Here is a 108,224-nt window from a genome sequence, read left to right on the forward strand (position 1 = left end):
CATTGATGGTAGTAGTATATTCGTACGTGTACAGGAGGAAGGAGGCGCGAATCAACAATCGAAAGGAATCCATATGTCCTGCCCCCAACGCCCGAGCGCAATGACCCAATGATCAGGTCTCGTCGCGCGCGAGACGTTGATCGAGACCAACCGACGGTCGCTCTCACGCCCCACAGCGCAGCACCGACGCCCATCGACGCGCCATCTCTCACAGTCTCACACTCTCACCTACTGCCGTCCCGCCATTGCCATATAACCCCTCCCCCACCCCCTCGCTCCCCCACACCAGACGCCACCGTTTTCTTGCTCCTTCATCGATCGCAAACCAGCTAGGCGTAGCCTTGTCTTCATCGGCTCCGGCGGCACCATGGCTCACCCGTTCCGCGCCGCTGTCCTTCTTGTCCTCCTGGTCGTGTCCGTCGCCGTGCTCGCCGCGCCGGCGTCGGCGTTCACAGGCGTGAAGGGCGCTGGCGACCTGGGCCAGCTGGGCGCGGTCGTGATGCGGCGTGGCGGGCGGGCGTGCCGTGGCTCGGTGGGCGAGTGCATGGAGTACTTCGACGTGGACGCGGAGGGCGGGGACGACGTCGCGGCCATGGTCACCGGCAAGCGTCGGGTGCTGCAGAGCGGGTCCGGGTACATCGGCTACGACGCGCTGCGGCGGGACAGCGTGCCGTGCTCGCAGCGCGGGGCCTCCTACTACAACTGCCAGCCCGGCGCCGAGGCCAACCCCTACACCCGCGGCTGCAGCCAGATCACCCAGTGCAGGGGCTAGCCGCTTCGATCGCTCGCTCCAGTTCATTGCAGCAGGATTAAGGTTAATCGTCGATTGCTGCTTGATGGTGATGTTTAATTAAGAGTGTGGTGTTGTCCAGCTGGGCGTGGATGACAGATCGTGCAGTGGATATGTGTCTGTTCTGTTCCAGCTTCCTGCAGGGTGAAAGTAAATTAAGCTTGTGTAATTCTTGTGTCTTTGGTTTTACAGCTAATGAATTTGCTGTGTATTTCACATATTCCTCTCAGAGCTGATCGAATTTCCTGTGGCGAAACCTGTTAACAGAACAAATATTTCTGCATTTTTCTCGAGTTGCGCGGAAGAAATTACTGGATATGAACTTGACAAAAACCAAGTTTCTGATGGCTTGCCAGGAAAGAAACATCAATTCTTTTGAGTTGAGCTGTCTTTTCTGAGTATCAACTCCTCCTTTTGTTTTCCATTTTGTTTGGGTGAACGGATTATTCGGCCGATCAGACCAGACGCTACGATGGCCAATCTTTAGTCGTCGTTGCTAGTTGGTCTCAAAGGGAAAACGACCCTGTCTTGCAGAAAAGATCAGTTCAAATGTGTTAATCAAGGTGGCACTTAGCATATACCCTTCAGAATTAGTCACTGGTTGATGCTACCAACTATGGTTGGGCTGTCATTTTTCATCTTGTGTGGAGTCAATGTACCTAGGAACTTTAATGGCATAAATAAGAGCAGATGACCGTATTAATATTCTTCTTATTTTCTAAGAGACAGATACTACTCCTTAAGTTAAGCTTCAAATAGTAAAATGATAGTAATAAATCAAAAAGAAATATTGCAAAAATACTATTGCAAGGGTCATAGAATTGCAAACTACCAAAAAAAAAAAAGCTGCAAAACACCACCCCAAAGCACCTTACTACTCCCTGCTCCGTGGTACGGCTCGTTGCCATGGGCTGCCCAGTTCCTCGGCCTCCCATGCTACCGCACACCCTTGCTCTCCCTTATCGAGTCATCAAGACTGCCTTAAGAACGAAGAAAATGGAGATGAAGAAGAGGAGAAGAAAGGAGGAGTAGCCCCTACTCTTGTTTCTTGCATCCGCCACTGAGACTCATATATTGTGCAAAAAGTATTGGGCACATGAGATAGAAGAGAGATAAGTCATCTCGTGCGTGGACTCGGTGGTTGTGGATTGGACGGCTAGTGGTAGTGATTGAGAAAACCGTTGGACCTCATAGGCGTGAGAGTGAGGTAATGTGAAGGCAACGCATGACTTTTTAAAGATTTGTTTAACATTAGCAAAATTCTATAATATCTAATTCGTGTCAGTGATATACGGTATTGGACCCTCCTTTTCATTGATATGGTCAGATGTTGCTTGTGCAACCCATGGTTTTGCTAGCAATATTTAGCAACTTTTTTCCAAAAATAGCGTGTATATATACTAAGAGCTCTGGCTCGAAATTAAGAAGATGTGGGCGTTCAAATTTGAGTCCGGTGGGTTAGGTGTTTTGATGACGCATCTTACCAATAAAGTAATCACCAAAGCACAGAGATCACATATAGCGTATTTCAAATTTATAAAGGTTGGGGGTTGGACTAAATATGTTGTTAGCAAAAATGAAGCGCCAAAGCCACATAATGTATATAAAGGTGCAATAATGAGGCTCGGGTGAGTGGGAAAAAAGAAACAACAAAATATAGTACTCCGTGCGAGGTCACGGAGTTGTTGATGAACTTATATTTGGCAAATTGAAAGGAAGGCTAAATGAATTTATATTTAGAATTAGAGCAAGTATTAAAGTTCCAATGCTAAATAATGTTATGGAAAACTTAAGCTCCCGGACATATTTGCAGACCAAATATTCCGATATTTCTGACTATCCTAGCACTCCATTCCTCTGCACACACAACATTAAGCTGCAAATTGTAACTGGAGTAGAGAAATTAGTGCCAAGACACCAAATCATTCTATTTTTGCGTAATTAAAAAAAATGCACAAACAATCAATTCACATTTCGTTTCTCGTTTCGACTTGGACATCAAAGCAAATTCTATCTGCCTTTCTTTTTTCTTTCTTTTTTTTTTTTTTACTTCGGACAATCTCCTCGCCACACCTACTGCCGTCCCGCCAGTATTCATAGGAGACCAAAGTGTTTTGGGACGGCCCGTTTGTGACCGAAGAACAATCGTTTCATTTTGATAGAGTTAGGTGTGGCTTAGTGCTGTGCAAGTGGTCCAGAGCTCGGCAGTATTCTAGTTCAAATATTTATGGAAGATTCTATTATTTACCATCGAATAAGTTGTCTATTCTACGATATATTATTAGTGTATCAATGACATGTGGGTCTAGGTCTCACATGTCATTCTCGTAATGGATGGCATATTGTAGAATAGTCACTTATTCGGTGGCAAATCATAGATTATTCCAATATTTATTATGTTTTATGTAACTAGTAAGGTGATTCAAGCTAATAGCGTGACTAGCTTTGTTAGAATATGTGGTCACGATAATTTTTAATTAAAAATAAGTTTTTTTAGTTTTATGAGATTAGTGTTATTTAGTTACAAAAATACATAAAATTAGAAGAAATAAAAAATTGTGTTAGTAGAAATGAAAATTATTTATGCTTCAAACTTGTATCCGAATCATATACACGTATTGGTTCAATTCGTATATATTTTGATTAACTGTTAAAATTATACGTCAAGTGTATGAAGTCCAACTAAAACCAGAATTGGTTTGCCTTACATGCGTGATATATCTTGCCTGCTACCTGCTTGATGTGACGATCTCGAGCTACCCGGTGCTTCTTAATCTATTATCTTAGTATGAATTTTGAAATTTTAATTATGAATTTTAGCTATTGATTAATTATATTTTACATGGATTCTTTAGGTAAGTATTTGATTTTCATAATAATTTGATTTTTAAGACTATATTTGATATGAATTCTTATTTTTTTATTCTAACCCTAATTTTAATTAATATTTATTTTATTTTATTTAAACTCTCTATTTAGATATTTTGATTCCTAAACTGAAGAGCTAATTTTCTATAATTGTTAATTCCAACTTTAGGTATTTATTAATCATATTTAATATGGGCTATTTGATTTTTGAATTTAGTTATTTATTAATCATATTTGATAGGAGCTCTTTGATTTAATTTAGACTGTTAGATATTAATAAGAATTAGTCTAGATCATTTTTCTTTTTCGAATTAATGTGGTGATTTTGCGACCGTGATGGCTCATCTTTCCTCTTAAATAATAGTATAATAGATCTGGATCCTGTAGAATCAAACGGTTTTGTCATGAAAACCGAGGGTTCCCTCTCTTTTTTAAAAAAACTACTGCCGTCGCGCCATTGCCATATAACTATATAAGACGCCCCACCCCTCCCCTCGCTTGCAAACACCACCATTTCTTGGTCCTTCATCGATCACACGCTAGATAGCCTTCGTTCTTCGGCTCCGGTGAAGTCATGGCACAGCTGCACCATGTCGCCGCTGTCCTCCTCCTCCTGGCCCTGTCCATCGCCGCGCTCACCGCGCCTGCCGCGGCGTTCACGGCCACGAAGGGAGGCATGGCCGGCGACCTGGGCGCGGTCGTGATGCGGCGGGGCGGGCGGACTTGTCGTGGCACGGTGGCCGAGTGCATGGAGTACTCCGACGTCGACGCGGAGGGCGAGGGCGACGTGGCGGCCATGATTACCGGCAAGCGTCGGGTGCTGCAGGGCGTGTCCGGGTACATCTGCTACGACGCGCTGCGGCGGAACAGCGTGCCGTGCTCGCAGCGCGGGGCCTCCTACTACAACTGCCAGCCCGGCGCCGAGGCCAACCCCTACTCCCGCGGCTGCAGCCAGATCACCCAGTGCAGGGACTAGCCGCCTTAATCGCCGCAGGATTAAGGTTAATCGGTTGCTGCCTGATGGTGATGTTCAATTAAGACGTCGAGGTCGTCGGCCTGCTGCTGTTGTCCGGCTGAGGCATGACTGATCGGTTGTGCAGTGGATATACATGTCTGTTCTGTTCTAGCTTCCTGGGTGAAAGTAAAATAGTTAGTCAAGCTTGTGTAACATTTGATGTCTCTTATTTTACAGTCAATAAATTTGCAGTGTCTTTGATATTCTTCACAGTTTGGTTACCGCGATCATGAGCTGATTATTCAATTCGACGCGACACACATTTTGAGTGAACAAATATTTCTCATCTGTTAGATTGATTTGAGCTGAAGAAGTTAGTAGCTGCGAACTTGGCAGGCCCAGTTCTGGACGCTTGTTAGGAAAGAACATCAATTCCTTCGGGTTGACCTGCCTTTTGTGACTATCAACTTCACCCCTTGTTTTTCATTTCGTTTGGTTAGTATATGACGGCTTCTTTGGTTTCCTAGGGATAACGGCCCTGTCTCGTAGAAAAGATCAGTTCAAATGGGCTAATCAAATTATGCTTAGCTGTACTACACTTTAAAATTGGGCAATTGTTGATGCCGCCAACTATGGGCTGTCAGTTTTCTTCGTATGTGGAGTCAATGAACCTAGGAATTTGAATGGCATAAATAAAACTATATGACTAATAGAATTACTCTTTTCTTTTTTCTAAAAGTCGCACAACTGCTACTTGATACAAAATTTCAATCAATACTGAGAATCTGCCACGAGTTTGAGCCCCCGTCCGCATCTCCATCCACCCAGCACTCTCCCACACACACACACACGGCTACAATGGCGAACAGGCCGACTCCTGTTGCCACTAGTCTAGCTGCTTCTACAGGAACCATGGTGATAGGTGTTGTGAGTAGATATTTTTAGATATAATTATGTGATCAATTAATAAGAGTTGTGTCTATTGAGAAGAGATATCTTCCTAATAGACATATCCTCTCATCATGTCTTTTCACCATATATAAATATGTAAACATCATAATCAATGAATACATGAGTTGATTGTCTTCATTCTCTACTTCTTTGTCTCTTTATATTCATTTACAATACGTTATCAACACGCTCATCCACTGATGATTGGCCAACCGAGGAAAAAAAAAAGGAAAAACAAGTAAGCTCTACAATGCGCTTCAAAGGCAATTCACTTGGCTCTACACGACAGGGTTCCTCGGCAAGCAGAAGCGCGAAGCAGACACGCACTTTGTTCACCAATTCGAGCATAATGCCAACAGAAGGAAGAACAGAGACCAATCGGCCTCAACACCCAACTAATCTGAGCACGGCGGCAGATTGGCAAACCGCACGAAGACAGTGCCCAGAACACAACAACGAATCCCAGAGGCACGAAGGCCTTTGCACATCACGGTAAGCCTTGATGGATTCACCAAAGATCTACCTTCATCATGATGGTGTTCTTCCGGCCGCCCTCTCCAACCGATGCCTCGATCAAGAACGTCAAGAACGTCACCTTTTACACTGGATGCACTGTTGTCGTGGTCTTCCATTTGCCCTGGGACGTGGCCGCCGCTGACACTTAGTCGTGAATGCCGTGGACGCTGCAACAACCACAGCCGCAGACACTTCTTCCAGGGACGTCAGCGCCATGGTCCTCGCCCCATCCGTCGTCCTAGTGTCGACGCGAACGGCACTAGACCAAGCCACTCACCGGCCACGGTAGATGACGGCACCGTCATCCACCCTCGGATGCCTCCGCGCGCCCTTGGCTGGTCCCCCACCCACGGCCTCGCACCATTCACTAGGAGCCCGACCATCCGTATAAATATGCATTCCAGACCTTTTGTTATCTGGAATCCTGCAATGTTCAATGTGTTTGCTATTAAGCAATCCCTATAACATGCAGTTGAATTAACGACCGTGTTAATTTTGCAATTGAGAATTTTCTTACAGAATTACATATTAATTCACCTTAATTAAGCACAAAGAGCTTTTATGCCCACAAGTGCTTAATTCAAGCAGAATTAAGATGTAAAATTAAGTGACTATCTCGTCCACTTGATATAACACAATATTTCAAAACTTTGCATATTGGTCATACACTAGGTAGTACTCTAATACTATTGCAGTATCTACGCGCTATCTCCTTTCGGAGAGGACATCCACCTAGATCCTATGAAAGACACTGAGGAACCTCCCTATATACGTCATGATCATAATGAAAGGTGAATCATTAAGCTAAAATAGCTAAATTGTATTAATTACAATGTATGAATTTGTTTTAGATGCAATTATACCTCACTTATGTTATGAAAGCTTCAATTTATAATTTAAATAAATATGTATTAGGATTTTTGATTAACATAATATTAATAAATATAGATAGTAAAAAATCAATCTAAAACAATCGAGTAGTGTAGCGGTGTTGCATATTTTTCTTGGAGCAGCTCGTAGGTTCGAGTCTCGGCGAGCGCAACCAAAACAATTTTTTGCACCCCATGCCACTGCAGTGAAAGGGGTTTCCCTACTGGTGGACATAATCGACCAGCAGTGAAATATGTATTAAGATTTTAGGTTATTAAAATGTTAATAACATATATAGTACATACTCAATCGAAAACATTCGAGTAGTATAGCGGTTTGTTTGGTTTTATTTGGAGCAGGTCGTGGATTCAAGTCTCGGTGCGGCGTAGCCAAATCAATTTTTTTGCTCTCTGCACCTGCAGTGAAAGGGGTTTCACTGCTGGTGCCCATATTCGACCGACAGTGAAACCCCTTTCACTGTCGATTGTCCTTTTGAGCCAGTAGTAAAACTCCTTTCACTTTTGATTGTCCTTTTATGCCGGTAGTGAAGGTCACATTTCATTGCCGGTGGACTTTTTCAGTCGACAGTGAAAGTCTTCCCTCTATAATACTGCTCGACGCCTCGCGCCCTCTGACACTTAGAAAATTCGTACTTGCAGAAGAACTAGCACTGGGAGCGGATATTGCAAAGTTGGATGTTACATGACCATTTGAGTTGACCAAACCTTTGATCAAACCAGATATAGAAAGAAATCTTACAACTTAAATGCGCCGATTATATCAGTGGTACTTAGAGCAATCCAGGCAGGGTTTGCAGGCATTCCACGTAAGATACACAGATGAATATTTTCTCAACGGGGACGGCTCCTTCTAGGTGTATTTCAAGGACTAGTATGAACTGTACAAGGAAGATGCCCTCGACGTGACTATAGTCAGAGTGTGGACTCTGTAAGTGACTTATGCATATAAATCACGTTATATGATCTTGTAATTTGAAATTGCATAGCTAACTTCTCTATTTTGTAGAATGGAGAACCGTGCATGTAGACAACAATTTGATTGTAAAGTATGATTCATCGATCATAGACTTGTGAACGAGACGCTTGTAAGAGATAGTCAAGACTTCACCGAGAATTACATATTGAAGTGTCTGCTTCACCACTAATACAAGAAATTAGTACTCTTACCCTATGGCTATGAGTACGTGCTTGCGCGCCTAGACGTTCTGCTTTTATAGGCAACTCGATTCTAGTACTAATTTGCTATGGTCACTTAATATTCCTACAGCTTTCATTCCATCCTTCTTATTATCCATCCAGATTTAAGTAAGATCATTATCTTGGACTCACAAAAGAGAGCTCAGACGACTTACCAAAACCTCATTGACATGCTAAATAGGTAAACTCGATCATTTCATCGTCTCGATGATTGCATCTAAGTTTAATTGGGTTCAAATTCATGTACAGGGCGTACACAAGATACGTAAAAAAGAGTGTTATTCACTTTCCATTCAGGAAGGAGTATAATGTATAAATCAACTTTTCAGTATGCACGGAATATTCATGCCTTGTATTTCCTACTGAATAAAAAAGGTTCAATTCGTTCAACTGACGAATTATTTTCTTTTGAAGTGTATGAGGCAGCCACCCAGAAAGAATCGCTGCGCATTTTATGTTCTAACTTTCATGCACGGATTCAGCCCAAACGGAGACGCTATCAAGTTCAATGATCTTGACGTATGAAATAACATATCAACATCTTCTTTTTAATTTCTACACGTGTTCAAGGACTAATTCTTTCGATTCTTCAAACGCAACGATCCAAACTACGTAAAAATGAGTTACAACATGTAGAAATAAATGCCCTTCAAGAACAAATCGTCGGGTTATTCATGGAACATGTTATCAAACCAAACAGCGAGTTTGATAAACCAATCGTGCCGTCGACTAGTTACAAACCTTCAGATTACACCGTACCTTTTAGTACAGAGTATGCGATAAGGAGAAAGTCTACCAGAGGGTTAGACGGCTTATATATCATCAAATGACATAATTTTAATGAAGGATATTAATTACTATGTATTAATATAAGGCATGAATTACTATGTATTAATGAAGGTGTATTTCGGAGTTGGTGTCGACAGACGACTCTTCGACAGAATGGCCTTCCAACGATGATGCAAAGGAGGAGCTAGAAGCTGTGACCCGTCAGTGCGCCCAAGAGGAGGAGGATGAGAGGTTGGCCCGTCAGTTGTGCATTGCGGAGGAGCAAAAAGCAACGTCCCGTAAGCGTATCCAGAAGGATGAGGACGAGAGGGTGGCTCGTTAGTGCGTTGCGGAGGAGGTTGGATGCTCAAAACGTACTAGCGTTTAGGAGTCAGACTTCGATATCTTTGACACGCCAGCGAGCCTGGAGCTTAGGCGACGCTACGGTCGATCAGGCGTGGTCGGGTCCTCCGCTCCTCCACCAGCGGCCCTTGCGTCCCCGCACGTACACACGCCGTCAGTCGTCCGTGCGGAGATGCGGTCCTCATCGCGGGAGAGGTAGAGGGATACTGGACTGGCTCAACTCGACCGACTTTTCGGAGGGTGACTTGTGAGACATATTATATATATATGTGTGATATGAATTACTATGTATTAATAAGGTGCCTTTATTATTGATTTACATTGCATGTCTCATTGTATGCATATATTGAGTGGGAGAGAGAGATCGAGGACAGAGAGAAAGGACCGGGCCGAAGTAGAAAGGGGGAGGCACAACACTGCCGGCTGAAACCACCAATCGGTAGTGATACCCAGGTAATCACTCCCGGTCGAATCTTTCAGCCGACAGTAATAACCACTTTCACTGTAGATCCATGGAGCTGGCAGTGATAGTCCTCCCCGACTATCACTGCCCGTTACCCAATGTCAGCTCCAAAACCGGCAGTGAAAGGGATTTTAGAACTAGCAGTAATGTACTGCTCTATAGTAGTGTAGGGTCGGGACGCTAGGTGGACATGGATTCATATGAAAGAATGTTGCTGCCATTACCAAGATCTTTTCTACGATAACGACGATCACCTCTTCTATGCCTTTCGGGGAACCAGAAAGGTCCACACCATGCATTGATCTCATCGGACCATCACACGTGGTTAAGATCATCTTCAAGGAAGGTATGAACTACATAAACAACTCATTCAGGTTTCTATTGACAACGATGTTATCGATGATGGCGAGTGGGTCACAAACAAGCTGGTTGTGTTACAAGATGGGTCTCGTTCAGCAAAAGCTCGTCGAAGTGAAGAACCTACAAGGATATGAGCTGTTCGTTGGTTTCAACAGCTCGTTTTTTCTTTAGGGTTTGTCTCCTCATCAGGTGATTGAAATTTTGCATATATCTCGTAAAAAATCATCCCTGTAAAATAAAATCTTGTTACTCTTTACTGTCCCTATATATGATTTTAAAGTTATAGGGATAGTTTTTACAGTTAAAATGTGACTAAGATATAAACAAAATCACAGATAACTGAGAACTACCAATTCTTCTGGAGATGTTGATCAATTGTTGTATATCAATGGAGATGTTTGTCTAAGGAAATGGATCATCTGACTTGTTGAAGCAAAGTCACAAAAAACAGTAACATGGACAGTAATATGTGAGATGAGCTACAGTCTGCAGCTAGAAAACTAGCCGTAGAGTAACGTGAGACACTTACTGTAGATCAGGATTATAACATTACTGCAAATTACTGTATCGCTTAAACTTGATTATTCTTTTTTAATTCAACGGTATTATCGCAGTACTGTTACTCCGTGACTTTAGCAAAGTCAGAGTATCCATTTTCCTTTATCTAATTACTAAAAGTTTGATACATGGAGGTCGTTGGGTTCCGAGGCATGACTGATGGAGTACATCGATTGTGCAGTGGAGAAATGCTAATAGAGCAACATTTCGTCCTTCTTCCAATTATATGGCCAAGTTATACTTTTATTTAGACTACCATTTACAAAGTCTTTCAAAGCAACTTCATTCATATGTATTAGGAAGCGCTTGTAAATCTCTCGCAATCGGGTGGCTAGATTACTTATATTGCAGTGGGCGTTTCTGGAGCCGGGAAGTTCCCGGATCGCTTTCTCTCTCGTGAACTTTAATTTGTAACCCCGAGATCATTCCAAGGGCACATGAACTCACTCGGTTTACACCAAATTATAAGAAAAAACTCATCCTGATTTACCAATGGAAAAAGAACTTTGTCCTGAATCCTGATCTCGTAATCGAAAAAAATGTCCAGATTTTCAAGAAAGAGTTTATAGAGAGGACCATTTAATTTAATTTATTTAACGAATAAATAGCGAATGTTAGCTAAACCAGTTTGGTACGGCGGTTTTCTCTCTCCTCTGCTCGTACTAGGGCTCCGCGGCTCGCCACCTCCTCCGCTTCCTCTCGCTTCTCACCAAAGGCTAGGGTTTTACGCCCGGAATCTCCGTTCGCCGCCGCCCGTGCGGCCTTCCACCCCCGCGACGGCGATCTAGCCCCTCCCCCCACCCCCCAAGGCCTCAGTCCCCCGATTCCGGCCTTTTTGATACCCGGATCTTGGGCAAGATGGTGCTTCTCTCCCCCTGCCCTCCCCTCCTCTCCCCTCTCGATCCCCAAATATGAGATGTTGGTGGCCGTGTCTGATTCGAACTTTTTGTCCTTGCGCAGCTTCCCCTCTCTCTCCTCAAGACCGCCCAGGGGCATCCCATGGTAAGATCTCGGTGGTTGGCTTCGCCTTTCGTTGTTGTTTTTGTTGTGCGATTCTTGGTCTGGGTTCTTGTTGGTTCTAATCGGCGAAACTTTTGTGATCTCAGCTCGTGGAGCTGAAGAATGGAGAAACGTACAACGGGCATCTGGTTAATTGTGATACATGGATGAACATCCACCTCAGGGAGGTTATTTGCACCTCGAAGGTGAAATCCCGCGCCTACCGTATTTATGTTGTGATAGGTTTTAGTGAGCACTATTAGTTAAGTGTGTTGTTTGACTTTGGGGAAACTAGTGTACCTGCGCTCTTTTCTGAAGAAAGAATTCACGGAATTGCAATTGTAATGTGAACAAACAAGCTTTGTAAAGTTCTCTGGGTTTCCGATTGATCTGTCCTATTAGTTTGTCAATTCCCTTCTCATGGTGTATGATGGTTGGGATTGCAGGACGGTGACAAGTTTTGGAGGATGCCAGAGTGTTACATCCGCGGGAACACCATCAAGTATCTTCGAGTTCCTGATGAGGTATGGGTTTCTGGCATAATGAGTCTAGTTAGTCTCTGTTTCATTTTGCTTGGTTGTTTAGATTCTTGTGTTGTGCTTTTCATTTTGTGTCATTACTCATTAGGATCTGTATTTCCCTCCAGGGATCATTTTTGTATTGCTTGAAAATTTCATCAGTATCTTTTCTTTTAGTTCTTTGTTTTGTTTTCTTTATTGCTTAGGAGTTTGATTGAATAGACTTAGTTCTCAGCTATTTCCCTCCAGGGATCATTTTTGTATCGCTTGAAATTTTCATCAGTATCTGTTCTTTTAGTTCTTTGTTTTGTTTTCTTTATTGCTTAGGAATTTGATTGAATAGACTTAGTTTTCAGCATAAGAATTCCCTACTGTATTAATAAAGACACGATCGCATGAAGTATTTGATCTTTTGTAGTCATTGTGGAGGTTATTCAAGTGAAATTCTAAAGCCTTGACAAGCTGAAGATTGATTATCTGAATGGTAGTATCAGCAAGTCAAGCGGCATTTAATACCTAGGTCATAAAGGAAGCTAGCAATTTGCATCTCAAATCCCTTGACAAATAAGGCCAAAATGTGCTCTGTTTAAGTACTAGTTGATAAATCTCCTAAAATGCACTTCCTTGTACCTAAATAAAGTCATTTAGGTATTTGAGTGTCAATTTTTTATTTGACTATCAATATGTATATAGAAGTATTTGTATTCACTACATGAGAGTAATTTTTGCACCAAGTGCCTTGCACTTCCATAAAGCTATTTTCTAGTTTTACTATATTATGATAGAGATTAGTTATCAAACCAGCATCTTGGAGACCATGAGAAGCCAACTATTTTTTTTAATGGAAAACAGTGAGGGAAGCCCTCACTGCAAGCTTTTATTAACCAACAAGCAACACAACCAAATAAACAACGCAAAAAGGGAAAAAAGGAAAAGCAAGAAAAAAAGAAGAAAGAAGAAAAGGACAAGAGGGAACGCTATACAAAGATCTGTAGCCAGTCTAAGACCATAAACTTAAGAGTAGGGTTCATTCAGTGCGATTGGGTAAAAGCTGTATCCTTGAAGGATTCCTTCCATCTGAGGAAGTTTGCCGAGGACCTATTAAAGATCATGGCATTCCGCTGTTTCCAGATCTCCCATGCAGTGATAGAAAACACTTCCATGAAGAACTTATGCTGGAAATTGCTTCTGGCATCCTGGATCATGTGAAAGAAATTCAGCTCTTGATGCCAAGCAAGACCAATTGCTGTCCAACATCTTCTGCTGAAATTGCTCTCTTAGAACAGGTGGAATGTTGTTTCCTCAATAGCCTGACTGCAAAGCACACAATTATAGTTGTTTCGTTCAATTCTGTAATTTTTCCTTTTGAGCAGGTTTCTAGAGTTGAGACGATCCTTGAAGAGCAGCCAGGTGAAGACTTTTATTTTTGCAGAATACTTGGAGTTCCAAATCCAAAGAAAAAGGGTTGGCGGGACCAAGTTTTTAAAAGGCAGATCATAGAACTTCTTAGTCGAATAGGCTTGAGAACCCCAGCAGAAGATTCAGCTATCATTCTCAGAGTTCTTCTATCGAATTCTATTCAGATGGACTTGCAACTCTTGTAATTCCTGCTGCGCTTGGCCGGAGAGAGGTGTATGGAAGTGACTGGTAATATCATTTCCAGCTAAGAACTGGGCTATGGAGATATTTTGATTGATTGCAAACATGTAGAGCGTTGCCAACTGATTCTTCAAGTAGATACCATTCCACACATCATGCCAAAGGAGAATAGTGGATCCATTTCCTGACGCCCCAAAAGCAATACCCCTAAAATGATAACTGAAATCCATGATGTCTCTCCACCAGAATGACCCTTTTGCCATTATGACATGCGGGATACGACCTTCGACGTAATGAGTATTCCAAATGAGATTGACCCAGGGAATGTTTGCCTTATTGTAGAATTTAACAAGGTGTTTTACCAGAAGGGCCTCATTCTGCATGTATAAATTGATAACACCCTGACCACTTTTCTTCTTGGGGGTACAAACCTGCTTCCAGTCCACCAAGCACTTACCTTTTAGTGAGAGATCATTCCCTCTCCAGAGGCAGTGCTTTCTAGCCCTATCAATCATCTCAATAACCTTCTTAGGAAGCTTTAAGGTGCACATAGTGTAGGTTGGAAGGGGAGAAAGGATTGAGTTAACAAGTGTCAAACGACCTGCCATCCTAAGCAGGGAGGATGTGGCAGTTAGCCTTCTTTCCATCTTATTCATAAGAGGAGAGAGGTCCTCTCCTCAACTCTAGGTCTAGTGGTACCCAAAGGCAAACTAAGATAGGTGAAGGGAACCCGCCTTACAGCCAATGACCCCGACAAGTTGGGAAACTTTTTCAGGGCTCACATTGATTGGAACCAAACAAGACTTGGAGTAATTTTTAGGGCTCACATTGATTGGAACCAAACAGGATGGCTTTGAGACATAAGAGTTCTCTTTGGGAGGCCTTCATGATTATAATGGGGTCATCAACATACTGCACAATAGGGAAATCCTCTGTATGGGTAAGATTGATAGGTGGTGTAAACAAACCCTTTTGTCGATCCTTGTTTATGATGCATTGAAGGAGGTTTGCAGCTAAGACAAATAAGAGGGGCGATAGAGGGTCTCCTTGTCTGATCCCTCTTTTACAATGAAATAGTTTCCCTAGGGCTCCATTGAGGACTACCGAAGACCCAGATTCAAGGATGCTTTGGACCCAACTAGTTCATTTATCATCAAACCCCATCTATTTCGGCATCATAAGGATAGCTTGGTGTTCAACTATGTTAAAAGCTTGTTCAAAATCCAGCTTTAAAATGATGATTACTCTCTTGGAGCTGTGACATTGGTGTAAGTACTCATAAGCCCAACCTAAGCAGTCCTAAATTGTTTTCCCTTTAATGAATCCATATTGATTTGCATGAACAAGCTTTAGGGTCACTGTCTGCAGTCTGTTAGCTAACACTTCTGTTAGCAATTTGAGGGCCACATTCAAGAGAGAAATTGGACAGTAGTCATTAATCTTGATCGGGTTATTGACCTTCGGGACCAAAGTGATAAAGGAGCTATTGATGGACTGTAGGTTCAGTCTACCCAAACAGAAGTCATTGAAAAGCTGATAAAAATCTTCTTTGATGATGTTCCAGCATCTTTTAACAGAACATCCATTGAAGCCATCAGGTCCTGGGGCTTTATTTGAGGGCATGGCTTTAACAATCCTATCAATTTCCTCTATACAGAAAGGCTCTGACAACCTGTCAAGATCCTCCCTTGGCTGAACAAGGCTATCAAGATCAAAAAGCATAGCTAGGTTGTCTGAGTGACCCATCCTTCCTCAGTAAATATCCCAGTCCCCAGATAATAGTAGCCTTTTCCTCATGGCTCGTCACTAGTCTGCCTTCACAATCTTCTAGACTAGTAATTGTGTTGATCCTATATCTTTCAGTGGCTGCCGCATGAAAAAAGTTTGTGTTTTCATCTCCCAGACAAACCCACCCGATGATGAATCTCTTCCTTCAATACTCATTTTGAGCCTTCAAGGTTTAAGTGAGTTTGGAGGATGATTATGAAATTGAACTGCTGAATGAATAAAGGTCTTTGCTCTTCAAGTTTATCCATGATCTCTAGGACCAAATTACATTCCTTTATTAATGTTATTCAACTTGGAGAGAGATTTGGCCCATTTCTTAAGAACACCTCTGAGCCTTTTGAATTTGACAGTCAATTTCTGTGCCACATTGCTAGCCTTAGCTGGTGCACTCCAGGAGTTATGCACTAGCTCCATGAAGTTGGATTGATCCACCCAAAAATTCTCAAACCTGAAAATCATTGCCTTTGGAATGTTGGTGCCAATCTGAACATAGCAGGGAATGTAATCCGAAGTGGGTCTAGCCTAAGGGATAAGCAGAGAGTTAGGATATGTGATGGTCCAATTAACTGTGGTGAAACACCAATCAAGTTGTTCCAACAAGGAGTTCTCTTGTATGTTGATTCAGGTGTAATTTCTGCCTTTGAGGGGCACCTCCACCAGTCATGACTTGCTGATGACTTCATTGAAGATAAGCATATCATTGATGTTCCCACCCGGCCTATTCCTATCATGGGAGCTACGGTAGAAATTCAAGACCCCCATGATCTTCCAGTTCTCTATGCTCGTCATATCCAAATTAAACATCCATTGTACAAAGTCATCCCTTTCTTCCCCATGACAAGGGCCATAAACAGACGTGAGTGACCAGTTGTCCGCATTGTGCGCAGCTGTGAAGGATATGGTGAGTGCAAAGCTCTCCGAAAACGTGACCATCCTTGCAAAAAGAGCTCCAATCCAGCCAACAAGAATCCCCCTATAGGCCCCCAAAGAGGTCACGAAAGCAAACTTATTAAAACGTTTGGGAGCAATTTTCCTCATGAAGGAACTATCAATAACCTCTTTTTTAGTTTCTTGAAGGCAGAAAATAGCATAGGAGCTCTCTTCAATTTTGTTTCTTACCGCTGGCCACTTGTCTTCATGATTCAGACCTTTGACATTCCAATTGAGGATGTTCCAACTTCTATAACACGTACTCATTGGTAGCATAGATCCATAAGGAGGAAGGAAGCCTTAGCTCATAGAGCAAGACCAAGCACGAGGGACCAGCCCTATTGTCGGACTGAGAACAGTAATGGTTGGAGTTAGGATGCACCAAGTCAATATGATGCTCAATTTTTTCACATAAATGAGAGGTAGAGTGATGAATCAGACGGAACTGGGGGAAATAGGAAGGGTGAAACGCTGCCTCCAATCAAGGGATAAGGGTAGCCAAAGGGAAGAAGAGCTTCTTGCACGAAGTCTACTGCACCAGACCCAAAGAACTAACTTTCCCGCGGACCAAAAAAACATCTCCATGAGAATGATATCAATCAGCTCATCACAATAGAAGCACACAACAGCCACAACGAGAATAAACCAAACCAGCAAGATGCAGTTGACATGAGTGCCATCACTGTTCCAGAAGGGCCAGCAAACCATTGTCCAATCCACCAGACCAAGCACACTAAGCAGCCGAGTGCGGTTAGAACTAAGTACCACCGCCACCAAGGTGAGAAGCAAAAACTGTTAGGTACTACAACCAAAAGGGGGAACAGACACCCCAAGTAGTCACAAAATATTAGCTATCATTGTATCTAGATATCCTGACGCATGAGGCCTCCCACTTATAAGCTCGAATCCGGAGTTCCCTTGGCCTCAGCAACCTATCTTGCGCCATCTCCCCAGGAGGGGTGTTGCATCTGTCCACCACTATGAGCTGCAAGGTATCAACCGAGATTCCTGGGTAAGGGTTATGAGCTTTTTCTAATTCAGTTAAGTTAGGAAACTTAACAGGACCCAGAAATAAGGAGTTGGTAAACACGTTATCAACATTGACCACAGATAAGGCAGGCATCTTGGGGGAGCTAGTGTTGCATTTCTTCCTATTGGAAAGGGGGGAGGTGACATAAATTCTTTTACCTTTGGCTTTGTTCTCCAGCCTTTTGCTCCTCCTAGTTGATCCCATCTTTACAGCTGGCGTTGGAAGGTGCAAAGAGTCAATAGCCACCACCTTTAGGGACTTATCCTTCAGAGAGCCCCGTCTGCTGTAGGTCTTTGTGAGTTTGTGATCACCTTCTGGGCTTTTAGGTCATACTTGCAGTCCTTACCTTGCCCAGAAGGACCTTTGAACCTCCAGTAGCCTCCATCTTATCCTGTGAGTTCAACGAAGGCCGAGGTTTGATCTCCTTGATGATCACCTTGCTGGAGGACTGAAGCAACTGCGTCTTATGCTGATCAAGAGCCAGGGACTTGTCAAAGTTACACTGCAGCTGGGAGAAGATGTGTGGCAGAGGTGCTTGGATGTTGAGCCACCAAGAGGAAGCTTGAGCCGCTGGATAGGCCCTTCCAAGAAGGCTCCTCAAAGCATTGGAGAGTATAGGGCCTATCCATTCAGGCAGGATCTCAGCTTGTCCGGGAACCACCAGCTGAAGATCAGGCTGGCACTGGCGGTATGAAGAAGCCTCTGAAATCACAATGTTTCCACTGATCCCATTGCTGGACGAAGAAGAGCTGACTAGCAGAGAGTTGGCACCTGACGAGTGAGACTGATCAATATGAAGGATGTGCTGTGGCTGGTGAGCATGCTGCTGCACTGGAGCTTGAGGCTGTGGAGGCCAGGTGGACCAACCGTGCTGCTGACCCATGTGAAGCGCCTGAGCCGCCTGCTCTGAGAAGCCAACTATGACTTGTATTTAGCTGAACAGAGGGAGCATTTGATGTGATAGTAGGCAATGCGATGAGTTCTAGTCTTAACATTGATATTTTAACTCTGAGTATTATGAAATGGAATTAGTCCAATGAGCTAGTTATGCATTATAATTTATTTGGTTTTAGATCATTGGCTTGCTAAGTTACATAAGTATAACACCAAATAAACTTCCACTTGTGATAGTCCTTCTGTTTGGACCTTGCTGCATGTGAAGCTACTTTTCATCTAATGCGGATAATTTATTCATATTATGGGGAAGCACATATCATAGTAATACAGACCTCGGTAAGGCACAAGTATATGCATCTCCTAGGCCAAGCTAATGCAGACTTTGATAGCCTCAAGTATGACCTATATTATTTTGATTTTTGATAATGTCAATTCAGAATTAACTGATGACCAGTAACCTAAGAGGGAAATCAAAGAGTGACAAGCTCTTTTCGCCCCAGAACTGTAACAGCAAGGCATTAATAAGGATGATACCGGCCTACTACTTCTCATACTGGATCTGATGAAATAAGTGGTTGCATTGCATTTGGCACATGTCTAAAATAGTTCTGAGATACTCAGATGATCTGAGGTGAATCAAGGAATGTCAAACTACTTGTTGGATGTCTGTTGTTGTTAGAATGATGGTGTTGAAGGTTTGAAGCTATGTTCATTAATAAAACTATGGCAATCTTTAGTATCTGCAGAATAGGATTTTGGGTTTTTACAATTCCATTGAATCCGCGGAATAAACTCTATTTTGTTTTTGTCCAGCTTTCCTTGTTCGGTCACATCATGTTTTTTTGCTAGATTTCTCCTGCGTGCTTCCTTTGGTTTTTCTTTTACCTTTCATGGTTGATTCAAGAGTTCCAAACATAAAATAGCAGTGGAATGTGCTCAGTGGTTATCGGTTTTATCTGCAGTACATGAGGGAATTTTAAATTTTTGTATTTGTAGTCCTTTTCTTTCCATGTGATTCTAGTATGCCTTAGCATTATTCTGTCATCCCAGCATGTGATCTTAATTGAATGATTTCATTTTTCTCCTTCAGGTGATTGACAAGGTTCAGGAAGAAACTTCTAAGAGCCGATCAGGTATGAAATGGTTGACCAATATTTTGAACACATATATATGTTTACATGTTTGCTCTGTTCATTAACCGTGTAACATTTAAAGTTAGGATAATATGCTATTAGTTGTGAACTTGTGATTGCCCCATTTCATAATATCAGTCAACTTTGACCTTTTGCAGTCTCCAATAGGCAATTTGACTCCAGTTGTCAATAATAGTATGTGAGTGTAAAGTATAATTTTTTGGAGATATTTTAGATGACAAGTCTAGTGATGTTATTTTCATGTGGCCTATGCTCATATTGAGTCTATACTGGTTTCTGACTTAATTTTGTTAGAAGTATGAATTTTACTGCTCATTTCATGTATAAGTTGCTGATGTCATATAATATATAGATCTCAGGTTCAAAATTAAGCATGGTGAATACATATATCTTTCCAGGACAATATTATGGAATATGGATCAAATTTTGTTTTTAGCAAATCAGCTGGCGCTGTCTATTTCATACTAAGGATCTCATCCATAAACACATGCTGTCACAGTGCATGTTTGTCACAGTTTGCAGTGTGTTGATGTGGATGGTTGTGATCATGTTCCATTCTTTGCTTTCATGAAGGCACATGTACAATAGTTTATTTGTTATTGGTTAGCTATTATTCTATGAGTTGATAAATGTTGCGATATCATGGTTCTTCCAGAGTGACTAATTCATTGGATAGATGTTGGTAAACAATCCAGATCTGAATTATTCATGCTGTTGTAAATGCAGATAGGAAGCCGCCAGGTGTTGGCCGTGGAAGAGGAAGAGGAGATATTGGTGCTAAACCTGGAGGCAGAGGCATTGGACGTGGCCAAGATGATGGAGGCAAAGGTGGTGGTGGCCGTGGAAGGGGTGGAGTTGGTGGTAAAGGTGGTAACAAAGGTATGTATTTTCTCAACAACTTGACACATCACACATGTTTTCTGTTTCCCCGATTTCAAGTGATACCAATCTGCTGCGCACTTCTTATTGGCAGGTGGGGGCCGTGGCCGTGGCTGAAACTGATCTTCACATGGGAGGATGCCGTTTTTTAAGGCGTGTAGTTGTGTTGCATAGATTGCTTAGGACGTGAAAATGGATTGGTTGGTTGGTTGTTTGTGGCAAAAACCAAAATGGTTCGTGGGATCTGAACACTGGGGATGCTGTCTAGCCTGCTTGTCTCTGCTCATCAAAACAGTTTACTTGATATCTGGAGTATGAGCATTAAGGGTACCAGCCAATATGTTCATTTGCTTAGGGGCATCCAGATTAAATGACTAGTTGATGTTTCTGAGTATTGAGGTATCTGCGAGTTTGCGAAGTGTATTCAGCGTGCGTTGTTCACATAGTGGATTTAGGAAGTTTAATTCTTTTTGATGCAGCAACGTTCTAGTGTCAAAGATCAGGTTTGGCTTCTGGAGAAGCTAAAGCTTGATGTTTGTGGCCCGTAGTTGTAGAGTTATATATATATATGCCCCACCTATGCAACACTCTACTTCATAAGCTTGAAGTTGCCACATTAGCTGGCTTAGTCTGGAGTTATACCTGCGTTGTTACGAGTTAGCCACAAAATGTGAGCACATTTCTTTTACTATAGTTGTTTTCACGCGTGACATAATTTTCCCTCGAAAAAATAGAGCACGGGATTGCACATGTAAGACGACACATTCTGGTCTTCTGGGTCCGAACACTTAGTGAACACATGACATAACTAGGGAGGTCAACAAGTCAGCTTAATTAAATCAAGTGAACAGGATCTGAGGGATAATCCAGGGTAAAATTTAACACAGGAGAGAAGGCACTGCAATTCAGAAAATTATTGAGTGGATTGCAATGTAATGGTAGACAAACACAATATATTTAAACTATTGATGTTGCATGGATGTGTGTGTGTATATATGCTCAAGAGGTGTTCATTCACCTTCCGGATGTTTATCGATAAATGGACATGAACAACCGTCTTGCAGTTGCTCGATGTGCAACTGCTCAGTGTTGCCTTGATAACGCTTGATGTGGATCATTTGTTTTCTAACACTTTTTCTTGATCGAGTTCATATACATATAATTTTGGAAGCTCATCTAAAAATCCTGTGAGAAAAATATGAGGAGAGTAGTAATGATATACTGTTAAAACTCTTTAAAACCTAACAGAAAAATAAGAAGAAAATGATATAACATATATTAATTATTGTCTATTTGTAAGCTTATATGAGAACCTTTTAAAAGGAAAAACTCATAAACGAGTTTAGAGAATAATAGATATATTTTTTATACCTTCTTTAAAAACTCAAGTAAGAAAAATAGGAGATATGACATATGTCCTTATATAGATATTGTCTTATTAAAAAAATTTTATGAGAAACTTTGTAAGTAAAATTCATAGAGGGAAAAGAGTATAATATGATATATGAACAAGTTAAAATTCAAGAGGAGACTCCACATGATACTTGCAAATTTCAAAATCGTCATGTACTAATACCATGAACATATTTTTAAAATACGAAAACTGATAAAGACTTAGTGAATAAATCAGTGAGATTATCATATGATTTAGTTTGTAAGATTTCTATCTCCCTATTATTTTATAATTCATGAGGATAGAACAATTTAGGAGCAATATATTTAGTTATATTGCTCTTTATGTAACATGTTTGCATTTGAGCAATGCATGCAGAATTATCTTCATAAATAATGGTTAGTGGTTAATGGAACCAATACCATATAATCATTGTATGTGGTTTATCATTCTTCGAAGCTATACGTATTCACGTGATGCTTTATATAATGCAATTATTTCAAAATGATTTGTGGATGTAGCCACTAGAGTCTATTTTGAAGACTTCGATTAAATGACTATTTCATCGTGTAAGAACACGAAGCCTGTCTGTGATCTGGTATTGTGAGGATCTGATAAGTAGCTAGCATTAGTGTATCCAATCATATTCATATTTTGATTTCTTTTAAAGAAAACACCAAGATCTATAGTGGTTTGGAGATATCGAAAGATATTCTTGACTCCCGTCTAATGGCGTTTAGTTGGAGCAGCGCTATGCCTAGCTAGTAAGTTCATTGCAAATGCGATATCAGACCTGGTGCAATTTGCAAGATATATAAGCGCTCCAATGGTACTGAGATATGGAACCTCGGGTCTCAGTATCTCTCCTCCTTCCTCCCGTGGTCTAAATGGATCTTTCTCCATATCAAGAGAGCAAATAACTATGAGAGTCTTATATGGATATGATTTGTTTATATTGAATTTTTCTAATATTTTCTGGTATATATGACTTGATGTACTAGAATACCTAAAGAAAGATGCTCGAGTTGTATACCTAAGCATGATTTAATTTTACTCAAATCTTTCGTTTCAGATTTCGTCTTAAGATAATTGTGTGCTTCATCTATATCTTTTGTATTTCTAATGATATTTAGATCATCAACATATACAGAGATAATGTAAAATCATGTTGAGGATTTCTTTATAAAAACACATGGACAATCATTATTGTCAGAGTATCTTTTATGTAGAAGGAACTCTTTTAGTTGATTGTACCACATTCTTTCTGACTACTTTACTATATAGTGATTTTTTCAGCTTTACACAATACATGTTACAGTTTACGTTTGGATTCAAAATGTCTAGTCCTTCGAGGACTTTCATATATATGTCCGAATCAAGTGACTCATATAGGTATACGGTCACTATATCCCTCAACTGTATAGATAGATAATTTTAAGCTACCAATAAAATTAGATATTAGAACGTGATTTCATTCATTACTAGAGAATAAGTCTTATTAAAATTAATATCGGGTCTCTGCGTGGACCCTTGTGTTACAAGCCTCGCTTTATATCTCACCACCTCGTTATTTTTGTTCTGTTTGTGGACGAAAACCCACTTGTATCTTATAGGGAACATGTTATGAAAAGTAGGTATTATTGATGTGAATACCTCTCTTTTGGAGAGCAAGTGTAATTCTACCTGGATTGCATCCTTCTATTGTGTCCAGTCCGAGCGCTTGCGACACTCTGCCATAGTATTAGGATCTGCATCATTGTAAATGTCATTTACAATCTTTGAGTAGAAGTGCTGACAATTATAGTTTTTTGGTCAAATAATTCTTCAGAATCAATATAATTGATAAAAATTTTATCTATCTTTTCTGACTCATCATGATTTCCCATTACGATAGAATTGGGGTGTTCCGATGTCTCAACATCAATATTTGTGTGCACACTTAAGCTGGGATATAGATGTTGATTATCCACTAGATGCATAGTATCCATAGGCCTTGGGTGTCGTTCAACTTGACATTAGTCTGTATTTACTATTTTAGAGGAGAGATTTCTCTGTTTCCACAGTAGCTTACAAGAAGCTTTATCCTTTGTGACGTATTTCTCCCTCTTTTATTTTGATTTGGGAGTCGCGTCATTTTGTTTTGGTACCACCACTCTTTCTGGTATATTCCTAGCAGGAATGTAGAATTTGGTGACACCTTTGTTGTCAGTAATCATGCCTAGCATGTTATTTGCAATATATTGTAAATTTATGATTCTTTAAACTTGGAGTTCATATTCTTGAGTATGTGAATCTAAGGAGGAAATATATGTGGTATTTCAATTGATTTCTTGGTATTATTTCTGGTACTTGAAATCTCCTCATAATACCGGAAAATGATCCTCATCAAATATACAATCAGCATACCAGGCTGTAAATAGATCCCCTATTAGAGGCTCAAGGTATTTTATGATTGATGGAGAGTTATACCTCACGTAGATCTCCAATTTTCTGTGTGAGCCCATTGATGTACGCTGTGTTGGTGAGATCGATACGTATATAGCGCAATCGAACTTCCACATATGGAAAATGCTAGTAGGAAAGTTGTATGACATACAGTTGGTCACAATTAATTAAATCAGTAGCATATAAGACTACATGACTATAACATAAGTTAGTAAGTTACAATTATATAATAATAGTCGTTTTGATAATGTGTTGAGAGTGATTGGATTGCAATATAATAGTAGACAAACAAATAGATTCAAACTCATTCTTTATTAATTATTGATATATATCATGCTCAAGAGGTATCAGTTCGAGAGACACTCCTCTTGAATGGATGTCTATCGACAAATAAGCATGGACAACTATCGGGCAGTTGCTCGATGTGCAACTGCCCGACGGTTGCTTTGACATAGATCATCTATTTTCTAATAAAAATAACCAGAGCTGCCTAAACACTAGATATAGACAGCGAGGAATCAGAAGATCTCACAGATGCTGCGTCCCTTCTCCCCTTCAGAAAATCTGCGTACCAAATGGCAGAGCGCCTTGGATACCTCCTCAAATCCTTGTCGGTTAAGTCGACGTAATAGAGCCCATATGTAGTGCTGAAGCCACCAAGAAGTTCGTATAGATCCATGAGCGACCAGACGAAGTAGCCCTTGGTATTTGAACCATTCCTGTGGAGGATAGTTTTACTTCTGGTTATCGCCATATCAAAGACTATGCCGTCAAACAAAATAGCAGTTGAATCAGAAAGAGCCTAGGTGTTGTATCCACTAGCTGTCATTTTATCAAATTTTAACGAGCAATCAATGGTTCCTAAGAATTTCATTTTTACTGGAGCGAAAAATGTTAGTTTGAACAATAAAATTGTTACTTATATTGTAGATTTTTGTTATAGAACCTAAAGCATACTAATCTTTCCGCTATATATTAGAAAAAAAAGAAACTAAATGAAAAAAAAATCTGTTGTCTAACAAAGAGTGAGCAAAAAATCCCCCAGATATATTGTTTAATAAAAAAATTAAATCTATCATATAAATTATACGCAGCACAGACAGTAAGCACAAACAGAGCCAAATATAGTTTCTCAGTATCTCTTCAGTTTAACAGTTTTCCTACATTGCATTCCCAAAGTGTTATGGGTAAATGCTGCCGTGAAGGCCTGGCGGCTACAGCTTGGTAGGGAGGAGGATACTATAGTTTGGTGGGATGACATAACATTGAGAGACTAGAGTAGTTCATCTTCTTGCTTAACCTGAATGTGTAGACGAGGTTAGCCCCTAACAAGAGTATCTAATCAAATAAGTAATGCAATCTTATCAATAACCAACGCAGCTAAATAGATCTTATCTCAACTAACGATAGCAAGCAAACTAACTAATCCAGACCCATGCGCTACAGTACCCACAATGCCCTTAATGGGAGTAATTTGTTGCACATAACAAAAAAAAAAAAAAATTCATGATGCTCAAACTAGAACACACCATGATTGATGTGTCCCCGAATCCATCCACGCTTCATGCAGTAGGGCTAAAACTAGCCAACAAACGCGGGAGAACCCACATGAATTGCATTATCAAATTAAGAAGATTATTCGTAGTTCATGTATAAAACAGAGGTCATGCAGCGATTAGTGTCTTAATGTTTTTAGCATGTATTAAATATACGGCGCATTTAGGGGTGGTGGGCAATTACAGCCCTCTGATAACAAAATTGGATTGTCAGGATACTAAGGATATGCCAAACTCATAATTTTTACATCAGTATAGAATGGTAATGCATGAACACTAGAGAAAAAAAAGGTAATACCTGAGAGAGTTCAGTAAGCTTCTAAGGTGCTCACTCAAGAATTTCACCCTATGTTCATCGTCAAATACCACATCTTGACTCATTGGATAACCTACAGTAGATTTTTTGGTAAGTCATGTCAAATTGGTTTTTAGTTGACACCAAAATATGTTAAGCATATGCATTAACTCCTTTAACACTGGAGAATATGTTAGGTAAAGAAAAAGGAAGATAAAGTTACAAGGATGGATAAAAATAACACGCAAAGATACCAGATCGACAAGCCTATTCACCGTTAGAAATCATTACAGAGACTTACCATTCTCATGGATGTAGATGGGAGGATTGCCATAAGATTGCTTCAAATATTCAAGCACATCCTGGAGACCATAACTCGGAATATATACCTGAGTAGCGCCATATGTCAGTACTATTCTATTATATATTTTTGTAAGAATAAGTTTGCTTGAAAGTTTCTCTTACATGAGTGGTAGAATAATTTAGATCTGCAAGAGAACAATTATTGTTATGCATTTGAACCGATAAGATTATTGTCACGGGCTAAATCACGCTCTATTAAAAAATTTAAAATACAGAAGTAATATTCGATAGAAAGAATTCAACAATATGGCATTAGATTTGTGTTTTTATTCAACTTTTAAGTAATTAATATTATTAGGTGCAGCAAAAGTCACTAACTGTCATGGCTATTAATCAATGCCGCACCAAATTATGCACAATGTCATAGTTCGATTAGCAAGCTTATGACTAAAGATCATTAGCACGTATAGCCACAGAAAAATTTGTCGATGTTATTAAGTGATATATGTTAGGGAATTAGAGGCAGAAAGCATTTCCAGCCTTGCTTGCCTTACACTTTAACGAGGTGTAGATCGCATAGATTATAAATTGTTGGATCATAATTTCATGGGCCAGTGAAAATAGCACATTCAATGGACTGTGTTGAAGCTTCCATTCTAGTTGAAGAATTGTTTCAAAAATGCCAAACTGTTTGACCGTGAAACCATTAGTAATAAATAAATTTACTTGTCTTAGCAGATGCATCAGCCATGAAATCCCTTCTGTTGTTAGGAGCATCCTGTGGATCATCCTTCACATGCGTTATGGTGTAGTAATTTACACCAAGAAAGTCCATTGAGCTCATTAGTTGTTCAGATTGGTCTCTAGAGAATTTTGGCAGCTTGGAACCAACATTCTTCTTCATTAAAATTGGGTAGTCTCCATAATAAAGTGGATCCAAGAACCTAATATAGAGAACCAAGCAGAATTTTAAAAAGGCCAGCTTTTGTCAGGTTTTAGTGCAACCATGTTAACATTCGATATTATTAAATCTAAATTCGCAGCTCCACAAATATATCAATGATAGATAGTTAAAAGAGTTCTACCGATAAGTGACTACATAGACATGTGCACACCATAACAACCATGAAACAAGTAGTTCTCATGTGATACGGTAGTAGTAAGTATTTTCATTGAATACCTCGCTATCAACTAATATTAAGAGATTAATAGATAACATTAATTGTCATGGCAAGTGAGCCTACCAAGAACCATTGGCAGACCCAGAAATAGAAGATACTATGAGAGTGAGAGGAATTTTAACATAAGTCTACTGAAACATGTTCCCTGCCACACCCAACTGTTATGCCACCCTATGTCCTTCAACTAAAGTCAATGGTTTGAGTCTTTATTTGTGGATTTTTTTTTCAGGATTTGATCCCATGACTTCTCAGTTGGTAATATAACATCTACATCCAAAATCCACGTTTTGCCCAGCCCCTATGCGGGGAGGGCCCACATATGCATTGCAACTCACCTAACTTCAGTTTTTAGTTTTTATGAACGAGTTAACCCAGACTTACTATGTTTAAAACATTCGAGTTTATATGCTGGCCTCAACCTTTTTAAACTCTCCATGCAGGACTAGTCCTGCCACACTATAGCACCTTGGCCACCTGGGCCACCACTAATGAGTAGGGTATTCCGGAATGAACTAAACAAAAACAAACAATAGATGCCATCAACCTCATGTGTCTACATAATACATCTATGTATTTCTCAATATGAGTAGACAAGTAGCTAGAAAATAAGGGGAGAAGTTTGTAGACTAATGTTTAGCATTCATTGTCCTTTGCAGCACAATAATTATCTATCGCTGCAAGGAACAAACATGACATTGGTGACAAGCCAGCCGCACTAGCATCTCCGGGTATGCGTCTGCCCCTGCTAATTGTTAGGAATAACAACTTGTATTGCCTGGAGACCTTGAGCCACTATATATATATACATGTATATATGAAAATATGCAAGAAACCCCTTATAGACCGGAGATATTACACACACACACACACACACACACACACACACACACACACACACACACACACACACACACACACACACATATATATATATATATATATATATATATATATATATATATATATATATATATATATATATATCTAACACCCTGCTCAAACTCATTGAAGATCAACCACACTAAGTTTGGAGAGATAGAACATGTGCTAAGTTGTACTCTGTGCCTTTGTGAATAAATCAACCACTGAAGCTCAAAAGGAATATACTGAAGAGCAATCACCTCATCCTGTACCTGTGCCCGTGTGTAAGAAGCATCAACACCAATATGCTTGATGAGCTCATGTTTTACTAGATGCTGAGCAATACTAATAGCATATGTATTATCTGAGTAAAGAGTAGTAGGTGCGGGAGAAGAAACACCAAAATACTCAAGTAATCACAGTAACCAACAACTCAACCTCTGCACTAGAACGAGAAACTACGGCCTGCTTTAGACTTCCAAGCAGTGAGAGAACCACCAAGGAAAACACAGTAGGTAGAAATAGGTCGGCGATCAGAAGGATCACTAGCCCAAGTAGAAAGAGCTGGAGCATGGAAAGAAGAGACGACGAGAGATAGTCCCACAAATATAGCGCAAAACACGTAGAAGATGACTATAGTGGAGCTGAGTGGACATAAACAATTGACTAAGAATGTGCACTGCATAGGAAATGTCAGGATAAGTGACACTAAGGTAAACAAGACTCCTAACTAAATAATGGTAGCGAGTGGGATTCGCAAGAGGCTCACCATTAGTGGAACGAAACTGAAGATTAAGCTCCATGAGAGTCTCAACAGTGCGCTCATCAGTGAGCGAAGCACGATGAAGAAGATCCTAAATATGCTTCTCTTGGGACAGAAAAAAAACCCTCAAAAGTAGAAAAAATCTCAATCACAAGAAACTAGCGAATAGGACCGAGATCGGACATAAGAAACTACTCATTGAGACGAGCCTTCACAAAGGTAATATACTCATAATCATCCCCTGTAATGATCATGCCATCAGCATACAAGAGAAGAAGAGTTTGACCACGAGAAGAAATGTGAACAAAGAGCGCAAGATTATGAGCACTAGCAGAAAAACCAACGGCAATGACCATAGAAGAAAAGCGCTCAAACCAGGCTTGAGTGGCTTGCTTCAGGCTATTGAGAGAGTGACAGAGACGACAAACCATGCCCTCAAGAACAGAATAGCTGGCGGTGGGTGCATGTAGACTTCCTCATGCAACTTACCATTAAGAAAGACATTCTTGATATTAAACTGGGAGATAGACTACTGACACCTAGAAGCAACGGCAAGAAGAGTGCACACTATGGAGTCATCAGATCGAGTCTTAACCTTATAAATCTACTTGCACGTGATAGGACGAACATGTGGGGGGAAGAGGAACAAGATCCCACATCCTGGTGCGCTGAAGAGCAGTAAGCTCCTCTGCCATCACATGCTACTATTCTTGATGAACGACATCATCACGGTAAGAAGACAGCTCGACAGGAACAACACTAACAAAGTCAAATCAATCAGGAGGTCGAATAGAATGACGATCGCGAAGAGAATAGCGAGGAAAGGAAGAAAGAACTGAATCACCAGAAGAAGACGATTCATCAAATAGGCAGCGGTGGCGACGTCAAAAATTGTTTTGTCTCCTTTGTCGACGGTCGGCTAAACGGGCTATGTGGGAAGCTCAAGAAAAGGTGGACAAGGAACGTCGCCATAGAGAACACCCCAAAGACGAAGTTCGCGCATGTGGATGAACATATGCTACATGAAGTCCCGATAGTTGACACCATTAAGGATCATCGAGCACCGAGGAACTGAAACGATGCTCGAGGACATCTTGAAGAAGTGACGAACGACGGTGAGAATGCAAAGGAGAAGCGGCGATCGATGGTGATCAGCGGCGAGAGCGCAAAGGTGGTGGCAAGCACTAGCAAGTAGCAACGAACGACAGCGAGAGCGCAAAGATAGCGTCGAGCTGCTGCAATTTTTTTTACGAGCCGAGTCCCTACTCAGTCGAACGGATCTTCACGCCACCACATTGACTCAACTCGACTTCTGTAAAGAAGCGACAAGTCTGGGGACTAGATCCGGATAGGAGGGCGTCAAACAGAGGATAGAGTCGGGAGGCGACCGGTGGGTCTGACGCAGGTGGATCCGGCGGGTGGTCGGGTGAGCACTGGTAGGCAACTGATAAGGCATGGGCAGGTCGACGGTATGAGTAGTGGCGGCGAAGCGGGAGGCGCCGCAGGCCGTGCAGTAGGTGAAGATGGCAGCCGCCGAGTAAGAGGTGGCAAATGCGACATCAGCCGGGTGGGATACCGACAAGAACCCGTTCGATTCGGCTGATGGATTCCAAAGGAGTCTTTAGGTGGGCAGGAGGGAGCCGGGCAGTAATAGGAAAGCCAGTCGATGAGGGAGAGAGGCTGACGGTGGAGGGAGAGCCGGCGGCTGAAGGAATAGATCTAAACGGGACGAGTTGCAACGTCCAAGGAAAACCCTAGCTCTAATACCATGTTAGGAATAACAACTTGTATTTCCTAAAGGTCCTGGGCCAGTATATATACATATGTATAGGTGACAATATGCAAAAAAACCCTTTATAGACTGAGTATATTACACATAGAGATATATTTCTAACACCAATAATCTCCATATTTGGCTTGGTTTGTTCACATGGTTAAAGAATATCCAAGGTGGAAATTTGCTACGAATGCAAAACAATTGAAAACAAAGAAACAGAGTACCAATAGCATATGGTCTCCATGGAATACAAGTTGTTATTCCAAACAAAGCTCATGGCATCTTTGCATGGGGTAGGCTATCAAAAGATTTTTTGTTTGGTGTTTATCTTTTGTCCTTAGTATAATCTTCTTTGCAAATGAAAACTATCCACGTGAGAAATAGACATAGGAATCTCAAAGTTAAAATAATATATCACGGGATGTGATCAAGTTACCAGCCTATGAAGAAGGTTTGTGTTCTTTTGGCTGCAGCTATATCTTCTGTTGAGTTGGTATAAGGTAAAAAATCCGATGTAAATATGTCCATGCCAATGAATCCTTGTTGCTTTTCCTGCAGCACAAAGTGCATTTGTATTGGTCATTAAAATTTTACATGTTTTTTTTGGCAAAACATGGTGATTTTTAAATCATCTATAATAGTCCAGATTGAGTTGAATTATCAATAATAATAATAATAATAATAGTGCCGCTCATATTTGTCAATAGTGCGTCAAGTACTCAAGTTTGAATTGAATTTCAGGAAAAAAAACAAAAGTCTTAGAACCAATTTTGGAATTGATCAAAGAGATTCTTCGGGTGTTTGGAGAGGCGTCGGGGCTGGTCACCAACATCAGTAAGTGTTTGGTGAGTCCGATCCAATGTCAAGAACAAGACATTGAAGTAGTGGAAGCATCCATCCCTTGCAAAGTGCAGGATTTCCCTTGCAAATATCTTGGGCTTCCATTGTCAATCAAGAAACTCTCTAAAGCTTATTCTATGCAATAATTGACAATTTTTTTGATAAGTTGCCTAGGTGGAAAGCAACCATGATGCATCTGGCTAGGAGGGCCACCCTTGTCCATGCGGTGCTCACGGCCATTCGTATCTATCAACTTATTGCATTGGAATTTCCTAAATGAGTAATTAAAGTAATTGACAAGATGCGAAGAGCTTTCCTATGGAAGGGTCGCAAGGAGGTGAATGGAGGCCATTGCCTTGTTGCTTAGGGCCAGGTCAAGAGACCAATTGATCCAGGTGGACTGGGAATACTTGACTTGGAGGTCCTTGGATGGGCACTGCGAATGAGGTGGTTGTGGCTCAAAAAGGCCCAACCTGATCGTCCATGGACTGGACTTGACATCCAAGTACATCCCAATTCAGTGGCTATGTTCTTTGTATCGATCATCTCCATTGTTAGAGATGGCAACAGGACCCTTTTTTGGTGTGATAAATGGCTACATGGGAAATCCTTAATTGACCTTGCGTCGTCTCTCTGTGTGGATGTGCCAAGGAGAATTGCTAACTGAAGAACGGTTCAGGAAGTGCTAACAAATAACATCTGGATCCATGACATTAGGGGTGGTTTGCCAACTGCAGCTTTGATGGAATATCTTCAACTTTGGGACATTCTAATCGGGATTGAGCTCATTCGTGGAGTGGAGGATCAACACATATGGGTGCCGTCTTCCTTGGGTGAGAGTTCACAACTAGATCAGCTTACTGCCGTTTCTTTGTGGGGGGCGTGGAATTTGAATCATGGAAGGAAATTTGGAGAACTTGGGCTCCACCTCACTACAGATTTTTTGTGTGGTTAGCCTCACTAAATCGATATTGTACCACCAACCGTTTGGCCTATCATGTTCTTGATCACCCTGAGCGTTGTTTACTGTGTGCCCAGGAGGAGGAGAAACTCGCTTACTTCATGTGTGATCACAAGAAGTGTCTGGTTCTTGGTGATGTCCTTGGTTGGACTGCAGCAACTAACACCAGGGCCGGATGATCTTGTTTTCACTGTGTGACGGCGTCAAGCTTTGCAGCAAGTCTCTAAACAACATCGCAAGGGGTTTAATTCGTTGGTTGTGTTGGTGGCATGGTGGATATGGAAGCATAGGAATGGATGTGTCTTTGAGGGTGTTTCACCTAATTTCCATACCATCATGCAAGTAGTTTGTGGTGTATGGCGGGGGCCAAAGGCCTTAGTAACATATGGCCGTGAGTGTATAGGATCTGGTCGTTTTTTTTATTTGGCAAGACCTCATGTAACAAACTTTGCCATAATAGGTGTGTGGTTTGTACGAGTCTTCTTAGACTCCTTTTCTTCTTCTTAATATAATGATATGCAGCTCTCTTGGATGTTTAAAAAAATCCTCATAAAAGAATGCTTTAAAAAGAACAAATAGTTTTGAAATTCCGAAGCACAAAACTTATTAAATACAGTTATTTATCCAAATATCAAATACATTTTTAAATGTACATTATAAAACTGCACTGTGACATTACAAAGAAAATGTAGATCCAAACATTTTGAAAGCAAAATATTAAACATTTGGAAAGCACTAAGGAATTAATAAGTAATTTGCTAGCAATAGTACCTGATAGCTTCTCCTGTATAATGATACAGCTGAGCTATGAGCCAACAAACAATGATGAGCTACAATGTATGGCTCAGCTGCAGAATTTCCATTGGAACAATTGCCAAACGGTTTAGAACACCTCCCTGGCGGCCCAAGTCCAGTATCATAACCAAGCAAAGCAAAAGCATTAGGTTCGTTTAGAGTAGTCCAATAGGTAACCCTGTCCCCAAATTCTCTAAAGCAAACATCTGCATATGCTGTGAAATCACCACTGAGACAGAAAAAAAAAGTTAAAAAGTGTGGTTATATGCATTTTCATGTGATAAAAATATGGACATGACAATAAAACAATCAATTTTCTTAGAAGATAGACCTAATATATGTTTTTACAACCAGCATATTTTTCAATGTTTCACTACTTTGCATAACTATGCATAACATAGATACTTCATAATGATTAATAACTATTAAGTTTGTTTAGATTGACAAATGATAGATGATTACATTGAGGCCCAATGGGCACCGTATACAAAGGTGGATGCAGGATACTCTAGACTAGAGATGACTCTTATACCCTTAACATCCCCCCCCCCCCGGTCAAATGAAACATGAATGCAATGATGTTGCATTTGAAGAGTTGACACTAAACACTAGACTTTAAAAAATTGATACATTAAAGTCCGATATCGAAGATGTCGTCGATACGTGCAACTCTTGAACAATGTCAATGTGAAAACAAACTCCTCCACAATGGGAAACCTGGCGACTGCAGATCCAATCTGTGCGCGATGAGGACGGTGAGGCATGCCGACTGGCACACGATGACAACTCCCTATAGCAGCAACACCACCAACAGCAATACTGCAAAACACCACCATCAGCAAATCGATCTGTGGCAATGGCGCAATGACGAGGTGACCTGAAGATGAGGGTGCAGGAGGATGCCCCGGATGCCTCGTCGAGCTTCTTGCCGATGAAGGTGGACTCAATCTTGTCGATTCAGTCAAGGTCGAAGGTGAGACACTGGAAGGCGATAGATAGCGGGTAGGGGCATACCTCAGAGAGCGACATAGGCGGCATGATGACTCCGTCGGGAGAGCGACGTGTCTGCGGCATCGCAGAAGTGGCCCACGGGCTGTGTCTCCCAGAACTTGTGGTGACTGGCGGGCGGCCTCCAAGACAAAGACGACGTCGGCGACGGCGTCGGGCGGGCGGCACCACGCAGATCCAGTCCGCCTCCACGCAAATCCGGCACGCGGACAACGACGGGTGGGCACACAATGGAAGTGAGAGGATCCTGGTGGCGGACGTATGGGCGGGCGGCTGCGGACGACGCGACGGCCGGGCGAATGTGTGAAGGACGGCACAGTTAGCTGCAAATCCACCGATGAGGACGACTGACGAGGATGGCGGCTCCGTGCACGAGCAGATCCGCGATAAATGGGGACAACGACGAGCGGATCCCTAAGTAATCAATGACATAGACCATGCAGGTGCAACAGTGACAACCGAGCAGGCCTCCGTGACACAATGGCGAACCGGGACAGGGCAGGACAACGACAGCACTAGAGGTGGCGCGACGACGATGGACAATGGCAAGAGAATCGCGGCATGGGCGACCACGACGGGGTCAGTGATGGATGGCCAAATGGGCCACTCTGGCCAGCCCAGCATGGACCAGGCTCGGCACAGTACGGATACGGCATAGCCTAGCTACTGTAACGGGCCGTGACGTGTCGGCCTGTGTGCCTTCCCTCGGCCCACAGCACGGCCCGTCGGTCACCGTGCTGTGCTGGGCCAGTCCAGACACGATTGCGGCCCGGCGGCACAACCGGACCGGTGGGCACGACAGGCACAGGTGGCCCAACAGCACACGGGCGGCCTGTCGACATAGCCGGCTCGATAAAATAAAAAATAGCTATAAAATTAAAAAATATATAGAAAATAGATAAAAAAATTATGATAAAAAATATAAAAATAGCTACAAAATTAAAAATATAGAAAATAAAAAATAGTCAGGCCCATGCGTGCCGGACCGGATCATGCCTAACTGGGTCGTGCCCGTGCCAGCCCGACTCAGGCGGGCCGTTCCGTGGCAGCACGCCGTGCTGCGCGCTCGGCCCAGGCACGGCCCGTGACCTCGTGTCGTGCCAGCCCATCTCGGCTCGGGCCATGCCGTGCCTACAGTGTCTTGTCTCGGACCGGCCCAGTAGGCACGGCCCATTTCGACAAAACAGGCACAACGAAGAGTGGAGACAGCAATGGCTTAGATGGATTTGGGATCGTGGGTGGGTGGATTAAGTTGAGATCTAACTCTAACCCTAACCAAACTTTAATATCATGTTAAGTTTGTATAGATTGATAAATAATAGATGATTATATTGAGGTTTAATAGGCACTGTATGGATAGAAAAAATTCTAGACTAGAAGATAACTCTTATACTCTTTACTATTATACCTTAACAGTAACTTTCATACGAACCTAGTTTTCATTAATAAAGACAAAATTTGTAAAGGGTGAAATAAAATGCATACATGATTTGAGGGCTCAGCCATCCATTGTATTCATCTTCTAGAACTTGAGGAAGATCATAATGAAAAATGGTAGCGTGTGGTTGAATTCCTACAAGATCATTGGAAAATTATTCAATAGTTATAAACTATGCACCCACACAAGTTCTTCGCTATGCTTCATCAATACTAACTATCCATCTCACCCTGTGGGTTCAAAAAAAGTAAAAATAACCCCTCGTTATTTTTGCACATCTACTTGTACCATTAAAAGTGAAAATGAACATACAGTAAAATAGGATGCTACTACACTAGAACTGCCCCTGGGCAGTCCAGACTTGTCCAGCTTAATCTTTTGGGCGTGCACCCTGGGCTGGGCTAGTTCCTAGCGCTTTCAACCAGCCAAAAGCTTCGGCTGATCAAGGGATCAGGGGGTAGGGCTCTGACAGAAACATACTGGTATGATCTCAGAGTAACCAAGATACCTTTACATATACCAGTGGCTGAAGTTTATATATTTTGAATGCATATGTACCAAAATAGCATCCGCTTGTAAACAAAAGGAGCACTATGCATAGTCTCCATGATGCTTAGAAAACTACAGATAGTAGGTAAGAAACAACAGGTGTACAAGATTGCCATGATCCAGAAGTTCATTGATAAGATTATTATAGTACTCCAACCCTTTTGGGTTGACTTCCCCTCTGCCATCTACAGACATGCGAAAGATAATCAGGAATCAAGGTTACATCTTTTAAGAAAGTCCATCCGAACAATGAAAAATTGGTACAAGTCCAACAAAATCATACTAGGGATTAGCCTTGACCAAGAGATAGAGAACCTATAAGCATCCAAACCAGTCTCCTTCATAAGTTTGACATCCTCCTTCAATAAACACGAGAAATGATAAAACAATTAACATTTTACCAGGATCTAGAACCTTTTTCTCCTGCCTGACAGAACTAGTTGTTACAAATTGGCAAATTGGGTTGAAATATACAATTCCTTATGATAAAATTTAGATGCTCAACTAGCATTCGTCGAAGTTATGACCTACAAAGCATCCTTCCACCTTAACCCCACTCCACAAATGACCCATCCCATCTAAAAAGGACCGTGCAAAGGCTACTTCCCTGTGCTATATATGTATAGCTTAGTGAGGCAGAGTTTTCTTATTTATCACAACTGTGGGTTACAAGTTGCAACATATTTACAGAATAGAAGCCAACTAAAGATGGCAGAACCCATGCATAAGAACCCCCATACCTTGTACTTGTGGTAGCCATCGGCTGCTACATCACCATCTCCAGAGTAATGACCTGCATTGCTTACAGCATTAATGAATGAGCTGTCCAAAGTTGGAGCAATAAAATAATATATCTAACTTTCACAGCGCGTGACACAGATTATTTCATCCCTGATTGCCTAATTTCTAACTTTCACAGCTCGTGTTTAAGAGAATACACACATTATTTCATTCCTGATTGCCTTACTTTTGTGTATGCTTATGTATGATCCATACATTCTTACTGTAAGACGGTAAGAGGAAACACACCGTTTGCAACAAGTAGGCAAGCGGCAATAGTTGGGCACACTTGTAAATTAGCACTGCATTGGGTATAAATAAAAGTGGGGGCAGGAATTGCCATTTCCCGGAGGAATTCGCAAAAAATTGGTAGTTTGGCTGTGCTGGCAAGTTCCAATTCTCGGCATGATTTCATCAGTTCATGCGCTGAGCCGTTGTTCACATATCGTGTCCAGAGAAGCTACAGGTAGGCACGCTCACCAATTGACAGCCCACTCGTCTGGCGGCAGCAGCAGCAGCAGGCGGCGGCGGCGGCGGTAGGTCAGGACATCGGCGCTCTGTGTCAACTGCCGAGGCAGGACAAAGACGGTGCACGGGAGCTTGCACGGCGCCTGGGCGAGGCAACGGTTCGGGCAGTGGGCCCACGGCGGAGGCGGCGTCTAAGGCTCATGCGGCTGTCTGACCGCAGCTGCGGATGGAGGCTAGGGGAGCGCGACGGAGAAAGGGGTCGGGGGAGGTGGCACCGCGGCGTGATCGGCGGCGGCGGCGCCCGCGGCAGCATGGAGTGGGGAGGCACATGGAAGCCGCGAGCCGATCCGACGCTCCGCGCTTATCGGGTTTCGATGATCAACGGCGGTTATGGTTTGTTACTTTTCACAATCCTACATCGTGCATTGTGATTGTGATACGTTACCGGCGTGAGCGAAGGTGTCCCAGATGCTGGGCGTCCTGCCGTCCTCCGCCGCCGCGCCTTCCCACTTAAGTGCCAACGATGGGAAAAAGAAGAAGCATCAGGATCATACCAGAAATGCAGAGCTTGAGCATCAGCTTCGCATGATCCTGAACTAGTAATACTCCACTGAATTATCCTAACAAGTACTCCTGGTAGTAGTGACATTTCTAAAGGTGCCAACCTCGCATGTATACTTGTCAGTAATTTGAAGAAGAAATAACAACAAAAACAAGAAAGAACTGAGTTTGTTTCCTTGATAAATTTTCATGGATGATGCTGGCAGATCAAATCGAACGGCATAAGACATCAGCTAGCAAAGGGAACGGAAACAGCAAATAGACGGCGCGCTCTGTTAGCTGCGCATGCCACACTCACTTGATAAGCCGACGTGCGGGCGCCGAACACGAATCCCCCGGGGAAGTCGTCCCTGCTCAAGCCCCCGCCCGGCTCACCGCCACCGTCGCCGCTCCGCGCCGGCGCTGACGGTCCCACGGCATCGACCCCCGCCGCGACGAGGAGCAAAGCAAGGCGCAGCAGCAGCAGCCTCGTCATCTCCTCCTCCCGGGCTGTGCTAAGCTCACCGTGTGTACTGCTACCCTGGGGTGTCGGTGTCGTGAAAGCTCGCGCGCGCGCTCCAGAAAGGCTCAGGGCATCCACTGTTGCCAACAGACAGTGAAAAGGATATCCATAATTTGTAGTCTAGCAGCTGGTGTGCCATCTTTGTCGTACTGTTAAAGTAACAGTGTAAGGCCCTTTGGAAGAAATGAAAAATAGAGGGATTTTAAAGATTCGAATTTTATACGAAAAAATCATGTGGAGCACTTAAGAACAAATGATTGGATCTCTAAAATTCATATACAATAGCTTGTTCTATAGAAATTTTGAAGGATTTCTAACATGAGGTCCAACCTTATGAAAAAATCTCTTTGATTCTATCTCTATTATCTCATTTCTATGTTTTTTCTTTTGTTGCATCCAAACAGTTAACTAGAAGTTTTTATGAATTCTAGATTCCTGTAGATTGCATGTGCCAAGCAACTTCAATCCTATATTTTTTCTATTCTTACATTTTCATAATCCTACCTTACAAAGAGACTAATGTCTTGTTTATTTGTTACTTCTGCTTCTGGCTTCCCAGTGCCAAAAGTCAAAAATCAAAAACCTAAACAAATAAGATTGCTGAAAAGTGGTTTATGGAGAAGCTGAAATCTACTTCTAAGAAAAATAAACTAGAAGTTAAGAAGCTAACTGAGAGTAGTTTTTCTAAAAAGTTGTGTGCTAAAAAGTTAAAAATTTATTGTAAAAACAAACAACTAAAATCTAAAAGCACAACTTTTTAGAAAAAGTAAAAAACAAAAGCAACAAACAAACCGGCCCTAAGGGCATATTCGGTTTGCTCCTAAGTTTGTCACGTCTAAAATTAATCAAGTGTGGCTTATCACAAAAATTGCGGTAAGCAATTCTTAGGCACAAGTGCGACAAAGTTAGGAAATTGAGTGCATGACACGTGAGCAAGGGAGCTAACAAAATATAGTTTATCACAGTTGTAACAGTTAACTAAATAGCTAAAAAAAATATGACGTGACTAAACTTAAACTTAACAAACTTAGGCATTGTTAACCTCACAATAAAAAATATTTGTCTCCTTAGTAAGTGGCTTTTCAAATTACTATACGAGGATGAGATATAGCAACAACTACTAAAGAATAAATACTTTGGTTCCAACGCTCTCACCCAAGTTGAAGGACAACCACGAGATTCGTATTTCTGGTCTAAGTTGATGAAAGTTAAGAGAAAACTTTAGACACATGATTGGAACAAAGCCACTTAGTGATCAATTCCCTCTCCATATAATATAATAAGGAGAAAGCAAGACACGATAGCGGTGGTAATGAGATCAATACCTTCAATTTTTTTTTCCATAGATCTATTGTTGACGAATGATTAAGCGCATGGCGGAGATTAGTGTCTAAATTAATACATGTTGACATAACAGATGAAGCAGATATATTTCAATGGGGCTTGCATGTCAATGATCAATTCTCAGTACAGTTCATGTATTGTAGGATGATTCATAGACCTTGTGCCTCTCTATCATGTCATATTTGGTTCCACTCAAAATAAATATATTTTTGTGGTATTTACCAAGAGAAGTAATTTTGATTAAAGATAACATGATCAAAAGAAACTAGAATGGGAATCCCAAATGTATCTTTTGCAATCACAATAAAAACATATATCATTTATATTCTTTAAGTGTCACTTGGCTAAGTCAATTTAGCAAATTATACAGATTGTCTTAGGGATTTTCATACCTATTATGGGTGATTGGATGAGTGACATGGGAGCTAATAAAAAGAATATGATTCTGGTCGGGTAGCCAGTTAATTTTGCACGATTTGATTATACCGTTATGATCTTTAATAAAAAAGTAACAACATTTTTTTTAGCTCTCTTTAGTGATACCTATTAGTTTAAATTTTGAAGATTGCTACAAAACGAGAATACAAGTCAAGATATCAGACTGACTTGCTAGACATTAAAGGTGGTGGCTATGGAGTTTTTTTTTAATGACTGGCGGTTTGGTTATAAGCTATATGGTTGATATGATCATATAATCTTTTAGAATTTTTATCTTCTTTTACTTTCCTGCCTCCTATATGTTCGGATAATGTAATAATGTTATAAAAACTATATGCATCCTTGATGCAAAAGACTAAACGCTAAGTGTTTGCATGTTTACTCCTCCCCGTGGTAGAGAAAACAGTGTTTGCCTGTTTGGTGAGCTGTCCCTGGGTACACGAGGTTTCATGGCATACATGCGCCGAGGCCCCTAGGCTGAGATCTTTTGTGGCTCCCAAGGACAAGAAGACCACCGTAGTGTTCTCTTATCGCATGTTGGAGCCACAAAATGGGAGGTCGACGAGTCAGGACATTCACTTCGCCGTGGTTCCTTCCATGCGTGACAACACATGATTTTCCCTCAAGGAAAGAAAATACTAGTAAACGTGTACCACTGACATCCTAGTGCCCAAAAGTGAGTGAACATACGGGTAGTCATCACTGATTAAATCTGAAGAGAGGCCAACTGAACGGAATGTAACAGTACGGGGCAGTAGTGTAGTTGGAACTGCCGAGGCTCGGGTGGAGCCCCTGCAGTCCTACGATGCAACATCTCACCCGTCTGATAACCTCCACTAATGCTCAGTTCATGCGCAAGGGAAATCTGGGGCCTTTGATTGATGTGGAAAGAGGATATAGATCTTTTGTTGCTTCACTATAGTCAAAACTTCATCTTTGCCTCATGTACTTATAGCCTTATAGGCCTAATGCTCAGCACTTCAATCTTATGTGTTTATGGTGACCCTCACCACAAGGATAATGTAAATATCTAGCAGCAGGTGTCTCTTTTTGTGTTAGTTTCTCCAAATACCCCGGTCTTTTGTATGGACGACTTTAATAATATCATGCATACTAATGAAAAATGTGGTCTAGAAAAACTAATATGCCTAGAATGAATGAATTCTATTCTTTCATCAAGCAATATGGTTTCATTGACATGGATTATAATAATCCTTCGTATACTTGGTGAAATAAAAGGTACAATACCGTCCCTACTTTTGAATGCTTAGACCATTGTCTTAAATGCTGAATGGTGTATTATTTTCCTCTCTACTGTTGTCTATCACTTACCCATGCTTTAGACTATCTCCAACCATATTTCCATCATTTCATTCCCTTCCCAATTCATTTTCTCGTTCTCATTCCCTTTATTTTCTCTCATCTCCAAAAACTTTACTTCGGAGGGATTCGTGAAAGGAAAGGAGATAATCCCGTTCTGAATGAAATGACCTTGAGAATCCTTTTACGACGAGAACTATAAAGAAAAACCGTTGGATCGTTAAAGGGAACAAAAAATCCCTTCGTGAAGAGATTCTGGACACTGATGGAAATCGATTGGAGATGGTCTTACAGTGATCATTGTCCTATTCTTGCTATTTTACAATCTAATGCTCTAAAACCTAATAAAAGATTCAGATTTGAGAATTAGTGGCTTATGGACAAGGATTTTTAGAATATTGCCACTACAAGTTGTCAACAGTCATCCACAAAAAATTTTCACAATAGGACAAGAAAGCTCGCAACTGATATTAAAATCTGTACAAAGAAAACGAAACATCTAAATCACCAGCTAGACAATATTGAGAACAAGCTTCTTGAGTTTCAGAGCAAGCATCCTGCTGAACAAGATCAGAGGCTTCAGGCTGATATGATAAAATAACATCATGATATTCTTGATAAGCAAGCTGAATACCACAGACAGAGAGTTAAAAAATTGTGTGCTTATGAGGGGATAGGAATACTCAATTTTTTCAGCAATCAAGCCTTAAGAGATGTGGATAACCGTTTAAATAATATTCTAATTAATTATCATGAGAATCATTATTCATAATCACAATCTTAATGATTAATCAGAATACCATCTCGGTAGTTCCATTTCTGTTTTATACCTAAGATCGAAACACATGTCTTTCCAACATATACATCACAACATAGCTTAAGAAAGAACGAGTAATTAAAGTTATACTATAAGTTCTTAAGCATGCAAACATTTGTAACAGTTTACACAAAGAGAAACTACGCAGCGGAAGATTAACACCTTAACAGCAATAAAATGAGAGTGAAGTCATATGCCCTTAGGCTCCACCCTAAAAGCTACGTCTCACCAGAGTAGGATGCACTACTCTTACCCACCACCTGCATCGACGAGCACGAAGTAGCCAAACACCGCATCACCCTCAGAACCTAAAAATGCAGGCATGAGTACGAAGATACTCGCAAGACTTAAACCATATAGAGCACATATACATAACTCGACTCTAAGAATTATGCATTGAGCTGTTAACAAGAGTAGGCCATAAGGTTAAGTAAAATATATGCGGTACGCAACCTAGACACATATGTGTGAGCATCTATACTTAACTAAAAAAATCCCTTTGTACTTTGCAATCCACAACTTGAACATGTATGTATAGGAACCATAGTATCTCATCACAACATCCACCAACCATTTCCATCATACCATAACCTTATCCCACATTCGTAAACTCTAGGACCGATGTAGGTGAACAGAAGCATACTCATGACCGAGAGCGCGATATTTCAAAATATTTTTACACCCTACAAGGGGTATAACTTTACCCACACGACTCGAGGACCATTCGGCTTGTGCTACTCATGAAAATACACACAAGGGGTACTCGTATCAACCTTCCTCATACCCGGAACCACCGACTTGCAATGCTCCTATGGCACCAGGGTTACCGCGAGTGTGTCCCAAACACCTCCGGCTCCCCGCCACCTTTCTTCTCCTTTTCTTTTTCTCTTACGCGTCATAGAGCCGTAAGGCAAATGTCGGCATAGCATATGATAATCGGCTTACCTTACCATTAGATCCGCATGTGGTGAGTACGGAAAATGCTAGAGCTAACTGCGCCAACGGATATTCTTAAACGATGCAAACGATCTATGGCATCCGGGTTCCTCTCCCGAACTACCTAGAGGACTCCTCCTGAGCAAAAGATACCCCTAACACCGTCCACATCTCGCCTCAATCTCACATCTCAACCATCCATTTCAACCTCATCTTTATATCTGTGAACAGTGATTAACCCCTAGGCTCGCGAACAACGGTAACACTGTCACTCGACTTCTATCGAGGACCTAAGCATTGCTAAGCATTTCGAATAATCCTTAAAACTAGACAGCAACTATATCATCAAGGCCACAAGAATAAGGATTCATCAATAAGTCAAGGTAGAGACAATGCATCAACATAGGTTCTACATATATCAGCCCGACACTGGACTCAACACATGCAAACATACATAAAGCATGATTTATCAATTTAGACTCCATTTAATTTGAACAAATGGTGCAGTATGCTTAGATACTTGCCTTGCTGCTCCGGGGTTTGCCCAATACTTTCCGCACAGAACTCACAGAAATGCGGAAGGTTGACGTTGTCCTCGATCGCGCTCGCGTCATGCTCCGGATCTTTGCTCACTACTGAAGAACGTATGCAATGATGAACATGACTGACGTGCAATGACGGATGATCCACAGTGTATTAACGTGCAATGATGAGCATCAATTTTGTGAGATGCTTAACAATGGACCAATTAACATTGATTTAAACAATTTAGGTTAAATTGAAATTGCATGTTAATAATTGCTCAAAATAATTAAACATGATGCTAATGATTCTTATGATACTTAATGACATGCTTAAGATATTTGGGCTGTCACAAAACTCCCACCCCCCTAAAAGAATCTCGTCCCGAGATTCGGGTGAAGTGCGGGGAAGAGAACGAGGAAAAGGAGTTTTCAGGACTGGAACGATAATGGCATCACTAGGTGATATGGTAGTGCCGCATGGCATATTTCTCAGACCTCGAAAAAAGTCCCAGGTTTCTGAGTGCCATATTCACCTAGACAAGTTAATCTTATAACAAGGATATTACAAGATAACAAAGCGGGTGCCAGGTGAGTGACGGTGGTGTCATCATCCTTTCTCATCTCAGCTCACTGACATGACAAAGTTACAACTTCTATTTATATTCATGAGAGAACAAAGGTGAGGGTGGTCTCCTTGGTGACTTGATGGTGATTGTGTACATACATAAGAAAAATAGGAATACAAGATTCCTACTAACCCACGAGTGGTGTGGACGGAACGATGGAACTTTCATCTACTCAAAAGTGAATGCATCTCAACATCATGCAGGGTGTTTCATGACGTCTACATTACTATATCACCATTTACACGCCGTGAGGGATAGAAACTAATGCAACACTCGCAATTTTGAGAAAAGCTCGGGATAATCGGCGTGAAGCCGATCCTCATGTTCCCATGTCGCTTCACCTTCGAAGTGATTACTCCACTGAAACTTGAGAAACTTAATTGACTTGCGCCGCGTCTTTTGTTCGGCTTCCTCAAGAATACAAATCGGATGTTTGCAATAGGAGAGATCCGACTGCAATTCTTAGTTTGCAACTTCAATGACTTCGGTTGAGACTCGAAGGCATTTCTTCAATTGAGAGACATGGAAGACGTTGTGCACAACGGAGAGGGACGTAGGCAAGTCTAACTGATAGGCCACCTCGCCACACCGAGCAACGATTTGAAATGGACCAACATAGCGAGGTGCTAGATTCCCTCCGACTCGAAAGCGTCGAACCCCTTTGAGAGGCGATACCTTAAGATAGATGAAACTCCCAATCTTAAACACAAGATTTCGTCTGCGGTGATCCGCATAACTCTTTTGTCGGGATTGAGCCGTGAGGAGACACTTGCGAATCATTAGAACATGCTCTTCTGCCTCCTTGATCAAATCTGGGCCGAGAAAAGCCCTTTCGCCGGATTCGGACCAATTCAACGGTGTTCGGCATCGTCGACCATACAAAGCTTCAAATGGTGACATCTCAATGCTCGCTTGGTAACTGTTGTTGTAGGAGAACTCCGCAAATGGCAAGCAGATTTCCCACTTTTTCTCATATGTGAGGACACAAGCCCTCAACATATCTTCTAAGATTTGATTCACCCTCTCGGTTTGACCGTCGGTCTAAGGATGATATACAATACTGTGGAAGAGCTCAGTTCCCATAGCTTTATGAAGTCCCTTCCAGAAATGGGAAGTGAATTGATTGCCTCGATCAGAAATGATTTTCTTCGGAATCCCATGAAGGTAAACAATCCGAGTAAGGTACAGCTCCGCGTACTGCTTGACTAAAAAGGTGGTTTTGACGGGCAAGAAATGAGCGAACTTCATCAACCGGTCCACAATGACCCAAATTGAGTCATACCCATGAGAGATCTTCGGCAATCCGGTAATGAAATCCATACCGATCTCCTTCCACTTACAGGATGGAATGGGTAAGGACTGAAGCATACCGGTTGGCTTAAGATGCTCGGCCTTCACTCTTCAGCAGACTTCACACTCAACTACATATCGAGTGATCTCTCGTTTCATGCGGGTCCACCAAAATCTGGGTTTGAGATCCTGGTACATCTTGGTACTCCCTGGGTGAATGGATAACAAGGAATCATGAGCTTAATCTAGGATATTCTTTCTCAACTCCAGAACTTTAGGGACCACTAATCTCTTCTCAAACCACAAGACACAATCGTCGTCTAGGGTAAAGCACTTGGCTTGACCCTCCTTGATCTTATCACGAATCCTTTCCATGCCCTTGTCCTTCCTTAATTTGGTGGATGAGAACAGATTTCACCTCCAAGTTGGAAAGGTACCCTCTTAATCCATCTCAAGTCCAAGTCCTCAGAAATCACCACAAAGGGTGGAATCCTTGGGCGAGACCCTAAGACAATGACAATGAGACTTTCAGCTCAAGGCATCAGCAACCACATTCGATTTCATCATCAATGGACATGGTAACATCCTGGCAGCTCCACAAGCAATTGCTGAAGTCTTTCACCACTATTTTGAAAACCTTTTCACCTCCCAGCTCAGCCAGTAGCAAATTCAACAGCACCATTATCAAGGTAATAATTATCAGGTTATAATCACTGATAATTTTGTCATGTCGATCCCTGATGAACAGGAACTCCGGAACATTCTAAAAGAGATGAAAAAGGATGCTTCCCCAGGACCAGATGGCCTCAATGTGCCCTCCTATAGAGCAGCATGGCATTGGATGGGGAGAGATGTAACAAACTTGATCACCAACTTCTATCTCACAGGTCAGTTTCCCATGGCTCTCAATGACACTCTCATTGTTCTAATCCCCAAAAAATCTATTGCTGCTACTCCTCAAGATTATAGGCCCATAAGTTTATGCAATGTCATTTATAAGATAGTTGTAAAATCTTTGGCCAAAAGAGTTAAGATGTATCTTCCAAATCACATTCATCACTCTCAATATGCTTTCATTTGGGGTAGACATATAACTAGCAATGTCATTCTCGCACCGGAAATTGTGTATTCTTTTAGATTAAATAATTGGAATAAAAAAGGTTTTCTTCTCAAAATTGGTCTGGCTAAAGCCTTTGATAGGATTGAATGGCCTTAGATTGTGAAGCGCTACGGTGCCAGGGGTTTCATGATCAATTTATACATCCCATTCATGCAATCATTTCTACCCCTACTTTCTCTATTTTAATAAATGGTCAGGCTCATGGGGCTTTCACTCTCAATGAGGCATTAGGCAAGGTTGTCCCTTATCTCCCTACCTTTATGTCTTAGCCATGAATGAACTTTTTATATGTTTGCAGCAAGCTCTCAATGATAATAATCTAACTGGAATCTCTATTGGCCCTCCCTGTCCTCCTATTCACTCGCTTCTGTTTGCTGATGATCTTATCATTTGTGGCAATGCAAACATGCAGGAAGCCTCCACTATTCGAAACATTCTCCAACATTTCTGCACTTGGTGCCGGCCCCGTTCACTTGCCTGGTTGGACTGCTGATAACGTCCCATCCGCCGTGTGCCGCCATATTTAATGCTACAGGATGGGATAATACCTAACTGCACCGTCCATGACTTCGTCCTCTGGTGTTGGTGCCTGAGGAAAGAAAACACTTGAGTAGATATTAGCGACTGCGCTCTGGACAGATTGCGTCAAATCTGGCCCTGCGACCAATAGGGCTGGTCGCGGGTGTAAGCGATGGTATAGGGAGACTGGTCGGACGGGCGTTTAGACTGGTCGTTATGGTCGCACGATCGACCAGACTTTAGGAGTACATGGCTCTAGTTGTTAGATTCCCTGTGGAGCCTGTTTAGTCAAGATACATCTTTACTTAATACACTGACACACGCCGTCATCGTCGGAAAGAGGCAACTTGTATGTGAATATTAAGACTAGACGTCATAGGTTTGCATGCTCTGGCCTAGCTAACTGTAGGCCACAAATGTTCTGCGCCTAAAAATACCAAGTCGTAAAAGTAAGGGCAAAAAAATCCAGTCACAACGTAGTAAGGTGCCTATTTTGAAAAATCGTATATTTAGACCCTACACTTTTTTTAAAAAAATCGTTATTATTTTAATAATATTTTGAATTTTAAAAGTAATAGAATGCGACATTTGAGAGTATAGACGTGTGATTTTTCAAAACCGACGTTTATTTTTATAATTTTTTATTTAAGAAATATAAGAACCCAAACACGTCGGCACTCGGCAAACGAACAAAAATGTAGGTGCACATCTCGTTGGCGCCTGCTCCGCGGCAGCCGACCTCGTCCACGTTCGCAGCGATGCCACCGCGCGCGACGACCCAGCGCGGCGAGTCGCGCTCGGCCCCACCGCCGGGCACCAAGTCGCGCGTCGCACTTGCCCGCAGCTCTCGACCCGTTCCTTTCCGGCCTCGCGGCCGACGCCGTCGGCCAAGCGATACACCCAGCCAGATACGACCTGTCCCAGATGCCGCGGGAGCCCAGCCGGCCCGCCTCCACCAGACGCCACCTCGCCTGCGCCCCTCCGCGGCGCCAAGCGGCAGCGAGGAGACCTCGGCGCGTCCTTACCCTTTCGGCGGAATCCCGCTGAGGCGCGGGCCCCGGCTTTTTTCCCTTTCCCTCGGAAAAGAGCCGCGTGATGTTCGCCGCGTGGGCACCCGAGAACCGCGCCCATGTGCGGCGGTTTCCATGCTCCGAAAAGCGAACGAATTCACGCCGGCTTCGCACGTCGCCCTCGATGTGAATTCTCGCCTCGCGCTCGCAAGCAAACTTAACTTGCTCGGTGCAATGCTACGATGGACTGAAACACTTCGAACTTTTGACGAATGCGTCAGCCTACGCAATAGCCCCCACTCCCCTGCCCACCCACCACACACACGTCATCCCCAGTCGTCTTGTGCCGCGAGTGGAGAAACAGGAGTACTCCACGGCCAAGTGCCAACAAACTGTACTAAACAAACGTTAAAGAAGAAGGCAACTTTGGGTGCTCTTGATCTTGGCTAAGAAAACTTTTAGTCTTGCCGGTCAAGGCTCTGTGTTTGGAACCCCACAAAAAATCACGGTTTTGGTGACGAGATTGTCCTTGTGTGTAAGCGGTGGAGAATAGAATGAGGACAACTCGATTGTATTGATCACAGGCTTACACTTTTATACATGTACATGAGTAATCAGTCAACAAACTAACACCGGCTATACTCAAGGAGAACCACCGAACGTGGTCTGCAGTTCGCTAACATTGTGGGCAAGGAAAACCTCTGACCGTACCAAACTATCAGGGGCAAATATTACGTAGCTACTAGCATCTCTAGTGGTTATGTATGGCTGAAACACCTTATTTTTCTTAGCATATTTTTCAAAAATATATATTTATTATTCTCCATATCTCATAATGTTTAGAGCTATCTTTTATTTTCTCTCTTTTAAAAACTAATTCTCTAAATTTCCCTTTATAAAATTTTTCTTCACATCAGTTTTATCTTCACTCGTATCCACTTATTTTCCCTCCGTATATTATACTAGAGTTACCTGAAATTGGCAAGTTCGCGCATGGAAGCTATAGCTCCAGTTGACGTCGTCGCTGCCTGCCGCAGTTGACGTGAAAGGCGTCCACCGACTACCGTCGAGCAGACGGCACCACGTTACGGCACAAACTACCAGGTCTTGATGCGACCATATGAGCAGCTGCAGCGACGAACCTGCGGCACCGTTTCGTGCCCGCTCGCCCGCTTTGACGGTTCCCGGTTCCCGAAGCAGTTGGAAGAAACCCAAGAAAAAACCCCCAGAAAATACGCGGCGTTTCGCCCGCCACCTCTTTATAAACGCGTCACCCGCCGCTCCTCTCTCCCCCCACACCAAGAACAGGCGCTAGCACGCACGCACAGCGTAGCAGAGCGAAGGAGAGCCAGAGCGGGAGAGCGGAGCGCCATCAGCCGTCCGATCGTTCCCCAAGTTGATCCGATGGCTCTCGCTCTCTCCGGCTCCGCGCGCGCTGCTGTCGCGTCGCTGGCCAAGGCGGCGGCCCCGAGGAGGGGCTACGCGGCGTCGGCGGCGTCCGGGGCCATGAGGCGCGCGGCGGGCGCGGCGGAGGGTGCGGCCACAGGGGAAGCCAAGGAGGCCGGCCGCAGCGCCGCCGTGGAGACCTCGTGGGTGCCCGACCCCGTCACCGGCCACTACCGCCCCGCCAACTGGGACGGCGCCGTCGACCCCGCCGACCTCCGAGCCGCGCACCTCGCCCGCACCTACGCCCGGGCGTGAAGACCCCCTGATGCTACTCTTCATCTGGTACTCCGCGCGCGGTGGCCGCCGGCATCATGCAGCCGGGCTCTCTCGGCTGCTCGATGTGGAACGTAACGCTGCATCATCATCTTGCGCGACCAGAGAGAGATACGAAAATGAGCGGCGCCTCTTCTTGTTATCGTCATGTTCGTGCGTGCGTGTGTGGGCTGGATTCCCTGTTCTACTGTTCTACAGATGTAGCAGAGAGCAGGGCTTTGCTACTGTTTTAGTACGTTTTCTACTTGCTAGTAATGAAAGTTGCAGTTTGTACTGGTTATTGTTCTGGTTCCTACTTTGCGTTTCCCTCCCTTGTTGGTATCTTAAATATGAATTCAACCTGTCTTACAGGAAAGGCAACTGGAGATATGGACACGTCGGTTCGTCTCTTCTATTTGATGTTTATTTATTTGTTGATTTTCTTATTTATTTTAAGATTTTTTCACCTACTATTTTAACATGAATTTTAACATAAATAAATAATTCTAACAACCATGATCCCGAGAGCTGGCAGATTTTTTCCATCTCTGTATTTCGTATGTTTTTCTCACATCGCCGTACTGTTTGTCTACTCATAAACCACTATTTCTCCCTGACTTCGCCGTTCGAAGTTACAGGATTCTCGATCCGGGAGTTGATTCGAGGCCACCGGAGATGCGAAACAGAGCACCTCGTTTAGATTATCTTCAATCATATTTTTTTTCATTTCATTCTCTTTTCAATTTCCTTTCTTATTTTTATTCTCTTTATTTTCTTTTATCTTCAACAGCTTCTCTTTGAGAAGAATCGTGAAAGAAAAGGAGAGAATCCCGTCCTGAAGGAAATGATTCTGGGAATCCCTTCCTAACGAGAACCATAAAAGAAAATCGTTGGAGCGTTGAAGAAAACGAAAATTCTGTCGTGAAGAGATTTTAGATCTGAAGAAAATCCGTTGGAGACAGTCTTATTACTCTCGTTGAGATTTATTTTGGTTGAGATCGTCATGACGTACGTGGCCGTGCAAATCAAGGCGACTCGGTAGCTGAAGACTGCAGAGAACCCTGAGCCACGTTGGCGGACCAGGATATCTCAGCTGGGCATTCAACTTCGAGTCTTCAACGGTAACATGAAGTAATCAATGAAAAAAGAAAAAGTTCATAATATCAGAATCCATAATATAGTATAAATTGGTCATGTTAGAGACAAACCCAAACAGTTAAGAGAAATTACATACGCACTTCTTTATAGATTGGAAGCTTTATTAGTAGTAGTAGTAGTAGTTGACGAGTAGTGTTTGTACAATGTACGAATGGGTGAACTAGTACGTGGCAAGGTTAACTTAATTTGGTCCCGCTGCCGCAGTCCGTGAACCTTATCTTTCATATGATTAATTACATTACACGACGGTGATCCATCGGACGTCGGCGCCATTTGGCGGCCGTTGTCCTCCCCTCGCGCGGCGGCGCGGGGCCTGCAACTACCGCATTGTGCATGCATCATCATCCGGATACCGTTTCTTCGGCTCGATCTCCTCATCAATAATGCATGCTGAGTGCATCCGGATTGTGACTCGAAATTTACTACATGCATGCACGTCGCCTGGAAAGATCGCGAAGATAAGGAGCTGGGCCAGTTATCACATGACACATGGAAAAGATACCTCAATAGAAGAAAAAAATGGGGAAAAAAAGCTGTAGGGTATGGACCGGCTTACGTGGGCTCAATTTCAAAGAAGATTAGATACGTGGCACTGAAAAATACAGGGACAGCTGATCATGCGCTGTGTCTGCCTTGGGTCCTTGTGGCGCACGTCCCGTCCATCGGTCGTACCCCTGTTTGTCGCGCCCAAAACGCTCGGCCTGCTCTATCCTGTCACGGGCTTCCCACGCGCACCTGCTGCGCCCCCTGTCATGTATGTGAGCCCATCCCGTAACAATTAATGTTTACGGGACGGAATATGGTAACTCTGCGTTGACCATGCCACCTCAGATGAAGTGAATTGTCTGAGGGAGGAAAACAGCATGAGTAACGATATTAAATGAGGTTTGACTGGCCTAGACGAGTACTTGCCTCTCGACCAGTAAGCATTAGTCGCAGGGAATCCTGCGAAGATCCTGGCCATAGTCATGCTGGCGTCGACTGGTCACGCAGGGGTCATGGGTCAAAAAACGAAAAGTGAATGCTACCAAAAAATGACCGTTGTGGACCATTCCGGTGGGAGATCCATATATTCTTTACATCGACACATGCCTAGTACAGGCTTCGATCCTACATTTTACACAAGGACTATAGCAGAAAGCTCTAGGGCAAACGGAAAACAAGCTTTAGGCCCGTCAAACAGATGAGAATGATTTCTGAACCAACAATTAGTGATTGTACTCGTATCGCCCTATTAGAGGAGCAGGTGTATAGCCCAACTAACTATACCCATAAGCCGACACATCGAACTTAAGTCTCAATGGTTTGTTATATGCACAGATATAACCGAAGCCACAACCAAGATACTAAGCCAATTCAACCTAAAAGAATAGCTTGATAGATGAGAAGCCCATCACCTTTTAAATTGTGCTCCTATATCATTAATTTTCAATATGAGGCTAAATCCAACATCACCCAACATATGAACCACGCATATGAAAATCATCAAGAAGAATTAGACCCAGTTTGGATAGACTTTTTTTCTTTAAAAAAAAGCCTAGAAGCTATCCAAATGATTAGCCCCTGGCTTTAGTGATTTTTAACTAGTAAAAGAAATGATGGTGACAAATGAATTAGAAGCTAAGAAATGAACTGAGATGAGTTTTTTTTTACTTTTGATGTGTTAAGAAGCTAAAAATTTATTGTAAAAACCAACAACAAAAATTCAACAACCACAACTACCTTCTTTAATCAGCCAGCAACTCTAAAGTCACGGTCTAAAGTCACGGTCTATCTAAACGTTGCCTTCCTTTCCAAACAATCATACACAGATAAGATAAAGTCCACCTTGTTTGCAACAACTGTTCGTCCAATTTTCTGGCAATCATATTGAAATAAGACAATGTCCTCACAACACCTAGATGTACCAGACGTAAAATAGATACACAATCTGATCTCACATTGCTGGACTACGGAAATAATCTGTCGCTGATACATCAACATGCAGGCTCATAAGATTCCCGGCTTCCAGCTTGGCTGCAGACGACTCAGAGAAAAAGGAACATACAGGCGAGCAATCGGATGGAGTCACGCAAGGGTGATCGCTTCGGCTGCGCCATCACCCAGACTTGAATAGCAAGACGGCTTTAGAATCGATGTAGAAATACACAAAGTAGTTTGTTTCGTGCGTCACGTATGAACCTGCAACAGATGATATATGCTTAGCAAAAATGTTGTCATCTGTATACCATGGACCATGATAAATGGAATAGGTTCGTAAGTGAATTCCAAATCCATTCCCTCCTTTTCAGCTCAGTTTTTCCATTCCCAAGCAAATGCATATGCCATTATAGTTCATCAGTCATCACAATCATATACTCAGTAACCGCATACTAGGAGATTGTTCTGGAGTGCTCACCCTTGAGCGAAACTGGAGCAACTAGATATTTTTTACTTGGATTAACAAATCCAAACCAATTTATCAGAGAAACTCCAGCAGGACTGGGCTTATGTTGTCGCTCACTGCTAGAGTAACTATCCATGGCTACTGACATGGTATGTAGACATAGCAAACAAGGTGGCAGATAAATTTCAACCAAGGGCAGAAGAGATATACTGTGCCGGTCATATCCTTTGGATACCAACTCTTTTCTAACTGGCTAATTGAATTTTTCTTGTACTTCCTAGTGTCTACAATACTATGAGAAGCAATTAAAGATAAAATTTCTCCCATAGTCCTATGCTAATAGAGTCAAATAGAATCATCTGGAAATTAAGACAGATCCTATTGCATTTTAGATTTAAATGTGAAATAGAATAAGTCGGTTGTGACTGTATGACATGCTCTGCAGCCAAAAGGTCACTAGAAAATCATCAGACATGCGATTTGACAGCTAATATAATTATATTGTGTCAATAGGGGCATCATAAGTATAGATGAGATCAGATATAACAATGTACAGAAGAGATCAATCAAAGCCAGCGCTAGATGAAAAGAACTAAGTTTTCATGACATAAGTAGCCCTGTCAGGATGGAGGCGTGCTAACAAAGGACAATTTGACTAGGGTAGTCACATATGTTTCCCTTTTTGGCCCTTCTCTTCTTATTGATAAAAGAAAGCTGAAGTGTTGTCCAAGTTTGGACTAATAAACATTGATAAAAATAAAAGAATATCAAATACAAAGAAGGGATTAATTAGGAAAAAAGATGTGTAATTCAGATATTGCAACAAAAGCCTCCTGGTTTTATCCCATCCGACTGTGAAAACCTTTTGTACTTTCGACATTACTTTTAGTGCTAAATCATGTGTTCATTCAAAAGGGACACTCAGTCATTCTCTTTTGGTCTAGTCTTTCAAGCCACAGAGTGGCAAAATCTGAAGGAAATATTTGTAACTAGTGGCATCAGACCAATTATGAGAACCACAGTGGCAAAATCCAAAAGTTTTTAACAACCGATGGAACAGAACCAAAAATCCCATCATAAAAGTGATGATTTCCCGTGATGGCTGTATTATGACAATGAATGAAACAAAAACAAACTAGTGTATGCCTTGCTTGCATATAAAGTATGAAATGGAAGGAGGTGACAAAAAGAAATGATATGTTTCATTTGCTTTAGGCGATACAAAGATTGCAGTGAAATCATCGATTAGGCATGCTTGAGAATTTCCAATCATCATAAAATAGTTTGGCATTTCGGTCATCAAGCTAGATGATAACTGAAGTACTATACATCTTGAATGAGAAGAAGCTAAAATGGAAGAGAAATCAGCAAGCTACAAACAATCCAATGCTATACTTGTACAGCTATAGAGAATATGACCACAGGTGGGATGACATAGCAAGCAGAATTGCACTAGCAATGGTATATTGATATAAATTGCTCTAAAAGACTTGCTCATTTATTATCAACATATTCCTGATATGGCTTTCATGCGCAAAATAGCCTGCCTTATAAATACAAAAAAGAAAAAAAACAATAAGCACAAGGAATTTGGTGACAAGGAATTACCACCTGAAGTCTAATAAAGTAGTGAACAGAGTAAAAAATGAACAGCTAAAAGTTATATCTAGTAAGGACTTAGGACCCGCATAATTGCAATCAAGAAGCACAATAAACGTGGAGAGAGACAATTGCCGCACAATTCAAGAATGTATGTTGATTCTGGTACTGCATAGAGTTCTATTAATCCAGGTTCACAATTCGTCCGGGCTAATTGCATTGGAGGACTCTAAACTTACTTTATTGCAATGCAAATTGCAGGATGTCTTGAAGTGAACAAGTGATGTGGCATGCCATGTGGACTTTTGAGGTGACACGACATATCAAGCGGTTTAAGTCTGTCAGTTGGGAAGTCTACATAAAATGCCATGCTGTTTCTTCGTATCTCATAACGGATAAAGTAAGGTGGCAACAAGCTTAAGGAACAAATGACATAAAAACATGCATTACTAATTTATTAAAGCAAATAATTTAGGTCTATACAAGAAAGAGTGAACAGAAAGTTGAAATACATCAACCGAAAGGGCAATAAATTGAATTATAGCTTGCTAGGTTGGATTTGGTTGAACTCAGGCATAATCTATTCTACTGACAAGCTGGCTGATTCAAGCATGGAATTACACAAGTTTTACAAATTAATCTAAGCCAAAAGCAAGGAGGGAAATTTCAGAAGACAACAAATTTAGTCTAGAGCTTGCCCAGCCCACACTCCCGGAAAAAGGGATCGGTGTGGAGCACCAATGGATATCCATGGATCCACACTAGTACAATTTAATTAACTAACTAGTTATTTTGATCTAGTCAAAATAACTATTTAGTTGATTGCGTTGAACTAAAATGGATCCAAGGATCGCTCCACGCCCATCCTTACCCGGAAACTATACATCATCCACTACTGCATGGGGGATATATTCAACCAAAGTCTATGAATCCCTTATAACATTCCCTTGTTGAAAAAAAGTTATGCATTATTTCAATCGACTCTGATCATCATTTTCCCTTCTTCACTTTCCTAAGTTCACGTCCCCCTTCTGTCTACCATTTATTTAAGAAAACTGAGTTTCCTCTGGCCTCTATTGGAAGCATAAACACTGTCTTACAAGGTCCCTTCTGTCTACCATGTTCGAACCTCTGGGGCCAGTGCGTCTGAAGTCGACCACGGAATTAACCAAGGACGCAAAGCACATCAGACTAGGCATCAACCACCACGGGCACAATCACCCCACATGCTCCCTTGCTAAGGAGCACAATCTCCAAGAAGGGGTGAGAACATTACCGAAGTTGCGGCCGACGATGCAGTGCCAGGTGGGGCCGTGGTTCTTGTCGAACTCCTTCTTGATGTACTCCGCGATGTCCTTCTCCATGCTGTGCTTCTCGAACGCCTGGTCCGAAAGGAGAAAAAAAACCCCAAATCCCAACGAACAAACGAACCCGTGAACAAAGTGGGGACGGCGCGACGGGAACCAAATCGAGAGCACGAGAGGGAGGGCTGCGGTTCTTACGACGCGGGCGATGTCGAAGGCCTCCTGCTTCATCTCCTCCTTCATGTCGGCGCTCTTGAGCTGGATCTTGTGCGCCGCCGCGGTCCCCGGCGGCGGGGACCCCGCGCCCGCGGCGCCCACCGGCTTGCGGTCTTCGGAGGAGGCCCGGATCGCCGCCTGCGCGGCGCCCGCGGTCCCGTGCCTGGCCTCGTCGGACATTCTTGCGGGGCGGATGGAGCGGAGCACGCTTCTCCCCCCTCCCCTCCTCTCCTCGCGTTTTGAAAAGGCGACGGTGGCCGGGGGAAAGACGATGGGCGTGCGCGTTGCAGCATAGCAGGTGGGGAGGAGTCGAGGAGAAGAGAAGGGGCTGGGGTGGGCTGTGGGCCTCGGTGCTAGAGGCCCGGCCCGGGTTGCCCCACCCCTCCCTAAGGACTCGGGCCGTTTGGAATTCATGAATTTTACAGAAGTTTTGCACAAATTTCATACGAAACAGTTCGGTTCTTGCAGAGACCGGAAAGAACTCGTTGGTTCCAATAGTGGCCTAAGGTTATTGGGTGTGTTTGTTTGTCTAAATCTCTCTTGGTCTCATATGATAGATATGTATAATTTTATAAAAAATACGTGTTTAATTATCTGTATCTATTATTTCAATCTGGTCTGATAGATGCAAATATACAGCTATAGCCTGACTCAATGGATGCACGCTCTATATCCACTCATGCAGGTGAACCTACTTGTCAGTGTTATAAAATCATCTTTATGCAAGTAACCAATCTCAATTCATATGGCCTTATATTCAGTCAATAAAACATAAAATCGGTTTAATTTATTCAGATAGATACAGCCAACCAAATACTCTTTTATCAACAAATATGATCCTATTCAACTTATTTATATAATACAGCTCTATAAAATCTTGTTCCGAGAAACCAAACATACCTTCATAGTCTAAGGGTACTTCAAATTTCCACCTAGGTCCTTAATTTTGCAAAATCATCTGGTGGGCGTTTAAACCCGTGTTAGTATGTCCCTTAGGTCCATTTTTGATGATGTGGAAACAAAATATTTAGATGCAGGGATGACATGGAATTTTTTTGATGATTTGGTTCTACGGCTCCAGCGCTATCAAAGTCGAATATGCCCTCAAGTTCTTCTTTTCTTTTGAAAAATCAATATGCACCTTGCCCTTCCTCAATAAATTTCTGATAAAATTTAAAGTTCTCTATCAACTTCTGGTATGAGCAAAATCTTACGCGGACCACGTGTTCCGAATGCAAAGAGACATTGCATTACTAATAGCAGAACGGTGCTCGTGTTTGCTCCACTGGTCATCGGTAGTACATAACCAAGAGTTTTTTTTTTAATGCATGATAGACATGGTCACATGGAGAGTGACCAACCCGTAGTGTTATTGGGACATGCGGGTATATATTTTTTTTATCGAATTTTATATCTTAAATCTAAGTTAGATTTTAAGTTATATTTTACGTGTCTTAATTTTTTTCCGAATTAAACATCCAAATCCAAATTAGATTTCAACATCCATATTCGTGTGTTGATAATACTGCCAACACTACCATCTTAAACTCACACATGGACGTCCATATCCACGCACTCCTCTGCTACATGCTCGCTTTGTACTGTTAGTTGTTATGTTTTTTAAACATGGAATAACTTAAAAGCATCTAAACCTCTACATCTGATGATGTATTTAGCTGATCATTATTATAACCTTCTTACTACAATATAGATTTTGTCTACTATATACTTTACTCACACACTTATTACAAGAGAAATGCTATGATATAGATTCCGTCTACTACATAGCCACAAAACACACATGTTGTAAGAGAGACAAAAACTACCACCACAATTCATCATGATTATAATCCATTACTAAACATCTATCCATGTCTTCTTGCAAATATTTTCATTGTGGTGGTCTCGAAGAGTCAGCACAAGTACGTATGTTGTGTTGTACCTCCTCCTTTTGTAGTAATATCTAAAATCTTATACGTACCTTTAAAGATGACATATATATAAAAACGAATCTTTACTTTTATCCCTCATCCAGTACGTACCCTTAAAGATAACCTATATATAAGAATAAATCTTTACTTTGATCAAAAATCACATCATTTTACTTGAGCCAAAGTGCCCAACATAAGATATATATCCCAACCAAAATTTGTTTTTTTCATTTTCAAACATATTCCATCTAACCATGTTTGAAATATTAAGAGGTGATCGTAAACCACACGTTATGTGGACCATATGTCAAATAAATTTTAATAAATGATAGTAAAAAACAAATGTAGTATTTTTTTTCATTTGCATTACAGAAGCAATAATTCTCACTTCCTTGCCAACTCCTTTTAACTAAATTATCTTTTTGTTAAGATTACACTTTATGAAAAAAATCATAAGAAGACTTTAATTTTTAGTGGGAGTTTCAATTTCCATAAATAGCGATTAGTATCCACTATATTGAAATTAATTAGGGCTCGATACATGAAATTGACCGAAAAACTGCCGTTTTGATTAAGCAACCACTTGAAAAAAAAAAAATCCTATTTGTCGTTCAACTGAACCGGGACAAGTCTAGTCACTAAATTATGCCAAACCACTAATTTATTACCCACCAAATATATCCTAAAAGTTATATTAAAAGGTTATGATCAGAAAACTTCCACAATGGTTAGAAGTTATAAAAGTAGTTGTTTTTAGAATTTTAGTTTAAAATATACAAAGGGATTTTTTGGTGAATCCAATAAAAATAGATTGCACATGGATTATGAAATACGTAAAAATAAATTAAATTTTTTGGAGTAATAGAATACCACCGTTTTGAATGAGAGTGGAAATGAAATTTAATCAATGTGACTATTGTTCATGCACGGGAGTTGACGATGAGCTGAGCTATATTCGACACTTGAGGTGCTGAATATGGCAATATTCATCAGATTTGGTACCTCGGGTGCTGAATACAATTGATATTTGGCACCTCAGGTATCGAAAATGGCAAACAGTGCTATATTCGACATCTTCACTATTTTCGATAAATAAGGTGCCAAATACACATGTTAAATTTATAATTACGATGATATATTATCTATGTTGATAAATACGGTCTAAGTATATTGTCTACTTTTGAATTTTTTCCTGCATCTGATGGTACATGTGTCATGTGTTTAGCACAAGTCTTATCCGTCTGTATAAGGAAAGGTGGTAATGCAAAATGTCTTCTTCGCTGTCCACCTAAGCTGCGCAGGAAAGATTGATCCCTTTATCAAGTTAAGAAATGTAGAGAAAAGTAAAAAAAAAATGAGAAGCTAATTTACAATTGCCTGAAAAGTTTCCTTACATCCGACGAAGCAGGACCACTGGATCACCATCAGATGGTGTTCCTCCTTTCTTCTTCTTCTCAACCGTATGTTGTTCTTCTTTAGCCAGAGCCACCACGTAGCATATAGGTCCTCTAGTAAGTGATAAATATTTTGATGATTAATGATAGTTGTATCATTATGATTAATAAGTATGTTTTGAAATGTATCAAAAATTTATATTACAATGATTATTAGATATTTTTAGTCTCTAAGATGATTCTTTAAATGATTAAATAATATGTGCATCAAAATTAAGGATCTCCTAGTTTTAAATGTCATAAGTAGATGAATGATACTTAGAATAGTATAGATATTTTTTTTTAGTCTTTTGATTGTATTATAAAGAGATGTTAAGAATAGTAGCTTAACTTAGGTTAGTTTAGACTCAGTTGGATGCACACTTGTGAAATTCTAGCACTAGATAGCTCAAAGAAGTCTATGATTAAGATATCAAGAAGTTAGAAATAAATTTTTTGAATTGGACGAGCTCAGAGAAAAATATTCTCAACGGAAGGTCTAGCGATCAATTAGTTGAACTCACCAGAGCATTTTTTTTTTCTCAAGTTAGAAAACTATGAGTAAACCAGATGGTCCGATAATCATTTAGTTGAAATTATCGGAGCTTTTCTTTGGGACACATGTCCGAAAAAAGATGAAGTGTAACATCGGATGGTGAGAACGTAGGAGTATTTTACGGAACTAGTGAAAAAATGTTTTGAAGTTACCGGATGGCCCGATGATCTGTGAGATAGCATCATCTGAGTATCTTTTTTCTAGAAAAGAGTGTAACATGTTGTTTGAAGTGGTTCTACTCACCGGATGATCTGGTGATAGACCAATATGCACACTGAAGTATTTCTTTTAGAGAAGGTTGCAACTGTTGAAGTCGGAAGATTAACTCACCGGATTGTCCGATGTGAAAAAGAATGCACCACCGGATGCTTACACCGGAGGATCAATGACTAGTGACAGCTGGCAATGTAGGTTTTAAAATTTGTACACACCGGATGGTTCAGTATGTGTGAGAAGGTGTACACTGAATTATCCGATGTTAAAAAAAACATGGGTGGTTAGGCAACAGTTAAATTTGGACCTTTAGCCTATAAATACCTCATCACTTGGTCTTATATTAATCTCTTGCAACCCAGATGAGCTTATACACTGTGTGTATCATTAAAAAGTAAGAGAGAGCGCTTAAATGATTTGCAAAATCTCTAATTGGAAGATTAAGGATATCATTAGTGCTTAGAGAATGATAAGTGTGTATACAGTTGTAGTTTAGATTTGATCTTAGTCAAGTGAAGCTATTGGCTTGTTACTCTTAGTGGTTGTAAACACCTACCCGATCTTTAGTGATTGAAGGTGTCTCGGTGAGCTCTTAGAGTTTTTGTAGGAGTCCCGAAAAGAGCGATGTGTTTGGTTTGATGCTCGTCAGTTCAGAAATAGAGAAAGTGACAATCATGAGGGAGCGCTTGAGTCTTGGTGACTCAAGGGGGAGCGGTATCCTTAGTTGATGCTCCAATAAAAACTAGGAGAAGTGCTAATTTCTTGATATCTTGAAAAAAAATCGGTGTTCTATTATCCATGTATTTACTTTGAGCATTTACCCTCTTGCAAGCTTTTAATTACACAACTTGTTTAGTGTCTTTGCTTGGTTTTTTAATTGCCTTGCTCCAGCTTGTTAGCATAGTTATATTATATTTCTTTTAGTATAAGGTTGCTACTTGTTTTAGTACGCAGTAGAAGCAGTTTTAATTAGTGTTCAAGTTACCCTCCTCTTAGGACATTCCATTCTTTCATGTCGCAACATGCTCCCCACCCCCACCCTCGTCTCGTCCCTCGCAACATCCCCACCATTAGATCGGCACCCACCGCCCGACGTCACATTAACCTACCTCTCTACTTGCCCTCGCCTCGGCCTGGACCATCGGCTATTCACTGCCACCCGCGGCTAGCAATATCCCCACCGCCACGCTCGCCACCCACCTCCTCCAGGTGTGCCTACCTTCGCAGGAGATCCTCTAAGCTTGGCGATGAAGGGAACCTCCCAAATCCCCTCCCTGAACCACAAACCTCATTGCTAACCTCACCAGCGTGCTAAAAACTTTCATCGAATATAAGCAAAGGAGATTTCAGTTGCCTAACGCAAGGCACGTGCTCTCAAACTACGTGTGCTAGTTTCTACAGTGAGCACGAGGACACAAACACCTTTGGAATACAGATAATTTATGGGAAAACTAAAACACAATCGAGTGTCTTAGGGTGAGCACACGATTTTTGGACCATTTGATCTACCTTATTATTCGTGCTCCGATAGACTAGCTCTTCTTCTTCGGTCAAGAGGGAACCTTAGATTAGGGGTTCAGATTTATCCGAGATTCACCTAGTCTTAGGCTTAGAGGGAAGCCAGAGTGACAGCTGAATAAGTGGTGGATGACGATATGGCGGGCTACGAGGACGCCACTAAAACCACATGTCAGCAGGAGGGCGGTAGGTGGGGCCAGCCAGAGAGGGCTGTAGGGTCTCACCTGAGGCTGTGTCGGCAGAATGGGCAGGGGGTCGAGGAAAGAAGGAAGCAAGGAGGGCGACGCCATGCGTTCGATCTAGATCTAATGATGCACAAACCACGTGTTCTCGGGCACAAAAATGCTCAATTGAGAGATAAACAGATCCATAATTTATAGACGCTAGGACTGGAACTACAACAATTTCTCGAGAAAAAAATAATACTCCAGACTATCCGCTTCTGAAAAAGGACGCATTACCACAAATGCAACTAGTAGAAAACTCAGCTCTGTACAAGAACATAGTACTATTAGCCTGTTCTAAGTCTAGCGTAGTTTGCTTTCTGGATTTGTTTTGCATTAGATGTTTGCTTGGTCAAGGTGCATAATTGTCTTCTGGTCACGCGCTGGGTCACGGCTTGACGTGCGCTGAGTTCGTGCAGAGCCGGTGTGTCATGAGCGCGCCGTTCGGGAGGCATAGGAATGCGTCGTGGGAACTAGCAGTGGCGCGCATAAGTAGGAGGCCGTTCAGGCCATGTATTTGCTTTGCTTTTTAAGGTTTATTAATGAACAACGGAAAATGCTGCCGCTTTGCAGCACCAAAATAGCAGTGTTCGACTCGCTCATGTGAGAGCTTAGATCGATTCATTCTGACAGTTGGTACCAGAGCTGAAGGTGACATCCCTGGGAGCTATGGCTAGCCCGCCGCCGCCGCAGTGTCCTCAACAACACCGACCATGCTCTCCGGTGCGCCATCCCCGCGGGCGTGGTGGTGGCGAGCGCCAGGTCATCGTCGAGTGAGTGGTCAAGGAGGCAACCGGCTCCATCGTCTACCCCACGCTCACCCGCACAAACTATCAAGAGTGGGCTCTTGTGATGCGGGTGAATCTCCAGGCGCAAGGCCTATGGGATGCGGTGGAGCCTGACGACGAAGAAGAGGTCGACTTCCGTAAGGATCAGCTAGCACTCGCTGCGATTTTGCGCGCGGTGCCCGCCGACATGCTGGCGTCCATGGCAGTCAAGAATACGGCGCGGGAGGCATGGGAAGCCATCAAGACGATGCGTGTCAGAGTATAGCGCATCCGCGAGGCCAATGCCCAGCAGCTGCGCCAGGAGTTCGATGCGATTATGTTCAAGAATGCCGAGACGGTGGATGACTTCTCGATGCGGATCAGCGGCCTCGCCAACAGTCTCCCCGTACTGGGAGACAACATCTCTGATGTTGAGGTTCTGAAGAAGTTTTTGCAGGTCGTTCCCGATCGTCTCTCACAAGTAGCCATCTCGATTGAGATGCTGCTAGATGTTAACCAACTCTTTATCGAGGAGGTGACCGAGAGGCTCCGCGCCGTTGAGCAGCGCAGTCTGCGCAATTCCGGCGGCGAAGGTTGTGTCGACATCAGCCGACGTCTATTCCTTATGGAGGAAGAGTGGTAGGCCCGGCTTCGCAAGCGTGAGAGTGACGGAAGCCGGGGCAGCAATGGTAGCGCAGGCGGCTCAAACCGTCATCGCGGTGAACGCGGCGGATGAGGGCGCAGATCACGCGATGCCAAGACCTCAGGGGGAAAGGATAACAGCCACGGCGAGCCCAGAGAATGCTACCGCAACTGCGGCCGTATGGGTCACTGGGCCAAAGACTGCCGCTCGAAAGGCAAGAAGGAGCAGGCCCATCTGACGCAAGGCGAGGATGAGGAGACAACGCTTCTCATGGTGACAGTGACGGCAGAGATCATCGACTCTCCGCTACCCAACCCAGTGTGGGTGCAAGAACTCGCACTTCATCCTCGCGCATTCGTGTGACCGTGCATGAGGGCAAGGTTTTCGCCCAGCTCGGCGAGAAGGAGGATCGCGGCCATAGGCGTTGGGTCCTGGACACCGGGGCAACTAACCACATGACAGGTTCCTGAACGGCCTTCGCTGAGCTTGACACGGGTGTGCGCGGGTCGGTGAGGTTTGGCGACAACTCAGTGGTGGAGATTGAGGGACGCGACACGGTTCTTTTTGCCTGCCACCCTGGTGAACACCGTGCCCTCACTGGAGTCTACTACATCCCGCGTCTGACGGTGAACATGATCAACCTCGGCCAATTGGACGAAACAAGGTGCAAGGGGGACATCGAGCATGGGACACTACGCATCCTCGACACGCAACAGCGGCTACTCGCGCGGGTGCGACAATCTCCCAGCCGACTTTACATCCTGGAGCTCGACATCACCAAGCCAGTCTGCCTAGCTGCGCGGTATAGCGAGTCAGCATGGCGGTGCACGTGCGGTATGGTCATTTGAAATTCCAGGCATTGCGTCAACTCGCGCGTCAGGAGATGGTGTGTAGGTTGCCATTGCTGAATCATGTCGACTATGTCTGCGAAGTGTGCATTGTGGGCAAGCAACGATGCACTGTGTTCCCCACTCATTCCAAATTTTGAGCGGAGGACGTGCTCGAGCTGATCCACGGTGATCTCTGCGGGCCGATCAAGCCTGTCACTCCCGACGGGAAGCGACACTTCCTGCTGCTGGTGGATGACATGAGCCGGTTCATGTGGCTCATGCTCATCAAGACCAAGGATGAGGCAGCATCGGCAATCAAGCTGTTTCAGGCACGCGCTGAATTGGAGAGTGGACACAAGCTCAGAGCGCTGTGCACTGACCGTGGAGGCGAGTTCATGTCGATCGAATTCGGCGAGTACTGCGCCGGCCGTGGTGTGCAGCGGCAACTCACGACTCTATACTCCCCTCAGCAGAATGGGGTTGTTGAGGTTTATTGAGTCTTTTTGAGTGGTGGCCAAATCCAGAAACTTTTCTGAACCTGGTCAGAACCAATCGATCATTGCTACTGCACGGAGCATGATGCGCGCGAAGGGAGTCCCCAGACGATTCTGGGGAGAGGCCGTCACCACTGTTGTCTTCCTTCTTAACAGGTCACCAACGAAAAGCTTGGACGGGAAGACACCGTATGAAGCCTGGTACGACGTGCGTCCAGCTGTGCATTTCCTACACACATTCGGATGCGTGGCCTATGTCAAGTGAACCGAGCAGCATATCAAGAAACTGGAGGATCGTAGCTCTCCCATGGTATTCCTGGGATATGAGCAGGGATCCAAGGCGTACAGACTCTATGATCCAGTCGGCAATAGCGTGCACGTGTCGTGCGACATGGTGTTCGACGAGAGCACCCAGTGGAGTTGAGAGGAGAACGACACGATGCCAGAATTCATGGCGGAACCTTCCACGGTTAAGCACGTGGTCACTACGACCACAATCGCTCCCATCGCGACTCCCTCGCCACCTTCAACTGCGATGACGATACCATCGCCTTCACCACCAGCAGAGACTCCAGCGGCACCGACCACCGTCGAACATGCCACCCCGCCAACACATGACTTGGGCCTTGACACAGATGCCGACGGAGATGTTGCGCCTCGGTACCGCACCCTCGACAACATTCTGGGACCAGCCTCGCCACCAGGGTACGCGCCGCGACAGCTCGAATTCAACGAGTTGCACGCTGTCAGCGTGGAGGAGCCCAAGTCGCTAGCAGAGGCCGAGAAGGATGAGAACTGGAGAAGGGCGATGCAAGAGAAGATGAACTCGATCATCAACAATAACACATGGTCGCTCATTGATTTTCCTGCAGGTAGCCGAGCCATTGGCTTGAAGTGGGTGTATAAAGTGAAGCGAGATGAGCGAGGAGCAGTGGTGAAGTGCAAGGCCCGGCTCGTCGCCAAGGGATATGTCCAGCAACAGGGGATCGACTTTGATGAAGTCTTTGCTCCCGTCGCTCGTCTGGAGTCCGTGAGGTTGCTGCTCGCCATCGTTGCGCACAACTCCTGGGAAGTTCATCATATGGACGTAAAATCGGTGTTCCTCAATGGTGATCTCGAGAAGGAAGTCTACGTAGCTCAGCCGCCCGGTTTCATCGGTCATAGCAACAAGTCCAAGGTGCTTCAGCTGCACAAGGCCCTTTATGGGCTCCGGCGAGCGCCGTGCGCCTGGAACGCCAAGCTTGATGCTACGCTGCTGTAACTCAGCTTCTGTCGGAGCAGCTCTGAGCATGGTGTGTACACCCGCGGTGGCAGCGGCAATCGACTGATCGTCGGTGTGTACGTCGACAACTTGATCATCACGGGCGACAACTGCGGCGACATCGACGTGTTCAAGGCCGAGATGAAGGACCAGTTTAGCATGAGTGACCTCGGGGCACTCAGGTACTATGTCGGCATTGAAGTTCATCAAGGTCTGGAGGGGATGAAGCTCTGCCAAACTGCGTACACCACCAAGATCGTGGAGAAGGCGAGGCTGTCAGAGAGCAATCCTGCTCAAACGCCCATGGAAGCCCGATTGAAGCTCAGCAAGATCAGCTTGTCACAGCAGGTCGATGCCACTCACTACTGTAGCTTAGTCGGGAGCCTTTGGTATCTGGTGCACACGCGGCCTGACCTGGCTTACTCGGTTGGGTATGTCAGCCGATTCATGGAATCGCCGCACGAAGATCACCTCGTTGTGAAGCGCATTTTGCGATATGTTGCAGGCACAAGAAGCTAGGGAATTCAGTATCCGCCAGCAGAGAAGAAAGGAGCACGGTCGTATTTGGAGGGTTTCAGCGACAGCGACATGGCCGGCAACACAGACGATAGGAAAATCACCTAGGGTGCCACTTACTTCCTCGCCGGGAGCCCCGTCACCTAACAGTCATGCAAGCAGAGGGTGCTGGCTCTATGAGAAGAAAGGAGCACGGTCGTATCTGGAGGGTTTCAGCGACAGTGACATGGCCGGCGACACAGACGACAGGAAAATCACCTAGGGTGCCATTTACTTCCTCGCCGGGAGCCCCGTCACCTGGCAGTCATGCAAGCAGAGGGTGCTGGTTCTATCATCTTGCGAGGCGAAATATATATCTGCGGCTTCAACAGCCTGTCAGGGAGTTTGGCTCGCGAGGCTCTTGGCAGACATGGCTTGCTCTGAGCTTGCAGCGCCGACTCTGAAGGTGGACAACAAGTCCACGTTTTCACTCATCAAGAATCTCGTGCATCACGAATGGAGCAAGCACATCGACACCAAGTACCACTACATACGGGAGTGTGCTGAGAAGGGATTGATCAATGTCGAGTTTGTCGGAACCAATGAGCAGCTCAGCGACATCTTCACGAAAGCGCTTGGGCGCGCTAAGTTTCAGGAACTTCGGGCAAAGATTGGGCTTGTGAAGATCAAATAATCACAGCCAAACTTAGGGCAGTGAATTATTTGCCTGTTCTAAGTCTAGTGTAGTTTGCTTTCTGGATTTGTTTTGCATTAGATGTTTGCTTGGTCAAGGTGCATGATCGTCTCCTGGTCATGCGCTGGGTCACGACTTGATGTGCGCTGAGTTCGCACGGAGCCGGTGTGTCGTGCGCGCACCGTTCGGGAGGCATAGGAATGCGTCGTGGGAACAAGCGGTGGCGCGCATAAGTAGGAGGCCGTTCAGGCCATGTATTTGCTTTGCTTTTTATGGTTCAATGAACAACGGAAAATGCTGCCGCTTCGCAGCACCAAAACAGCAGTGTTCGACTCGCTCGTGTGAGAGCTTAGATCGATTCCTTCTGACAGGTACTACGTCTATGTATTCTCTTGCTGCTGCAATCTCTTCCTCTTAAGGTACCAACTCCCCGTCGTCGCCGGCCTCTCCTTCTCCACGGCGCAGTTCGCGACGTAGTTGTAGTACGGCGGTATCGGGGACTTCCAGACCAGCACGCCCATCTTGTCCTCGCCGCGGGGCACGACGCTGCCATCGAGCACGTCCTGCAGCGTCACCTTGGGGAGCTCGTTGCTCTGCGCGGGGCCCGGGCGCCACGCCCCCACCTGTTTGCACCAATCGTAGTACAGGCAGAGTGGCGCGTCCTCGGCCGCGCCGCAGAGGTAGGCGAGCCGGCTGCTGGCGGGCAGCCGGCTCGGGTGCTCGCCGAAGGCGGTGTAGTTGGCGCGCACGCCGTGCCTGAGCACCTCCAGCACGCGGCGCCAGAACCGCGCGTCCATGCTGGAGTGCATCAGCGAGGAGAGGATGTTCAAGGCCATGAACGACCCTTTCATCTCCTCCACCATGCCCATGGCGATGGACACCAGCTTCGGGTGGTCCGCCGGGTCGGCACTGCCGAAGGCGAGGACCTTGAAGAAGTGCCAGTACTCTTCTTTATGCAAGGTCTCCAACCTCAGTGCTTGCTCTGTTCCTAGAGTCGAGACCTGCTCCGTTCTGCTGATGGCGATGATCTTGCTCGAGCCATCGGTCTTGCTGATGGAGGAGTAGAACCTCCTCCATGCCGCCTCATCCGGCTCGCCGGCGAACTCGACTATGATCAGTGATCCCTTGCCGGGAACATGTTCCCGGTGCTCAGGACTCAGAAGATATTCACCGTCTCCAAGATCATCGCCACAGAGATGCGTGATCAGGGGGAAGCGCCTGCGCACCCTCTCGTCGGTACAGACATGCTCGACGAGAGTCTTCTTCCCGACCTCAGGCGGGCCGGTGATTGGTAGGACGCCGGGGAGCGAGCATGGCTGCAGCAAGAACTCGACGACCCTCTCCTTCTCCCTGTGCCGGCCAAGCATGCACCTCCCCATGTACAGGTGCGTGCTGTACGGCTGGCGCACGACGCGAGGGTAGCTGCTCAGGAACACGACGAACTCCTTCATGTCGCCGATCGCGGCTTCCAAGCTGTCGACGACGTCCTGCAGCTTCCTCATCCCGTATCTGCTCACGGCTACTGTGCCTTCGCCGCCGTCGGTGGTCGCGTCGAAGGACAAGGACGACAAGGTGGACGAGGAGGACCGGTGCGCCGCGACGACTCGCCTTCTTGTACTGATGGCGGCGCGCCTCTGGAAGGCGTCGAGGACGTAGTAGCCCCGGTACATGTCCTCCCTGAGCCGGTCGAGCTGCGAGAGCATCCCGCGGTTGGTGACGTGCCGCGCCTCGGCCTCCTCGACCACGGTGCGGGCTCGCAGGAGCAGCCGGTGCAGCCTCGCCAGGTTGCTGACGGTGGCGTGCTTCTGGTACCTGGCGATGAGGAAGGAGACGCACCGGCCGATGAGGTCGCTGGTCACCGCGGTGACCAAGACGTCCATTGCTTCGTCCTCCGTTATCGGAAGCCTGGGTGCAAGCAATCACGCTGCTCATTGACGAGCTGACTAGAGGTTGGATGCAAAGATTTCGCAGCGTCTCCAGAAATTTTAAGCCATGGAAGGCAGAGGTCCAACTGTCCAAGTAGAGGGTCAACACCGGAGACGCCGCCACGGCAGGGATTGGCCGCGCTGGTTTCCCTTTCAACCAGGCGGCTACGAGGCCTACGACTCATCAAGTCATGTACAGCTGACATGCTGTTGAAGCAGACGCTATTTAAAGAACCAAAAATTTAAAAAGAAGGACCTGATCTGCCTAGAAGCTGCGGGCTGTTTTTATTTTTTAGATAATGAAAACTTCATTCCATCCTCTTATTTTTCAATACACGCAACCTGATCCTTATTACAAATTTCAGCAACAATCTGAGTTTAGAGGATAATAAATCATTACATGAATGAGAAAATTAAACATGGCAAAATCTATTATTAAATTTCTGCTGGCTGTTTTTATTTGGTGTTCCAGAAGATTTTGAGCTCAAAAGATCACAGACAATCTTGACCAAAATATGTTGTGTCGCGTGAAACAGCAAAGATGTGCTGACTATGACTAGCACAGAGAAGAAGTTTGCTAGCCCTCGAACGATGTTTCTCCTTCGTTTTTCTTTTTTTCTTTAAAGAAGAGGAATAAAACAAGAAAAAGAAAAAATGGATGGTCCTCCAACTGCTGAAAATTCCATTGAAGCTCTGCTGCTCTGGCCTTGCAAAGCGGCAGGCAAGCAAGCCATATATGTTGATAGACGCATATATTCCTTCCTTCCGCAGGTTAACACTGAAATATGGGTTTTCAGGGGGCAGGGCAACAAATCTCTCCAAACATCGTCACTGCCTAGTGCCACACTGACTGGTGTACACTTTGCTCCAGTGCGAAAAAGAAGCGTGTGAGAACCGACCTAGAAGTTCGAATCCTCCGAATTCTACTCGGAGAGAGAAAGAACATAATTTGATTTTTGATGGCTATCATCCAAAAAACAAAACAATGCTTTTACCAGGATCCTTACGCACTCTGCGACTTCGTAATCTGTTGATGTTCATTTGCCAAGGAGCTTAAGTTCTCGTAACCAAAAACAAGGAAAAACAGCTGACGATGTCCAGGGCCTGGCTTGCATACATCTGCTATATTGAATATTTGTCGAATATTGTATGAGAAAGGTTACGTGTTGAATTTAAAGTTGTATTTAACGACATACGATGAAGTTAGAGTTGGACTTTGTAACCAGACCACTTATAAAACAAGAGGACCCCTGTTGTAACGGGTAGAACAACGACATTTCGGATTTCACAACAGGCACGCGGGGTGCTAGCGGTCAGCTGGACCCCAAGCGGCCAGTGTTGCAATTTTGGAAAGAGCGTCCGCAGTTATATCCTTAGGATGTAGGGTTTTTTGCCGAACCTTGTCAATAAATATCGTACCTCTATTGTTATGTGATCTTGCATGTAGGGGTAGAACTCCAAATATTTCAAGCCTAGGGCAAGATTGCCATGTTCTAGAAGTAAATTCTTTGTATATTAGAATTTTCCAATTTTTTATGAAGTTTGCATGGATTTAGGGACCTAGGACTAGGGCAACTGCCCTAGTTGCTCTGAAAGATAGATGATAACTTTATTTAGATCATATTAGTACGGTGACACTCGCAGCCCTATTCGACATATAAATAGCTCGGAAGCACATAGGCTCCTTAAGATTTTGCTTACATATATATCAGAACTTGCTAAAGAACTTGCAGATGTGATCGGAGACCTCGTTAGGTTTCTCCTGGTTGATGAAGTGGCTCACTCCCTCCATGACAACCACGTCCTCCAGATTGGGCACGCTTGCCTTGAAGCCACCCTTGTGGATGTAGTCTTGTTCCCCCGGTGTGTTGTATAAAAGATCCAGATCCCCAACTATGAATTTCGTCGGAACTTTTATTGGAGCTCCAGTCCATGGTGCAGAGAGCTCCCAGTTCCTGCATGAACACAAAAACACCGAATCATACCACATATATGACTTTGTCAAATTTGGTCGAAGTCTTCATATGTAAATTTTGAAATGGCGTCGGCACCGATTGAAATCTAACTCGGTCATTTATATCAACTTACTGATGTTAAAGTGAAAATGTTTCAGTAAATCTACCAATAATTTTCTCCTACTTAAGCTATGACAAACATTTAAGAGGCGATTTCCCCTCCTTAGATGTGAACTCAAAACCATAAAGATACGGACAACAGAATCACATCAATTAAAACAGTTCAAAGCATTAAACAATAAACAACAGTAAATAACAAGTAAATTGTGACATACAGGTCCATGCATCTGTAGTAGTTAAATCCTCCTGTGAAACCTGTCTTCTCAAATTTGTCCGCATAGTAGGAAATATCTTCCTCTGACAGCCATGCAGGGCAAGAGCCGTCTGAGTCAAGAGATTCAAAGAAGTACGTGTCCTTGGATAGAATCAGAGGAGTTGGCTCGCGCATTCCAAAAATTTTCTTAAACTGATACTTCATGTCATATCTAGCGAACTCAGCTTCAGCCAGTCCAGGTTCCTGCATGCAACCTTATGTAATTCGAATGTGCAATCTTTCAGATAAACAATGTCTAAAGAAATATAGGTATGCACAAAGTATCATATCAAGACTGAACATCCTGAATCCATACTACCGCAGCTTTCTCCGCCTGAGTTGGGAATAGGGAACTGCTGAATCCTATTCTCGAAAGCATAAAAGGAAGGTGATAATTTCAAGATATTGGCAACGAAGATAACAATCAATAATCCTTAACTTTCTTCAAGACCAAGATAATAGAAGTAGCTGAAATAATACTCTGAATTGTTAAATTTTTCAGCCCTGCAAAGAGCTGCTTCAAGGCTCAAATTATTGGTGCTTACAGTTTACAGAGTACCTATATGAACATACGTGCAGCTCTTCAGTGGATAGAGCTCTAAAAAAGGCATGGTAGCTTCCAAGAAACAATGGTTTAGGCACTCCGAAACTTGGTAATATGTCCATATATTACAGAACTTTAGATCTTATCAAACGATTTACTAACAATGTCTAGCTACCAGCCACGTCCCCATCCTTATCTGGATACAACAATTCTGGTCTTTGGATGCTTGTTAGCCACTCGCCGGAAATGTTCTAGGTAAGCACCAATTAATAATTCCAGCAACTGTCCAACAATTCTGCCTAACGGAAGGACTGGACCAGTCCAAAACCTCGTATATTTTCGTTCAACAAAAGAACCTTGTACATTTCATGTTGCCAGGACAGATCATGATTATTCATGACTCATGAACAACAATGATTTTGCCTGGTTACAATCGGAACAGGAGTATAGCGCTTGCTACCTGGAAGCGGCACACGTAGTGGTCGTCGCCGCACGCGGCTCTGATGGTCTGGAGCGGGCTCCTCTCGGGCCGCCGCGGGTGGTACACCACGCTGAGGTTTACGAGCGCCCGCACCAGGTCCGGCCGGAGCAGGCACAGCTGCCACGCCACGATCGCGCCCCAGTCGTGCCCCACCACGAACACCTGCCGCCGCGCGACCCCCGCGAGCAGAGCATCCAATCCAAAAATAATAATCAACGCCAAGTGGTTTATAAATTCGAAGGTGGGTGCAAGAGATTGATCGGCGTGCGGACGGATTGCTGTTACAAAATTAAAACCTGGGGCTGGCCGAGGTCGGCGATGAGGGCGACGAGGTCCCCAACGACGTGGAAGGTGGTGTAGCTGGACGCGTCGGGCGGCGCGCCGGAGTCGCCGTAGCCTCGGAGGTCGGGCGCCACGGCGCGGTAGCCTCGCGCCGCCAGAGCGGCCATCTGGTGGCGCCACCCGTACCAGAGGTCCGGGAAGCCGTGCACGAGCAGCACCGCGGCGCCGGCCTCGGGCCCCGCCTCCGCCACGTGCAGCCGCACCCCGTTCGCCTCCACCGTCCGGTGCCTCACCCCCTCCACCGCCGCCGACATGGCTATCCTCTCTCCCTCGCTCCTCGAAGCTGGCTCAGCAGCTACTCGCGCAGCAAGCCCCCCTGTTTTTGTAGCGGGGGCCGCCGGCTGGTGGTGGCTTTGGAGCGTCAGCTGCCGCCTTTCGGGCGGCGCGGGCGAAACGGACGAGAGATTTTGGCAGCTTGCGTGATTTTCCCGGGGATTGGACCGATTTCGCTGCTCGGGTTCCTCGTTATCGCAGAACTGGGGCTTAGCTTCAGCTGCTGCACTGTACAAGGTAACCCTGCTGACGTAATAGAGACATAGAGCTTCGAGTACTTGCGGTAATCTTCTCATATGGGGTTTGACTTTTTTTCTGATTTTTCTAAAAAAATCAGAAACTATCTGAACGACTAAATTTTAGTTCTAGTTTTTGTGGCTTTTATTTAGGGAGAAAACGGTTGTAGCTAAAATAAATTAGAAATTGAGAAATAGGATGAGATGAGTTTTTCTAGTTTTTTTGCTGAGAAGCTAAAAGTTTATTTTAAAAATTAACAACTAAAATTTAACAGACACAACCGTTTCCTTAACTAGTTAGAATCTCTAAAGCTATAGCTTATCCAAACGGGACCTCTGTCGGGAAGGACTTTAGCTTTTAGCTTTACTTTACATCTGATATTTATGGGTTAATATAAAATAGTTTAAATATTTATTTTTAGTTTAGAATGCAAATAATATAACTCATTCTAACATTATTAGTGTACTTTTAGCTCCAATAATCTATAATTTTTTATACCCTACTCTACTAATTTTTGTAGCAGAAGATCTGTCAAACAAGCTCTAAAATTCGATGAATGCAGATAGCAAAATCGATAAAAGTATTGGATGATTTGCCAGTTTGTTGTTCGTGCTGGCTCACAGGATGACAGGAAGGGAAGGGAAGTTCCGAGTGGGAATGTGTGGCAGGAATCAAGGGTAATGCTCCTTGATTCTATTGGTTGCAAGGCACATGTGTCGTACGGTGCCACTGGACTGCTCACCGGTTGGCTTGGAGAGGCAGGTCAAGAACTACTACTATTCTTTCCCCCACAAAATACTTGTACACTGCCGTTGTTAATGATGCCAAGCAGTGCAACTCTAAACAAATGATTTGAAACTTCCGAGAATAGTAATCAGAGCAATTTTATTTGCTGAGAACATGCTACGCGGTGATTTTGACAAGAAAAAAGCATCTAGGAAATCTTCCTTAGATAAAGACTTATGCATCGTTTATGACTGCAATGGATGAACATAAAGGTTCAAACTTAGGGGTAATTTGGTATAGATCTGGATCTTAGAGATTTTGGAGTTGAATATGAGCTCTAAAAAATTTAGAATCTAAAACTGTGAGTTGATTGAAAGTATTTAGTTGAGTCATCTAATTTTTATTCTAATTAAAAAAAATAAATATTTAAATCATTTTATTTTATTATATAAATTTCAGATTCAGTATGTATCTTGAATCTGAAACTATGTCTAAACAAGACCTTACAAAGGTATCAACTAGCTAGAGTTTGAATTTCGTTCTAGATTTGTCCACACCATATTTTGCTATGTAGTTAGAGATAAATCTTTCTATACCACTACAAATTCCCCTAATCAATCACCGCAAAATGGCTTATCCGATATAGACCATCGGGTTGAAAAACTTTACCCTTATATGCCATTGTCGACAGATCAACCCGTAACCAAGCCAATACCCCTTCTTCCTTCTCTAACCCTTTGCCTTCTTTCCTTCCTTCTTCCTCAGTTCATCTGTATCCAACAGAGCACAACCACGAGGACAACTGGACAGGGACAGAGCATATCCAAAGTTCCAAACCAAACTAGCACAAAGCACGAGCACGAGCACAGCTGCACAGGCATTGACCCATGTACAAACCAACCGAGCGCAAGCACAGGCGCATAGCACGAGCAGCCAAGAGGTCAAGACTGCCATGGGCCGAGGTCCCCGTGTCGGAGTTTTTGCAACCGACGACGATGGCATAGATGGGCGAGTTTTTGCAACCTTCTTTTTTGAGGCAAAAGGTAGAGGATTCTCTACCTTATGTATTCATTGATAATCGCAAAGCGATAAGAGCCACTCACAAAGGAAAACCAAAAAAAAAGGAAAAAAGGCCAGCAAAAGCCAAAGACAGAAAAGAGACGGAAAAGAAGAAGAAAAACAACAACAAAAAGCGTAGAAAAATTACGCAAACTTCGTTCCCCAAAGTAAGGTACCATCCATAGTCAACTCTATCGCTCGTGAGCTCCAGAGCGTAATGGATTCTTTGATGTTTGCGAAAAACTCTGAAGTTGTCAGAGATCTGGCTCCGAAAATTCTTGCATTGCGAGCAAGCCATAGCTCATGTGCATAGGCTGCAAAGCAAATTGGCCAAGTTCGCCGCAATTCTGCTGGGACGGCCGAATGTGCTTCCTCAACGAACTGAAGTGCGGTCGCGGCTTGTAGTGCTGTTGAAGTCAAGTTGATCGTGTCCCATACTCGATTTGCAAGCTCACAACGCTGTTTCTTAGGGACCGTGTAATTCCGGATGAAATCATGAGCGGGCCATTGTCCGCCTCGCAAGGATAGAAGCTGATAGAAGTGTGCTATTCTTGGTTCTTGTGTTTGGTTGATGAGGCAACGACTGTCCTTAGCATTCAGGTCCGGCGCTACTCCTTGTAGGATCGTTATGAGCTGTTGCAGTTCTCCTATTGCCGTTGCGGATAGATTTGGCTGTAGATCGATATTCCAAGTTTGTCCATTGTGTTGAGAGGCCACCGTACATTCTTGATCAAGTGCAAAAGTGTAGAGAGTTGGGAATAAAATCGATAGACGTCCCAAGTCAGTCCATTTGTCAATCCAGAAGGCAATTTTAGTCCCCAAGCATAACCTGCATTTTGTCGAAAACTGTACAGTCTCAATGTGTTCCTGAATCATGCGCCAAACCGGTGTAGCCGATCGTGAACATGAATGAGGGATGTCATTGGTAAGATACATTTTACTCAACCATCTAAAGCAATATTCCTCTGTGTCCATTAAGAGTTTACTGACCAGTTTGCACAGTAGAGCCTTGTTAGGTAAGGGCATGAATAATACTATGTGCTTAAGTAAAGAGAGTGTTTAGGGATTGCAACGGGTCGGGTCGGGTCCGGATGGAGCAAAACCACACCCAATTCGAAACCCGAAAGTCTTAACAAGATTTGAACCCAAAATAGCAAACGGACAAAATTTGGGATCCGCACCCGCGCACGCTAAGTGCCCGTCAGGTTTCAGGTGTCCGTCGGGTCGGAGAGCCTTGCTAAGCTCGTCTCACTGCGGTAGAGGGGCGGATGGGTGGGGAGGCCGGGCCGCCAGGGAGGGGTGGCAGGGAGGCAGCCGGGGCTGCCCAGCAGGGAGGCGGGTTGCCTAGGCTGGAAGGCCATGGAGGTGGGCCAGGCGGGGAGGTAGGGGATAGGCGGCGGTCAGGCGGGGAGGCCGTAGAGGGGTGGCGGTAGGGAGGTGGGGAGGGGCAGCGGAGGCCATGAGGTACAACTCCTTTAATCTGCCCACCATCTTTTCTTTGGCTATTATAATTGCCAATATATCTACCACAATATCAAAGAGGATGAGAGAAAAATGGGTCACCTTGTCGTAAACCTTTGTGGGTTCGAAAGTAAGGTCCAATGTCATCATTGACTTTAATACCTACACTCCTGCCAGATACAAAATTTTGGATCCATTGGCACCACTTACCTGAAAATCCCTTTATTCTTAGAGTCTGGTACAGAAATGACCATTTGACTTTATCATAGGACGTCTCGAAGTCAATCTTCAATATTACTCTATTTAGATGTTTCTTGTGCAACTCATGGATGATCTCATATAGGATTATGTCTCCTTCCATAATATTTTGACCAGGCATGAATGCAATCTGTGTTAGACGTATCACATGTTCTGCCACCCCACTTATCCTATTAGTGCCAACTTTAGTAAATATTTTAAAGCTGACATTAAGCAAGCATATGGGACCATATTCTTGTATTCGTGAGGCAGTATCCAACTTTGGAAGTAAAGTAATTACTCCAAAGTTAAGGCTAAACAGTGGTAGTAAGCCTTGATGGAAATCGGTAAACAAAGCCATTAAATCGACCTTAATTACATCAAAAAACCTAATAAAATTCAATAGGAAAACCATCAGGACCAAGGGCTTTGTTATGTTCCATTTAGAAAATAGCCTGTCGAAGTTCATCCTCTATAAAAGGAGCTATCAAGAATTCATTTTCTTGTATACTTACTTAAGGAATGTCGTCACAACGTCTCATCCATTGAGAAGTGATTTAATTCAGGAGGTCCAAAGAGCCCTTTGTAGTATTTGGTGATATACTTCTTAAGTTGAGTCTCACCCAATATTGTGCCTTCTTCTTGACCTAGCTTATATATTTTATGTTTCCTATGTCTCCTATTGGCTACTAGTTAGAAATATTTTATATTAGTATCTCCTTCTAGTAAATCCTTTATCTTGTCTCTTTGGTACCATTTGAGTTCTTCCTCTCTTAAGAGATGCGCCAATCTGTCGTTAAGATAGTTCTTGAACCTAATTTCATTTGCTGATAAAGGTGTATGTTTAGCCTTTTTGTCAACAATATCAATTTTAGATATTAGTATCTTCTTTTCCTTACAATTCATTCCGCTAATTGTCTCAAACCACGTATTTTATTTTACCATTTGTGCATGGCATTAGTGCCTTGCTGCTCCTTTTGTCATATGTCGACAACCATATCATAGAAGCCATCTTGGATAACCAACCTAATTTGAATTTGAATAAAGGTTATTTACCACAAGGAGAAGATGAACCAGTGTCAAGTAAGAGTGGGGTGTGGTCAGATCTTGACCTATCTAAAACCTGCACAATTACTTTGGGGTATTTTAATTCCCATTTTGTACTTTTCAGAACTCTACCTAATTTTTCAAACGTTGGTGGATCTCTTTCATTTGCCCAGGAATATTGACGTCTAGATAAATCTATTTCTCGAAAATCTAATGCTTCAATAACAACATTGAACAATCGATGCCATTTGTAATCAAAGGATCCAATACTTTTATCTTCTGGTTTCCTCATGATATTGAAGTCTCCCCCTGTTAGTATTGGGTTCTCTTCTTTGCTACACACATTGGCCATTTCAGTCAACAAAGTAGCTTTATGTTCATCTTGAGCAGGCCCATAAACATCATATAAGGCCCACATAAAGCAATCATCTTTATTTTTAAGAAGGAATTTTGTATAATAATCTCCTTCTACAATTGATCCAATATGGAAAACAATCGTATTCACACCGAAGATAATTCCTCCAGACCTACCATGGGGTGTCATAATGTGCCACATGAAATTTAAGCTAACACATAGGTGTCTTAGAAACGAACCAGGACATGTGCTTCTTCCTATCTACATGAGAGTCACAAAGTCTAAATGTTTCTCTTTAACTAAATCTGAGATATAGTTATATTTAGCTAAGTCACTTAGACCTCTACTATTTTAAATATCCCTTTTATTATAGCTTGATTTTGGATGGTGTATTTGGTTTCTTAGACGGACGGCTACTTCTTTCCTTTGAATTGGATTTTTTCTTTCTTGGGACATCATTAAGATCATAACATATGTGATCCAAACCCTCATCATCGAGGTCCTCAGTTAAGTCAAGGCATATGTGACTGAGGCTTATCTATCCCATCCAAATCATCCACCTCTTCCGTCATATCCGACATAGAGGCATTGTCCCTAGGTTTCTTACTACACTTAGAACTATCATGTTTAGGTGTTACGGTTAGCCTATCAACCTCAATATTCTTAATAGAAACAATAGAGATTTTTATATTACTATCATCTCTAACTAAGATAACACCTAAACTTTTAATGTTGGAAGAAACTAAAGCATTGGGCATGGAAATGAAAGACATATGTGGCATACCTTCCAGGTTATGTTTAGTTACCATTCTTCTTGCCTTCGATATGGTGTCATCATCACACTTGCTGATGATCTGTTAGATATGCATCTCACACCCGGTTTCTCCAAACCGCGCCAAGCTCCAAGAGGGCCTCCTGCATAGAGACATTAGTCCATTCGCCTTGATGCCATTTTACTTGCAAAGACTCTGCAAATCCTGCCTATTAAGAGCAAGCAGCGCAGAGTTGATGTCACCCACAACCGTGCCCTCAAACTAAGAATAAGTAGAATGATCGGTCGGAGCCGCCCCACTGCATTAGACTTCTGGAGCCCAGCGGTGATGGCATCCCTGGAATCACCAACCACCCCTGTGCGGAACAAGGGCAACTCATCCAAAGCGGTGGGTTTGGCCCTCACCATGACGGATGATTCGTTCACCTCAATAGTGGGTTTGGGTCCCGCCCCTATCAGCATCAAGGCAGCATCACCAACAGTGGGATCGGCATCCATTGCCGTAACCTTAGGTGCAACCACCACAGTGGAGGAACTGAAGGCATTGGCCTCTGCCACAGCATCAGCCGGAGTTGTCGCACACGCAGAAAATCAATGAACCTACGTGCCCAACACACTCGCCAGTTCATCCACAGGTGCATCCACAAGTGCATTCAAAAGGCCCGAAGACATTCTCATCCCTGGACAGCACACATACTCCGCTATGAACATTCGTACCGCCACCACCTGCCAAAGCATATTAGCTAGAGTACTTGTAGCCCTTGCCCTCTTCGAAACACATCACTGCATGATGTTGGAAGGACGATTTAGTGCCAATGAAGACCCAAAGGGTTGGCACCCTAAGACGCAACATCTGCCCCACCATCATCTTCCCTAGCTACCTTGTTTGTAATTTCGAACAGCAATTTATCAACTGCCATGATGATTGCCTACTCAACAAAAAATTCGTGCTGATTGATACAACTAGGACCATGAGCCAAAGTTCCATCGCCCAAAATGGAAGCAACCTCAACCATTTGTGGTGCCTCATCCCCTTCCTCCATTTCATCAGTATCACCAGTTTTGTCTTTCAATCCAGACTACGCCTTGGCCTGTTCACCCTTGGCACGCTTAGGCTCACGATCCTCCATCTCGTCATCTCCCTCCTTCTATTGCTCGTCAAAGTCCTGATCACCCTCCACATTAAAACCCTTGGTTGAACAACCAATATCATCAAGAACCTTGAAAAGATTTCATACAGCCCGTCGTCTACTACAATATCTATAGCATCTGGGATTCCCTTGACATCCAGCATCGCCACTTGAAGCCGAACTACGCCAGTATTTCTTATACTCACCGTATCAACTTTTTTTGTAGCCACGAGTATAGTACCAATAACCCATAAAGGAAGGAAGGATATGATTTCAAAGGGCACACCATAAATATTCCACCCAAACACCATCACCCCCGCTCCCTTGTTAGTCCTAATATCTTTGATCGCAATCAATCGTTGGAGCTCCAACTTATTTGGAAAAGGAACTATATATTTGTTAGCTCCATGCTCTTGAACATTCCAATTCCACTTGACCGGAATAAGCCTCCTGAGCTCCAATTTGACAAGCTCAGTCGGTACCACTCCTTCTTTGATGTGTATCATTGCAGTAGTAGTCTCCCGCTTCGGTGCCTTCACATCACGGGTGTATTGAATCCAGAAAAAGCCTAAACCCTCGCCAGCAAAACCACAAAAAGTGGTGAACAGTTTAGGCTCCCTCAACAACAGGCAAGCTAGGGTGAGATATTCTTCTTCAAAGATCTCGCAACACAACTACGTCTTCTTCTTCTTCTTCCCATCAACATCCATGTGTTTCTCCTCAATTGTGACCCTGGATGCCTCCTTAGTCTCCTTCGTGACACTAGCTTGTTACTGTGTAGGAGGATGATTGGTTGGCGTGGAAGTATTGCCCTGGGGCACACCACGATGGTTGTTGTTGCCCAAGGAGTTGTTGTTGCCCAGGGAGTTGTTGTCGCCGCGCCCTCTCCCACGACCATGCTCGCAAATGCCGCTGACATAGGGAGGGCGATAGTCCCTTCGCGGAGGAATGTGGCGATCCCCACCCCTACCATGATCTTCATACTGCTGGCTATATCCTGGGTGTTTGTTGAATGGTCGTCGCAGGTTCATCACATCGCGATCCAGGCCGCCGCTAGTCGCATTGCCGCCATCCGTGCCTGTAACACCGTCAGCTCCCGTATTCCTGTCGACACCACTCCCTGAGTTCTTGCCACTCGCCATCACTTCTTGTTGAAGCACCATCGCAAAGGAACACCAGTCGCCAGACACAGTTCCTTGCCAGCTAGGGTTTCTCCACTGAGAAAGGAGCCACACAATACTTGGATTCCGTTTCCTTCACCCAGCAACATAATCCATCCATTCAAGGCCAAGGCCCACCTGCAAGCCCAGCCCATCGTTGCCTGGTTTCGAATTTTGAGTGGAGTGCTGAAATCCAGGATCACCATCAACTACCTCTAGAGATCTTGTCCTGCAAATTTGAGTCGGCCGATCTAAATCAATCACGCCGGAAGCTTGCCGCCAGCCATCGCCAAGAGCAGCAACGTCGAGTATGTAGTCAAAGACGTGGCCCAAGGACAGCCGCGGTGATACACGTGGCATGGGAAGGGGACCCTTCCATGGCCTGTCCGTCGATCGCCATGATCCCTTCCTATTCCATCGAGCCACCACTTCTTCTATGAGCCGACATGCTGACGATGAGTTGTTACTTGCAACCAAAGAAGAACGTACCTTAGCTCATGTAGGATCTGTAGCAGGGACAAGTGCATCTACTGCCCCCGCAAGATTGGTGATCGAGTAACCCGACACTACAACATCTCTGATCAGTGTCGACATTGTAGAGCTGACCTCTTCCTTGACACAAATGTCATCACCGTCGCTTTGCCAGAATCGACCACAAGGCCGATGTTGACGCAGGCTTAGAAGTAGCATCCCCCTTGCATGGTTGAGACGTCGTCGCAGAACACGAAGTCGTCAGCGTCGCTGCCGCCGCCGCCGCCACCTCCATCGATCCAAAAACACTAGCGACTGTTGCCTCCTCTCTTCCTCATTAGCGTTCTTGGCAGCGATTGTCTCAGCGAACACCAATAGCTTTGTTAATCTCTAATAAGATAAATAGATTAGCATGCTGGCTCTTACCCTTTTTTGTTCCTTTCTTGTGATCGATGTGCACCTCCTGAAAGGCTTCGGATCATCGGGGCGTAATAATCTGCACCTTGATTTGTTTGTTGATCAAGCTGGTGCATCCGGGTTAAATAGTTGAATCATTCCAAACTACTTGCTCACAAAGGAATTGTGTATTATGGTTGTTAGAGACAACAAGCAATGTAACTCTATGTACAGATGATTTGAATCATCTAAGGATAGTAGTCAGAGTAATTTTATTTACTGGGGACATTCTACTTGATGATCTTGACAAGGAGAAAACACAGGTAATCTATCTTATGCGAAGGTGCATCTATCATATGTGATTATAACCAATGAACGTTAAAGTTCGCACTCTTTATTTATTACAAAGGAAACATGTAAGCACACCACACTTGCATTCACACAAGCGTGCATTGTAGTGGGCACGTCGGCCTACAAACATATAGCACAATTTACACACTTTACCACTAAAAACCCTCACGTGTGTGAGAACGGTGGGCACCAGAGTGGATGAAGTCGTATTCCCACGACTCACCCAATAACATAGATGGTTCTGCTAATCTTGCAGTAGTGCTTGTAGCCCTTCACTCTGAAACGTTGTCGTCTACCGGTGTCGCATGCAATGGTTGGTGAAAATATAGGAGTATACCAATTACAAAGTCGTGCTAAGGATCTTGTCGGATTCTTTTTTCTCTTAAGACACTTGTTTCCAGTATCAGCTCTAGGTTTCTCCACGACACATTTTGCTACGTGCTTGCAATAGGGGGGTATGTGAGATTGAGTTATCGTATTCAAACTTTTCCCCAAATTTCAGACCCCTTGCATTAAACACCTCTTCCTCAGTTTTCACGCTTGCCATATCCCCTTGCATCATAGACCCTGCCTCGTATTTGTGGATGTAGAAAAATATGAGAGGACCATCATTGCTAAAGCTACGAAAATAGGAAAGAGTTCTCCTGGATTGTGTGTCCCTTGGGTCCTCTCCGAAGACAAGAATATGCATATATATTGACTTCCTCATACACCATAATGCGTGGCGCCAGAATTCCTTATTCATATTAGCTCTTAGCGCCCTAGTAACCATGATTGTAGTCATAAAGTAACCATCGATCTCTCTTGCAATTTCCTTAGCTATCGATGCAAGATCTGGATGTTGATCATATGGGCTTGCACTTCCAAAGGCAAGGACTCTAAAAAAAATACCAGTACTCCTCTTGTTGTAACCTCGTCAGCCTAAGAGTTTGCGTTGTCCCCATACTCGACACCTGATCCATTCGGCTGATAAGTATGGCCTTGCTACCGCTTGCTCTATGGCCTAAGGCATGGTAAATCTTACCCCATGCTACCTCATCTGTGTCGTGAACAAGCTCCACAACAATCAAGAACCTCCCTAACTTCCTGCAGCTATCCAAAGCGTTATTATTCCCTAGATTCTTGAGATCATCACCGCTGAGACGCAAAATATGCGAGAAGTTTCTCTGCACAATTTCTTCTCTGCATGCATGCTCGACTAGGGTCCTTTTCCCAACATAAGAAGGCCCAATAACGGGGAGGACATCCAAAGATGAACACGGAAGCCGTAAGAAGTTAACAATATGCTCTTTCTCCGCATGTCGACCAAACATGCACCTCTCCATGAATAGATAAACACTGTATGGTTGACGAGCGATAGGAGGGCAGTGCATCAATACTAGGAGGAACTCTTCCATACCGTCGAGGGCCGCTTCTAAATTGTCGGTGTCGCTTTGAAGATTGTAAGTGCTCACCGCTACCCTTCTCTTCGGTTGAGAGGCCCGTAATTCAGAGGTGTCCAGCACGTAGTAGCCCCGGTAGGTGGCCTCCCTGAGCTGTTTAAGCTGCAGGAGAATGCCACTGTTGGTGACTCGCCGTCCCTCGGCCTCCTCGACGACAGTGCTGGCTCGTAGTAGCAGCCGTTGCAGCCTTGCTATCCTGTTGTCATTGGTGGCAGCCTGAGTCTGGGACTTCTCAATGATGAAGGAGATGAGCCGGCCGATGAGGTCGCCAACCACCGCAGAGACCACCGCATCCATCGTTGTGAGCTACAAAGAGAGTGATTATTCTAATCCAGTGGCACAAACCATGAAACTCCTGTCTATTTGGTTCAAATTGGGTAAGTAGGAGTTGGACAAAAGTTGGCAGGCACACAATATACTCCCTGTATTGATTGACTAATTGTATTTCTAGATAAAATTGACTTGACTGGTTCTTCAAAAAAAAATTGACTTGACACTTCTTGCCTCCCGTGGCTCACGATGCCACCGCCTCACCAAGCTGTCGCCCTCCGCCGGTCTGACTGCCCCTCCGAGCTCAACATCCGCCCAATCTCCAACCCTGGACCCCCAACGCAAGTCGTCGGCGAGCACGACACGAGGTTGAAGAAGCACCCACAAGTGGGACCCACCTGATAGATAGTGAAGATGGTGGGGGTTCGACGCTATGCAGCAGGACTGCAGAGTCAGATAATCAACCGACGTTTACAGCTTACAATAGAGCCTGGTCAGTTTGTTCAACGTTAGGTAACAGATCGGCCTTGCGACCGAGTCCACGGCGGAGCAAGACTGCTAGCCGCATTGTGACCGTGCTGGCCGGAATTGGTAGATCGGCCGTGAATTGAGTCAATCAGTACGTATGGACTAACCCAGAAGATCTAATCAAAATGAATATATTACCGAGAGTTGTTGAAAAACAAGGTGGTAAAAATTGCACATGCTTGCCCATCTCCTAAGAGCTGGAACCCGGTCATCGCAGATCTGATCGAACGAGATGGTCCAACAAGCACGCTGGCACCGTCGGAGTGACGGCTTACACACGGTTGATGGTCCTGGCGAGGGAATCGATCACGACGTGTGGGTTTCGCATACCCCTCGTCTGGTATTTGAAATTTGGCGAACTAGTTTTGGCTGGTCGAGCCCTAACTCTGAATTACTAGTGTTCTGACATCTCGATCGATCGAGCTGAATAACACTACGCGTGGCTTTCGGACTCCCAGCTTCGCGTTGGCACATAGCTTTCCAGCACCACGAGACTAACTGGAGGGGGGGAAAACTTCAAAAAAGGTCAAAAGCTAGCAAAACAAAGAGGCTGAGGGACAGACCGAAATTCTTTAAAACCTATTTATTTTAGCTTAAAAATTATAGATTGAGATTATAATTTATAAACTAAAACAAATAGATTGAATCATAAAATTCAGTTTTTATAATCTAACTTTCGTAATTTAGTTTTTTACAACAATCTATAAGTTTTTTTTTTCATAATCCATATCTAAAATAAATAAGCTCTTATTTTGTACGTGCGCGCTCGCACATGACCTTCCCCTTACATGTGTGTAAAGATAGCTAAGTGGACCAGACCAAATAGGCTGGCACGAGGCATGATCAATTTGGTCTGATCCAGGCACGGCACGACACGACGGCTAACGGGTCAGGCTGGCACGGCACAACAACTTGGGCCGTGCCTGGGCCAGAGCCGCAGTACAACGGGCTGGCACGACACACCCCGTTTAACTGTTCATATTTTTATAGTATTTTATTTAATTTGTTTAGATATAATAACATATAGGATATGTGGTGCAATGGTAGTATGTTTGACTCATAAATATAAGGTCAGGTGTTTGATTCCAAATGAAAGCAAGTTTTTATGATTTTTTCTAATTTTTCGCAGGCTAATAGGCTGACGGGCCAAAAAAAATTATCGGGCCTACCGTACCGTGGATCGGCACGGCACGGCATGTTTAGCTAACAGGCCTAAACAGGCCGTGCCTCAATGGATTCGTACCGGACAGGACCACCCATTTGGCTATTTCTGCATGTGCGTGTGACCCATGTTAGGTAATCTTATCCAAACTTTTTTTTTGAAATTTTTCTCAAATTTTTCGAGAAATTTTTTTCTTGAAACTTTTGAGTTCAATTTTTCTTATTAATTTTTTTTAAAAAATTTTTGAGCTAAGCTTCTGAGAAAAAAATTAAAAAAGAAAGAAAAGAGGCTGTCAGATAGGACACGAGTTACCTGCTACCGCGGGCGCTTATTAGCAGGATCCGAGACAGACATGCATGGTAGTAGAGTATATAGAACCGTGGAAGAAAATCTCCAATGCTCTGGAAAGGGAAAACAAATGAAAAAAAAAGATAAAGACAAAGAAAAGGAAAACTTTGGTACCTCGCCAGAACACGAGCCCAGTGGTGCGTGCCCATCATCACTCCATGCCGATGTCGTACACTCGTACCTCGACAGACAAGACAGGTTGGGAAATGTGCCGCGGGAGAAGAGGCATGGAGTTGTGCTCAGAGTGCTACTGTGCGCACAGTAAAATACATTAGAAGGAGCTAGAACGGTTAGATTCGAGATTGATGAATGGGATCAGCCGCTACAGAAACACAAAACCGAATATGTGTGCTACAGTATTTTACCGATGTTTATTGTAATGCTTTACTGTAGCAGACTCGTTTACCGTACAGTAGCCCTGTATCTAAGTCCATGGAGATGGTGGCCATGACCATACGCCATAGTATTTGGCTATAACTGGTTTTCAAACGTCTTGGTACACATTCAATTGAAACAACGGGGACAGCCTCAAAAGTGACACAACCACGTATGCGTATAAGTTGGAATAAATAGATGGATTATGTAATTTAGTTTTTAATAATTTACTTTTAAATTGTAATAATCTAGCAATCTAGTTTTTACCAGCTTATATAAATTGTGTAATTCAACTTTACCATCCATAATCTATAGCTTGTATTTTACAATTTTTAGTTGAAACAAACCTACCTTAATATTGTGACGGGACCAAAAGATTATAAGAAAAACAATTGAAAATAAACTAACCATGCATTCCAAAAGTTTCTTAATTTAAAATAGAGAAAACATATTCATCTTTGCATAGAAAAAAAAGAAGACATTAGTCGAGCTAACTTCTGACACACAGCATGCCGAAGCAGGCTTGAAGTTGGATATGACCATGCGAGATATGATAGGTGATTGGTTATTGTCTTGGTGGAGGGAATTAAGAAATTTGATTACATTGTGTAATTAGGTGGGTTCAAGTATGAATTTGAGCCATATCATAAAGACTTTTGTAGATATCAAAAGGGTATAGCTCTTGCATTCTATATCTAATTATTGTAGAAAATACAGATTAATTTAAATTTTTGGATATAGATAGAATAAAATAATAGTGTAGTGTTATTTTTAATGTTGATATCGTCTATTAATCGTAGGTTTTCAGGTTGATTGGAGGTTTCCAAACAATTAAGAGGGAGAAGACGGTAGATCAATTTTTATTATGAAAACGTATAACCCTACATATAACTTATTCATTTTATAGAAACGTATAAAAGAACAAATGAAACCAGATAGCTCTACGTGTCCGCCGTCGCCGTGCCGTCCACAGTTGAGATGGAGAATGATTCTAGGCTAAGGTTCCCTGCGTCCTTGTCGCCTCTCCGCCTCCTTCCTTCGTCCCCACGTCGCCGTTACCGTGATCCCGTCTCCTCCTCTGGATTGTTAATTAATCCTCTATACTGTAACCAAACCGAGCCGAGCCGGCCCCCGAGCCGGCGTCGTGGCTTGGGCTGGCTTCGGGCCCGAACCCGAAAGCAACAGCATAATTAGCGTGTTCCTTCCCTCCCACCGAGTGAATTCCGGAATCCCCAAGCCAAGTCCACACAAAAGCACAAGAGAGCGCGGCCCCCCAGTTCCCAATTCCTCTCTTTGCCGGCCCGGCCGCGGGCGATCCCGATTCGATTCCCCACCGGATTCGTCCCCTCCTCCTCCTCCAGGGAACCTCGCTCGATTCGAGCCGCGGGAGCGCCGATCGGTCGGTGGGCGAGGAGGATGAGCTTCCAGGACCTGGAGGCCGGCCACGCCCGGGGGGCGCCGCTGGGCGGCGGGCGGAGGAACGGCCGGGCCGCGGCCTCCGGGGGCGCCGGCGCGGCCGCCTCGCAGGCCGTGGCGTCGGGCGTGTTCCAGATCAACACGGCGGTCGCGACCTTCCAGCGCCTCGTCAACACGCTCGGCACGCCGAAGGACACGCCCGACCTCCGCGACAGGATGTGCGTCCGCCGTACCTATCTACCTACCCCCTCCTCAGTCTATCTGCCTCTCGGGTTGGGCCGACGATTCGATCGAATCGGGGGAGGGACTTCGCGGGCTCGGCGTAGATTCCGCCGTGGTTTTGATCCGTGTGCGGATTTAGGGGAGAATTCTGCGGGCTTGGTTGTGATCTCGATTTAGGCTTACGTCGCTGTGGTGGATGCATCGGTGTCTGTTGCTACGGTTGCTTAGGGCTTCATTCTCCCCATCTTTTGTAGATTGCTTATGTATCCAGTGTGCCTACTTTATGCGTTATCATGCCTGATTGTGTTTCGCTGATAGCCTTCGCAGCATAGGTCGAATTGGCCGAATCAAGCCATATCACCAACTTCAATAGGTTCCGTGGTCTGAAATCAATTCTTATATTCTCCTTTCTTCTGAAGTTTATGGAATTTAGTCTCACGTCGTGGTCATGCGGTGCTATATTTTGGAATTAGTTAAAACTTTTGGACAGACTAGTTTGCTTACCAGTTCGGATTGGTCTATGGGTCGACTAACTATCAGTTGCTGTTGCTTGCAGACATAAGACACGGCAACACATAACACAACTAGTCAAGGATACATCAGACAAGCTTAAACAAGCTAGTGAGGCGGATCATCGTGTCGAAGTCAGTGTATGTTTCTATCTCTATATATAACTATATTCACAAGAGTTTCTTTCCTCATTAACTGGAACTGTTTTGATCTCTTGCACGATCTGAAGCATTTCTGTACTCTTTTCTCCTCCTGCACCAACATATAATGGTATTAGGAACCATGCTCTGTTCGCATCCTTAGTTTCATAGGCACCTAATGTAGTTTGGATGTTACCTCTAGTTCAGGAATAACTTCAAATAATATTTCATCTTCCATGTAGGTTTAGTCATTTTGCAATGCATAGGTATTGTGCTTTGAACAAGTACAGGCGTAATGCTTATAGTTACTGAAATTAACATGTGCATTTCATGTACTCTTATTGGAAGACCAAATCTAATCTTGCGTTTTTTTTGGTACAAATCATAGTTTTGCCTAAAGCAATAGGGATTAAAATGAGTTCCCTAAGTAGATATCAACAAAGGCTATCTTTCATTATTACAGCATGCTTCAATGTTCATATTCTGTCATGGTGGCATGCGTTGTAACAAAAAAAATTGTATGCAAGTCTTGGATTCGTGCATTTAAGGTTAAATGTGTAACCTGCATTTCTCATATGAAATGTTGTATTTACTATTAGTCATTTAGCTGCCCATGTTCATCCCTCTATAATTTGGGACAATTTGCTTTTCCCATATGTGCTGGCAGTTGGTCTTTTTACTAATTGGGTTCATCTTCATGTATTAAACTGCAGGCTACCAAGAAGATTGCTGACGCAAAGCTAGCTAAGGATTTCCAAGCAGTACTAAAAGAGTTCCAGAAAGCTCAACGGTTAGCAGTAGAGAGAGAAGCTGCATATGCACCTTTTGTTTCACAAGCGGGTCTGCCACAGAAGTAATTTGCTGCCCAACTTTGTCTGCACTGTTGCTGTACGATATTATTCTATTTTTTGCATTCTAGTTTTCTACCCAAAAAATTTCTACTTTCAAAAGAAATGAGCTCTCTTATTTTGGTTTATCATTTCTTGGTAGTGCTCTAGTAGACTAATACTAGAATATAAAATATGTGTTATCTTCTATATGCAGCATTTATTAGTATATGTCTCTTCTAGGTTAATAAAAGTCCAACAAATGAATGATAAAGATTTTGGCCAGCTAATAGTCAATTGCAATATGATACCCATTACCATCACAAACATCCCAGGAATTCAGTTAATAGTACTACAATCGTGCTTGATGCTCTTCACAGACCTCCTGATTTGTGTCCAACCTACTGTGAAATCTTAAATGTCCTAACATGCGTCTGTTCAATGATTATTCGGTTCTCTTAAATCCTGGCATACTTCCTGAGTGTATTTCTGGGGCATTATAAATTACAGTGCAAAGTGACTTAACAATAAAAGAAAACTAATTCAACCCTACCACAGACCTAAATATCAGAATTGTATTATGTTCTGACTTCTGAGATGACCATTCATACTTGATGTTTTTGCCTAATATATCCTATCGGTGTATTTGTTACCCTTTTTATCCTTTAATGGAGCAAAAATTGTTTGGTTCATTACCACATTTTGTTACAACGAAGTTAAAGCATGCTGGACCAATCGCTAGCGTTTGGTTCATGACTACAGCCATGGCTTGCTAGTTCCTGGCCCCAGCTGTCATGGGCTCATTCTCTAGCTTTCCACACCTTTTGCAGAAGTGGCAGAATGTGGTAGTCTTGATTTCGCTCAATTAACTCTAGTGTAATTTATTTTAATTGGCTCTCCAAGAGAACAGTGAGAGTATGAGTTTCTGATATGTTCAACAATTCCTTCTTTTCTTCTCATTTGCCTTCATCTGATTTCTATTAATAGTAATGTTATAAAAGTTGTTATCCTTTAGTATATTGCACCATATGGCTAATCTAGGAGCCACCATTCTTTGCAGCTATAACTCAAGTGAGGTGAATAATGGTGCTGATAAATTGACTGAGCAGCGCACACAGCTTCTAGAATCTAGAAGGTACGACACATATACCCTTTATTTGCATGTCAAGAATATGCGCCTTTTTTCTTTTTAAGGTGCTAATTTCATACCTTTTGCTTTACCATAGGCAAGAGTTGGTCTTCTTGGATAATGAGATCGTGTTCAATGAGGCCATCATTGAGGAGAGGGATCAGGGAATACAAGAGATTCAGCATCAGATTACCGAAGTAAACGAAATCTTCAAAGATCTTGCTGTGCTAGTCCACGATCAAGGAGCAATAATTGGTATGCAACCTTTTGGGCTGACAGCTGAGATATCTGCATTCCACTATGTTTGAGCACTGGACTGCCTATGTCCCCTGTGTTATCTAATTGTATTTCTCCTCTTGCTGCAGATGATATTGACTCTCATATAGAGAATTCTGTTTCAGCGACCACACAAGCAAAAGGGCAGCTTTCAAAAGCTGCTAAAACTCAAAAGTCGAACTCTTCGCTGGTACTTTCAGCAACCCTTTGACACACTTCGTTCTTATCCTACATCTTGATTGTTCTCAATTGATGACCCATTTTTTGCTGCAGATATGCTTGTTGATGGTTATTTTTGGGGTCGTCCTGCTCATAGTGATTATAGTGCTTGCAGCCTAAAAGCTTGGGAGGCACCTGATGCTCCAAATCCGATCGAGCTTGGCGCGAAGAATTCCTTGATCAGTTATTTTTGCTGCGCAGTCAGGAATATATCCTGGTTTCCGCCTGGAGGGGCTGGCGTTCTGGTTGTCGTATGGTTGGTGTATGTGGTGATGATGTGTCTGGAATGTGGTTTATATAAGTATGCTCGTTCCTTGTCACTGTAGTGCCTCTTGCCACGCATATCCGCTTTGTTTATATCTGTAATGTATCAACCCAGCGCGTGCTGTAGAACAAGGAGGTATGGAATCCTTCCTCAATTCCGTGAGAAACGATTGCAATATATCAACTTGGTTTTCTTTTGTCTTTCTGTTGGGTACATGATATTAGCAGTATCCGTTAGTACCATTATTGTTTCCTGCTTACTGTAGGTAAAGATTACATCAGACGCTATTAACTAGTAGCTGAGTGCCATAAAATACTTCTTCGTATGAACTGGCCTCGGCTGGTTGCTCGCTGCCTTACCGAGTTGCTGTATTTTCCTAGTGCCTAGGTCATCTCCGTTCTCTGTGTTCTGGACCATTCGACTGCTTGAATAGATTTTCTAAACTGTTGAATGATACGACAAGTGCGTATTCCCATGCTGTTGTGTGTCATGGCATTTTGTCCTCCCGGAAATTAACGTAATCACCTGCAACATGTTCTACTTTTAATCCTCACAGTAATAGGAAAGAAATAGAATATCACTATCGATCACATCAAGCATCGATTAGCTCTTCAGTGGCCAGCCTGACGAACTCAGTAGCCGCTGCCTCAGCCCTCTCCTTGCACTCGTAATAGAACGCGGTGATGGCGCAGACGGCGAACAGCTCCACTGCATTAACGACGGATTAATGCAGAGGAATACAATGTGAACAGTGAAATGAGCTACAGTGCTACATCAATTAATCATGCTGGCCTGTAGAAACAGTTAGCTAATTTACTGTGCATCCATCCTGGCAATACAGTGAACAACTGTAGTGTTCGATCTTGATCCGTTCGTCGTGAAATCAACAGCTCAGATCGAAGCTAAAGCAGATGACTGTTCATCCTCTACGTTAGCTCCTTCAATACAGAGATCCCATTCCGCCTTCAGAATGGTATACAGGAACCACAGAAGCAGCCCTGACGCCAGCTGCTGAGGGCGCGCTCCCTGGCGAGAGCGTGAACCTGCGAGGAGGCGGCGGCGAAACCGCCGATCACGGCGACGAAGAGCATGCCCCGCCTCCTCCTCCCCTTCAGCGGCCGCCACGAACGCCCGACCGCGCTGGTGCCGCGGCACCCGGGCTCGGCCACCGAGACGACGACGCTGAGAGCGCAGAGGAAGATGAACTACACGAGGAAGACGGCGGCGGCGAGGAGGACGAGCACCCCAAGAAGGAGCAGCCTGGCGTGCCCCTTCAGAAAGAGGTAGAAGAGGAGCGCGGCCATGGCCTCCAGGAGCGCGACGTGTAGGCGAGCTCCAGCGCGTCGACGAAGGCGAGCGTCAGGACGGGACCCTTCAGCTGCGCCTTGGCCTTGCAGAGGAGCGCGCGGAAGGTGTGCTGCTCACCGGACCACGTCGCGACGGCAGCGAAGAGGGCGGTGATCCAGGCGGCCGAGCTGACGACAGCGGCGAGCAGGAGGTAGGCCGCGCCGGTGAGCATGAGCTTCAAGATGTCATTTTTGACGCCCCTTCCTTGGAGGAGCTGAGCGTAGTCTGGGGCCTCCAGGCTGCTTGGGTCGGTGCCGTTCAGCGCCATGACGTCGAGGCCAACGGCCAACCTTGTCGGCGAGGGGCTGGACGGCGAGGTCGTTGGTTAGGAGAAGGAGCGACGTGGAGGCGACCATGAGCGCGAAGACCGCCACGAAGAGGCTCCGGTTGCGGCCAGGGAGGAACCCGCCTTCGTTCAGGAACTTGAATGATGGGTTCGAGCTTTGCTCACAGCTGGTGTCCATGTCTGGAGAACATGTTGATAACTTGGGGTTCCCTCTAAATTTCACGGTACAGTAGGAGTGAGGACTCAAACCCAGGCTGAATATGCAAGAGCTTGAGCTTTTTCCGGTGGCCATGGCTGGAGGAATGATGTGCATCGGTTCTTTTTTCCCCCTTGGGAGCTTGAGAGATGGACGAGGTGGAATTGGGACGAGGTGATGAGAAGAGCAGGAGGAGCTTGAGGTTATATAATTCGAAGTCATCTCTTCTAGCCTTAGGATTATAATCAAACAATACTTGTATCCTCCCCTCACCCCTCTAGAAGCTGCCGGCGCCCGGCGGTAGCCCAACTCCTCCCTCGCCGCAGCTAACCCTCTACCCCGTCTCTTTAGTGTTCCACCGATGCGCCTCCAATCCAACCCCCGACCGAGGGAGTGGTGAATCCCGAACGTTGACCCTGATCACCAGTGGTCGCAAACAATCAGCGATGAAGATGATGAAGAAGCGTTGAAGCACGAGCTACAATCAATGGTGAGAAAACAGAATGAATAGTAACAAGATTATAGCTGTATTAGGTGTTTGTCTCAGAAATGGGGTGGTGAATGGACGATCCAAACAACGTGTTATGAGAGGCAACATTAATATGTTGTATGTAGACACATACGATGAAAATTGGGGGAGATGGTCAGCCCCGTTGTTGCCAGTCTGACAAGAAGAGAAGGCAGAGGAGAACATAAATCTGTGTTGGCACGGGAGAAGAGCAAGCCATGAAGACATTTGTACAAATTGTTCGGAAACCTCATGCGTGATATTTTTCAAATTATTTATAAAAAAAAGTCTTTATAAATTAGATTGGTACAGATAGCTCGTTACTAGAGTCATATGTAATAGGGGAATATCGCATACGGCTCTAAGTTTCGAGCCGTATGTGATATAATAACAATACCTATAAATTAGATTGGTACAGATAGCTCGTTATTAGAGTCATATGTAATAGGGGAATATCGCATACGGCTCTAAGTTTCGAGCCGTATGTGATATAATAACAATACCTATAAATTAGATTGGTACAGATAGCTCGTTATTAGAGTCATATGTAATAGGGGAATATCGCATACGGCTCTAAGTTTCGAGCCGTATGTGATATAATAACAATACCTATGGCTCCAATATGAGTCGTCTATACTATGAGAATATCACGAATAATTCAAAATTTCAAGCTATATGTGAACATGGTACAGTACGGATGGCTCCAGTTGTGAGTCATCTATGAACTAGGAATAGGAGCCATCTGTTGTGCATTTGTATAGACGGTTGTAGGCCTAGAACCAAATTTACATTCATATATACAGTACTAAATTCATATATTACAGAATGTAAACTAACATATCAACAATAGATCATACACACAGTAGTAAAATGTCATACACATAGCAAATCATTTCCATTCAAACAACAACAAATTTGTCATTTGTATTCAAACTTCATACACGCAGTAGATCAAACATCTTCATTCATTATCGCAAAGTCATACACATAAATGGAAGTAAAATGTCAATATTACAAAGCCTCACAATATTTGCAAGACATTCTTCATTCTTTATTCTTGAGTCAACTCTGTGTCTGATAATATATAAACCAATAAATTAGCTTTAGCACACTGATGAGTTCATTTGCTTCATTTTTTATATCATTAGCCAGAAAGGTATAATAAATCAATAAACTACAAAATGCAAGCATTTTCAATATATTGAATTGACAAGCTTCTGCTGAGATTACAAACTTTGGCTCCTAAAGTTATCAGGATCATGAAATTCGCCGCTCTCCTTTATGATATCTGCATGTATGAAATAGATGAGCTATTTTTTATATACATTAGAATGTCCTTTTTGAGAATATTTGTAGAAAATTTATATGTCTGTAAAAAAATTAAAATAGTTATGCACAACGATGAAAAATATATTTTAATATACTATAATTACACTAACCGGTGAATATACTGGTGGATTAGAGCCAACTATTTGTATCATATACTGGGCAACATAGTACTCATAGAGGTTGGTGCCCTGCGGCTGCTTGTAACACTGCAGAAATTTGTGCACGATAAATTTAGTTCTATAGAATGCATATTATAATGGTAAATTAATGTGTGATTGAGGAATTATTACCGGAAACTTATATTGGTGGCTCGTCGAGGGTTTATCTATCCGTACAAGTCTACCTATTGAAACATACTTCGCAAACGTTGTTATCAACAAGTCTGTCAGATCTGAATACCTCTCTGGTCTAGTACATCGAGTCGAGGTATATGCAATATTGATTGTGTGTATAAATGCAAACTAGCATCCAATGGTCTCTGTAGTTGTACGGTATAAGAATAAGGTAATTTGATCTATAGAGAGCGACCATGACCTCCGTAACATATTTCTTGACCTCCCTCGGAGACCAAGAGATCGTTGACCCACATACGACCTGTGGGGTTGAGGAATCCAATTCTCAGATTCTCTCTCCTGGCTTCTTGAATTATATGTCTACACATAAGAGTAATGTAGATGAATGAGTGTATCAATGAGTTAAGTAGTTCATTAAGTATAGACCGTGATTAACAACACTTACAGTGTCCAGCATCTCATTAGACTGACATCTAGCATGTCGCGACAGTAGAGGAGGAATAAATCCTCGAAGGTCACGAGGAGGGTTCCAACTAGTTTCAGGAAATGTTATCCTTGGTACTTGGCGCTGAAACCATAAGGCGAAATATGTTTCTCCTCATGGATCCTCTTCAAATTTATGTCGTGCAGAATCATACTTGCCCAGCCTAATTGCTCTAACGCTTTCTTGCTCAATAACGGCTAGCCTGCCACATAGGTGTTTGATAGAGGTTCTTCTACCTCCTTACTCTTGTCTAACTTTTTGTTGTCTCTGCGCTTTCTGGGAGGTGTCATTTTGGTGGACTGTTGGCCAGATTTACTGGATAATTATTTTTGCTCATGTGGTGAAGAAGGAGATTTGACCTTTGGCGGAGCATGACGAAAAGAGAAGTCGCTGCCATCGCGTATTGGAGATAGAGGCTGTGGAGGCGGTGGAGAGACAACCAGTGTTATAAATTTCTTTGGCCACTGTATGAAGGAGTGGATGGCCTCCCCAAGTGTCTTGATATCGTCCTTTGGGGGAATAGGAGGTGGTAGGGATATGCAACTTTTATATTCCTCTCCACTAACACCCTAACGTAACCCGGTTGTAGCGGGACTCCATGAATCGTCTGTTCTCCACCACATGGGAACACCAAGCCCGTGCCAACCTCAATGATGTTATCGGAGCCAACGTTGGTGGACAGTAAGAGCTTGCATTTGGTGGTTGCCTCTTAATCCTTCTATCAAAAAAGATGTGTAGTACTACAGTTCTACTGCGTATTCAAGAAACAGAAGATGAAATGCAGCAATGATTAGTTGCTAGTCACAACACAACAGCATACGCTGCAAACTACATCCATGATTAAATAACAAGGAGCAAGAGGAGAGAACAATATTAGAGCTTTATATAATGTTGATTCAATGCAGTTATCGTACAACATGTAACAACATATACAATATTAGAGCTTTTATATAAAATCCAATGAAATAACATATAGATATATGCATATGCATTAATGGCGATTCCTTGTATGAGTAAAATATCATCCAGTTCACCCAGTGCAATAGTAAAAATATGCAACCACACTCAAGTGTTGGTAGGGAAAATGAGAGGATTGCAACCATGCTTGGAAGCACAAATCCTAATATGCTTCAATATTTCAAGTTTTGCATTTATGCCTATGTCAGAAAATAATGATACACATATTCAAATGAAGCCGCACAAAGGCGGGTCAACATCAGTATATACAGATCAACATTAGTATATATAGATCAACTTTGTTGTTGCTTGATCCCTTCAAATGAAGCCGCGCGGAGGAGGGTCAACAACAACGTGAAGGACCTATCGATGGCTGGCCGGGGAGGGAGCTCGCCAGGGATGGAGGAGACGCCGGGGAGGTCACCGGGGATGGAGGAGGCACTGGGGAGGGAGGTCATCGAGGAGGGAGGAGGGACACTAGGGAGGGTCACCTAGGATGGAGGAGCCGCCGGGAGGGGAGGTCACCGGGGAGGGTGGAGGGCCATTGGGGAGGTTGCCTAGGATAGTGGAGCCGTCGGGGAGGGAGGTCACCGAGGATGGAGGAGCCGTCAAGGAGGGGGTCGCCAAGGAGGGAGGAGGGCCACCAGGGAGGGAGGAGGGCTATCGGGGAGGAGGTCCAGTCACTACGGAGTCGTCGAGGAGGAGCACGATCATCGGGGAGGTCACCAGCGGCGATTAGGGTTTAGGTCGCCGGGGTCGTCAGGGAGACGAGGCGGTTAGGGTTTTTAGGAAAAAACTTGATGCAATGCGGGTTGGACAAAACGGTATTTATAGCCGCATTAGTACAGATGGTTCATAACTCTGAGCCGTTTGTACTAATAATATTAGTATAGACGGTTCTTTACTAAAAAGCCGTCTGTACAAATAGTATAGACGGGTTATAACTTCGAGCCGTCTGTACTAATATTATTAGTATAAATAGCTTTTAGTAAAAGCCGTCTATACAAATAGTACATACAACTTTTTAGTAAAGATCCATCTGTATTATTGATTTTCCAAATAAATCACTAAAACTTGCAAAATTCATAAATAATCCATACAAACTCCAAATGAGAAGAAATTTGTATGTAAATTTATGATTAAATTTGTACTATCATATGGTGTAGGTATAATTCATGTTACTATAACCAAAAAATTAACTTGAACATTAAACCTAAATATTAATTCATGTTGATGGGAAGGAACCGCCAGACTCACGCAATAAGGGAGGATCCATCACCTTCAGAAACTCAAAAGCGTGGGATCCCTGTTTACCCTTGAAAGAGTCAAGAAACCTCTTGTACTAATCCCGGGAGTGGCAGCTTACCACTCCGGGGATCGGGCGATGGCTGACATAAGGACCAGGGAAGGCCGCCGACGCAAAGACCCTGCTGGAGCTATTGATCGACACTGGTTCACCTAGTAGACCCTCCTTCCGCTTCATCTCCTATTTCTCCTCTTCGTCGACCTCTTCATCTAGAAGGTCCCAATCGATCTCCCCCTCGTCATCGGAGACTTCAATGACCTCGACCGGGGGATCTGCCAGGGACCGAAACGAACCAGCAAAAGACTGTCCATGATGATAGAGTAGGAGTATGATGGTCACTGACTCCAACTTGGCAAGCACCAGCTTCAACCTTGCAAGCATACATGCGACATCAATTGACTCTAGAGGCACCACGGGGAGCGAGACCGACGTCGGGGGTGACTCAGCCCTCACCAAGCCATCCAAAGTCGTCAAGCTCTCTGGTGAGGAAGGAAAGGAGCATGCCATGACCCTAGGGCTTGCCAACACTACTAAGCAGAATGTGAGACAGGAAAGAAGATGTGAGGGCGGCCTGACAGATCGTCAAACACTCCCCCTTTTAAAAAAATATCCCAATGGCACCCTGACAGGCACAGTGGTCAAGCCGCTCGAAATCCAAGGGGGCACACTAAAAGAATCAAAGAGTCCTTCAGGGCCAACAGCAATTAATGTCTCTCTGTCAGGACGCTTAAAAGCAACCCCCGTGACACGAAAACTCGGACTTTAACTCAGAAGACTGACGACGTCAAAATGACCGCTCCTCGGGCAGATTACATTTGCCAGGGGCCCAAGTGGTACAACCAGGATGGATCACGGTCACAGGAAAGCTTGGGGGCTACTGTCAGTGTATGAAGTATAGGGGTACCCTAGCAAAAGGGTCTCCCAAGGAATATAAGAACCAGGGATGCGTATTTCATAAAAACTAGTCGGTCGCACGACCAGGGTAGGAAGTTCCGCGACCAGTACGAGGCTTACCCGACCAGCCTCATTGGGACCTCGCCTAAATCCACGACCAACCCCACTGGTCGTAGGGTCAAACCTGACACAAATTGTCCAATCACATTTATTAATATCTACTCAAGTGTTTTTTTTTCTTCCTCAGACGCCTTCCCCTACGAACAAAGTCATGGACGGTACAGAAGGGTAGTGTCCCATCTCATGACATTAATGCTACGGGGTGAGGCAATGCAGATCAGCACGGTGCCGCACAACGAATGGGACAGTGTCAGCAGACCAGCACGACGCCACACAACGGATGGGACGGTGTCAACAGACCATCACGACGCCACACAACGGATGGGACGGTGTCAGCAGGCTGGTCAGGCAAGTTGATAACTCCACATACAAGTAGCAGGCATAGCACCCGGACGAGACGGCATGACAGCTAAAGATATACGGTGCACGACGAGGGGATATATCAAACCCTCAGAACAAGTGGGCACACTTTGACCTCTGTAATGATGGCTTGGGTTAGATATTAGGATGAGCAAGAGTCCTCTGTTTGGACCTCCATGTGTAAGTCCTCCTCCTCCCTTCTATATAAAGGGATGAAGATCTCGTTTGTAGAGGAAGGAGAAAAGCCTAGCAATCAGCTAGAACACCCTCTGTAACCCACTCATACCCTCCATAAACACAACACACTGACGTAGGGTTATTATCCTCTAGGAGGTCCGAACCTATATAACTCCTCGCTTCTCAGAGTTCGTGACACACAATTCATCCTGTGCTTCACCTAATGCTGGCTCATCAACTCCTGTGTTCTCGAAACACCGTTCACATATCCACTGTCCAACATACTCTGAAATTACTGTTAGAGATTAACCCTTGATAAAGAATATTTCTTACTTGCCATGCATCATAGATCAATAGAAAGATTTTTTTCTCTTTGACATATATTGTATTGTTATGAGATGTACCGGCTGTCATTTCATAGTTTTATAAAAAAAAATTCTTACTTGACATGCATAGATCATATGAAATATTAAAAGTAAGCTAAATATTGAACGTCTAAGTATGAAAGATAAATAATAGGAGATTAAGAGTATTTTTAAAAGCTAATTTTATATGATAACCGTTTGATAGATTGAAATGAATGATGATCGAATCTGAGTACAGATATCGGCAAGTTGGAGAGTCTGGTTTGCGATACTGACAAGATGCACTGGGCAAGTACTCTTTAGTCCAAGATTCAGAATCACCACTAACACAAGCGAATCCACAAAGCCCGCGCGCCAAGCAATAAAGGAATAGACACCTTGAGTGTTTGGTGCGTCTATCGCCCTGCTCACGAGCCATGGCAGGAGCTAAGCTAGGCTAGCCATCTATGTCTGCATGATGGTCGGTCGGGCCAGCGCGCACTTTTCGTCCCTGGAAACTAGCGCATCGGATGCACACGCATGTAAATTGCACGACAAGCATGGCACAATAATCTGCCCCCGGATCACCTCAGTTCAGATACCTCTGGTGTACGTTGCTTGCATGAGATCGATCAATAGACTGATCGAGTATCGACCGACACTGCAATTGTTGTGAATCTTCTAACTTATTATTAATTGCTAGCAAGTCCAATAATGCATCATGCACGGTACTAGCTAGGTGCAGCGCATAGCTCAATCATCGTTACATACACTAGCCTATCTTTGCTTGTAAAATATATCAAGAACCATATGCCAAATAGTAAAGGCCTATGTCCTTAACGGTCTACTTTTCCTCAGAGAGCAGAAGGGATTCATAAAGACTTTGCCCTGTATGCACACCTTTCTTCCACGACAAACTATACCTTACCTCCAAAGGCACCAAGACAGACCATGGCTGATACCTCTATATACACACACGCCCAAATGCACATGGCGAGACACTTGCAAGCTGAATGCAACTTCGGCAATGGCGTCTCCTGCAAGTGCTACCAACACCTGCACGCAACTGCTGCTGCTGCTGATGTCCTTGCTCCTCCTTGCACACCGCGGGAATTGCCGCGCCGTTTTCTCCAGCTTGTCCTTCGAGAGCCAGGGGGAGGCGGAGGCCTTCGAGGACGCGCTGCTGCGCCAGGCGTGCTTCAACGTCTCCTCGTCGTGGGGCCGTGAGGCCTGCGTGTCGCGTCTCGACACGGCCCGCGGTGGCGCGGGTAGCGGCCCCGTGCCCGTCCTCCGCTCCGCGCTCCGCGACACGCTCGGCGAGGCCGTCAGTGCCGTGGGGGCCGTCGCGGGGCTCGCCTCGCTGTCCAACCACGCGCGCGAGGAGATGGCGGTGCGCGACTGCGTCGAGCTTCTGGGGTACTCCGTCGACGAGCTCGGGTGGGCGCTGAACGCCATGGCCGAGCCCGACGACCTGGACCCAGAGCCGGGCTCGTCCCGGTCCGGCGCCGCCGCGCACCGCTCGGAGGAGGACCTCCACGCGTGGCTGAGCGCCGCGCTGAGCAACCAAGACACCTGCATCGAGGGCTTCCACGGCACCGACGGCCGCCTGCTGCGCCGCGTCGAGGCGGCGGTGGCGCAGCTCACGCAGCTGGTGAGCAACCTCCTCGCCATGCACAAGCGGCTGCGCAGCATCACGCCGCTGCACCACGCGCCTCCTAGAAACAACGGCACATCCGGCTCCGGCGCCGACTCGGAGCTTCCCCCGTGGGTGATGGACGTCGACGGCGGCGGCGAGGAGCAGGAGCTCGTGCGCGCCCATGCGGCCGGCAGGAAGGCGACGCGCGTGGACGTCGTGGTGGCGCAGGACGGCAGTGGGCGGTACCGGACCGTCAGCGAGGCGGTGGCACGGGCGCCGAACCACAGCAGGCGGAGGTACGTGATCTACGTGAAGCGCGGGGTGTACCACGAGAACGTGGAGGTGAAGAAGAAGAAGACCAACATCGTGATCGTCGGGGAGGGCATGGGCGAGACGGTGATCTCCGGTAGCCGAAGCCTCTCCGGCGGCTGGAGCACCTTCCGGAGTGCCACTTTTGGTAAGTGCCGTGCCGATACATCGATCTTGTTCTGTCATCATAGTTCTTACTCCAAGCTAATTGCCATGCATACTAGACTACTAGTTACACACACCGTGCATGCATGCATGCATGCACCTACGATGTTGTGTCAGACCCCAAGAGAGCGCGGCGGTAGAGTTATTTTCTATTCTGTTATTAGTATTAGTAATGGGGGCAGCGGCAGAGTTATTACCATGCATTATTGCGTTCGGAGAGGCAGGATGCACGTGTGCTACCTTTGGCTTGCAGCAAGCTAGTCACCCATGTCCAGAGCAGAGTCTTACCACTAATCCAGAGTTCACCACGTCTGTTAAGCTACTAATCAAACCGAGATGGCTGCCATGCATGCAGCGGTGTCCGGCGCGGGGTTCATCGCGCGGGACCTGACGTTCCGCAACACCGCGGGGCCGGCGGCGCACCAGGCGGTGGCGCTGCGCGTGGACTCGGACCGCTCCGCCTTCTTCCGCGTCGCGGTGGAGGGCCACCAGGACACGCTGTACGCGCACTCGCTCCGCCAGTTCTACCGCGACTGCCGCGTCGCCGGCACCGTCGACTTCGTCTTCGGCAACGGCATCGCCGTCATCCAGCGTAGCACCATCGCCACGCTGCCCCTCGCCCCGGGCCAGGTGGGCAGCGTCACCGCGCAGGGACGCAAGGACCCGAACCAGAACACGGGGTTCTCCTTCCACGGCTGCGTGGTCGAGGCCAAGTACCCGACGTACCTGGGCCGGCCGTGGAAGCCCTTCTCGCGGGTGGTGGTGATGGAGTCGTACCTGGGCGCCGGCGTGCAGGCGCGCGGGTGGCTGGAGTGGGCCGCGTGGGATCGCGCGGGCCTGGCCACGCTCTTCTACGGGGAGTACAGGAACTACGGGCCCGGGGCCGGGGTCGCCGGCCGGGTGAGGTGGCCCGGGTACCACGTGATCATGGACGCCGCCGTCGCCAGCAGCTTCACCGTGCGGCGGTTCATCAGCGGGCTCGCGTGGCTGCCGGGCACCGGCGTCACCTTCACGGCCGATCTGTTCAGGAAAACATGAATGATCGACGACCGGTGTGCAGCTTCGATGGATTATTTTTTGGAAGGACGAAATAAGGTGAAAATATGTATACACGTTAATTAGGCCATAATGCTTACGAAGGATGCGTGCACAAGTACCATTGGTACAATATAAGAATGTACTAAGATGTATGTAACCTGGCCCTGGCCTGGTGTGTAGCCTTTTAATTGCTATGATCATCAGATCATTCCTCTGGTAATTCAGCAAGCAAATGTGCTGACATGTATGTGTACCTGGGTTCGTCCAAGACCATGTGGCAGCTCCGCGTCACGGCCAACCGGGAACAGCTCAAAGCACGAGGTCTGATTCCTTTCCAGCTCCCACCCCACCTCAACTCGCTACCCAACCAAGTCGCAGACCGCCGTTTCAGCGTTTCCTCCCCAACTTCCAACACGCCTCAATCCAGATCCACGCTTCCTTGACCCTTCCTTCGCTCCCCGAGACTGTTCATTCCATCACCCGTAGGCGTAGCCGCCCTCGTGTCCCAGCGGCTCTCGTCCGTGCGCACTTGGGTTGCTCTCTCCACCATTCCTTGGTAAGGAAGCCCTAGCTTTGCTTGGACGGATCTTTACTTCGCTACGAGCCCTCAATTCCAGTTGTTTTTGTCCTCTACGATCCGTCTAGTTTGTCGCTTATTCGGTCTGCTGCGTGGTGGAGTGCTATAGCAATTTGTCTTCCAAATAGAAATTCGGGGTTTTGGTTCAACTGAACCCCCTGGATCCATCCAGTTTGCGGCAACGCCTGGTAGGGGGGTCGCTTGTAGAGTTGTAGTCCTGTATATTCTTGCAAGGATCGATCTTGATATAAGCCGTCCATGCTAGTTAGTTTCCATTTGCAAGCTGTGGGAAATTCGCATGCTCTGGATCCGTTCATGTCCTGGGTTTCCCTTTAGTTGTTGCTCGGACAGCGATCGAATCCAAGTGTTTCTTTATGGGGTGGATACTCCAATCCGTCCCTTTGTTGCTATTTGTTTGCTGCGGGGTGGATCACTGGATAGCAAATTTTTCCCCAAAAAATTGAGTGTGCATTCGGATGCCCATGCCCAGTGTGCCCCTAGTTCAACCGTCGTCTTTGACCCTGTCGGAAATGATTTTGACCACTAAAAGGATGACCGGTATGCACTTGTTCCCGTAATTAAGAGAATCATTGTTCGTTTCAGCAAAGGAAACTACCTTCAGTAATAAGTAAGCGGGTGATGCATATGTCAAATCAAAGTGTGTTCTGCATTTTCGGTATGAACAATATCTGTTTGGCAGGTGATTTGAAGCGGTATGTGAATATTTACTCAAGTTTGAGACATTATTCATGGTATAAAACTATAAATTGAAAACTGATGCTTTCTTGTGCTCATTGTCGGTAGCATTAGCGTATTCATAGCACGAGAAAATATGATACTATCGTAAATACTTGTGTCCAAACTTGTTTTTGTTATAAACTTTCTGATTGCTGATTGAATTATCTTTTCTTGAACATTTGGATTCCTGTAACTCTTTTCTACTCTACAAGTACTTCAGTATAGTTGTTTCACACGTGAAAACAAATATTGGACGTCTAGGTATGGAAGACAAATAATGAGAGATTGAATGTATTTTTAGAATGTATGGAAGGCAAATATTGGATCTAGGTATGGAAGGTAAATAATGGGAGATTGAATGTATTTTTTGAAGAAAAGCAGGGTACAACTTTGCACAGTGACCGTTTTATCAATACAACTGGTGAATTTTTAAGAGTGTAGACTAAAACAAAATATAAACATACATTGCCCATATTTTAAGAAAGTTAGAGAGATTTTTAGAGGACGATGGAAGAGAGGATTGGCTTAAATGGTTTGCTGGTTACCGTTAAATTGATAAATGACGGCAGAAGTAAGGCAGCAAAGCTGAAGAAATGGATACATGAATTCAGGAACTATTTGAACTCTGATTCGCGTCAATCCCTATTAGAGTGGCCTCTATTCCATGTAATACAAGAAATGTTTACCTGAAACTTCTTTTGTGCCATGGAGTTGCCGAGCTCATCGCTGCTGGTTTCATTAGTCATATAACTCCATTAGACTATCGTTTTTTCCCTGTTCATAAAAGTTTTCAACCAGAAGTCCTGCAGTTTGCATGTGAGCTTGAATTGCAGGACTTTGGAGTCCATGACTATGAATGCTATTCAGCTTTTCCCCCAATCTCATCGATCACTTGTTAATCAACTATTTTGTATCGCCGTATTGCCAGTTACTTGGAGATTGTAATTGGAAAAACTATTCACCTATATCATGTAAATTTGGTTGAATCGAGATGCAATATTCTTCCAGCATTTCCGTTTCAGGCCACATTCAGCACCTGCAACCTGAAGTTCTGAACCCATCATTTTTACCAGTCTAACATTATTTTGTGTTCTGACAAAACATTGGCTTGGGTGTGCCTCTGTCGTAAACTCATTTCAGATCTGTCAAGTACCATGATCTGCTGATATATGTTACACTAAGAATTAGGCATTTTTAACTCGGAAGAAACAATATCACCTTAATAGCATGCTTGTTTTGACAACCTGATGCCTAGTCATTTCTGTTGATAAGTTAGTTCTGTTAATGAAGGGGGGAAAGGCTTCCTTTTTTTGTTATGGTTCAGCATAAATCATTCTATTATTTCTATTTTTAGTACCAGCCACAACTTCTTCACACTGATTCTGCTCATTTTCTTGGCATTATCAGAAGCGCACCATGGCAAAGATCAAGCCAAAGACGTTGCTGGCACAAAGCAAACTGAAGAAGGGTCCTAGCCAAATCGGTGTGACTACAATTCTCACCTACCTCGTCCTCAGTGTCCTAGTTGTATCATCTGTTTATTATGCCTACAAATATTGGGTAGGCAAACCCGCAGTTGCGGCAGTGGGTGTCGAGGGCAACTAAGCCCCAACTACATAACTGATTTTGTTGTTGTATCCGGTTGGATAATTTTGGTTGTTGCATTCCAGTAAACAGAACATGGATAGAATGTGTCATGCTACAGTTTTATTGTAATCCTTGGTACATTGTATTGATATGTATGTTAAATTTTTCTCTTGGATATGGATGCTTTTGCTGGGACAATCTTACTGTGAGTCTGTGATGGTACTCAGTGCTGTACTGGATCTCTTGCAAGTGGTCGAAGACATTGGAAGGGCGTAGTATAACCTTGTGTTCATGTTGGCTGTGAAAAGAATTGAGAATTATGCTGGTGATCAAAGCCTGAAAGAATGTATTGTAGTGAAAAACAAAATATTTTCAAGTGAACACCCTCACCCCAAACAGGTGGAGCGGACACACCATCTGTCCCCTGTTTCAAAAGGCAGGCCACACGAATGCTGCCATTTTTGTGGGCATTATTCATCTCTCGTGGGATCATTGATTGTTTTCCTGTCTCGTGATTCCATCAGTAGTGGTGGTCTCACGCCCGCCCACACGCATGCGTTGCATCGAGTAGCCCAATCTCCGGTCACAGGTTAGGAGGGCATGACCACAACTATTCGGGCATGTGATCGCGACTATTCCACATTCCGTGCTGCTGCCTGCCGGTGCTGGACGCACCCTGTTGTACTATCACGCAGCGATTAGGACATTTTTCTCTCCGCCTCTCACCATATCTTACACATATATATATATATATACACACACAAAACATGGGAAGGAGATCCGCGTAGGATTGTATGTGCCCTTCGGGGGTTCAGTTTCTCAACACACCTAACTCA

At 44.0% G+C, this 108,224-nt stretch overlaps 11 protein-coding genes and 1 long non-coding RNA gene across 14 annotated transcripts; 7 read left to right on the plus strand and 5 right to left on the minus strand.

Moving 5' to 3' along the window:
* Positions 1 to 267: 267 nt before the first annotated feature.
* LOC133909761 (rapid alkalinization factor-like) lies at positions 268 to 1,006 on the plus strand. The gene has a single exon (XM_062352317.1). It carries the CDS (start codon positions 368 to 370, stop codon positions 770 to 772), a length of 405 nt encoding a protein of 134 aa, XP_062208301.1. The 5' UTR covers positions 268 to 367; the 3' UTR covers positions 773 to 1,006.
* Positions 1,007 to 4,174: 3,168 nt separating this feature from the next.
* On the plus strand, positions 4,175 to 4,634 carry LOC133910295 (rapid alkalinization factor-like). Its single transcript, XM_062352802.1, has one exon. It carries the CDS (start codon positions 4,233 to 4,235, stop codon positions 4,632 to 4,634), a length of 402 nt encoding a protein of 133 aa, XP_062208786.1. The 5' UTR covers positions 4,175 to 4,232.
* A 6,660-nt stretch (positions 4,635 to 11,294) lies between these two features.
* LOC133893813 (probable U6 snRNA-associated Sm-like protein LSm4) lies at positions 11,295 to 20,896 on the plus strand. Its single transcript, XM_062334814.1, has 7 exons — positions 11,295 to 11,540; positions 11,640 to 11,681; positions 11,786 to 11,884; positions 12,125 to 12,202; positions 19,531 to 19,573; positions 20,321 to 20,473; positions 20,568 to 20,896. Exons 1-7 carry the CDS (start codon positions 11,538 to 11,540, stop codon positions 20,588 to 20,590), a joined length of 441 nt encoding a protein of 146 aa, XP_062190798.1. The 5' UTR covers positions 11,295 to 11,537; the 3' UTR covers positions 20,591 to 20,896.
* LOC133893829 (uncharacterized) lies at positions 12,215 to 13,892 on the plus strand. Its single transcript, XR_009904665.1, has 2 exons — positions 12,215 to 13,482; positions 13,570 to 13,892. It is a non-coding gene; the product is annotated as an uncharacterized LOC133893829 (long non-coding RNA).
* Positions 20,897 to 24,604: 3,708 nt separating the features above from the next.
* LOC133893840 (cyanidin 3-O-glucoside 7-O-glucosyltransferase (acyl-glucose)-like) lies at positions 24,605 to 39,032 on the minus strand. 3 transcript variants are annotated; one of them, XM_062334815.1, is made up of 13 exons: positions 38,746 to 39,029; positions 38,332 to 38,395; positions 37,379 to 37,431; positions 36,922 to 36,997; positions 36,752 to 36,823; positions 36,137 to 36,224; positions 33,620 to 33,872; positions 31,484 to 31,599; positions 27,192 to 27,409; positions 26,628 to 26,650; positions 26,464 to 26,551; positions 26,166 to 26,256; positions 24,605 to 25,030 (listed from the first exon to the last, which is right to left on the minus strand). In XM_062334815.1, exons 1-13 carry the CDS (start codon positions 38,920 to 38,922, stop codon positions 24,802 to 24,804), a joined length of 1,548 nt encoding a protein of 515 aa, XP_062190799.1. In that variant the 5' UTR covers positions 38,923 to 39,029; the 3' UTR covers positions 24,605 to 24,801. The 3 variants fall into 3 exon arrangements, with proteins under 3 accessions (XP_062190799.1, XP_062190800.1, XP_062190801.1); XM_062334816.1 differs by lacking the exon at positions 38,332 to 38,395 and having other exon boundaries at positions 38,746 to 38,888; XM_062334817.1 differs by lacking the exons at positions 31,484 to 31,599; positions 33,620 to 33,872 and having other exon boundaries at positions 38,746 to 39,032.
* Positions 39,033 to 50,164: 11,132 nt separating this feature from the next.
* On the plus strand, positions 50,165 to 50,736 carry LOC133893877 (late embryogenis abundant protein 41-like). Its single transcript, XM_062334818.1, has one exon. It carries the CDS (start codon positions 50,298 to 50,300, stop codon positions 50,592 to 50,594), a length of 297 nt encoding a protein of 98 aa, XP_062190802.1. The 5' UTR covers positions 50,165 to 50,297; the 3' UTR covers positions 50,595 to 50,736.
* A 2,825-nt stretch (positions 50,737 to 53,561) lies between these two features.
* On the minus strand, positions 53,562 to 57,539 carry LOC133893893 (uncharacterized). Its single transcript, XM_062334819.1, has 3 exons — positions 57,237 to 57,539; positions 57,011 to 57,116; positions 53,562 to 53,930 (listed from the first exon to the last, which is right to left on the minus strand). The coding sequence occupies exons 1-3, from the start codon at positions 57,432 to 57,434 to the stop codon at positions 53,848 to 53,850; spliced, it is 387 nt and encodes a 128-aa protein (XP_062190803.1). The 5' UTR covers positions 57,435 to 57,539; the 3' UTR covers positions 53,562 to 53,847.
* Positions 57,540 to 68,693: 11,154 nt separating this feature from the next.
* Positions 68,694 to 70,193, minus strand: LOC133910296 (uncharacterized). The gene has a single exon (XM_062352803.1). It carries the CDS (start codon positions 70,191 to 70,193, stop codon positions 68,694 to 68,696), a length of 1,500 nt encoding a protein of 499 aa, XP_062208787.1.
* A 1,635-nt stretch (positions 70,194 to 71,828) lies between these two features.
* On the minus strand, positions 71,829 to 74,470 carry LOC133893909 (uncharacterized). Its single transcript, XM_062334821.1, has 4 exons — positions 73,888 to 74,470; positions 73,571 to 73,753; positions 72,529 to 72,770; positions 71,829 to 72,193 (listed from the first exon to the last, which is right to left on the minus strand). The coding sequence occupies exons 1-4, from the start codon at positions 74,185 to 74,187 to the stop codon at positions 71,947 to 71,949; spliced, it is 972 nt and encodes a 323-aa protein (XP_062190805.1). The 5' UTR covers positions 74,188 to 74,470; the 3' UTR covers positions 71,829 to 71,946.
* Positions 74,471 to 84,486: 10,016 nt separating this feature from the next.
* LOC133910297 (uncharacterized) lies at positions 84,487 to 85,347 on the minus strand. The gene has a single exon (XM_062352805.1). The coding sequence runs from the start codon at positions 85,345 to 85,347 to the stop codon at positions 84,487 to 84,489; it is 861 nt and encodes a 286-aa protein (XP_062208789.1).
* A 3,601-nt stretch (positions 85,348 to 88,948) lies between these two features.
* On the plus strand, positions 88,949 to 92,933 carry LOC133893925 (syntaxin-22-like). Its single transcript, XM_062334822.1, has 7 exons — positions 88,949 to 89,367; positions 89,928 to 90,021; positions 90,735 to 90,874; positions 91,909 to 91,983; positions 92,075 to 92,232; positions 92,343 to 92,443; positions 92,527 to 92,933. The coding sequence occupies exons 1-7, from the start codon at positions 89,150 to 89,152 to the stop codon at positions 92,590 to 92,592; spliced, it is 852 nt and encodes a 283-aa protein (XP_062190806.1). The 5' UTR covers positions 88,949 to 89,149; the 3' UTR covers positions 92,593 to 92,933.
* Positions 92,934 to 102,152: 9,219 nt separating this feature from the next.
* LOC133893941 (putative pectinesterase/pectinesterase inhibitor 22) lies at positions 102,153 to 105,773 on the plus strand. The gene is made up of 3 exons (XM_062334823.1): positions 102,153 to 103,431; positions 103,804 to 105,042; positions 105,667 to 105,773. The coding sequence occupies exons 1-2, from the start codon at positions 102,231 to 102,233 to the stop codon at positions 104,484 to 104,486; spliced, it is 1,884 nt and encodes a 627-aa protein (XP_062190807.1). The 5' UTR covers positions 102,153 to 102,230; the 3' UTR covers positions 104,487 to 105,042; positions 105,667 to 105,773.
* Positions 105,774 to 108,224: the final 2,451 nt, after the last annotated feature.

The sequence above is a fragment of the Phragmites australis genome, chromosome 2 (assembly GCF_958298935.1).
Source record: "Phragmites australis chromosome 2, lpPhrAust1.1, whole genome shotgun sequence".
Taxonomy (NCBI): Eukaryota; Viridiplantae; Streptophyta; class Magnoliopsida; order Poales; family Poaceae; genus Phragmites; species Phragmites australis.

Excerpts from the sequence above, each read along its gene's own strand:
- LOC133909761 (XM_062352317.1), top strand. The coding sequence starts at position 368 with ATGGCTCACCCGTTCCGCGCCGCTGTCCTTCTTGTCCTCCTGGTCGTG.
- LOC133910295 (XM_062352802.1), top strand. The coding sequence starts at position 4,233 with ATGGCACAGCTGCACCATGTCGCCGCTGTCCTCCTCCTCCTGGCCCTG.
- LOC133893813 (XM_062334814.1), top strand. Across the intron at positions 11,682-11,785 it reads CCGCCCAGGGGCATCCCATG|CTCGTGGAGCTGAAGAATGG; the intron begins GTAAGATCTCGG and ends TTGTGATCTCAG. Across the intron at positions 19,574-20,320 it reads AACTTCTAAGAGCCGATCAG|ATAGGAAGCCGCCAGGTGTT; the intron begins GTATGAAATGGT and ends TTGTAAATGCAG.
- LOC133893840 (XM_062334815.1), bottom strand. The coding sequence starts at position 38,922 with ATGACGAGGCTGCTGCTGCTGCGCCTTGCTTTGCTCCTCGTCGCGGCG. Across the intron at positions 38,396-38,745 it reads CCCGCACGTCGGCTTATCAA|TGGGAAGGCGCGGCGGCGGA; the intron begins GTGAGTGTGGCA and ends TTGGCACTTAAG. Across the intron at positions 36,998-37,378 it reads ATGGCTACCACAAGTACAAG|GAGGATGTCAAACTTATGAA; the intron begins GTATGGGGGTTC and ends TGTTTATTGAAG.
- LOC133893877 (XM_062334818.1), top strand. The coding sequence starts at position 50,298 with ATGGCTCTCGCTCTCTCCGGCTCCGCGCGCGCTGCTGTCGCGTCGCTG.
- LOC133893893 (XM_062334819.1), bottom strand. The coding sequence starts at position 57,434 with ATGTCCGACGAGGCCAGGCACGGGACCGCGGGCGCCGCGCAGGCGGCG. Across the intron at positions 57,117-57,236 it reads CCTTCGACATCGCCCGCGTC|GCGTTCGAGAAGCACAGCAT; the intron begins GTAAGAACCGCA and ends CTTTCGGACCAG. Across the intron at positions 53,931-57,010 it reads CATCGTCGGCCGCAACTTCG|GTTCATACGTGACGCACGAA; the intron begins GTAATGTTCTCA and ends CATCTGTTGCAG.
- LOC133910296 (XM_062352803.1), bottom strand. The coding sequence starts at position 70,193 with ATGGACGTCTTGGTCACCGCGGTGACCAGCGACCTCATCGGCCGGTGC.
- LOC133893909 (XM_062334821.1), bottom strand. The coding sequence starts at position 74,187 with ATGTCGGCGGCGGTGGAGGGGGTGAGGCACCGGACGGTGGAGGCGAAC. Across the intron at positions 73,754-73,887 it reads CCGACCTCGGCCAGCCCCAG|GTGTTCGTGGTGGGGCACGA; the intron begins GTTTTAATTTTG and ends GCGCGGCGGCAG. Across the intron at positions 72,194-72,528 it reads TACTACAGATGCATGGACCT|GAACTGGGAGCTCTCTGCAC; the intron begins GTATGTCACAAT and ends GTGTTCATGCAG.
- LOC133910297 (XM_062352805.1), bottom strand. The coding sequence starts at position 85,347 with ATGGATGCGGTGGTCTCTGCGGTGGTTGGCGACCTCATCGGCCGGCTC.
- LOC133893925 (XM_062334822.1), top strand. The coding sequence starts at position 89,150 with ATGAGCTTCCAGGACCTGGAGGCCGGCCACGCCCGGGGGGCGCCGCTG. Across the intron at positions 91,984-92,074 it reads CAGCTTCTAGAATCTAGAAG|GCAAGAGTTGGTCTTCTTGG; the intron begins GTACGACACATA and ends GCTTTACCATAG. Across the intron at positions 92,233-92,342 it reads CGATCAAGGAGCAATAATTG|ATGATATTGACTCTCATATA; the intron begins GTATGCAACCTT and ends CTCTTGCTGCAG.
- LOC133893941 (XM_062334823.1), top strand. The coding sequence starts at position 102,231 with ATGCACACCTTTCTTCCACGACAAACTATACCTTACCTCCAAAGGCAC. Across the intron at positions 103,432-103,803 it reads CTTCCGGAGTGCCACTTTTG|CGGTGTCCGGCGCGGGGTTC; the intron begins GTAAGTGCCGTG and ends CCATGCATGCAG.